We start from the raw sequence: 118094 nt of genomic DNA, 5'->3' as shown, positions 1-118094 counted from the left end.
CTTATGACTTGTGTTGTAGGTAAACAAACCGGTTATCTGCTGGGCAACTGGATGGGCAAGACCATTAAACAGCAGGCTTTTAATGAGGTAGTAGCCACCAGGGAGCAATCTATACTCTTCTGGCCCCACCGTTCGGGGAAATGTCATCCAGTGGACCCCCAAACACTCAATGAGAGCATTGTTTATTGCATCGTTGAGGCACCTTTCTGGAATACATCCACCATCGCTATATAAAAATATGTCAGTCCCTCAATAAAATGTAAGGTTGGATTAGTCCATTTAGAATAATAAAGGTGCAAATCTCAGTCCAAATCTATTACTAAACATGCAGCCTCCTCATCACTTAATACAAACCAGAGACAGCCATGCTTTGATATATGCAATCTTCTACCGTTTCTTGACAGTGCTTGTATATCCTTTCAAAGTTTCGTCTCCTGGTCTCTTGTTTGTGTGTCTGACCTGTGGTCGATCTCATATTTCACTGAATTAAGAAGCCATCTGAGGGATTTGAGGAGCTGAGGTCTATAATTTCCACATGAGATTTCGTCTTTGCTCTGGATGAGCCAACATTCTTCAGTTTTGCGAGACTCTAGACACAATGTGGAATGTTGCATAAATATTTTTCCAATAGTATCTTCGAGAACGAAACCTTTGGGAGCTTTTTAACATGCAGACATTGAGCTCCTCTCTACTTTCCAGCAAGCATGAAAGATTTTGGGTTAACTTCAATGTAAATGATATTACATTAATATATATATATATATATATAAACAGAAACTAGGAAACAAACAAAATAATAATAAAAAAAAATATTATTTATTGATTTAATGTAATTATTAGCCTTTAAATTGTATTAATAATAATATATTAATTTGAATGAATTTAAGTCATGCCGCAGCTTTGTTGTGGCCCCTTATTGGGTCCTTGTTGAGAACCACTGTTTTAAAGGTACAGGTTGTAGGACCTGCCACAAGAGGGCGCACTACCAAAACAATAACAACTGCGTGGTTTAATGACGCTAAGAAGGAGCGTGGAATAATGGGATTTGTTGTCTTTTACCCAACAGCTGACGGCCATCAATCAGACGGAAAGATAAATCATGGATTTAACTGATCAGGTAAAGTTTTATAAATGTTGTGTTTGATGTCATAATTTTCAAATGCGAGTTCAACGATTTGCGCGAGTAGATTACAAACAAAGTCATTGCAAAGACGCGACCAGACTATGGGTCAGATGAGTCCTCGCGCGGTACTAGAGACGCAATGCCCCACATTTGGCTTGTATGCCCCATAATACTTATCTTGTTGATCGTTATAATAGCATATGTTTTCTGTAAAGATACGAATCAAAACAACTCACCTGTTGAGTAAAACACAATCGGCATCTCTTTCTAGCTGAAGTTTGTCGCGAAACCTCTCTCCAACTAGAAAATGCAACACCGATATTAATCCTCGCTCTTTCTCTCCTCTTGTCCCAAACTCTTCTTGGGTCGTTTGGTTGGCCTATACGCTTACATTTACGGGAGCTGTCCTTGTCGACAGAACCAGCGACAGATGGTAAACAGTAATTATGTTCCATAAATAATTAACACAATAAACCATAAAACGTGCAAGAAGAAGTAAATAAGGAACTGCTTGAAGTAAGCAAGTGGTTTGCTGGATGCTAGACACTGCTTCCGCATTTGTCCACGACACTGTTGTCACGTGGTTTCTACGTCAGTATAGGCAGTAACAAAGGGAAACTAACATCATTGACAGGCGACTGCACTGCCCTGTCTCACTGTTTAGAATGGGAATTTTCTCATAATTTACAAGTAGTTGAAAACATTATAGATTTTGTTAGTAATCAGCTGGACAAAATATATAACACTAGCTGTATATATTTTATACAGACCACTTCAAGTCCAAGCATATTGAGAGTCTGCTTTACATTAGCCTACTAATCCTGAATATCTCCGTGAAAATTTCTCCTAGTTGCTTGTGAAATGTCATTTGTCACTTTAGATTAACGAGGACTATCACTGGCGCATTGCTGAAGTATGAAGTAGGGCCATAAAGTGTCTCTTAACACAGCAAAGTACGTCCAAAAATTCTGTCCTGCAACTGTTATCAGGAGACTGGTTAACTTTATTAGAACTGTAATGTCCCAAATCCTATCTGTCTGTCTGTATCTCTCCTTCTCTTTCATTCTGGACCCACCTTCAACGCAGACACATAATGGAGATGCAGTCAACGGCAGCCATATTGGACACCTGCCACGCTGTACGGCCATTAAACTATTAAGTCAGCTGGCCCAAGAGTGACCGTCCAGCGCAGATTTACAACACCACAGAAGAGAAGGGAGAAGAGGAGAGGGGGATAGTTGGGGCTGGTTAGCATAATAGTCCAACATTACAGATTTATGACAGTGGAGCAGGAGGTGCTATGGCCCTCCTCCTTTTCTGCTCTTTTCTCGTTCAGAGCTGAAAGTCACCCTGTTGTCTTTAAGAGACAGAGCTGATGGAACAGGAAGACCTGAGGTTAACACTGGGATTCAATGTTCTTGACAGACAAACTGTCACACAAAGGAACATAAAACTTGTCTCATTATTGGTGGTAAATCTCTTAATGTACTCAGAGGGGGATGGGGGAAGCATAATTCACAATGAGCTCAAGGATGTGCTGGTTTTTCTCGCAGTTGTGAGTTTATATCTCTCTTTTCAGAATTTCTAGTTTAGGGCCTATATCTAACAATTCTGAGTTTATATGTGAATTGCAAGAAACAATATCCAAAATTGTGAGTTATAAACTCAGTATTGCAAGAAAATTTGTAATAATTACACAATTGCAGTACATTTCTTAATCTGTTTTTTTTTTTTTCTGTGGTGGAAATAGTCTTCTATACAAAAGCTGTTTGTAAATGATTAAGCTATTTGCATGTTTATGATAATGATAATTTTTGCAATAGCCTGTAAAAAAATGACCTGTATATGCATCAGGAAACGAGTGACACTGGAAACTTTGCAAAGTTACAAGTGGATGGTGGACGATACCCACTCTTACTTGAAAAATAAGGTGGCTAGAATCATGGTATAGCTGTAGATTATTAGCCAGTAGATGGCGACTTATGACTATGATAAATGAATCACTAATGCAAACAACTAAGTTGTTCAAAAACCTTATTCATTCAGGAACCAAACCCCACAAAGAGTCACTCAAAGACACACAGTGATTCATTCTGCTGTGGTTTCGTTTCAATCTATTTAAGTTCGCGGAGCAAAACCAACACTAGCATGATCTTGCACAATACCTCAAATGACTGCCCATGAAGTGAAGACGCCAGCATCCGAGTCGAACTAAACAACTACCATGCAAAGAATGTGAATCCTAATGGATGGCTTTCTCCAGGTATATTATACTTCGTTGATTCAGTATGATAAAGACTACATCAATCACAACTACATTGGGCCCATTTCAGTGGACAGTGAAGTAACATATCTCTTATACTTGCAGATTCATATTTTTTGTTGTCTAATGAGATATCAGATGAAGATAGATGAAAAGATATACAGAGTCATTCATTCACCATTGATCTGTGTCAGTATATTGGACACTGCGGTTCATCATAACTTCCTAAAGAGATTATAAAGAGGAGCCAGACAGATGCTGGAGAACTTAAAATCATCCACATTTATCTCATGTCTAGATGCAAAACAGCTGTTTGTAAAGCCTGTCACCAGTAAGTGCCTGTTGTCTTTTGGCAATAAAAATGCAGTAATGGAGGGACACAATAATTTATGGCTCACTTTAATTTGAGTGTGTTATTATTAAAGTAAAAACTGATTCTTCAACTGCTGGGATGCGAGTCAATTGATAAGGCAAATGACTCTTATGAACCAGTTCTTTTTAATGAGACAATGTAAACGAATCACCAAACACTTGTTGACCGATTGTCTACTTACATATGAAGTATAGTTTTTATAGTAGTTGTGAAGACTGCAAGCGTGGGTAGAACTTTTGATTACCTGATAGTCTAAAATGATAGTGTTCTAAAAACTTATTAAAGAGCTTTATGTAGCCTGCATATATAGATTTTTAATACTTTGCAAATTAAAATACATTTATAAATGTCTGTTCAGTAGTCCCTGTATAACAGATAACAATATTTAATTATGGTGCTTTCAGGTCTAAGTGAAAAAAAGCTAATGTTTTACAGAATGCACATACTCATCATGGTAATAATAATAAAAAAAAGTGTAACACTTTACATTTTACTACCAAAGTATATGAAATATCTTATTATTTTAACATACACTATAAAGGTTTATTATTTTAACATACGCTATAAAGGTTTTCTTGACATCTTGCAATTTGGGGCACAAGAGTTCCTGAACATGATCTTAGTATCTGAGTAACTACTCTGAGTAGGTGCTTCTTTTAAATAAGTAGTTATGTTCTATATAGTTTGAATGAGTAAACTAAGAATTTGGATGTACTACAGTGAACATTTTGTCATGTGACCTACCAGTGTTGTGTCATTTCACTGGCATTCACAATTCATCTCCCATGGCCTCATGGGATAGTAAAGTGCCCGTTGGATGCACACTTCAGAATCTTGCCGGAAGTAGTGGGTCATCTGGAAGCTTTTAGCTATGAATACTGTGTATTTGGACATACCATACTCTTCACTTACTGTTTTTTCAGCCACTATATAGTAGGTAAGTATGCGATTTCAGATGAAGTCCTAGTGTTGATTCAGTGTGCACTAAGCTTTGACATTTTTTCAGACTTGGGTCTTGAAATTTACTTCTTGTGGCTTACAGGTTCTATCAAGTGGCCAAGACAGCAAGTGTTTCACCCAGTGAATCGTTCAGATCCCTTAGTGAGTTCAAAACTAAATCTCTCACTGGACTGTGAGTAATTTTTTAATTATGTCTGAAATTAATTGTATCAGTGTTGTGCAATTTATGTTAGTAAAACTTACTGTCACTAGAATCACAGCATCAAACTAGATGAAAAAAAAGTAATATCTGAGGAAGAACCTGAAGCAAAACCAATGCAGCATGCAATGACTTTGCTGTATACCAATCAATAGAAAAGGATGTTCTTTACAGTATACCATTTTGCTATGTCTTTCTTTCCCAGACACCCTTGTGATGTCTCTTCTGTTAAACCAAGCTATGTCAGGCACTCCCCTTACTGGATTTAAACTCTACTGTTTCGCTTGCTTTCTAATTATTATTTATGAGTTTTTTCTCAGTTCCGTTCTGGCCGTTGGAAGAGAGAGGCATTCTTTTTCTCTTCTTCTTTTTTACAGGAACCCTAAAAATAGCATACATTTTTCTTAGTGGATGTTGAGGCAATTCAGGCTCGGACACCAAGATTGTGGAGGATACCTTTGGTGTCATAAGGAGAATGTGTATGCAAGTGTTTCGTTAACACCGGAGGGATCAAGGTGCCCTACAGAGGGGGATGGTCATGTGAGCGATTGATTCTGCTCAATGTCTCAATACGTCATACCCCTCTCTCTCTCTCTCTCTTGCTCTATCTCGCTCAATTATCCTGCTATTTCTCCATTTGTCCATCCATTCCCTGAAGACTGCCACTGCACAGCCCTCTATTTGTTGTTCTCCAACAATTTTCATTGCTTCCTCAGCAGTCTGGATTGCATATCTCTGATAGTGCTTCCTGTAACCTTCAGTACAATTATGTCAAACCACCTAATGAACATCTTGGAGTAAAGATAGTTCCAATAATATAACAACAAAATGTTCCTGACACTAAAATGTTTCCTGAATGAAAATAAAAACAACATAGAGCAGAAATGCAATTTGAAGAGCAGCTGCACCATACAGCCACAGTTTGATTGAGACATTAATGAAACTACTGTATCCCTGCTGATAGCTACATAATCTCAACACTATTCAGCCTGTAGCATTCCGGATGGATGTATCCACAGGGACAGCTGGGATACTCCGAGATATTCCCGGTTTACATTGCTTCCCCTTCTCCCGACCCCTTCCTCTCATCTAGGTACCCATCCATAGCCATCTAGATTCACTCGCAGACGTTTCCTTGAATAATTTCCCTCTCTCAGGAACAAAGAGATTCTCTCTCAGTCTTGTCCCAGTGATTATCTGGAGCCATTGTAGCATTTCGGCTCAGTGAATGAGATCATTCAAGGGGCTTTCGCAAAGCCAAAAAGACTGCGAGAAAGAGTTTGACTCTTAATTGAAACTGCTCGCTATAAAATTACAAGTCAAGAAGGTCAGTAGTTTGCAAAGTATGAGAACTTTTTATTTGTGTCTAATTGAGATGGTTGCTGTAAATGATAAGGGCTCTCAGCAAAGAGTGCACATCAATAAAAAGAAAAAACACTGGCGTGTATGATCAATGTACAGGCATTTGTAGCAGAGCGAGGATCCATTTAGACAATCAATTATATTAAACAATTAATGAATGATTGTTCTTCTAATGAAGTGAATTAGTAAAGTTATGTCATTCATTTCATTTCTGCCACAGAAATTTATCCAATTCTGCCTTTCCTGACCTGTAAAAAGAGATTTCTGTGACTCACCTTGGAATGATCTCTCCATGACGCAGTTCTTGCTGTGAAAGCACTTTCTCCAAAACTCAATTACTGAATCTTTGCCAGACAGCCACATGCACGACTAGTGAGAATGACCAGCACTTAACTGTAGTGCACCACTTCCACTTCTTTCCCATAATGCCGCTGGACGAATCCTGCTGCGAGATCATGTTCTATCAATTGAGAATACACAGCTTAGTGTTCTTTAATTGACTCAAGGTGCATGTATCTGTTTCTGACTCAGCTGGACTCTTTTTGTTTGTGTCTGATGGCTGATGATGAATTGCATGGCCAATCAATTTTTCACTTCATGTCACATTTTGAGTTATATTTTGTTTAGTTATTTGTTTCTGGGCAAATGTGAGAAGTAGAGCTCATTCATGCTGACGCACTCGAGAGAGTATTTCCCTCTGCCACTTTCATACAACCACAATCCCAAAACATGTTGGCAGAATCATCTGTTCGGATGTCATCATGGACAAAATTATAGCTTATTATACTTATTTTTTGCTTTATGATCAGGGGCGTTGTGAAAAATTGGATCTTGTTTTTGAAGAATGGAAATGTACATTTTGGGGGGCATTTTTAAAACTTAACACATTATGTACAAGATTGTATGTGAACCTTGCTTGTCAAAAATTATGAGAAATTACAAACTTTAGTATTGTGTTTTCACTATTGTTCCATTTATTACATATCACTTATCTAAGCCAAAAATATATTTATGCATTCAGGATCAGTAGAAGAAGAGTTAAAAAAATAAATAAAAGAAAATGAAAGACTCACTCAAAGAGAAGGCCAGTTTCATGATATGAGAAAGTTTGGGGGAGTCTATGTTATGAAATCTGCTTATTTAAACATGCCACTTAGGTTAATTGGCTGCAATTAAAATTGTATTGAAAATGATGTCTGTTCATCATATTCTATTTTATCATATCCCATAGTCTGTTTTAGTCTATTTTATATTCATCTCTGTTGTGATTGTACAAACGAGAGTCCAAAAAAATCCTTAGAGCCATGCTCGAATAAAGTCAGCAATGATCCAACCAGACAGGGCATTTAATAAATTTAATTTAACTTCTAAACTATAATTTTTCTTCATATCCTCATTTAGAGATATCCCACTACTGCCATCTAACAAACAATGACACACAGGGGCAATCTGAAATAGGTTATTTAACACAGCAATGAATACAAAATGTTCCTCCGAGTGCCACTGTTCTTGTCAGTGGAGTATTTATTCCTTACATCCCTGAGTGTTCCTGCAGTGCGCATGAAACTGTCTTCCCATGGTGTGCAAGATGTTCTTTTCGTGCTTTTTTAAACAGTCCCCTCCATAAATTTTGAAGCAATGTGATTTAATGGATGGTACAGATACTCTCTTTATAAGCCTGTGAAGACAATTGCCAGATTTTTTTTTTTTTTCTATCACCATTCTGGCATGGAAGTATTTGTACATCAAAAGACATTTTATATTTGTTTCTGTTCAGGATTAGATTGTCATCTGCTAACAGTATGTAACCGAATGGGACATTTCTAGTACTCTTCTCAAAGCATCCTTAGCAGCTGCGCATTTCCCACAAAAGAAGCATTTCTGTGCATGATGTGATGCTTTGCATGTTGTCAAATACAAAATAAGGCAAATGACATTGAAATCATGTGTTTACTGGGGGGACATGTTGCACAAAATATGTGCAAAGTCAGGGAAGCAAAACACGTATTAAAGTAACATAAATTAATTTTGAATTGCTTTGTAACATGAAACATTCACTATTAAATATTAAAACCCAAATTACAAGCATGATCCTATTGGTAATTGTAATTTTAGACCAGTTTAAACAAATTTACATGACAGAATTTCTGCAACATTCTGTCCTGACCCAGAACGGTTGTGATTGTATTGTGTCATTGTACCCTCTAGTGGACAAAAACATAATAGCAGCTGCCACTACATTCAACTTTTTCCTTGAAAATCTGTAAAAAAAAAAAAAAAAAAACACCGGCCTTGTTGGGCAAAATGACCTAATAAATATTACACAGCTGTATATTATTTGAAAGTTTGTGTTAAATGAATACAATAAGTATACACCTGGACTTCTCTTCACTGAAGTCCTATTGAAGGTTCTCCTATAGCACCATATGAAACGTAGTGTAAAACATAACACTTGTTCATAACCCCAAACCCCTGACCCTGCTGCACCATAAGACTTTGTTTGTTCAGTGTACTCCACGTTTCTTTTCCTCACCCCCATCTTTCTCTCTCTCTTCCTGCTCCTTATTTAGTCTTCTGTTTATGTTTTGGTGTGGGGGCAGGGGAAGGTGCTGGGGCTGGAGCTGGCTTGGCCAGAGAAATCACAAGATCAACTCTAGAAAAGAGAAACGTGAAAGGAGTGGCAAAGAGAACAAATATGATACATTCAAGAAAGTAAACCATTTTAGTTAATTAAAGTCATTAAGACTGTGGTCTGATTATCATTTTGTGTCTTTGCTGTGAGAAAATAAACATTTGGATTAATATAGAGTTAAAGGAACAGAGCACCCAAAAATGAAAATGGCTGAAAATGTACTGATTCCTTGGCCTGCCAAGATGTAGATGAGTTTGTTTCTTCATCGGAACCGATTCAGAGAAATTTACCATAACACCATTTGCTCACTAGTAGATCCTCTGCAGTGAATGGGTGCCGCCAGAATGGGAGTCAAAGTAAGATATTCGACTCCATTTCCAATTGGCATCTTGTGAAGTAAAAAGCTGTATTTTTGTAATAAATCCACCATTATGATGTTTTTAGCTTAAAAAAAAGTTCTAGACAAATATGTCTGTGGATTTTGATCTCAAACAGGTGGTGGACTGCAGAGGATACATTGATGAGCAAGTCATGTAATGCTAAACTTCTCCAAATCTTTTCTGACATCAGGGGTAAAAGATTAGTCTATACCTTGCATGGACCGAGAGTGAGTAAATGTGAGTAAATCTTTAGCAATTTTTCATTTTTGGGTGAACTATTCCTTAAAGATATAGGCTTGATTATTTTTGCCTTGCTCATTTTGAATTGTTTTCATTACAGCTCATGTCTGAATGAGGAACACTTACATTTCAGTGACTTTTTCCACAAGTGTTTTGATGGCTTTGACAATCTTGTCAATCCTTGCCTGTCAAAAATTAAAACAAAAAAGAAGTGTTAAGTCTGACGTAGCCTATGGTGTGAATCTATGTGCATTAATTAGTGAGCTCTGATAATAAGTGCATTTCTGGTTGAGGAGAAGGGGCAATTCCTGATGTCAACTAACACATCTAGAGTTTCTAAACACATTTTGACTATATATATATATATATATATATATATATATATATATATATATAGGCCTATGTGTAAAGTCCAAATGAGGCACACACTTACCTGTTGAAGTCTGTACAAGAGTGGCAGAGAGAAAGCACATATCACACCTTTTCAGAGGTGAAAGAATTGCTGTACATTAATATAATGTATCATCACGACAAAGCAGTAATACTTGATAAGGTATGATTCCAATTCCATTGTTTTCAACTGAATTGTTACTGACATTAGGTCAAAAATACTGTCAGCTGTGATTCGTCATAAATCTTTACAAATTTCAACAGGATATCCTTACCTGTCATAATCAGCGTGAGACCATTGGCTTGGACCCCCACATAAGTCAGCAAATACAGGAACACAACAAGCTACACAAACAAATAAAATACAATCATTCAGATAAAAGCATATTGGACTTAAGATTTCAATCATATTTACGGTTAGATGCTTTTATCCAAAGAGATTAACAGTGCATTGAAGGTAGCCTATATATATTTTAACATTATTTTGGTTCGCTGGGAATTTAATCTATTGCTAGCACCCTGCTATACTACAGAAGAAACATTATGTTTTTATACAAAAAAATAATTCCAAATACGAACTTCTTTACTTTCACTCGTGCTTAGTCACACAGAACCTTTGCCTTTGGGAATGAAAGCACATGGTTATAGTTCATATCAGGACTAATTACGTAAGTAAGTACTATCCCCTGGTGTAGTGAAAGTATAGGCCATAAATTACAGTAAAAGAATAAAAATTGCTTGGTTTAAACAAGGTGAGATATTTAAGACGCATGTGAGACCTTCACTGAGTCCATGATGCTATCGATGAAGAACAGCCTCTTCAACTCGGTGACAGCCGTAGCAATCAGCAGAACGATTTGTTCCGCCATGCGAACTGTGTCCTCGTCTGTCAGCGTACAGTCCTCATCCAAATATGACCTTTTTAATAAAGAAAAGTGGACCAGCTGAGAAAGATTACATGTATTAATCCAGACTTATCTGAGGTGCTTTTCCCTCCATCGAGCTCCTGCCAAATCATACAGCATTTGTTTTAAATCTGCATACCAGTTATGCATCTCAAGAATTAATATTTTAATATGTATATTTAATTTTGAATATTTTAACCAATGATCAACTTGATATAGACTACATCAGAGTGAACACATTCTTTCAAACCAGCTTGCAAATAGAGCAGACTGTAACTGTAAGCATTATGACACAAACAAGAGTGTTGTTGTTTTCATAGCACACCACAATTGCACTTGTGTCATTGTTGAATGAATTACTGAACTAATCAACTCATCGAAATGCAAACACTGACAAGACTGCTACTACTCCATCTACTCCAAGAGAGACAGTAAACAACATGTCAGTTACACCTTCAGGGTTACGGCTGTGTAGAAACTTGTTATTTGTTTTACAGCGTACTCACTGAAAGGGATGAGATCCATCACTGAGGCGGACAAGTGTCATGGCTTTGTAGAGTAAGCGTATAGAGAAGGTGAAGGCCATGATGCCCAAACCGAGGTTGGAAAGGATCGTGATGGCACTGAGCTGGAACAAACAAGCCAAACCCACAACCAAACCTGTAAACACCAGCCCGGTGGTCCCCACATCCCGCCAGTATAACAGATCCAACACTATGGAGGGTAAGAAAAATGAATGTGTGAGATGTCAGGGAAATAAACAGAGGCATAGTCAGGCAGAATAATGGAAAGATAGAGAAAAAGAAACTGATGGAGAAATGTAATGACCATGCAGTACTGCCTTGAAGTCGGTCTTAAAGGGGGATGCGGGGCGGGGGCAGTGGGTGTGGTTGGGGTATTTGGGGGGGTCAGATATGTATGTTTGCACACGGTGTCTGGTCTTTTTTTTTGTGGTAAAATCTAATTATGAATGCAAGACATGCATTTTCCTCCATTTTTTGAGTTAGTCCACTAAATTTAGTTGAATGAATTCACCTTAGAATTAATAGTTTATTGTAGATATTTTAAATTAAATATCAATTTTGTGTCTTTCTCTTTTGAATATAAACTAAATTATTTTGATTATTTCCAAATTTTTCAATAAAATTCAACTTCAAAAAAAGGATAAGCTAATTAGCCTATCCCTCACTCATAAGCAGTTATGAAAATTACTCATTAACAAATGAAAAAATTGTTGATGTTGTTGTTGCAGTTGAATTATCTCTCTGTTTCAAGAAGACAAGTAAGTTTCTCTTTTACCTTAATGTGTTATCTGGTAATTTATCAAGTTTAACAGAGGGGAGCAAAATAAGATGCCAAAAGGAATGCCATATGTGAATATATAAACATCTGCAACCTCTTTTTTAGTTAGCTAGCAGGAAGTTTTAGCAATGAGTGTTCAGCTATATACTGTCAACACCAAATTTATTGAGAGATACAGTTTTACTCTGAATTGGATTGATGTAGAAATTTTATAAAATGAGATTGCAACGTGATCATTACCCTGTATTACCATTGTTAAACTGTCTATTTTAATATGCTTTAAAGAATATTGATAATGTCATTCAGTCACCCAGTTTCAAACATTCTTTGTGTAGAACTGATCTAACAGTAATGGATAGGGGTCGAGTTCATAGTGAGTATCCAAAAACTAAATATAAAAAAATATACTTTGCTTGTCTAAATTTTGTCAGTCGTTATTTTTGCCTTGAATTTCAGGCGATGTGAAGCAGGGTGAAAACACTCACACAGCACAATGAAAGGATGAGCAAGGCTCAGTGGAATATGAAAACAACTGCAAAAGGACAGAAAAGAAAAGGCGAAATTCTTAAACTTTCAAATCCATGGGATTGGCCTGAAATGGTTAGTTCACCCAAAAAAAAAAAAATTATCTCATTAAAGACTCACCCTCATGTCGTTCCAAACCCGTGAGACCTCCGTTCATCTTCGGAACACAGTTTAAGATATTTTAGATTTGGTCCGAGAGCTCTCGGTCCCTAAATTTAAAAATGTATGTATGGTATACTGTCCATGTCCAGAAAGGTAAGAAAAACATCATCAAAGTAGTCAAGTCAAGTAAAGTTTTCGAGTCAAGAACCGGTTGCATCGGTTTTCGGATCACCAGTAATTCTTTCGGACAGTTTGATTCAATAAACCGGTTGAAGAAAACGGTTCACCGGTTCTTTTGTGCTCGACGTAATGGTGTCATTGGCGATGATTGCCCTTGATTCAAGCCTTCGGTTTACCCGCGCTTATAACACTAGCACAGAATCAGTTCAGAATCAATCACCAAAAGAATCAGTTCGGTTCAGATGCTCTGTGTGTCATTCTGCTTCACGCTGAATCACACATGCGCAGTATCATCAGCTCCTCTGTTCTTGAATCGGACCCTCTGATGTCACATGGACTACTTTGATGATGTTTTTCTTACCTTTCTGGACATGGACAGTATACCGTACACACACTTTCAATGGAGGGACTGAGAGCTCTCGGACTAAATCTAAAATATCTTAAACTGTGTTCAGAAGATGAACGGAGGTCTCACGGGTTTGGAACGTCATGAGGGTGAGTCATTAATGACATCATTTTGATTTTTGGGTGAACTAACCCTTTAAAGTTGTTAAGGACTTGACTGTAAGTTGAAATTTAAAAAGTAATCTAACAAGCTGACTCTGCCAGTTACACTTGTTGAAACCACATTTGTCGAACAAAGCTTGGTCATATTATACACGGCAGACCAAACATGTCAAGACTATAAACACATTTATTTTTGCACATGAACATACTAATCTGAATCCAAAGAATTTGCACAATATTTTGTACAGCTCTAATCCAAATGTTACATCTCTGAGACAAACACATAACATAAATGGACAAGAAGCCTTCGTGTCAGAGAGTGCAGGGACACAAACACTGTGGAACAGCTAATGGCAGTGTGCATTCACACGCCCCTTTCCCTGTGAAGCCAATAGACCCCAACAGCTGTTGATCCTGATTATCCTCCAAACGCAGGTGCAAATCTGTGCTGTGGCGAACACTGGTGCAAAGCTGAAAGTGCCTTTATCAGATCAATCCAAACCCTCCGCATGAAATCTTCCACGTGGCCTTCACTCGTGCTAATGCAGCCTAACATGGCGGGGTCAGATTGAATCTCTCTGGGGAGACATCTGCCAGCACTGCCAAAATAAGACTGAGAGAAGACCTCACCTCCTTCATTCAGACATCAAAGCCTCCTTTTTTGCGTCAAAATCCTAGAGTCATGCATCGGTCGGCTCGGGAAGGCAGTCCATCCATTAGATTTCCCATCAGCCCGCCAAGCTCCCATTGAGAAGTCCTGTGTGATGTGCTGGCCAGTCAGCAGTATTACTATACCTCTAGTGTACACCACTCAGCTTTAATCTGATCTCCTAACCTCCCCCCGGCCCCCTCAGTTACTCCCAACCTGCATTTCTCGTACTAGCAGATTACATGTGTAAACAATATAGCTCAGGAGAGCTCGATCCCAACGCAGCAGAAGACTCTCACCTTTGCTGGCCATTTCTGCTGCTTCCACACCAAACCCCCTCTCCTCCCAGCACTCCACGAACCCTCTGGGCTTTTTTTGGCCATCCTAGCGTTGTCAGCAGAAGGGGTTGGCCTGAACTAATAATATCTCAACCACTTGGACACCCCGTCTTTATAAACACGCACACAAACACACAGCTATCCTTCCTCGTGGGCCATTCAGAGCTTAAGTTAAGGAACCTGAGACGTCAGCATATGACTCTGTGTAGTCGAGTCTTCATCTCGAGGGATATGGCTAACATTAGATAGAAGCAAATTACTCAGATGTTCCTCAAAGAGTGCTGTGCTTTATCTTCTCAAATGCTATGAAAAGCGCTGGGCTTTAGTACCCATCTGAAGATGTCTGTGTCTGTGTGTGTGTGTGTGTGTGTGTGTGTACTGGTGTTCAGTATTTTATGGAGACAAGCATAGTAATACCAGTACATTTTGATCTTGTGGGGACATTTTTTTAGGTCCACATGAAGAAACAGTCTGATATATCTCAAAGTATTAAGTGTTTTGAAAATCTAAAACTACAAAAAGGTTTATGTGTATTTATATGGTAGAAAATACAGTTTGTACAGTATAAAAACCATTACGCCTATGGAATTTCCCAATAATAATAGGAATACAAGTGTGGAATACATAATTTATGAAGATATTTGAAAAATAAATTAACTGAATTGTTTAATTTATAACAACAATAATAGTAATAATAATGTATGGTTATTTGTGATCTTTTTATTTATTTAGGATGATATAAATAATATAGGTAACATGATAATATCAAATGATATAAGTATTGATGAAAAGACTAGAAAAAAAAAATCTAAACTTAATTTTAATCTAAATTAATTATTTGAATAATATATATATATATATATATATATATATATATATATAATTTTTTTTTTTTTTTTTTTGGGGGGGGTTGCTTGACCCAGCAGATGAATCAGTACTACAAGCATTCTGATGCAATTATCATTCTCCCATCAAACAGATTTATTCATGAGATATGGTTTGTGTGCGTCATTCTATGGACCCACAAAAAGAAAAAAAGGAAAAACTAGTTAAAAGACAAAAATAGCCTGTTATGTAAGAATGTTTATGAAGGCATTTTTGATTTACATAATCCACTAATCTGTCTGAATCAACCTTTGTTAGAGTCTCCCAAGTTCATATTTGAATACATGCTTAAGGCAAACCGTGTTCTTAAATATGAATCACTGAATCTGCCTCACATAACATTAAGAAGAGTGTACTATGTGCCTTCTCTCTCTCCCATTCTCTCTTACTGGGCTACTGTGAAAATCTGTTATGCACATCAATCTGTACATGTTAGGTAATGCAAAACTATCAAATGTTCAGTAGAGATGATTAACAGAGGGAGTTCAAGAGGAGAAACTGAGGGAGGGAGGCACTGAACGTGAAAGAGAGAGAGCCACTCTGCGAAAGGATTGCATGTCGGTGTGTACAAAAAGAGGGAGGACACTGCGAGATGATTGGTGCATAGAAATAGCTCAGCCAATCAGAGAGATGACAGGAAAATAACGGGCTCAGACAGAGAGAAAGCTTAGAGAGAGGGAATATCACTAACATATAGAGGAGGAAGGCAACAAAAGTGGATCAAACTGGAAAAAGCCACGATGAGTGCAAATAGATTAGATCTCAGTGATATGTCTAGCAATGGGTAGAGTGACAGAAATACAAATCAACCGTTCTACATCAGATCATTCGAGGATGCTTCAAGGTGCAGATTCAGTTTCTCGGGAGATAATGCTGTGAAGGCCCTGAGCAGCAGCAAGACGGCACACAGCAGAACCAAAGCCAGCAAGCTACAGCAGAGGGTGGAGGCGGTGAACAGATTCACACAAGTGCAGAAAAAAAGACACCATGAGGACATCAAGGAAAGGAAGCGTGGAGATGCCTGCTTTTGTAAGACAGCTAGTGAAGGAGACAGAGAAAAGGGTCACCTCCTTTTTCAAAGGGGGGCGAGGGGGAGGCACAGGGGAGCTGTCTGAAGGCGAAGAGGGAGGAGAAGAAGAAGGGGTTATGCCTAGCCCCTACTTGGACCGACCGGTTCTGGACAAGCACATGCAAGAGGGTTGTGCCTCCTGGGGACTTACCTATGCCCTGGCCAGCATGCAGGGTTGGAGGGCCCACATGGAAGATTTCCACAACTGCTTCCCTCAGCTAGGAGGGGAACTGGCCCGCTGGGGGTTCTTCGCTGTGTATGATGGGCACGCAGGGAGCGTGGTGGCCCAACACTGCTCCCAAAACCTACTGGACCACATTCTGGGCACAGGTGAGCAACAAGCTGTCCTACAAACACAAAACTCTTACATTAACTTTTGGCTTATATATTATATTTGTACATCCATAATCATTTGAGAGCGTGGCAAACCTCATGACTGAGTGGGTTTTGATGAGAAACTGAAATTACATCATGCTGGAAATCTTATTGATCTCTTTAGAATAGATCCAAGAGGATCTGATTGGATTCATTTGCAGACCTACTGTACATCCAAAGCCTTAGCAACATTATGACTTAATTAAGCCTTGATCTGATGAGTTAATTGTGGTGTACCTAAAGCAAATAGATGTTGCATAATGCTTGGTCCTTGCAATCTTCTCTAACGAAGCTTGTAGATTTGTCTTTGCGAATATACAAACGTGATCTGTTTGAAGTCACCAAATGGCCTTGCACAGTTAACGGTGGACTAGATTGTGTTGGTTATTTAGTGACATAAGCTGTTCCTTCTCAGGCAAAATCCGAGCAGGTGAGGATGTAGAACGGGTCACTGAGGGCATCAAGGAGGGCTTCTTTCTCATGGACAAACACCTTCATGCCATGGCCTGCCGTGAGGGTTGGGAACGTGGAGGGACAACTGTGGTTGCCACCGCTATCACTCCACACCACATCTACTTTGTGAACTGCGGGGACTCTCGGGCGGTCCTGTGCCGTGCGGGACAGGTGGCCTTCTCAACAGAAGACCACAAGCCCTTCAGCCCCGGAGAGAGGGAGAGGATAGAGAACGCTGGAGGATCGGTGACTGTGCAGCGGGTGAATGGCTCGCTGGCAGTCTCCCGGGCGTTGGGAGACTTCAGTTACAAGACAGCCGAGTGGCTGCCGGTCACAGAACAGATGGTATCACCAGAGCCGGAAGTGTCTGCTGTGGAGCGCTCGCCAGCAGATGAGTTTCTGGTTCTGGCCTGCGATGGTGTGTGGGACACTGTCACTAATGAAGAGCTCTGTGCCTTCATACACAGCCGACTTCGTGTCTGCACAGACCTGAGAGAGGTCTGCTCCCAGGTCATTGACCTTTGCCTCTATAAGGTTAGTACGAACAGAAGATTTCTAAGCTGTTTTCACTCTGTTTTCGATTGCTTGGTCCAAAGTTCACATTTCTGAATGTCTTTGAGTTCCAGTGAGAGCTTCTGTCACCAGATAGCAACTTACAGAAAATCTAATGCCAGCTTCACTGCTTTATTCATGTAATGTCATGGCACTTTAAACTTTAAGCTACAAATAAATTTGTTTATTTAAAAAGATTTAAAATATACTTCCGATACGGTTTAGTTGCTTATATGACATCAAAGTTTTGGTCTTTATATACATATAGATATATCTATTTAAAATGTACTTTAGAATTGAAAATATGAATATCTTCAATATGGACACTCTGGGCTATACATTCAAAGCTGACTCCAGGCCATGCTGTTACATTACGTAAGAGAAATACAGAATGGCATTCAGGCTGCAGAAAAGTGTGCTGACCTGAAAATGTCAACATCTTTCTCTCCACGTAAGCCAGATCTCTGCTCTGTCAGGACTGCACTTTCGTCCACCATCTCAAAGTGAGGCTGTATTCAGCCACTAAGCTGTAAAGGAATAAACTACTTTTAGCCATGGTGTGAGCAGATTACAGCATTCTGTCTCGCATTGTCCTATAGACAACTAACAACATCCCTTAGAAATGAAGGATAAGGTCTGCATTAGCGTCACCAATTCCAATCTACTGAATCATCAACGTGAGGTAATTGTCCTTCGAACAAAAGCCTCAAGAGTAGCATCATGCTACTTCTTGCCCTATCTAAAGGAACATCAGAGGAAAACGATACTGCTGAGTTTATTGATTAAATCATATAGCAGACACATTACTATTATTTTTGTTCTTTCTTTTCCATTTTTTCCCCTTTTTATGTATTTCTAACAGGGGAGCCTTGATAACATCAGCATCATTCTAGTCTGTTTCCCTGGCGCCCCCCAGCTGTCACCTGAAGCACTGCACCAGGAGGCTGAGCTGGAGGACTTTCTGGAGTCCAAAGTTGCTGGTAAACCATCTGATTAAATCTGGCTTCTTCTGATGTTGCTTTTAAGATGTACGTGACTTATGTCACAGATGGCAATCCATTCAAATCATGGAGTCATATAATGGCTATAGTAAATGGTCCTCTAGCGGCCTGCTTGAGGAATGAAATCATTGGCGCACACGTTTCTTTGACAGAGATTTTCGAGGAGCTGAGCGCAAGAGGTGATGATCCTGATCTTCTGTCAGTTCTGACAGTACTGGCTTCAACAGTGATTCCTGGACTTCCACCAGGGGGCGGCCTTCAGAGCAAGTGAGTGCATGCTAACTTCCAGTGTTAATTTTGACAGCGAATTCGGATTTAGTCTTAGTCTTAGTCTTTTGAATAACACACCATTTAGTTTTAGTCACATTTTAGTCATCTGAAATGTTTTAGTCTTAGTCTAGTTTTAGTCGACTAAATATCATAAGAGTTTTAGTCTTAGTCTAGTCTTAAGTCTTTTAGTCTTAGTCTAGTTTTTTTTTTAGTAGAACAAAGTCAACTTAGTTGACTTGACTAAATGTTTCCATCAGTCTGTTATGGAATGTTATTCATAAAATAAACATAAGGCCTGCTCTCAATGAAAAATATACATGCTCTCTGAAAAAGATATGCATTCGTCCTGAATGATATGCAATGCATATGACATTCTTTCAAGATGAAGTACAGTATTATTGAAATAGACAACCACATATATTATATTTGTATTGTTTGTTCATTCAATTTCTTTATTTGTGCTATTTACACAAAGTTTACATTTTTTTAAGTTTGTTTTTGTTCATTTAAAATAGCACTGCATAGTCTTCACTGTAAAATAAAATACACAATCAAACCAAAATGTATTCAGACACCTTCAACGTTTCTTACAATATCACAGTTTATTTGCCTGTAGTTTAGAAATTGGTAATAAAATATGACAATAACTCAGGATTAAACTGTGTCAGAACAACAAATTCATCTTGATAATGTCGGATGCAATGCTTAATTTGGTTCAGTCTGTGGTGTGAAAAGGTTGCATTAGCAATTAAAGAAAGAAACACTTAAGCAAAACATGGTCAGGTCCCTATTATTTTTATTTTTTATTTTTTAGTCACTAGTAAAACAATATAATCTATTCTATCTGATTTTTGGATTGACTTTGGATAAATTCTTGTTAAAACTACAAAGTAATTAAATCAAGAACAGTGAGTGATTTACTTTCATTTTCATACATTAAAGACACTGACAGCAGAGCTAGTAAATTAGGCGCGGTCACTTTAAGAGACAAATGCATCCATTATAAAGATACGCATCCGATTTCTTTCCAACTCTTTACTTTCACTGAAGACATAACTACAGACTTTTTCGAACACACTTTCCAAGACGGGTATTTCGACATATTTAGTATGTATTTGTTGTCGGTACAAAAGCAAGAAGACTTTGAGACGCGTCTCTGCTTGCTCCCTGAACACCAGAACACCGCGCTGCTGAATTGAGCTTTTTCACTTTTCGCTCTTTTTCTTATGTTTATTTAAAATGCGATTTGTATTTGTTCGTTCAGGTGCAGGAGGACGCAAATGTCCTGAAGGAGATCTCGGTTCAGTGTTGCGCGTATCCATCTGCTCAGTTCAGCGTTCCTGCATCGCGGGGCTGAAGCCAACTTGATGCGTTGAATGCTCGGAGCACGTTATAAAACGTATTCTTAAAATACACATTTCTGTTTTAATAAATGCTCATATTAAAACATAGCATTACACATAAGTAGGTACAAAAATAATCAGTGATACATTTACGACCCCATAAAAATTTGGGTCCAAATGGCATTTCAAAAGGTCGCAGTGTAGTTCCCTGTGTAAACAACTTAACTGTTATGAAAACGTCCTCGAAACTGTGCGAATTTCTGCAAACTCATCTTTGTTCTCTTTTCTGTGTAACTGCTGCTGCGTTTGTTTAGCTGTTGCGCTTGCATTTGCCGCGACTTTTTAAAATGGCTCGGCTGCTTCTGCATAGATCAACCTACCCTCAAAGATTCGCTCTGATTGGATCTCTTCTCCATTCGTCCCTCCCATATATTTTCGTCTAATTTTTATTCGTTGACTAAAGTGTCAGTTATATTTCGTCACGTTTTTCGTCATCATATCTGACTTTTTATTTAGTTTTTATTTAGTTTTCGTCCGTGAAAAAGGTTAGTTGACGAATATTTTTCGTCATAGTCTTCGTCAACGAAATTAACACTGCTAACTTCTGCTCAAAATAGCAGTCAGCAATTGTCTGAGAGTAGTTTGAAAACATAATTTTTAGGTACAGCTATTGCATGAAATAGATAAATCACAGTCCCAGTGCTTTAAATCAGTTTATACCCGACAGGATTTGTAATACAATCAGAAAACCTTAAATAAGCATTCTTATTAATCTTTCTGCCATTATTATTGTTGTTGTTGTTAAAAAGCATTTATTATAATTATTATTGATTGATATTGAAATATTATTATCATTGATATTTATTTATTTATAATGTAAGCAGTTAATTAAATAATAATAATTACTATTATTATTATTATTAACCTGTATAAAAGTGATAGATCAAGAGAACAGGAAAACCAATAATTTAAATAAAATTTCTATATGGATATTAATATACTCCTTTAATATATATATATATATATATATATATATATATATATATATATATATATATATATATATATATATATATATATATATATATATATATATATATATATATAAATTAATAGAATAAGAATAGTTTTTGCTTTTTATTAGTGAGTTAATTTATTCTTCCAAAATGCTCAAAACTCATCAAATGGTACTTTTTCATGTCACTCATGTTCTATAAAAGATTTGAAAATCTTCAGATTATTAGATTATAGATGAAAGGACGACATATCCCATGTACACAGCAGCTGTTCTCAGATTCAAATCAAACCTTCCCTAGAGAACCAATCAGCTCCACAAGTAGAACTCAAATGACATGTAGTTGTAATGACTGCCAAAAAAAACAGTGGATTGAACTTTGAAATATCATAATTTTTGGACATTTTCAGGCGGAACTGTATAATTTCAGCATACTATCAGCAGAAGGAGGTACAGCGATCTAGATTAGCCCAGGTAAGCATTACTGTACATTAACTTAATGTTTTTTTAATATGTTTTAAGTAATATGAATGTAAGCATTATTTATATGAATTCCTGTCATTTGTATCTTTTCAGGAACGCAGTCCTACAGATGCCAACTAGAGACCATCTTACATAAACGCTTAATGGATGTGCTTGTTTGGGGATCAGATTTCTGATCAGTTTTATGTCTTTTAAAGATCTTTTTGGACAGCAAAAAAAAAAAATACTTTTTGTGTTTCATAAATGACGAAACTTACAAAAAGCAATGTTGTGCCAGAATGCAGGACAATAATGACTGTATATAACTCTTACTCTTTAGATTGTGATACGTTCAGTATTTTCCTTACCAAATGTATACAATGAGACTTACATTCGACAATACTCAGGTAATGTGTTCAAACAGTGACAACACACTTTTGAGATTCTCTTCAGTCCTGTCATATAACAGGTTATTTTTTAAATGGATACAATAAAAAAGGCAGAATTTGATAGAACTCCTGGATTTTGATGAATAGTAAATTATCCACAAGCTAATGCTGATGTACTGTATTAAAGGAATAGTTCACCCAAAAATGATATACTTGCCTTTACGGCTTAGTCTTTGTAGAAACATGGTCCAATTATTTTGTTTAGAGGACAACAAGTCTTGTGTTTAATAAAAGGAAAAAGAAATACAGGTTTGGAGCAACATCATAATAAAGGTCTGAAGCATTTGTATAGAAAAATATACATATTTAAAACTTTATAATCTGCAAACTGTTGTTCACGCGTTCATGAGACAGTGGAGTTCCAGCATATGACGTAGGCATATCGTAAGCTCCAGTGGGAAATGATGAATGCAAAAGCATAGAGGAAAAAGCAAAACAAAATACCGGTCAGAAATTAGAAGAACAAAACGAAGATTTGTAAAGAAAAATGTCAGAGGATTTTGATATAAGCCAAGAAAGGACTGGTTTTTCTTTGCTATGACACTAGCATATTCTCACTGGAGCTTATACGCCTACGTCAAACTCTGGAATGCCACTCTTTCATGAACAGTTAGCTGAAGATTATGTTTTATAATGTTTTAATTATGGATATTTTTCTTACACAAACGCATCAGTTAACTTCAGAAGCCCTTTATTTACAGCGTGGAGCACTTTTTATGATGGATTGATGCACTTTTTGGGGATTCCCCCCCATTCAATGGCAAATATAAAGCATGGTAGAGCAAAGACATTTTTTAATATAGCTTCGATTGTATTCATCTGAAAGAAGAAAGTCATATACACCCAAGATGGTTTGAGGTTGAGTCAATTATTTGCTAATTTTCAGTTTTGGGTGAACAATCCCTTTAAGAATTCACATCAAACTTGAAATGATAAAATCTCTACAAACAAATTCTATTAAATACAAGCACTTTTACATGTTGGTTTATACAAGCTCATAATATAGTCACAGATTGCAACTTTTCCCCTTCTTGAATAGTTGTTTCCTCTAATACGCTCTTCTCTGTTTGCATGATCTGTACTGTGTTGCCTTACTCACCTCTTTGAAATTACGGTATGCCAATATATAAACATGTTATTATTACAAGATATTTCTAGCAAATGAACTGATGCAGTGCTATATCATGTTATGTAATGGTTTCTCTCTGTGCACATTTTACAGATATTGTGCGATATTTGTGCTAACATAAAGGTTGAAGGTTGAGTAATAAAAATAAACAGATCAAGTCATTCATGAGATTTTAGTTTATTAATGTCTATCCTGCTACATTAAGAGACTTTATGGCCTGTTGGTAATTATAGTCATACACGTTGTGAATGTGTGTGGCTGAGCTCAGATTTCAACAGTATGCAGTACCACTGTCATCCTCAAGGGAGCAGTAGAGACTCGCTCCTTTGCAATTTGTCAACCTTGTATTTATGTCACTGACCCCTAAAAGTGTCACTCTGAAACAGATTTCAAAAGCTCTATGAATAACAATAGGCTGCAAAGGACGTGAGTACATCCGAAACACATAAATGCTGATACCAAAATAAATATGTAACAAATAAGTAATATTTGTGTTAACAATATACATCTACAAAACCTATACAGATGAATTAGTTTGTCTTTTAAATACTGATGAAACTATCACATTAGTTCCCTTGTGCTAAAAGGCTGTATGTATTTGTAACTGCAGTGTATTATCTTTACTGCGGTATATTTGCAGGCTATTCATTCGAGATAGTTTGTTTCTTATAAGACAATCTATTCTACACAGACGGCAGCCTGATAGAAACGATTAAACAGTGAATATTACTGACCATCTTCCTTTGATTTGACAACTGACACTCGTATTTCTTCCCCTGGGGACTGTCTTTCTGTAAGTGCCGTGGCTGCATCTGCCTGGCTCTCGAAAATCAGTCTGTTTTCGTGAAGAGCCGTTAAAGGATCTCTCTAGAGGCACAGTGTGATTGCTCACCACACCGGCCAATCACTTCAGCAGCAAAGTGACTCTGAGAAGCGATGTTACCATTAAAATCACATGCTTTATTTATAATGATGTAAGAAGGGTAATAATAATAATAATAATTTGAAGCCATTTATAAATGCTAACATTCACTGTCCTTCTGATCTACAGAGGTAAATGGCTATTTTAATTTGATCTCATTTGCTCTGCACTGTGCATTACAATAGTGAATGTAGCCTACACTTAACATCTTTAATAAATGCTAAAACCTCTGCTAATTTACTTTTTTCAGCGAATAATCCTCAGTCAGGGTTTGGAAAAAATTCAGAACTGAAGAATTTGTTGTCTTTTAGTAAGTGAATGTGAATTTTAATTGAATTATCCAAAAAGTTGAATGGGAATCTGGTTTGGAATGACAGTAGGAGGAATTTACTGAATACTTCTCAAATGTATATGTCTTTTTATCTGACCACAAGACCTATAAAACTTTTCCCCACAACTTTCAACTAAGGCTTTGTCAAGCCAACAATCAACTGTTGTCCTAAAGGGATAGTTGACTCTTTCATTTACTCACCTTCATGTTGTTCCAAACAACAACAGGTTAGTGATATAGGCTACACTTCTTTGCATTTCAATTCATTTGAACTCTACTTCCTTTAGATTCACATTTGAATTACAATTCCGGATCCTGTTTGTTACCGCAACTCAAATGCAATTCAAATTCAGAGATTTGAAAACCATTCTCATTTCAGTCAACCCTTACTAAAAGTTATCTTTAATGTGCAATATCCAATGTCATCTTTGTATGACCGATCTACCTGTCGACACTTGTCTCCTGAAGGCGGTTATTCATGATAGCAAAGGCTCCCACTCCACCGGAGAAGCCGTTATGGCGAACATGGCTCTGTCTTGGATTACCGTGAGCGGTCTCTGAGAGTTGCTTCTGTAGAATGGCCAGAGAAACCTTGTTGGTCATAAAGTCATTGACTGAGATCATTTCTCCAGACTGTCTGCGCCCTGTCAGATAACCTCCATCTGGTCCTAAGCCAACATCAGTCTCACTATCACAAACTGTTTCCACTGATGCATTAGTGAAGCGCTTTCCTGCCGCTTCGTTAGCCGGGGCAGGGTGCACGGCATTGCGCTTTTGAGCCCTCTGCCGGGAATGTCCCGGTGGAGGGTGGTGGTTGTGCCGCTGGTTGGAAATGCATGGAAAGCAACAGCAGGCCCGACCTCTTCTTCTGTATGGACGGCCACTGCAGGGACACTGAGCCCTGCTGGAGTCCAGTTTGCCGAGGATCCAGTTGAGCGTCTGCTTGATAATAATGGAAATGACATTGAACAGGGAATAAATGCAACAAACACCCATGAGGATGAAGAGGCAGTTGCCTAAACGGTAGGCCTCCTGAGCTTTATAGATCTCTCGCTGGCTGCTCACTACATCTCCGAAGCCAATGGTGCTGAAGGCCACGAAGCAGAAGTACAAGGACTCAAAGTAGTCCCAGTCCTCCATGGCAGAGTACAATGCAGAAGCACTGCATGCAATCAGCATGGCGGCGATGCCCAAAATGAGCATTACGTAGTAGACTGATGGTTTCCACCCTTCCAGACTGTCATCCTCGCTCCTGGCCTCCTCTCCTCCCATGCCAGAGCGGCGCAGTTGTCGCTCGTGACACCAGCGCATAATGTAGGCCAACATCGTGATGATGCGCTCCAGAAAGAGGTTGAAGAAGAGGATTGTTGCTGCGCAGCCAATGAGTCCGTAGAATATCAAAAAGATCTTGCCTGCAATGGTGACGGGAGTGGTCATGCCAAAGCCTGGAAGGAAACAGGAAACAAGTTTAAATTGTTAAAAAGTTTAAAAGTTTAAAAAATATAGTGAAAGCAGACAGTCACCAGAGGCTTTCAAACTCAAAAGCTGCCGAAATATACCATATGTGTCTAATAAAGTCTAATTTACACTTGTGGGCACTCAATTTGAGTATTTTGTGAGGGGTCGCAAGAACGTAATAAAGGTCCTTTTAAAAACATCTGCCAAACATGTAAGTGTAAACTTTGATTTCTTTAAATTCTCTTTTGCATTTATCTAAATCTGAATGCATAAATGACATTATATGAACTCACCAATAGTGGAGACCACTGTAGCAACAAAGTAGAAGGCTCCTGAGAAATCCCAGCGGGGCCTAAGTTTGTCCACTCTGATGCCAGCAGCAAAGGCCTCCTCATATTGCTTTAGGAGGACCTGTAGGGTTTTCAGGTTTATGCTGTTTAGCTCCGTGAAGTTAGCCAGCTGATTGTCCCAGCGCCTGTGAGCCTGCAGCTCAGAGGGCTGCTCGAGTGCGGAGAACACCACCGCCCCACACAGCAGATAGAGGAGGATGAGGGCCGCCAGCAAGCCAAAACGGGCATTGTCTTCATTCAGGTTCAGTGGGAGGCAACAGCTGTTGCTGACATTTCTTCCACGTGGCATGACTTGATCACCAGCAGGAAATGACAAGAACAGGCAAACATCCACAGCCACTAACACAGACACAAGAAAACAAACACAGACATAGACTTCACCACAATGGGCTTTAGAAGATGTATAGAGTCACATGAAAACTGTATGTTGTTCTTGCTTTCAGATACAGTTCAAAAAAGAGGGACAAAAGTGTGCCGGACAGAGTTCTTCATGTCCATTACCATTCTGCTGGACTCATAATCGCTTCACTTTCTCCGGTGGCACCATCGTACAAATCAAGGTTATCAGGTAAAATGACACATGGTCCAGGAAATAAGACCTCAAGATACACCTTTTGGGTAAGCAGGTAACAGTAGGCAGACAAGCACAAGATTGTTATCTTTTCCCATCTCACTGTCCAAGTATAGCTGGTTCTGCACCAGTCAGTAATAACGTGGTCTTGATCTGAATTCATCCTTGAGCTGGTTAAAAAAAAAAAAAAAAAACTTTGGTTAGAAAAGGATTGCAAGGAAATCTAAATAAGCATTACATTTAAGCAGCAGTACATTAGTATCATATTCAGTTAGTATCTTATTAGTATTTATATTTCAAAGATCACTAGATCCGTGTTTTTTTTTGTTTTTTTTTTTGCACACAGTATTATATAATTAAACATTGTTTTATTATATACATTCTGCATTTTTGCAATTCTATTTATTTTTTTTAATAGCACTATTAAGACAAAAATTATAAAAAATTAATTAGATCACTGATTACTATCCACGTACATTTTCCTAATTTAGTTGACAATGAATGTTTTGTTCTTCACAAACTTTTAGAGTGGTGAAATTGAAGGTTACATACCTGATTTAATTTTTCATATTTGATGAAGAGCACCGGTGATGTCATCATAGCCATCCAAACAATATTGCTATGTTAATGGAGCGAGGAAAATGAATCAAAGTGGTGAAAACATTTAGTGCAACTTAATAGGCGCCGTAGATTCGTGGCAAGTGTGAATCCTTGGCAGTGCGTGAGTGAATGATGCAGCTGAGGAGTAGTGACCGAGTAAGAGAGGAGAGAGAGGGAGAGAGAGAGAGACAGAGAGAGAGAGAGAGAGAGAGAGAGAGAGAGAGAGAGAGAGTGTGTAATGAGCCAAGCAACCTATATCAGGGGCGTAGATTACGCGGGGGACGCGGGGGACGTGCCCGGCCCCCCCCCCCCCCCCCCCCCCCCACTTTTAATATCATGGAAATACGTCCCCCGCACTTTTTCGGTCAAGTCTTCTCATAGAGGTTTTCAAGAGCTGGTGTGAATAAATATAGGTTTAAACTCAAAGAGACAGGATAGTTTGCATATGATTTGATATTTAATTCGGACCCACAATACAGCGAGATGGACATCACAGAGCGCAAACTCTCATGCCGTGTGCGTTTCATTCATACTCGAAGCCGGAGGGCGCTCTCGCGCAGAAATTCATTTCAGGAAGATCCTAATATGGGCAAAAGCGTCCAGCTATCGCTGTATGAAAACAGTTTTTACACAGAAAAAAAGCCCAGAAACTTTTGCAAACATGAAGACATTAAACATACGATTGCAACAATATATGGTTTTTCAAGTTATCTCCAGCAGGTGATAAATAAAGGATGAACAATGCAGTACCAATTGATATAGCATTTATTACAGAATAGAAACTATTCTGCCTTATTATGTGATAAAAAAAATTGTTTGTAGTATATAAACAAATCATTATTATTTGTTATTGTCCTGCAGTTATAGATTTCTAAGCCAATTAAAAGCTAGAAATTTGAGAAAAATTAAAGTTGCCTATAGGCTATCCATACCAGTAAAAAGTTTTTGAACTTGTTAATATTTTTTAAATAAGTCTCTTCTGTTCACCAAACCTGCATTTATTTGATCCAAATTAAAGCAAAACAGAAAATTGTGAAATATTTTTACTAACCTACTTAAATTAACTGTTTTCTATTTGGATATATTTCAAAATGTAATTTATTGAGATTTCAAAGCTGAATTTTTAGTATCATTGCTCCAGTCACACGATCCTTCAGAAATAATTCTGATATTCTGATTTGTTTCTCAAAAAAAAAAAAAAAAAAAAAAAAAACACATTATGATAATGTTGAAACCAGTGGAGTAGATTTTTTTTTCAGGTTTCTTTGATCAATAGAAAGTTCAGAAGAACAGCATTTAATTTGAAATAGAAATCTTTTGAAAAATTATTACTTTATCATCACTTTTGATCAATTCAAAGTGAAGTGAAGTGACATTCAGCCAAGTATGTTGACCCATACTCAGAATTCGTGCTCTGCATTTAACCCATCCAAAGTGCACACACACAGCAGTGAACACACACCCAGAGCAGTGGTCATCATTTATGCTGCGGTGCCCGGGGAGCAGTGGTGTTGCTGGTCTGAGACTCGAACCCACAAAAGAGTCCTTGCTAAATATAAGTGTTAATTTCTATAATTTTTTTCCAAAAAACAAAAATTATATATTGACTCTAAGCTTTTGAATGATATAGTGTATTATGTTGCAAAAGCTTTTTATTTCACATAAATGCTGATCTTTGGATCCTTATATTTATCAAAGAATACTGAAAATTATTATTTATTTTTTTTAAATGATGTTTTAAATATTGATAATCAGCAAATCAGCATATTATGATTTCTGAAGGATGTGACACTGAAGACTGGAGTAAAATATATAATTTCTGTCCCCCTTACTTCTGAAAAGATGCCTACGCCCATTTTTTGTAATTTGTAATAAATGTTTTAACTTTGCATTTTAACTTTTAGCTTTTTCTACAGCACATTTTATGTCATAAAAGGAAAACACATCAGTAATGGCATTTGCACGCCAATTATAGTGACCATGGTAATTTGTACTTATGGACTGTCATGATAAATACCTAAACACTCACAAATCATCTGCAATCATCTCTCACTGAAAACGCAACTTCAAGGATATTCATTCAACAAGTATATTTTAAATGCTTTAAACAACTGACAGATGTCCATTTGCCAGTTGCTTCACTGACATCAAAATATTGCTTTGTTTGATGCTGTCAGACAAAAATATAGCCACGGTACTCTCTTTCTATTGTGAGATGTGCTTAGATGGCTGAGATGACATTGCTTTGTTCTCTCTGACCAGCCCACCCTTGCCTTTCATCTTGGTTGCCAGCTCACAAGACTGTATTCCCCCATCATTAGAGTACTGGTCATTGCTTGTAAGTGCCCAGGTGCAGTGAACACAGACAGGCGCTATATCAAAAGAGTGTTTGGTATTTTATTCATAAACTTTGTCCTCGTCAGAAGACAAGTGTTTTGGCAACTAACGAAAAGATAGCAAAATCCATGTCTTGCATTTCTATTATTCCAAACGCAGCAGCGCTAATCATGGGTTTGGGCTCTGAGTGCTACACTGTCTTTAAAGTCATCAAGAGATCTGAGAAGTGCGATCTGCATAATGCAATTCATCACAGGTGCCGTGTGATGAATATAGTCATCGCCCAAAGCTCATTATGGAGTCTCTCTCTTTTCTCTTCATCCACCTGACGTTCTCTTTGTCTTTCTTTGTTGTTGATGTGTTAAAAATCAGTGATTTCCAAACTGGCCTGCTTTAAATGAATGAGTCGTTGTTCAACATTATATGTGTATAATGCACTTTAATGACACAAGACATGATTGGATATGATTGCCTTTATTTTAGGTTTGAAATATAAGATTCAAATCCTTAAGTGATAAATCTCTCTATGTATAACTTAACTAAAGGTGAATACCACAGTAACATTTTAATCAGAAATCATGTTACAAAATAACCAGTACAATTCAGCATTTCTAATATGTATTATTAAAAAAACAATAAAGGCTGACATGTTGTCCACAAAAACAAATATTCAAGATGATGAAAAAAAAAATGGGAGAAAAATGGATATTTTTGGACAGAGAAGAGCTGTAAAGGTCAGTGCAGCAGTGATGTGTTCAGTGGCCACTATCTAGTCCCTGAACCCTGGAGGCAAACAGCAGCACGTTCTTCTCAACCTCTGCATTGAGCTCCCGCTGAGAAGCCCGGGGATTCTTCTTCACATAGTCAGCAATGCTCTGAATACATTCCCTCTGTGGAAGCAGAACATCAGGTCACAAACGTTTGACCGGTCTACAATGGATGTGTTCTGTAATACATTCTGTAACTAATGAAAACTGATGTTTTGGGTTTATTGGATTATATTTTGATAGCATTTCTCAATAAATTTGTCAAAATGAATTCTTTCTAACATTACATAACAGACAATATACAATCCGGTACAGTGTAAAACAAAACAATATACACTATTTACACTACAACAGTACAATCTATAAAATGTACACTACCTTTCCAGATTTTGGGTTGGTAACATTCATGAAAGAATTTCTTATGCTCACCAAGGCTGCATTTATTTGATCAAAAATAGAGTAAAACAAAGATATTGTGAATTCTTACTACAATTTAAAAAAAAAAATTGTGTTAATATATTTTAAAATGTAATTTAATCCTGCAACGACAAAGCTGCATTTTTTAGCAGTCCTTACTCAATTCTTCAGTGTCGCATGATCCTTCAGAAACTATCCTGATTTTTTGCTCAGGAAATATTTCTAATTATTACAACTGTTGTAAAAAAAAATAATAATAATATATATTTTTTATATTTTAGTGTGATAATTTTTGTATGATACTTTGATGAAGAGACATCTTGGTAACTGTTAAAGTCTTCACTGTCACTTTTGATCAATTTAATGCATCTTTGCTGAATAAAAGTGTTAACCTGTTTTTGTTGTTGTTGTATTTGTGACATATTAAATGTTCCATTAATAGACTTATGAATGTATGGATATGTAAATATATAAAACACTTTACTAATATATCGGCTTGTAAATCAGTCTTCGTAATAGCTCATTTAAATTATGTTCATCATGCATTTTAAAGATGACTTTTTTTTTACAATTATTTTTTTACAGCTGTATGTATGCAATTATGTATGTATGTACAGTCACGTATATTTTTCTGATGGCAGGAGATAACTCCTGAGCTGAAATGGTGTCATCACGCTGAAGAAATTGAGTTTTACAATTTTCCTAGGCCTCCTCTATATTAAAACGTACTTTAATATATTGTACAACCACAATACTTTTTGTAAAGTCAAAAAACAAAACAAAAAAAACTTATGCATTTTACCCTGTAAGCATCTATTCGGCTTTGCCCGGAGAGTCTGTCCAGAAGCTCACGGGCCACCTGCATCCCAGTGACCGCGGTGAGCAGCTGTTTACACTCAACACTGTCCGTCTTCAGCCAACCCAGCAGAGCCAACTAGTACATCATTAACACATGGTAATATGTTTCTGTCGTCGTAGTTATCAATACATATTTGACAAAACAAACTGGAATACGTTTAATGATAATAACAAACAAGTAAACAGAGCTGAACTAGGATTTCAATCTGAATGTGACAGAATTGACTTTTGACACCAACCTGCTGAATCAACTGGCCATCTGTCATCCCGTTTGCCTCCGACATACTTTTTTTATTTTGGGATAACAAATTAAACGTGTATTCCTACTGTACGCGGTTATTATTAACCATTAAACTATTAACCAAAGAATGAAATGCTAAAATCCCGTCGTTTGCTTTTGTGACGACGCTGACGTGATCTTCCTGTTTACATACTGTTCTTCCTCCAAAGTCAGATTTTATTTCACAATTGCGCCCACTTCTGGACGGGCAAGTCATTAGTTTAAGATTTTTTCTTTACTTATAAAATACAAAACCAACACAACACCTAAAATGAAATAAAAATCACATTCACAAAAAAATAAAATAAATAAAAAATAAAATAAAATAAAAAAGGGCTGTAAATAAACTTAAGATCACAACAATTCCTTCTGGGTATGCAAAAGGATCGGAGGATTAAATAAAAAATTCTGCATTTATTTATAAAACAATTGACCAGAGCCACCATATTATTAGCCAAAACTCAACATTAAACTTCTGAGTGAAAAATCAGGCAGGCTAATATATATATATTTTTTTATATTTGCATTAATAAAATAAATGTTCCAATGACCCTTGTCTGAATTCAGAAAAGCGTTTACGATCCTAATGAAATCTGAGGAATTCATTACATGGATAAATGTCATTAATAATTTTGAACTTGTCCAACTCTAATCTTGGGTCATTCCTTGAAGATTTAAGTATACTATAAGGTATAGCGTGCCGATTCATTGTTTAAAGGAATTCATCCGTCTAGCTTCCATTCCCACTTATCCTCTGTAGGGTCATATTGTTCATCCAAAAACTGAAATTCTATCTTCATTTACTCAACATCATGTCCTTCAAAACTTCTTAGAAAAAGACACGGAGGAGTGTTAGGGACTTACAACCTCAGTCTGCATTCACTTTCATTGCAATTTTTTCCATATAATTAAAGTAGATATAGTGACTGTGGATGCAATTCTAACTAACATTTCTAGTCCTAATGTTCTTCGGTTTGGAAAAAAAAAATATGAAGATGAGTAAATCTTCCGGGTGACCATACCATTTTACCTTCAGAATTAAAGTTTTGATATGACTTCTCATTTGTTTACAACCATTTTAGCACTAGGACAAGTCTCAGGCTTTACATTATTTAGACATCACTATATTTTCTACTTTTAGAATTTTACCACATTGTGAGACCAAAGACAGTAATATAACTGATAATATCAACTATTATTCCAACATTTGTGTTGAATCGAGTGTAGTGCCAATATATATGATCTTTAAAACACTGCATTATACTCACTCTAAAAGTACATAATACATCTAGTAATATAGTAGACTCACTTACAAAAAACAAAACAAAACGAGAACAAACATATCGCAGCAAAACAAAAAAGGGTCTGCCAGTTAATGTGCATAAATAACATTTAAACTTGAATGAGTTCAACTTTTCTAGCTTCAACTCCTAAAACACTTCACGTTGCAAGCTTTCCTGAGAAGAGTAAGAGTCTCATTGGTCTTTCAGATTAAATAACTAAAGCCGTTGAGGTGCTTTCCCAGAAAAAAATATGTATTTGTTCTTTTCAAGACACATTCTGTTAAATGTTTGAATACAGTAATGATAAAATAGGTTGTTATGAGTGGTCAACTGTCCTCTTTAGACTTGCTGAATGATCCAAGTTGTTTAGTATTTACATCTTTAAGCAGTTCGAGTTGGTGTTGGGCTCGCCGATAAAGATATTCTATGTGCATGACGTCCGTCTTCTTGATGGCAGCGTTGGCACGGAACTCAGTACATTTACATTTAGCTGACGCTTTTATCCAAAGCGACTTACAATTGCTATATATGTCAGAGGTCGCACACCTCTGGAGCAACTAGGGGTTAAGTGACTTGCTCAGTTACACATTGGTGTCTCACAGTGGATTAGAACACGGGTCTCTCACACCAATGGTATGTGTCTTATCCACTGCGCCAACACCGCCCCGGTGTTGGCGGAACTCATCACGTATTCTCGGTATGAACCCTGGCTTGTCCTGAGCCGCGCGCAGAAACTGTCGATAAAGGGTTAAGACCTGTTTCTGGAGTTTGCTATGGCGTACCATAGTGATCTGGATCATAAAGTCACAACAGTCTTGACAGGAAAGACAGTGGTTTCTTCAGTCTGTGAATGGAAGTCATATATTAATTGCACTGCATTATATTACATAAGATCAGGAAATGGGTAGTTGATGTAGCATTTCAGTAACAGCAGATTTTGATCTCATATTAACAGACTACATAGAATTTTTTTTTTCAAAAATGTATTTGTTGTTAAACCACATGGAGTGAACTGCAAATCAGGCAAAAGGCAAAGCCTCTTTTTTTCCAGAACTAGTCAACTAGTAAAAATAAAACATCCAATATACACTATCGGTGCAATAGGTGTTTGTCTTCAGTAAGAAAAATTGTTAAACTGGATGAAAGTCTCTTCACATACCGATAGCAATCATTTAGTTAAGTGGTCTATATGTATTTATATTCTGTGGAAGGCATAGAACAGAAAATGTTCGTCCAATCAAAATGCTTTCCTACTATTTATTTGCATACCTCTGCGCACCCTGTTTGCGCAGACAGGACACTTCATCAGCGCGTTCACTTACATTTCATTCCTTCCAGGAATTTTAGCACTTTTACTAACTGTACTATAACGTTTTCTCGCTGGTTAATAACACATGATGTATTGTAGTAATGTTTTCTAGAGTGTGCGTTTATGTGCACCGGGGGCGTGGCTTGGACGGCGATTAAGGGAGGGTGGGACTTGCGCTTTCAGTGCTATCAAGTTCTCTTACTGCACCTTTAAGTTTTTATATTATTACACTTTAACAATTTGCTTCTTTAGATTTCAGTGTCGTTCAAAGGAATTTCTCAATTTTTTTTTTCTCATGTACTGAGGATCTCCACTTTAATAGCACTAACATAGTCCAGACCTTCCAGTTTGATTCCTATCACATTTCAAATACCATTCAAATAATTTATATAACATTTTATTCCTAAAACATGATGGAAAAATGTTTTTTATTTTAGGCTTTTGACAGTATTTAATGATTTATGGAGCAATAAAAAGATATATTCAAAATACCAGGCATGTATTTGATATCTATTAGCTTTGCTTCTTTTTTTAACATTCACAGAAATGTTTATCTAAATCCTAAACGGTCATGTCGCATTTTCTATGTACTTGGAAAATTATTAAATCTGTTTAAAATAGTTTTGGATTTACAGCATGTCACACTATTGGACACTGCCTGAAATTTCACATCAAGCACCCTTATACACGCCTGAAAAATAGCAACCTTACCTCGTCAGCGCGAGATGTCATTGGTAATTGTTATGAAAACAAAAGCTAATCATAGATGTTTATTATTTGTTCTAAGTCAAAAATGTCTTCACAATAACAGCAGAGTCAACACACACATATAAAGACCGGTGTTTTCTAACTGGTGCTGACGTAATGAAGCGCTGTCAGCGCCTGGTACACTGTCACCTAGTGTCCAGGCTGTATAGCAACACACGAGACAAGGCCGACAAAACTCAATGTTCCTATTTTATTTAGACTTTAGTGCATATCATATCTGCAACTGAAAAATACATATATTTTATATTCAGTATTACAATACAAAACAAAATTATTAACACATTCACCTCACTGATGCAAGTCTCAAGGTCAAAAAGGTCATTCAAGGTCAAATTTAAGTGAATTCTCAAGTCTAGGTCCTTTTTTATAAGTTCAAGTCAAGTTTTAAATCCCTTTTTTTTTTTAATGTGTTATATATTATACTTTTCAAATAAATCTTTGAGGGTATAGAGCAGTTTAGCTCCACCCCTCATCAAACTCACCTACCTGTGATTTTCTATTGATTCTGCAAACATTGATTAGCATGCTCAGGTGGGTTTGATTAGGGTCACCGTGAATTTGCCAAGACATGTTCCTGGATCAACATAACTTTCCAAAAATAAAGACTTTACCCAATCCCTACCCCCAATCCTAACCCTAACCATCTGATTAACAGGGGTGTAGAAGCACCGAACCCGACCATAAACCTAAAACAGATGAAAAGCTATCCCTCAGTTCTGATTGGTTGATAGGAATGTTGTTCCTTGTCCCAGAAACATGTTGTACTTGGTGCAATCACGTTCACTGTTTGATTAGGGTTAGAGCTAAACTCTGTAGGAAAGTGGATTTCGTGGGCCAGATTTAAGGATCCCTGATCTAGACTAACGTATAATTGAACATTTAGCTACTAGAGACTACAGACTGTTCATTTGAGAAATTTATTGTTAGATTGAATTTTTGTGAGATTGTGAGCATTATAGAGCTTCACTCTAGTGCATAGTTTAATAATCTCATATATGTCAGGTTATATATCAGGATTACATCCATTCCTGAGCTTAAAGTATCTACTTTGTATTCTATTAATTTTAATGCACAGTTATCGAATAGATGACTAAACCTATGTAAACCTTTATCGGCACAGATAATAATATTATATTTTGTCTATACAGTGCATTACTAGATAGCAAAACTATCTGAAGGCACTTTACCGATTGACTAACATGTCAGAAAGTCAAAAGATAAGCGTATGACAGGATATGGGATGGCAGCCTGAGAACATACAGTACTTTATGCATTTCTGAGAACAGTCACTGATATCAGATATCCTAAAGCAGTGCAGCTGAGGTATAGACCAATCCACGACGGATGTGGTTGGATGTAATATTACAGCATCCTAGAGCCGCAGATATTCAGCCAGGAACACCACAAGGACTTTGGTGAGATTCTCCACAGTGTGACTGTGAACCTTGTCCACTGTGTCATCCATCGTGTGCAGGAAGGAAGGGAATGGCGTAGCAATTATGTGCAGCACTGGAACTCCTGCAGTCAACGAGAGAAAGAACAAATCAGAACAAGAATAAGAATGTCAATATTGTTACACACAATATATTGTGTGTGTGTGCATATTTCTGCTTGTCAAATTGACTTATGCTCTTACCTCTCTGAAGGAAAGGAATATGATCATCTTCAACTGGCCCCATATTCACATCCTTCATGAAATAAGTTTGTTCTTTGGGATGGGAAGACAGGAGCCCCAAATTATGGAGTCTCTTCTCTTAAAAAATGCAGAAATATAATATGAGGTATCAGAGGGTGGATATAAACTACCTATCATTGGATATGTCTAGGCCATATAATTATCATTTTTATAACATCATCTTAAATCTTTTGAAATATTGTTTATTAAACCTCATTGATAATGTTTTCCTTATCCTTTCCTCGTCACTAACAGGTTTTTTGAAGTGAACTTCTTCACTCAACAGCCAATGCTGCTACTAAATGTTTAAGTTACCAACCATTTAGAAAAACTAATCGTCAAAACAAGAACATCAGAAATAAACCAGATTATATTTAAAAAATATATTTTTTTTTAAATGTGGTAAACACATTAAAGATTATTGAACAGACAGATAAATCTCAATCTGCGATCAGATGTCTCTTTACAAAAGTCAGAATATTGAATCCTCTCCTCTATTGACATGCGTTAAAAAAAAGCCAACCCATTCTCCTTCTGGTTGGAGGTAATAATTATTAATCATAATTAATTAGTTCATATGTGATTTTCAACCATATTTGGCCAGCTGGTGGGTGTTAATTTCGAACGCTACAAATACCGTAGACATGGACAACTCACCAGACGTTATTACCTTAATAGTAAATGGCTGGTAGTTTGTCTACTCTAATTTAAGCCACTACAGATCAAACATTAGTTTTAAGAGTCTTTATGGCCATTAATGATTAACCAGGATACCTTAGTATTAATGGAAAGTCAAAGCCAATCTTACCAGCAGCAATAAGGCGGTCAAACCAGCGAGCTGTGTTCTCAAAGTGATTCACAAACATCGGATCAGGGGCACCAATGAGGTCCAAAAGAACAAGCAGATCCTGCAAATATCAGTTTCAACTCAGTGTATTCATATTTTTTTATATTCATAGATACTTAAAGAAAATAAAAATCTGTCAGTATTTAGTCACCCTTATGTTGTTCCAAACCTGTATGACTTTTCTGTCTTCTGTAGAACATACCGTATTTTTCGGACTATAAGTCGCACCTAAGTATAAGTCGCATCAGTCCAAAAATACGTCATGACGAGGAAAAAAAAACATATATAAGTCGCACTGGACTATAAATTGCATTTATTTAGAACCAAGAATCAAGAGAAAACATTACCATCTACAACCGCGAGAGGGCGCTCTATGTTTTCAGTGTAGACTACAGGAGCACAGAGCAGCATAGAGCGCCCCCTCACGGCAGTAGACGGTAATGTTTTCTCTTGGTTCATTTCTCTTGGTTCATGTCAAATTAATTTTGATAAATAAGTCGCACCTGACTATAAGTCGCTGGACCAGCCAAACTATGAAAACAAAATACGGTAATAAATATTTTGTAAAATGTTTTGGTCTATACAATTAATGTCAATTTTGGACCCTATTGCCTTTTATTGTAAGGACAAAAAACACTTTTTAAAAAGTGTGTTCCACAAACAGAAATTCATACAGGTTTGAAAAGACACAAGGTTAGTAAATAATGACATAAAGTTCATTTTTGGGTGAACTTTCCATTTAAAAACATATGTACACACACACACACACATACAAAAGCATTCTGGCTTACCACAGCATTCAACAGTGTGGTTTGTTCAGAGCCCGGCGGGTGAGGAATGCGGGACATGGAGTCTGCGAGGTGCCGTGAACCATATAGTGAGTCCGTCTGAGACCACTGCTCAAAAGCTTCACCTCCATCAAAGAAGACCAACTGCAGGGTCACCCTGGAAACCTTAAAAAATCTGCTCTGTTCATTTTGAACAGCCAATCAAATTGTTCAAAAATCAATTATTCCAATCCTTTTTGCTGCGGGATTCTGTTTACTAAGGATTTCGATTAATTAAAAATCATGACCATCTTCCTACCACCTGGCCTGCACAAGAAGATGCTTCATTATTTATACTGAAGTGTGCAAAAAAATCAATTGTATGTCCCAAAGGATGAGAAAATCAAGAAATCTTGTATTCTACACATTCTACACCTGCAACTGTAGATTGTGAGGATCTTCCCTTCTTATCAAAATCCCTTCCGGTCATGCAGTGTTTTGAAGCTCTTGGCTCTATTACAAGTAAAACAACAGAACTGACTCTGAATTCTACAGCACTTTGGCTCACAGGTCTGGAAAAAGCTTAAGTGAACCCTTCAGAGACGTGCACCACTCTCTTCATCTCAGGACAGAGTGTAGTAATGAGCTAGTAAATGCTATATGTCTCTAAAATTAGTTGTTAAATGAATGACCTATGAAAACAGTTTTCTTAAAAATGATGATATAACACTTTGTCTTACCAGCTGCTTGTGCTTTCTGAGGTGTGGGTCCAAAGCTGTGACCAGTTCCAGCATCATAGCACAAGGCACAGCTGAATCACTGGCACCCACAAACACCTTCCGTGGGTCACTAGGATCTGAAGGTATAAATTTGGAGTCATAGTGACATGCCAGAAGCAATCGGCGAGGAGCCATTGGGTCTAACACGGCCAGGACGTTAGTGAAGCTAACAGGGCCATGAGGAGTCTCGGAGATGAAGGAGTCCACTTCTACAGACCAGCCCGCCGTAAGAGAATCCAGTTGAGAAAAGATGTGCTACGATCACAGATTAAATGAGACATCAATTTATAGCATATTTAGTAAGATCTGAGATTTAATTGATTTAAAAACCAGGCTGATAGTACTAAATCGATTGTGTCTTACTTTTCGAACAGCCTGACTCCCACGACTTCCTGGCTGGCGTTCAGTGAGAATGGGTCGCAGATGGGAATACCACAGTCTTTCCCGATTTACCTGCGAGACAAGCCGCTTTACCTGGGCAACGGTGGGTTTACCTGGCTGGTGATTCAGCTGTGAAAGGATGATAAGGCAAATAATCATTATTTGTATGCATGTAAAATTGTAACAAAATTACATTGGAAAATCTGGGATTTAGATTGTGGTAACCATTTTCTAGATTATCTACATCCTTAAAAAAATAAGTGTTTGCACTGTGATGCCATAGGAGCAGCATTCTGGGTTCCCCAAACTAAGACTCTTTAAATAAACAGTTCCTAAAATAACCTTTTTTTCTCTCTCTTTCTTCTTATTGTGGAGAACATTTGAAACCATATATCCCTTTGCCACTATAAAGAACCTACTGGGGAATTTAAATGATTCATGGATGTTAAATGTTGCATGCTAATGAAAAACTCTTATTTTTTAAAACTTTTTTTAAATGTAAAATTATTAGCTAGTCCAACCTTGGATCAGCAACAAACCAACTGGTTATAATATTTTTGGAACATGGTAGCTAGTCAAACACCTAAGCACCAGCAAATTACCATCTTGCACCACACAATCCTTGGAAAAAAGCTAAAATAATAATAACAATTATATAAAAGAAAAGAAGTGTCATTGTAAGCTGAATATCTGCAGTCCTCTTACCTTGTCTTTGAATAGGTCGGGAGGTTTGGGAGGAAAATCCAAATCCACCGTCTGGTAGTTAGACAGTGATACTGCCAGTGTCAATGTAATTGCCACCAGCACGCACAAGCACAGCAGCAGTAATCGCACGCGGCACATACGTGCATGGTCACAGCGCGCGACAGAATAGTTCCACCACTTGACAGTCGCTGCTTTGTACCGTATGCTGTTCATCTTGTCTCTACGAGAGATGCCAAAATTAAGATGAAACCTGCGAGAAATGGGAACACAAAAGGCATTTAAAAACACCACAAAGATGATTATTTACACACACAAAAAGTAATTTTTATAATCTGGTGCATTTCCCAACCTCTTTTTTCTTTCTTAGATGCATGCATGCATTATGTAAAACAATACAATAATAACTTAATTATACAATAGAATAAGTCAAATAATAATTATATTGGTAAATACTTAATAAAGGTCTTAATTCATGCAAAAAGCTCAATTAAATGGCGAAGTACTTAAATTGTTAGTGGTCACAAAAGATGCGAAGGCGAAAAGCATATTTTGCCTGATGGACACACTCACCAGCAGTCCGGTGTTGTAACTGGCGCACCATTGCTCTATCAAATCCACCGCGGGCGCAGGAAATGAACAGCTCATTGTGCTGAACGACGAGAGAACGGAGTCTGGGGAATATTTCATCACCAACGCCGGTCTGGTTCGTCCTTGATATGCATCTGGACGATGCAGCCTGTAAATGATAGTGTTCTCAGTTCTGCAGTCGACGTTACTGAGCCAGAACAGAAAAGCGATCTGCGTAGCTCCTCATCCCACTCTGGCGGATACTCGATGTCCTCACTCTAGTTACTTTAGCATTAATATATAATTATAAATTGCAACTTCATAACTGTTATTATTCTTTCAATTGCAATAATATATATATATATATATATATATATATATATATATATATATATATATATATATATATATATATATACACACACACATATATATATATTTCATATTCACATGCATTTGAGCATAAGTATTCAATAACAGGTTAAAATTATTTAAATCTTATCAAAACATTCTAAAATGTAGATGAAAGGGAAATTATCTAGGCAGATAGAAATTATTTGTTCATATTTGCACGTTGTAGCTGATATGTGAAACTGATGTAACCCTAGCGTCCCCAAATCGAATGACAAAATTTTTATTGGTTTCCGTAAATTAAAACGTCAAGCTTTCGCAGATAGCCACGCCTCCAAATCATATAATTTGTTGAGAAATGTTGCTATGTTGTGCTGATATGTACATGTTCTTGATGCTTAAACACGGCTGAAAAAAGTCATTGTTTTCATTTTACGAAAAGTTGCATACAAATGTCTAAGTTATAACAGGAGAAAGTATTGTAACATTAAATAAAATATACTTTCGCGGCCTAGTAACGTAACCAACTGTCACGAGGCCTGTGTGACTCTCGTTATCCAATCCGCGTAAGCGCTGAAGCTGATTGGCTCATTTCTTGTCCAATGTCATTTTAAGAAGTTACATGTTGGAGGCGACTTAATTTCGCAGTATAGTGCATTACATAGAGAATAATTCAGGTAAGGGAAATAACTTATACCTAAGAAAATGCAAATCCATGTAAAAAGGATAAAAACTTAAAAGTAAAGCGACAAATTAATGATCAAAGAAATATGGGAACCTGTTTACATACCAGCATTACATAGACCGCGAAATTAACTCGGTGATGCTGTCATAAAAATTTATTTTAGATACGATTGTTTAAAATGTTGTATAATACGTGTGTTATGTCATAATATGTGTTAATGTAAGTGTTAACATACAAACATAAAATATATTTTAATTTGCTACATAGTATAAATAACGCATAAAGTAAAAAAAAAAAAAAAAGAATAATTAAAAACAACATATTTTATTTCTGTGTGTGTGTGTGTGTGTGTGTCCACAGGACACCCTGATAAACATGCTGCAGTGCTTCAAGTTTCACCAGAGTCACATTCACAGTCTGAAGAGTCATCCTCACCGTCTGTCCGAAAACCATGAGAGAAGTCAGCTGCTTTATTATTTATACTCAATGCAAGTTTTTTATGCATATGTTGTGAAATATGGAAGTGGGCATATGATACTGTATGTACTAAATTTTTTGGCCTTTGTGTCTGCAGAATCAGAATCAGAGTCGGAGAGTGAAGACTCTCCATTATCTTGCACACCTCCACAGTTCCTAAAAGCCAAGAACATGTATACCTACAGTCGCATAAACAAGTATACAGGTGAAGTTTTGTATTTGAAGAATAAAATATATTATACAAAATATAATATTGTATAAAATGGTATTTGTTTTCATTTACACTGCCGTATCTATACATTTATAAACAGTACGATTAAGTGACAAAAAGAGGGATCCTCAGAGCCAGAACTCTGAGAGATTTATCATAAACGCTGTGGAGGAGCAAGAACACCTGAGTGATGGACAAAGCAATTCTTCAGAAGCCCAAACTGCGGAGGACAAAGACCTGTGGCCTGCTGATGATAGCGAGCCATCACAAAGCTCTCTAGATTCCAACTCCACAACGTCCTCCTTCAATACAGGTGATAAAGTCTTGTCTTTCTTTGTTGTTAGATATCAATTAAATCCACACACTGAAACTTAAAGGATACCCGGGGTTATTTTTTTGTTGTCAGGGAGCACTGAAGCTGAATCTACCTGTAGTTTCTGTGACAACCAGACAGGAAGTGAAGATGGAAGCCCAGGGAGAGATATGTTGGATACACCTCCATCCGGGTTTGTGTTTCAGATATTTGATTTATGTTTGTGAATAGCAGAGAAATGGCAGCTTGACATGTACCTGTGTGCAAGCTTGCAACTCATTTGTATGTTTTCCCATATCTTCAGATCAGGAATTCTTCTGAAAGACCCCATGCTTGGAGCTTTTCCGGCTGCATGGAAAAAGCGTTTCCCTTTCAGCCCTACGCTGCCAAAAACACCAGTACTACCTTTGCGTCCACCCCTTCGGGAAGCACACAGCCGGACTCTCAACCCATCTCTGCTTATATCCCCTTCTCAAGGCCTGATCTGTTCTCTCCATCCAGATGGACGGGAGGCGCTACACAGTAAAAATAATCCATATATGCCCACACATATTTTATTGGATATTCATTCTATACTAATATAGACAAGCATGTATACTACACTCAGTAAAAAGCTACAAAAGTAATGTCACTGGGGCAGTACCTTTTCAAAAAGTACACCTTTGCACCTTCTTTATCCTTAAAAGGTGCATAATAGTAGGTTAAAGGTACATATTAGTGCCTTTTAGAAGTGCACCACCCCACTGACGGCTTTTGAGCCTTTTCTGAGCATGTATTATGTAAATAGATGTATTTTTTTAAGAATAATAAATTTGTTAAAAACTTTTAGCACATTACTGACAGTGTGAAATTACAAACAACACAGTGTTGCTGTAATGCTGACTGAATATTCTATTTTTTTTACCATAACAGCATTATTTGAGGACGTGTGGGTCACCCCAGAATCTACCGTCTTAAAAAGTCCCAGCTTGCCAGGCAGCTTTGCAAATGACTCTGTAGTAGGCCAAATTTTGTGATCCTTCATTACCTTAAATATACAGGGGGGGTCCAAAACTCTGAGACCACAATGAAAATCTCTGATTAACCCTCAGAGACCCAGCAAAATAGAACATCAAGTTTGTGTAAACTGTAGAAATGAAATAATACCTGCAGTAACTTTCACTTAATAAGTGTTTCTACACGTAACAATGTCTGGTGATGGGAGAAGGCTTACATGCCCTGAAATTCTGAAAGTATTTACGTTTGAGATCTTTTTTTCTTAAATTTTTGTTGCAAAAATACAACGCTGGACATACTTTTGATTAATGTTCTCACACAGTGGAGCCCAATTTTCCAAATTATTATATATTTTTTTAATTCCAGTTGTTGACATTATTGTCTCATTGATATAACAGTACCAATATCAATATTAAAAATATTTAAAATAGGCTTTGATATAAATATTTGTTACAGTATTTAAATAGACAAATAACTTTTCTTGACTGTATCTTTACTGGTTTAAATATATAATATTTCAAATAAATTTGTGGTATATTTTCATAATTTACAACTTTCACTTACGGTATCAAAACTTTTGAAATTTTGTGACACTAAATGCAAACCAGCATTTCAATTCTGCAAAGTTGTCCAAATTATAATCCAATGAGAATTCTGCCTAAAAAAATGGTTTCATGAAGAATTCTTTAAGACTGAATATGCTTGGGTTTCTGAGGGACATTTCAAAAATGATAAATCAGGAAACGGCTCATTTGTGACGCTGATTATGTGATTTCTTTGTACAGACTGTCAACATTTCACTCAAAATATTATGCTGAAATATTACCGTACATTGTCAAAACTGGAATGAGAAAAAAAGCAAAATAAAAGTATTTTTCACTTGCGGACTTTTGGAACCCTGTTGTATAATAGTTTACTGAGATACTGTTTTACAGTGAGCTCTCTTATTAATGGTATCTTTTTTGTACTGCAAATTAGGAGACTTCAGTCATGAGGGCTGGAAATGGCAGCAATCTGTCCTTCAAGAGTGAGGAAGAGAACAAAAGCTCAGAAGATGAGACCCCAGAACAACTCATTCCCCTGAAGAGAGCAAGAAAAGGCTTATCACACAGGCACACTTCAAGAAGAGGACGTGTTACAACACAGCCAAACCTCAAGAAGAAATGTGTGAACGGCTTCATTATGTTCTGCCGAATGAACAGAAAATTATATATAAGGTGTGTATAAATACTATTTTTGCTTAAAATGAATGATACATCCACTATTAAACCCATCTTAATAAATCTATTATTTTGGCATAGTTCCTATCCCGGCATCCCCTCTACTACAGTCACTAAAGAGTTAGCCAGTCTATGGCACATTTTGCCCAAGAAGGAGAGACGTTTGTACTGGTAGGCTCTCTGAATTCTCCAATCTTCACTGAGGCTTGTCTGTTGCAGTGCAATTTCATATAAACCTCTCTCCGTTTTTTTAGCTTGAAAGCCTGGAGCTTCAGTCGCCAGCAGAACCGCAATGTACGCGCTCAAAAACACGAGGCAGAAATGAAGGCAGAACACTCTGTGCCCAGACCCCTGCACATGTTACTGGCCTATAGAGACGAGTGTGCAGCTGTCAAATGAAGGTCTTCTCTACTGCACTGAGAATATATGCTTGAAAGGTCTACGAAAAACAAGCCAAACAGACCTGCATTGTATAGTTCGATACAGTTTTATTAAGGTTAATCACTGTTGTGATTTTACACAATTGCATCTCAGGGATTTTAAACGAACTCATTTATTGTGTGTTAAGTATATTTTTTAATTGTTCTGCAGTTTTTAATCATCACAGAGCATATTTATATCTACATTGTTTTCAGCATTTTTCATTGTGACTTAACATTGTTAGATTAAACATTCAGATTTTATTACTTATTTATAATATATGGCAAATGTTAAGTGTCTGTCTTTGTATATATATTTATATATTTATTATAATGTTTTATATTAAGCTGGTTTATAGCTGTTTTTTATAGCCTTAAGCCCTTAACCTAATTATTCAGATAGATAAAGGGGCTGTGATACGTTTCCCGTGAGAGTTACCAACCTTATGAAAGTTGTTCTGGTTTGTACTGTGCTGTTAATAAACCTTGACTGAGTTCAGTTTGTTTTGTGTTTTCAAACTCGTGTGAGACCTGTGCCAACAGAAGAGTTCAGAAAAGCAGATTTTGACTTCCCACATCAGCGCAGAAAATGCAAACATGAAAGAATATCTGGCGATATCCAGATTTGTAGTCTTTTTGCTTGCAACCCTGCATTACTCCATCCCTCCAGGTGTCTTATTTAAAATTTTGCTGATTTTGTGTAGTTGTGCAACTGCACAGAGGGACTCTTCTCTCAGATGCTGGTTGCTAATGCGTAGCTTCAACACCTCTGCCAGAAGATCCACCTTGTCTCTCTTCTCCTAAATCAGAGGAACACGTGGTGTTTGTGAGCGTGTTTGTCCTCTAGGAAAGCACATAGTACATTTATTAACTGCTAAATGAGACTCACCTTCAGCAGATCACTGCTCAGTCGACTAAGCATCCCTTCCAGGTGAGAGAGTTGGTCAGGAAAGTCAATGAATACGTCACTGCTAAAAAAAATAAGCATGCAAGTTAATTCATAGTTATGTACACTCTTAAAAATAAAGGTTTTTCGCAGCGATGGACCATTTTGGTTTCCAAAAAATCCTTTCAGTGAATAGTTGTTTTAAGAACCATTTTTTCTTAGTTTCAAGAACATTTTAATAATCTAAAGAAGCGTTCTGAATTAAAATAAACCTTCTGTGGAATGGAAAGTTTACATGGATGTTAAAGGTTCTTCTTGGAACTATAGATGTAAACAAAGAATCCTTTTTATTCAAGTGTCTATTACTCAAAGAAGGAACATCAAAATGGCATTCATGTAATAAAAATATGCCCCACTTACGCTATATCTTCTCCACTACAATAGGTGCTGGATTGGTGGATCTGGTAGGTTCCATGGGACGGTGTGTCTGGTCTGCTTGATATAGGACTCCTTTCTGACAAAAGGGTTGCCATCCTTTGTGCTGGAAATGTATTGTAATCATGGAATCTTTTATTTTAATAATACTACAACTAATAAGTCATTGCATTAAACAAATTATAAAGCCAACTATACAACACATAACTATGTATGCACACATTTACAAATTATGTTCTGAATAAAATTATTAATTTATTATAAAAAAAAAAAACAGATTCACTCAGGAACAAAAACAAAAACAGTTTAAGAGCAAATGATTGAACAACTGTTGAAACATTCTGATTCATTCATCCAGGAATGAATCACCACAGCCATATATATATATATATGTATTTCTAATAACATTTCTGTAATCTATATAGCCTACCAATCAACAGTTTTTGAACTAAGATATTTTGTTTTTAAAGAAGTCTCTTCTGCTCACCAAGCCTGTATTTATTTGATCCAAAGTACAGCAAAAACAGTAATATTGTGAAATATTTTTATATTTAAAATTACTTTTTTCCCTATTTTGAATATATTTTAAAATGTAATTTATTTGTGTGATCAAAGTTGTATTTTCAGCATTTTTTTACTCCAGTCTTCAGTGTCACATCCTTCAGAAATCATAATATGCTGATTTGCTGATTATCAATATTTAAAACATCATTTAAAAAAATAAATAATAATTTTCAGTATTCTTTGATAAATATAAGGATCCAAAGATCAGCATTTATGTGAAATAAAAAGCTTTTGCAACATAATACACTATATCATTCAAAAGCTTAGAGTCAATATATAATTTTTGTTTTTTGGAAAAAAATTATAGAAATTAACACTTATATTTAGCAAGGACTCTTTTGTGGGTTCGAGTCTCAGACCAGCAACACCACTGCTCCCCGGGCACCGCAGCATAAATGATGACCACTGCTCTGGGTGTGTGTTCACTGCTGTGTGTGTGCACTTCGGATGGGTTAAATGCAGAGCACGAATTCTGAGTATGGGTCACCATACTTGGCTGTATGTCACTTCACTTCACTTTGAATTGATCAAAAGTGATGATAAAGTAATAATTTTTCAAAATATTTCTATTTCAAATTAAATGCTGTTCTTCTGAACTTTCTATTGATCAAAGAAACCTGAAAAAAAATCTACTCTGCTGGTTTCAACATTATCATAATGTGTTTTTTTTTGAGAAACAAATCAGAATATCAGAATTATTTCTGAAGGATCGTGTGACTGGAGCAATGATACTAAAAGTTCAGCTTTGAAATCTCAATAAATTACATTTTGAAATATATCCAAATAGAAAACAGTTAATTTAAGTAGGTTAGTAAAAATATTTCACAATTTTCTGTTTTGCTTTACTTTGGGTCAAATAAATGCAGGCTTGGTGAACAGAAGAGACTTATTTAAAAAATATTAACAAGCTTACTGTTCAAAAACTTTTTACTGGTAGTGGATAGCCTACTATAGGCAACTTTAATTTTTCTCAAATTTCTAGCTTTTAATTGGCTTAGAAATCTATAACTGCTCGACAATAACAAATAATAATGATTTGTTTATATACTACAAACAATTTTTTTATCACATAATAAGGCAGAATAGTTTCTATTCTGTAATAAATGCTATATCAATTGGTACTGCATTGTTCATCCTTTATTTATCACCTGCTGGAGATTACTTGAAAAAAACATATATTGTTGCAATCGTATGTTTAATGTCTTCACGTTTGCAAAAGTTTCTGGGCTTTTTTTCTGTGTAAAAACTGTTTTCATACAGCGATAGCTGGACGCTTTTGCCCATATTAGGATCTTCCTGAAATGAATTTCTGCGCAAGAGCGCCCTCCGGCTAGCCTGATAATACCAGACTCTGCTACTTCACTTTGCTTCGTAGACAGAGTACAGAGTACTGAGTACAGAAGCGAAATGAAATTGAGCGGAAGTAGGAAGTCTGACGTAGTCAGGCTACCATCCGGCTTCGAGTATGAATGAAACGCACATGGCATGAGAGTTTGCGCTCTGTGATGTCTATCTCGCTGTATTCTGGGTCCGAATTAAATATCAAATCATATGCAAACTATCCTGTCTCTTTGAGTTTAAACCTATATTTATTCACACCAGCTCTTGAAAACCTCTATGAGAAGACTTGACCGAAAAAGTGCGGGGGATGAATTTCCATGATATTAAAAGTGGAGGGGACACGTCGCCCGCGTCCCCCAATAGCATCCAGCTGCTGCCCCGCAGACTCACCTCCGGTTAGACACCACTGGCTGGACACCAGTGGATAGACAGCCTACGTCATTTCCATTTTCTCCGTCATTTCCATTTCGCCGCTAATTTCCGTTTTCACCGCTGGATGGCCAGCAATTTTATTTCCTATTTTATTTTATTTTAATTTTATTTATCACCTCTGGATTGAGATATATTTATTTTATATTTTCACCTCTGGATTGAGATATATTTATTTTATATTTTCACCTCTGGATAGACAGCATATTTAGTTCTCACCTCTGGATAGACAGAATATTTATTTTATATTTTCACCTATGGATAGACAGCATATTTAGTTCTCACCTCTGGATGGACAATATATTTATTTTATATTTTCACCTCTGGATAGACAGCATATTTATTTTATATTTTCACCTATGGATAGACAGCATATTTATTTTATATTTTCACCTATGGATAGACAGCATATTTATTTTATATTTTCACCTCTGGATGGACAGCATATTTATTTTATTTTTTCACCTCTGGATAGACAGCATATTTATTTTATATTTTCACCTCTGGATAGACAGCATATTTATTTTATATTTTCACCTATGGATAGACAGCATATTTAGTTCTCACCTCTGGATGGACAGTATATTTATTTTATATTTTCACCTATGGATAGACAGCATATTTATTTTATATTTTCACCTATGGATAGACAGCATATTTATTTTCTGTTTTCACCAGTGGATAGACAGCATTCTTTGTAGGCTTAATTGCACACGCCTTTTCCGTATTTCCGTATATAATATAAAAGCTGTGTGCAAATTGAAATATGATATTTATCATATCTCTTTACATAAAACAATTCTCAATAATATACTTAATATTATAACATCAATAATTCATGCAAACTGCATTCACAAGAACCACCTTGAAAATATATATTGTTCAGATCATATTTTTTGTGACCTAAATTCAGCCTAGATCAATGGACTATAACGTTTTGTCAATACAACAGACTTGTACATGTGAATTGACCACAGTTTTTTGCCTTGCCCATTTGGATATTCAATTCTTCTTCTTTTTTTGTAAATGTAACCACTTCTGTTTTTAAAATATACGTAGATTCACATGATCCGACAATTTACCAAACAATCCAGATCAAATTAACACTTCATGGTTTTGCAATATTTATTGGAAATTACACAATCTAATTAGTAAAACTTGTCAAATCTGACCATCAGAACGAAGATGCCACAGTCAGGCCCTATTTCAAGAGAAAATAAAACATGAACAATTCCAAATAAACTATTGCACACCTCATTCCTGCCCCCTAAAACAGGCAATGCTCAGGAAATTCAGGGTCTGTAATAAAACCCTCGCAGGTCTCCACGTCTTCCGTTTCCACAGAACCCCACCCAGTCTTTGAAAAAACATCTGCAATTTCTGCAATGTACAATGGGGGGGCAAGGAACTCGACCGGAAGTCGAAGTCGGGTGGGGGCTGCCATCTTTTAGCAGAACTTCACTTGCGTTAGCATTCCCATTGACTCCCATTCATTTTGGCGTCACTTTGACAGCGAATAATTTTACATCTGAGGCGTTTAAAGACTCCGTTTGTCCATTATTTATTTCTAAAGATACACGACAATGTATAAAGGGCTCCATTACCTTCTATGTTACATTATGGCCCCGTATAAACAGTTTTTGTAAAAAATAGGCTAACGATTGCGTCATAACCATTCGACTCTCTGTCGCATTACCGTACAGACAGGAGGAGAAGCTCGCAGGCAATTAAGTTAATATGGTGTACTGGCGTTACATTTTAAAATAATACAAATACAAAATAATTAATCAGAATACTTACTCCTGCTCACTCACGCCAAAGAACTCCCCGCTCAAGCTCGCCGTCTCTGCAAGATTAACGATGGCAGTTTGCACGCACAGCCACTTAGAAGATTTACATCTGTCAGACAGGTTGCTGACGTCGTCAAGCTTCGTTTGAGTCTGCGCGTCAGAAACGGAAGTGCTAAAAAAACGCTAAAAATGGGCTTCACTTGTCTCAATTGAGTTCCAATGGGGTCGCTGTGTCCATTTCTTTTACTGTCTATGGTGTCTAGCAAGAAGTGAGTCTAGTCTGCGGGGCTGCAGCTGGATGCCTCTCGCGTCCCCCGCGTAATCTACGCCCCTGCTTGAAGGGATATTTATACATCCACTAAAAAATCACCACAGCGTTGGGTTAGTTTCAAAAATAGCTCGAAAAGTGTATAAATAAAAATGAACAAGGGGGCGTTCACAGAGTGCATTTTTGTATGTGAATACACATGAACATTTTTGACCAATGCGATGTCCTCTGTGCTTGACAAAACGTTATAAAAATGTGCCTCAAGCTAAAAGTAGTTAACTTTAAAGCAGTTAAGGTCACTTGACCTTGCGTTTTGCTTTGTTTGTTTTTTTCATTCCACTTCCTCGCATCTAACGACTTCGAAAAATGAAGTTATAGTACAGAAGTGTCCAAACCTGTTCCTGGAAGGCCATTTTCTTCTGTCCTGTGTTGGAGCTAAACTCCCCAGGAGAGTGGGCCTCCAGGAACAGCTTTGGAGACCTCTAATCTATTGCAATTACATTTATACAATAGCAAATGTGGCTTAAATGTACAAATTGACATTTGGGACCACTGCATGTGAATAATATTGACTCAACATATTTATTTGTCCTTTGATACTTACTCTTATATTCTTGGGTTGCTTGAACTAAACTACTCCAGTCGAGATGACAGGCTGTGTTTGGCAGGGGCATGAGTTCAGGATCAGGATGCTGGTTTCTGCCCCACAGGTCAGATTCAGCCTGCTCAGGCGATCCTCCACATTCTAGGAAAAGACAACCAGTGAGTGCCAATGTATACTAGAAAAATATCTTAAAGTCAAGGTAATACCAGTTGAAGAGCAACTGATAAAATCAGAATATATGTGAACTGCAACAGAACATATTATTACTATAGCATATAATAATGACGTCATGCTTCATAAAAGGAATAACTCTTGCCTGTTTGACATGTTTGCAGGTTGAGATGGATGGGTGTGAGTGAGGGAGACACTGGGTTATTTTGACTGAGTAATGATGGACTTGCACCTGAACCTGACATTCGCAAACTGCTGCAAAGCCCTGCCTCTTTTGGTTGAGGTGACTACAAGAGACAGTAAACACATTGCAACATACTGCTCACATACCAATACTCAGCAGAACAATAGGCTACCTGCTTTTTCACATTATTGTCCTAGGCTGTCAAGTTCTTTAGAAGTCAGAACTTCTGAATATAAGCCAAATAAATCACATACCGAATCACCCTGATTGCTGTCCTCTGTGTCATCCATCACAATGAGTTTTTTCAAGTCCTCGACCACTGTGCTCTTACGAACAGGCCGCGGGGAACATGCGGCTCGCAGTGATGCGATCACCCGAGGCTCACCAAACACATTCTTTGAGTTCACATCCACCTGACTGAAAAGAAAAAGTTCAACCAGTGCAAAACAAACTACTAACAAAATTTGTTTCAGATTATACATTTTGTGGATTTTTGTCATGTTACGAAAACGCAGCTTAAGTTAATAGTAGTCCTACTTTTAAAAATGTTAAGGTCTCTTGGCCTTGCATTTTTTGTTTTTATTTATTTATTTATTTATTTTTCATTCTATCAGCATAATGGTACATGGTGTTACTATAAACAACATGAATATTAATCTGAACACTAAATTGCGATTGACCAATCAAAGACAAGTATTCTAATGAGAAATTGCTACACATCTCATTGGAACTGAACCTATAGTGCTTGTGGTAGCAGCTATTTTAAAAGCTTTATTACTGTTTGCACATACTACTATACAATACTTTTAGCTACTATTTTGAAAAAGTACATTAAAAATAATAAGAATACCCCTATAAAGAGCTGCCATCCTCTTACCTATTTACATGGTTGTGATCTGTGTTTCTAACATCACTGGTTTCTCTATGTTGTGTATATTTTGTCTTCTTTTGTTTTGGGTTGCAGTCAGGTATAGCTGCGCTGGTTTGAAGATGACATGACCAGTCAGGGTCACCTTGAGATTGTTTAATGTCAGCGTCAACACTCAAGCTAAATCTCTCATGATTTGCCTTTTCCAGTTTTGGACAAAGCATTGCAGGCTGGTCTGCTCTAGAATGGCATTCAGGGAACAGATGTACTGTGTTAATAGAAAGATGATCCCTGGTAGATAAATTCTGGCTCTGACTCCAGACAGGTTGGTCATATCTAGGAGGTTTGCTCTTGGGTTCCTGCAGACTGAACAAACTGCAGTCCTGGCTCTTGATGAGACTGTCCTCTCTTGGCTGGAGTTGGCTGAAGTGCTCTTTGTCAGGTTGACTTGAGGTTGGTGAAGTTTGAGAAACCACAGCTCTCATCAAAGGAGGCTTTTCCACCACAAACGTTGTAACTTTTTGTGGTTTGGAACACAAAGGGCTGGCAGAAATTAAACACAATGACCATAGACATAAACATATTGTAGACACATAAAAACAAAGAATAAGGTAAGCTGTCCATACACTGCAAAAATAAAGACAGATCCATTTTAAAAACATAAAAGTCATTCCCTTATAGAATAATGTCCTTTTTTTTCTTGCTGATATTGGTAGCTTCCAGCAATACAACAAATCAGACTCAGAACTCCAGTCATACAAAATATGGACTTAGGGTCAGGGAACAACTCTATGCAACGTGGTGGGAATGTCCCACTTTTTACTGACTGTTCCACCCCTCCCCGTGGGATCTCATGGGTGGGAGTGAATGGAGGGGCACAATAATATTACAATTACTCAGTCATGTCTGAAATGCATTCGTGGGGCATCATGGAAATTCATACAGGTTTAATCTGGCCTTTTCAACAGAAATTGCACATACTGTTCATTATGACATTTATGCAGCTCACCTGGTTTTTAGAACAGCAGTTCTGGAGCACGGAAGAGGCAACGTGAGAGCAAAGAACTCTTTCAAGTTGTTTGTAGAAGAAGATCCTTTCAAAGATTTTTTTGCAGACTGTGCAGCTTCAAAGTGTTTTGATCGGGGGATTTTTGGACTGTAGAAGCCCGGCTGTGTCAGCGGGTGCAGCTTACGACTGCTCCTGGGGGACTCAGCAATGTTCTTGGCATCTCTACCGTTCAAGCAGAAGTCATTAGCATAGGGTGAAAAAGCACTTGATTCTTTATTTGGCTGGAGAAAATGCGCCTACGAAACAAAAAGGAGATTTGTTTACAATAAATTGTCAAAATTAATTGCCTTTAATTAACTGCTTTGTTACTTATGCAGTTTTTCCTTTAATTGTCAAGAGTCAAAAGCAAATGGTAAGCAGTACCAATTTTCAAAAGGCTATCTTTACTTTACCGCATTTCACTTTTTTTTTTTAACCACCTACAGCATTTTAATGCAGCATTTCAGAAAATTTTCCATTCCTTTGAAATTAGAGCTTCAATCACAAACTCTGCTTAGTGGCCAATTATACTATTATACAATTAGACAGTGTTGATTGCCTACAAAATGGTGAAACAGATATTAACCCTATCCCTAACCTTAACATTGTATAGCATTGGTAGCAAATCCTGGCAGATACCATTAGTGACTGTTGCAATAAGATCAGTCCTTAGTTTTTGTAAACTCAGATCTGGGGGATGGGGAGAAATCAAACCCTTGGGCAAGAGTTCATAAATGACTCATTCTTCTGAGATGTTTACATTATCAATGAATCAATTGTACCAATTCCCAAATTGCACTGCCTGATTTATTTGTGATTTTAATTATCCAACTGTAGCACTTAAAGGGATACTCCAACTCAAAATGAAAGTTTTGTCATTAATCACTTACCCCCATGTCGTTCCAAACCCATAAAAGCTTTGTTCGTCTTTGGAACTCAATTTAAAATATTTTGGATTAAAACTGGGAGTCTTCAGATGGTCCCATTGACTGCCAAGTATAAGTTACAAGTTGTCAAGGTCCAGAAAAGTATGAAATGCACTGTAAGTGATTAATGATTTTCATTATAACAAAATTTTCACTTTGGGCTGGAGTACCCCTTTAATAATGCTTTAAAACAGCAGAGCACAGAATACATTAGACTCCTATCTCTTAAAATATATATTATGAGAAGAGGATGGAGTATACAAAATAAAATAGAATAAAACAAGAAAATGATTAAATCTCACTCTTGGCAAGATGTTGTGAAACACCCTGTGCTGGTCTTCCCTCTGGCCTCTTCTTTCCCTGCCAAGCAATGAGCGAGTGGCTGTTACCATACACCATTCTCCTTCTGAAATGTATGATGAAATCCCAGAGGCAAATTACACTAAGGTGAAATGAACTACAGACTGAAAGTTATCACTAGCAAAAGCACACAGAACCTGTATTATCTTTAGTTCTGGAGGGGTTCAATCTTGTGAACTCCACTTGCTCTCTTGAAGGCCAGTCTAAGCTTTCTTGCATGGGTGAACTACAATGTGAACGATCAAGATGGTCATGCTCATCAGGTCAGATTGTAATGATTATCACATATTGTAAAAGATTACATCTCACCTCACAGGGCTAGTATGCCTGAACTCAGAGCTGATTTGTAGAGCTGGTGTCTGTGGAGGAGTTGTAGCGTAATTCAAGTCCCAGAACGATGCAGCCATCTTTCCGGGATTCCTGAATATCTTACAGCCAAGTTGATAACATAAAAATTTTCCTTAAAGACAGCCTTCCTGATGTGTTTTAGTCATCATCTGAAATGTGTTTTTGGATTTGGTGGACAAAATGATGGTACAGACTGCTCCAATTCATCTGAGCTAGTGGAGAAATGAGGAGAATAGCTGTGTGGGCTCTTCAGCAGCTGAATGGAACAGAGGATGGGATTGTGCTGTCTGTTGTTAGTACTGTGCTTGTTTGCTCCAGGCAACATGATGCTGTTATGTGCACTACAATAAACTGAAAATAAAAGATTAACATTTAATATGTAGCTTCCAGAATATTAGCTAGAAATCCTATCGAATAATTGCTGTTGGAAATTTGGCATGTTTCTTGAATGTCCTGTTTGTGTCTAACAAGCTTTGTGAGGTTTGGATGTTATTCTCACAAGATACAGGCTATTTAGCCATTTTAGGCCAAAATAAATCAACCACAAACATATAGGTTAAACATAAAAATTAGTTAAACCATACAACTAATTAAAAAAATCTGTGTTTATCCTTCATAACTTACTTTCCGCAGAACACAAAAGACAGTCTGATGAATGTTTTTTTTTTTTTTTGGCCAAAAAATAAAAAAATTGTGTGTGTGTTCCACATAAGAAACAACCTTAGGATCCTAATAGGATAAAAAAAAAAAACACACAAAAGAATCATAAACTTAAAGAATCATACTCGAACTAAATTTCCTACTAAATATTATGTACAGTAGTATTGGAACTGGAAGTCTTGCCTTTATTAGAACTTTAATATCTTACTAAAAGGCACGCAGTTAAAGTAAATGAAGTAGTCTGAGTGAATGCATATAAATGCCACCTCAGATGTAGCATCTGTGCACCTCGGAAGCACAAGGATTTTCCTGATCCTAGTTTCATTTGATTTGTTACAGCCAGCTATGTCTTATTATTCTGATTTTATAATTTAAATTAAAAAAATTAAGAAATTTGCTTTCATGTCTGTCATTGATCATGTGGTGCTACTACGTACATTTTTCCATTGTGTTCCCAATAAAATTAAGAGCACAAGTGGCCCTAAACAAACTTTAAGCATGGAGTCCTGTTTTTTCCTTTGTATGGCTTTGAAACATCACATCAGAAAGAAAGAACAATCACATCATATTTATGTTTATTGTGCTGACAGTCAAACACCTTTACAAAATTACCCAGAATGGAAAAAGATTACAGTATATAGTTATCATCAGAACCCAGAACTGCAAAACTAATACAGCCAGGACAATAAAGCCCCCAACATGATCACAAGTCGTTTACTTATTATACAGTACAAAACCTTCAAATTGCAAACACTGAAATTGTACATAAGGAGCACAATCTCAAATATCCCACACACCATTCTCAGTCAAATTGGCATACATTTGCTATTAACAGTGGCTGTTTAGCATCTGATTAAATGTTTTCTTATATCAGGAGTTATGCAATGTTTTTAAACAGTACTAAGAAAGGTGCAAGAGGTTTTTTGTTGTTCTGTGATTTGATTCAGCTTCAGTTTATGGGACTGTTAATAGTGTGCACCAATTCAATTCAGTTCATCCCCACACAAATTAGACACATTTGGTCACAAAAATGAAGCAAAACGCAGGAAAAATATCTTAATATATCTATCAAAACAACACGACTGTAATGATTTTCACCAGCAGTTAATGTTCATAAAACTAAGATAATCTTTTGCCAATCAACCCCTAAGAGCAAACTGCTTAAATAAAAATCTATTTACAGTGTAAAAATACATGCAGCTTTTCAAAAGCAGCGATAACAACTATATAGTGAGAGGCTTCAGCAGGTATATTCACAAGCTTAGATGTTCATCAGTAAGACTTGTAGTAAATGTTGAGACAATCCATTCCATTGATTCTCTCCTGCCTTCATATATTATCCATGTAGAAACAAAAAGAGGGAAATTAGACAGTCTGTGCAAAAAATGACAATTCTGAAGATCCACAATGCCTTTCATTTCTCAGGAAGCATGTTGGCCAGAATGTCAATGAAATTGTCCAGGCCCCAGAGGTACCCGTCCTCTCTGTTGCCCTCCACCCACGGGCTGCGATGGTCCAGGGTGAGAGGGGGCGGCATGGGCACAGACTTTCCAAAGTCAATCATCCAGATTCCAGCCTTGCCAGTCAGATCATGGATAAATAATAAGGAGCTGCCCACTACCTGCAGGAAAACACACAAGACCATCCCTATTAGCGCCTGTATGATTCCTAAACAAAGTGCATCTGGAAAATGAATATGCCTCTCACCTCATGTGCTTTAAAGAAATCGGATTTCTCCAGCACAGCTCGTAGTTCCTTCAGGCGTTGTTGGTAACTTCTCTGTGTGAACAAAAGAGCTAAACAATTAACTTGTTTACATAATAGTTAAACAGTTAAATGGATTAATGGTTAAAAGAGGCACAGGCAGAGGAACCATTATTTAAACCAAACAATCATTACTCTATTGGTTTCTGTACTTAATATTTGAAAAATTTACAAACGCAATAAAAATATCGGTATCGGTACTCTGTATTGGCAAATCAAAGTATTGGTATTGGGCGGGTACTGAAAAAAGTGGTAACAGTGCATCCCTAATTAAAAACTATGTAGATTCAACATGTTTAAAAGCAAGATGTAAAATAGAATTAATTTTAGTTATTCACATAATAACAATATATAACTGCATTTATCTACTCATATTTTTACTAAACATTTTAAACATAAAAAACCCACACAAAAATGTTATTCCCAAGAAAAAAAATAGTTTGTCTTCATGATTATAATAATAAATAAATAATAAATAAATAATAATTTCTATTTATGAATACTTTAAATAAATTCACATTTTAATTAATAAATAATGAATATATTGTAAAAAAGAAAATTCAAATATATTGCCAATACAAATTTGTGCTGATATTTAAATTCTGTTTTATACAATAAGCCTTTTTTGCATTTAAATTCAATACTATTTTGTCTAATTTAAAAAAATGAATCGAATTTTTTTACAGCTCTAAGTGAATTCAGGCATTATAAAATTATAATGCACAGAACAATAGCACATACCAAGATTAACATGTTGTTGTCAACAAAATCCTCCAGGGCTTGGATGATCTCATCTTTGTACTTTGTTCTCTTGAAGTTAGTGTTACACGTTCCATCTAATTTCTGAAGAAAGATTAAATATGTCAAGACATTCTACAGAAGGCCAATCAAAAGACGAAAACAAAAGATCAAATAAGATACTAAGCATTTACAGTCAGTATTGTTTTGTATAGTTTATTGACCTCTGTACAAATTCAGAGGTTTCCTGAATCATATCTACCTTGATGCCTTCAATGCAGAAGCCCAGCGTGGCTGTTGAGCTGAGGGTTTCCCTCCACTGCATGTATCTGGTTTTGAGTACTGCCTGCTGGACCCGCTCCTCCTCAGTAGGGGCGTCAGGGTCTACTGCAATCATTTTTTCATACATGTCTTTGCGTGGCTGAGGACACTCGCAGGCCTTCCTCAACTCTTCCTCCAGGTAAGTCCTGAAAGCACATGCAGTCAACAGGTCAACATTACCATAGGAATAATTATTTAGAATGGAAACATTGTAAATATTTAGTTAGAACTGACTTAACAGGATTGGTACACTATGATATGAAAAATGCTTCTGGCCACCAGTCATCATATTTCCACTATGGTTTGGACACTGCCGTCAACTGTGATGACACATGGGGCAACTTTTTGAGCAATGCTGCTGGGCAACCAAGTGAGTCACAAGTCCCAAGATCGATCTAAAGAATCCGGATAGAAACTGTTGTTCATTCTCAATGGGTGCCCAAGCAACATTGCTCTGCAACACTGCTAAAAACAAATGGTTGCCCTGTGTATCATCACCTTTAGCCAAAGACGTCAAACCAAGAGTCCCTATTATGAAAGCACTGATGATAATTACAAGCTCCAGTCTGAATGCCTAACTGCAACAATTTCTGAATTTCTGTGTTGATGATAAGTGCTTGTGAGTAGCATCACCTGAGAAGTCCAGTCCAGTTTTGAGCTAAATGAAAATGTTACATTCGATTTCTGTAAAATAAACTGAAAATAAAAGATTAACATTTAATATGTAGCTTCCAGAATATTAGCTAGAAATCCTATCGAATAATTGCTGTTGGAAATTTGGCATGTTTCTTGAATGTCCTGTTTGTGTCTACCAAGTTTTGTGAGGTTTGGATGTTATTCTCACAAGATACAGGCTATTTAGCCATTTTAGGCCAAAATAAATCACCCACAAATATATAGGTTAAACATAAAAATGAGTTAAACCATACAACTAATTAAAAAAATCTGTGTTTATCCTTCATAACTTACTTTCCGCAGAACACAAAAGATAGTCTGAAGAATGTTTTTTTTTTTTTGCCAAAAAATAAAACATTTGTGTGTTCCACATAAGAAACAACCTTAGGATCCTAATAGGATATTAGAACTAAATACTCGAACTAAATTTCCTACTAAATATTATGTACAGTAGTATTGGAACTGGAAGTCTTGCCTTTATTAGAACTTTAATATCTTACTAAAAGGCACGCAGTTAAAGTAAATGAAGTAGTCTGAGTGAATGCATATAAATGCCACCTCAGATGTAGCATCTGTGCACCTCGGAAGCACAAGGATTTTCCTGATCCTAGTTTCATTTGATTTGTTACAGCCAGCTATGTCTTATTATTCTGATTTTATAATTTAAATTAAAAAAATTAAGAAATTTGCTTTCATGTCTGTCATTGATCATGTGGTGCTACTATGTACATTTTTCCATTGTGTTCCCAATAAAATTAAGAGCACAAGTGGCCCTAAACAAACTTTAAGCATGGAGTCCTGTTTTTTCCTTTGTATGGCTTTGAAACATCACATCAGAAAGAAAGAACAATCACATCATATTTATGTTTATTGTGCTGACAGTCAAACACCTTTACAAAATTACCCAGAATGGAAAAAGATTACAGTATATAGTTATCATCAGAACCCAGAACTGCAAAACTAATACAGCCAGGACAATAAAGCCCCCAACATGATGATCACAAGTCGTTTACTTATTATACAGTACAAAACCTTCAAATTGCAAACACTGAAATTGTGCATAAGGAGCACGATCTCAAATATCCCACACACCATTCGCAGTCAAATTGGCATACATTTGCTATTAACAGTGGCTGTTTAGCATCTGATTAAATGTTTTCTTATATCAGGAGTTATGCAATGTTTTTAAACAGTACTAAGAAAGGTGCAAGAGGTTTTTTGTTGTTCTGTGATTTGATTCAGCTTCAGTTTATGGGACTGTTAATAGTGTGCACCAATTCAATTCAGTTCATCCCCACACAAATTAGACACATTTGGTCACAAAAATGAAGCAAAACGCAGGAAAAATATCTTAATATATCTATCAAAACAACACGACTGTAATGATTTTCACCAGCAGTTAATGTTCATAAAACTAAGCTAATATTTTGCCAATCAACCCCTAAGAGCAAACTGCTTAAATAAAAATCTATTTACAGTGTAAAAATACATGCAGCTTTTCAAAAGCAGCGATAACAACTATATAGTGAGAGGCTTCAGCAGGTATATTCACAAGCTTAGATGTTCATCAGTAAGACTTGTAGTAAATGTTGAGACAATCCATTCCATCGATTCTCTCCTGCCTTCATATATTATCCATGTAGAAACAAAAAGAGGGAAATTAGACAGTCTGTGCAAAAAATGACAATTCTGAAGATCCACAATGCCTTTCATTTCTCAGGAAGCATGTTGGCCAGAATGTCAATGAAATTGTCCAGGCCCCAGAGGTACCCGTCCTCTCTGTTGCCCTCCACCCACGGGCTGCGATGGTCCAGGGTGAGAGGGGGCGGCATGGGCACAGACTTTCCAAAGTCAATCATCCAGATTCCAGCCTTGCCAGTCAGATCATGGATAAATAATAAGGAGCTGCCCACTACCTGCAGGAAAACACACAAGACCATCGCTATTAGCGCCTGTATGATTCCTGAACAAAGTGCATCTGGAAAATGAATATGCCTCTCACCTCATGTGCTTTAAAGAAATCGGATTTCTCCAGCACAGCTCGTAGTTCCTTCAGGCGTTGTTGGTAACTTCTCTGTGTGAACAAAAGAGCTAAACAATTAACTTGTTTACATAATAGTTAAACAGTTAAATGGATTAATGGTTAAAAGAGGCACAGGCAGAGGAACCATTATTTAAACCAAACAATCATTACTCTATTGGTTTCTGTACTTAATATTAGAAAAATTTACAAACGCAATAAAAATATCGGTATCGGTACTCTGTATTGGCAAATCAAAGTATTGGTATTGGGCGGGTACTGAAAAAAGTGGTATCAGTGCATCACTAATTAAAAACTATGTAGATTCAACATGTTTAAAAGCAAGATGTAAAATAGAATTAATTTTAGTTATTCACATAATAACAATATATAACTGCATTTATCTACTCATATTTTTACTAAACATTTTAAACATAAAAAACCCACACAAAAATGTTATTCCCAAGAAAAAAAATAGTTTGTCTTCATGATTATAAAAATAAATAAATAATAAATAAATAATAATTTCTATTTATGAATACTTTAAATAAATTCACATTTTAATTAATAAATAATGAATATATTGTAAAAAAGAAAATTCAAATATATTGCCAATACAAATTTGTGCTGATATTTAAATTCTGTTTTATACAATAAGCCTTTTTTGCATTTAAATTCAATACTATTTTGTCTAATTTAAAAAAATGAATCGAATTTTTTTACAGCTCTAAGTGAATTCAGGCATTATAAAATTATAATGCACAGAACAATAGCACATACCAAGATTAACATGTTGTTGTCAACAAAATCCTCCAGGGCTTGGATGATCTCATCTTTGTACTTTGTTCTCTTGAAGTTAGTGTTACACGTTCCATCTAATTTCTGAAGAAAGATTAAATATGTCAAGACATTCTACAGAAGGCCAATCAAAAGACGAAAACAAAAGATCAAATAAGATACTAAGCATTTACAGTCAGTATTGTTTTGTATAGTTTATTGACCTCTGTATAAATTCAGAGGTTTCCTGAATCATATCTACCTTGATGCCTTCAATGCGGAAGCCCAGCGTGGCTGTTGAGCTGAGGGTTTCCCTCCACTGCATGTATCTGGTTTTGAGTACTGCCTGCTGGACCCGCTCCTCCTCAGTAGGGGCACCTGGGTCTACTGCAATCATTTTTTCATACATGTCTTTGCGTGGCTGAGGACACTCGCAGGCCTTCCTCAACTCTTCCTCCAGGTAAGTCCTGAAAGCACATGCAGTCAACAGGTCAACATTACCATAGGAATAATTATTTAGAATGGAAACATTGTAAATATTTAGTTAGAACTGACTTAACAGGATTGGTACACTATGATATGAAAAATGCTTCTGGCCACCAGTCATCATATTTCCACTATGGTTTGGACACTGCCGTCAACTGTGATGACACATGGGGCAACTTTTTGAGCAATGCTGCTGGGCAACCAAGTGAGTCACAAGTCCCAAGATCGATCTAAAGAATCCGGATAGAAACTGTTGTTCATTCTCAATGGGTGCCCAAGCAACATTGCTCTGCAACACTGCTAAAAACAAATGGTTGCCCTGTGTATCATCACCTTTAGCCAAAGACGTCAAACCAAGAGTCCCTATTATGAAAGCACTGATGATAATTACAAGCTCCAGTCTGAATGCCTAACTGCAACAATTTCTGAATTTCTGTGTTGATGATAAGTGCTTGTGAGTAGCATCACCTGAGAAGTCCAGTCCAGTTTTGAGCTAAATGAAAATGTTACATTCGATTTCTGTAAAATAAACTGAAAATAAAAGATTAACATTTAATATGTAGCTTCCAGAATATTAGCTAGAAATCCTATCGAATAATTGCTGTTGGAAATTTGGCATGTTTCTTGAATGTCCTGTTTGTGTCTACCAAGTTTTGTGAGGTTTGGATGTTATTCTCACAAGATACAGGCTATTTAGCCATTTTAGGCCAAAATAAATCACCCACAAATATATAGGTTAAACATAAAAATGAGTTAAACCATACAACTAATTAAAAAAATCTGTGTTTATCCTTCATAACTTACTTTCCGCAGAACACAAAAGATAGTCTGAAGAATGTTTTTTTTTTTTTGCCAAAAAATAAAACATTTGTGTGTTCCACATAAGAAACAACCTTAGGATCCTAATAGGATATTAGAACTAAATACTCGAACTAAATTTCCTACTAAATATTATGTACAGTAGTATTGGAACTGGAAGTCTTGCCTTTATTAGAACTTTAATATCTTACTAAAAGGCACGCAGTTAAAGTAAATGAAGTAGTCTGAGTGAATGCATATAAATGCCACCTCAGATGTAGCATCTGTGCACCTCGGAAGCACAAGGATTTTCCTGATCCTAGTTTCATTTGATTTGTTACAGCCAGCTATGTCTTATTATTCTGATTTTATAATTTAAATTAAAAAAATTAAGAAATTTGCTTTCATGTCTGTCATTGATCATGTGGTGCTACTACGTACATTTTTCCATTGTGTTCCCAATAAAATTAAGAGCACAAGTGGCCCTAAACAAACTTTAAGCATGGAGTCCTGTTTTTTCCTTTGTATGGCTTTGAAACATCACATCAGAAAGAAAGAACAATCACATCATATTTATGTTTATTGTGCTGACAGTCAAACACCTTTACAAAATTACCCAGAATGGAAAAAGATTACAGTATATAGTTATCATCAGAACCCAGAACTGCAAAACTAATACAGCCAGGACAATAAAGCCCCCAACATGATGATCACAAGTCTTTTACTTATTATACAGTACAAAACCTTCAAATTGCAAACACTGAAATTGTGCATAAGGAGCACGATCTCAAATATCCCACACACCATTCGCAGTCAAATTGGCATACATTTGCTATTAACAGTGGCTGTTTAGCATCTGATTAAATGTGTTCTTATATCAGGAGTTATGCAATGTTTTTAAACAGTACTAAGAAAGGTGCAAGAGGTTTTTTGTTGTTCTGTGATTTGATTCAGCTTCAGTTTATGGGACTGTTAATAGTGTGCACCAATTCAATTCAGTTCATCCCCACACAAATTAGACACATTTGGTCACAAAAATGAAGCAAAACGCAGGAAAAATATCTTAATATATCTATCAAAACAACACGACTGTAATGATTTTCACCAGCAGTTAATGTTCATAAAACTAAGCTAATATTTTGCCAATCAACCCCTAAGAGCAAACTGCTTAAATAAAAATCTATTTACAGTGTAAAAATACATGCAGCTTTTCAAAAGCAGCGATAACAACTATATAGTGAGAGGCTTCAGCAGGTATATTCACAAGCTTAGATGTTCATCAGTAAGACTTGTAGTAAATGTTGAGACAATCCATTCCATCGATTCTCTCCTGCCTTCATATATTATCCATGTAGAAACAAAAAGAGGGAAATTAGACAGTCTGTGCAAAAAATGACAATTCTGAAGATCCACAATGCCTTTCATTTCTCAGGAAGCATGTTGGCCAGAATGTCAATGAAATTGTCCAGGCCCCAGAGGTACCCGTCCTCTCTGTTGCCCTCCACCCACGGGCTGCGATGGTCCAGGGTGAGAGGGGGCGGCATGGGCACAGACTTTCCAAAGTCAATCATCCAGATTCCAGCCTTGCCAGTCAGATCATGGATAAATAATAAGGAGCTGCCCACTACCTGCAGGAAAACACACAAGACCATCCCTATTAGCGCCTGTATGATTCCTGAACAAAGTGCATCTGGAAAATGAATATGCCTCTCACCTCATGTGCTTTAAAGAAATCGGATTTCTCCAGCACAGCTCGTAGTTCCTTCAGGCGTTGTTGGTAACTTCTCTGTGTGAACAAAAGAGCTAAACAATTAACTTGTTTACATAATAGTTAAACAGTTAAATGGATTAATGGTTAAAAGAGGCACAGGCAGAGGAACCATTATTTAAACCAAACAATCATTACTCTATTGGTTTCTGTACTTAATATTTGAAAAATTTACAAACGCAATAAAAATATTGGTATCGGTACTCTATATTGGCAAATCAAAGTATTGGTATTGGGCGGGTACTGAAAAAAGTGGTATCAGTGCATCCCTAATTAAAAACTATGTAGATTCAACATGTTTAAAAGCAAGTTTTTAATTTTAGTTTAATTTTAGTTATTCACATAATAACAATATATAACTGCATTTATCTACTCATATTTTTACTAAACATTTTAAACAAAAAACCCACACAAAAATGTTATTCCCAAGAAAAAAAATAGTTTGTCTTCATGATTATAATAATAAATAATAAATAAATAAATAATAATTTCTATTCATAAATACTTTAAATAAATTCACATTTTAATTAATAATAATGAATATATTGTAAAAAAGAAAATTCAAATATATTGCCAATACAAATTTGTGCTGATATTTAAATTCTGTTTTATACAATAAGCCTTTTTTTCATTTAAATTCAATACTATTTTGTCTAATTTAAAAAAATGAATCAAATTTTTTAACAGCTCTAAGTGAATTCAGGCATTATAAAATTATAATGCACAGAACAATAGCACATACCAAGATTAACATGTTGTTGTCAACAAAATCCTCCAGGGCTTGGATGATCTCATCTTTGCACTTTGTTCTCTTGAAGTTAGTGTTACACGTGCCATCTGATTTCTGAAGAAAGATTAAATATGTCAAGACATTCTACAGAAGGCCAATCAAAAGACGAAAACAAAAGATCAAATAAGATACTAAGCATTTACAGTCAGTATTGTTTTTATAGTTTATTGACCTCTGTACAAATTCAGAGGTTTCCTGAATCATATCTACCTTGATGCCTTCGATGCGGAAGCCCAGCGTGGCTGTTGAGCTGAGGGTTTCCCTCCACTGCATGTATCTGGTTTTGAGTACTGCCTGCTGGACCCGCTCCTCCTCAGTAGGGGCGCCTGGGTCTACTGCAATCATTTTTTCATACATGTCTTTGCGTGGCTGAGGACACTCGCAGGCCTTCCTCAACTCTTCCTCCAGGTAAGTCCTAAAAGCACATGCAGTCAACAGGTCAACATTACCATAGGAATAATTATTTAGAATGGAAACATTGTAAATATTTAGTTAGAACTGGCTTAACAGGATTATTGATATGAAAAATGCTTCTGGCCACCAGTCATCATATTTCCACTATGGTTTGGACACTGCCGTCAACTGTGATGACACATGGGGCAACTTTTTGAGCAATGCTGCTGGGCAACCAAGTGAGTCACAAGTCCCAAGATTGATCTAAAGAATCCGGATAGAAACTGCTGTTCATTCTCAATGGGTGCCCAAGCAACATTGCTCTGCAACACTGCTAAAAACAAATGGTTGCCCTGTGTATCATCACCTTTAGCCAAAGACGTCAAACCAAGAGTCCCTATTATGACAGCACTGATGATAATTACAAGCTCCGCAACAATTTCTGAATTTCTGTGTTGATGATAATAAGTGCTTGTGAGTAGCATCACCTGAGAAGTCCAGTCTTGAGCTAAATGAAAATGTTACATTCGATTTCTGTAAAGAATTCAGTTAATTTACTAACGGTGTTTTCATGCAGTCATATGTAAATAAAGCTTTGCCTTGACTAAAATATATTTTTAGCTGGCCAGTGCATTATTTTTGGCATCACCTGCTCCTAAAACACACATTAATACAAAAATAGACTGTGGTTGGTTGCTTTGCATGCTGGTTAGATTGCCTCTTCCTGTTTGAGTAGTTATTAGCTAAAAAAAAAAAATAAGCTGCAGTCTGCACCAGTTTTACCAGTTCTGCAAGAAAAAAAAAAGTACTTTGATAAATGCTGAATTGGTGAATTTATAAATCACATCCTCACCGGCTCCCCATTTTGCAGTCCATGATGCAGGGCGAGTCAAATTCAGCAAGGAGGTCGTCCATGAGGTTGTAATCCTGCTCTTCATGCTGAGTCACGCCATAGTATCCAGGAACGAAGGGCCGCAGTGAGTCGCTCATGAGCTGCAGAAAACACTGTTGCTCGCACTCGCAGTACTTCTTCAGCAGCCTTCCATCACTCCACGTCTGAAAATTTCCTATAGTCGGAAAAAAAGGAATCACCCAACACGGCACCAAAATCACCACATAAGACAAAGAAGGTCTTTAGCTTTATATCCAATTCACATGACTATACAACCAAAATTAATTGAAGACTTCAATGTGAAAATGTGAGCTTTCAGACATTGAAAAAATCAGAAAAAGTTCAAGGATCACCAATAACATTTTCAAAAACTAGAGCAGCAAACCTGCATGGCCGACCACCTGCACCCAGGGAGAGCGCTTTTTCACCGTCACTGGAGACCAGTTCACCATATTCTTTGACTTCTTCCACAGATCAGTATTTGAAGAGGAGATAGGAAATAAAGAAAGAAAAGATGAATGAGACTTAACACCCAGTGTATAGGAGCCACCGCATGGTAAACAATGGTGCTATACAGGGTTGTTTGCTGCTAGATACTACTCTTTTGTTCTCATTTTCTTATAGTGTGAGCTGCACTGGGGCAACGAGTGCATTCGGTCAACTTCAGACTTCAACAGGCAACTCCCTCTCCTCTATTAACAACAGGTCGAGTTTCACCCCATGTGGCAAATCATTGACCGCAATCTCGGACTAAACAAAGTCATCAAGCAATACCAAGTGATTAAGAAATAGCTTATCTTAAAAGGAGGTTCATGAAACATTTACAGACGGGACTTGTTTTGCCGCCAGATCAAATGAAGGAGCCAGTGTGGCCACTCACATAAATCACAGTGCCAACAAAGAGGTAAAAGTTTTGAGGTAAAACACTGTTTAAAAAAAAAAAGTATTATGAATTCATAATATGTTGTGTTTTTTTTTTTTTTTTGTATGGCGGGGGGGTGAAATACTTCACAACCTGAAGTAAACTTCCTTGTCAGATTATCAACTAATATACTGGACTTATTGACCTAAGACAAGTGAAAGTTCCCCCATAAAAGAAAATTCTACCTTCATTTATCCACCTTTTCCTTGTTCCAAACCTGTATAAAAATGACTTTCTTCTATGGAACACAAAAGATGTTATCTTGTGTGATCTTCTAGTGACCACTGACTTCCACTGTATTGTCAAAAAACTAACTAAAACCATATACTAAAATAGTTCTCATAATACATCTTTATATTCCTAAGAAGCAATACATACATGTTTGGAAGAACATGGCGGTAAGTACGATAACAGATTTAGGGTAAACTATCCATCTAAAAAATCTGATCTGCTGCTCACCCACCTCTTCCCGAGCCCTCAGTATGAATCCACTTAACCTGCAACTCTTTACAGTTCTCTCTTCTCTCCAAGTTCAAACAGACACTCACTCTTAGTGGTAAACCAGTCAGACAAGAATGACATTCTCCAGAACAAAGCAGGAGAGCCCCACCATACAGAGCTGGAGGTGCATCCATCTGTTGACCTTTTCAAATCAGTTCTGCATTCACTTGCTATTGTAATTTTCTCAATGGGAAATTTATTTGTACCTTAATGACCCATAGAATCAAATCCCATTCAATAATATCATCAAAAGGATTGGAGACTGTATCACTCCTACAACAGCACAATGCAGATTATATAAAAACACCTTTATAATAGCAATGATGAATATTCCTTGTTGATTTTAGAACACATTGAGTTTATTTGACCACTGTTATTCTTAAGAGACATTTGTACTACTCACATGCACTTCTTTACAATACAAACCTCGAACTCCAATATCATTGGGACCGTTGGATTTATTGTAACGAAGTAAAAAGACTTTGTTACAGTATTTTTTTGGAATTAACGTTATTTGTACTTTACATGAGCTTTCATATTTCAGCCAACTTTTACTTTTACTCCTCTACATTTCCTAATTAAAATGTATACTTTTACTCTGATACATTTCCCAGAAGCATATTCGTTACTCACTACAAAATAGTCAGAAGAACACAGACTGCAGGAAAGCAGATTTGAAGAATGAGCGGTCTGGCATTTGCAAGTTAGACTCCTAAAAATTACCTTACTGTATCTCATGTGCAAAAAAGTGCGCGCACAATCACGGAGGATTTCATTTCCCGCTCAAATCGAGGATGGAGTGTGCGATATACAGCATCGTCTGCGATAATATGGTAAGTGTTGTATTAATGATGTGCAATCTGACGTTAGCAAGTAGCTGTTTCACCAAATCAGATTGCACGCACCTTGATTTATTCGTGTATTAAAACTCAAAATTCTAAATTGTAGACAGCAAGAATTCTTCTGTATGCTTGTTATATTTATATAATTAAATGTAGGCCTTGTTAACTTAATCTATATCAAACAAAGAGTATTTACGGTTTTTGTGCAGATGCATGAACACATTTAATAATCATTTTATATATACACAAGTTCATACAACATATACAAGTTCAGTAAAGCAACAAGTGACTTATATTTTAGACATAATATTGATTGTTTTTGCTCAATGTTGCTCACGAAAATAGTTCCGAACACATCACAGCACTGTTTTGCGTCTCTGAGCAATGAACGGTGTTTACTTAATGAATGAATCAGCTTTTTTAACAAATTGGTTGAATAAATGATTCAGTGATTCACTCATTAACACGGTTAAATGCTTTGTTTCTGATTGAATGAGCCGTTTTAATGAATTGTTTGAATCTCAATGACTCACTCATTAATATTCACTTGCTGTCACCTACTGGCAGTTTTAATTTTACACTTAAAATGGTTTATGGTTTTAAATTATTAAAAATGTCAGTATTCAACTTTTTGTTAAAAACAAAACATTAGTCCTATTTTATGCATATGTATCTGCAGTTTAAATGCATCCATGTCCCCACTGAGATACATAAACTGTGTAAATTCCTGTTTTTATACAGTCTATGGTAAATACATGCTATTTCAGATGCAGATTCCAGAAATGTTTTATGTTGGAATGAAAGACACTAAGTATCGGATGAAGTGCTTCTTATTCTTACCCCAAAAATACAAAATGGAAGAAATAGTTAAAACTGAATACAATCTTGCTACTCAAGCTGTGTATGAACATTTTTATAAATATATTTTATTGCTTCTTTTCCATTTTGCATTTACTTATACTTTTACTTTCAGTACTTAATGTACATTTAAAATTTAAAAAAAAACTTTTTGTACTTTTAGTACAATAAATATCATACTTTAAGACTTTTACTCAAGTAATATTCTAAACGGTGACTTCAGCTTTTACCAAAGTCATTTTCTGGTAAGATATCTGTACTTTTAATTAAGTATGACTTTCAGGTACTTTATCAGAAACATGAGAGGAAAAAAGTAGTTTAGAAAAACGTGTGGAATTTTCCTCTTCATTTAGAAGCAATGATCTCATGACCTGGAACCCGTAGTGTTAATCAGTTATCATGAGGATTGCTCAAGTGCATATTATGATCTGCAGCATACACCTGTGTGCACACTTATATTCAATGCACCTGCAATCAAAAAAGCTACCATGGTTCCGTTTGTTAACATTGGTTAACAACAACAATTAACAAGAACCAACCAAGAAAGAATAATCCAAAAACATTTATTGATATAAATCATATTGATTTAAACATTTACTAGATTATTAAAATCAAAATTTTTAACTCTTATTATTTAATGGACCTGTGCTCACAGGAACTAAAAATTATCAGTTGTATTTTTAGTAAATGTATTGTTAGTTAACAAAAATCACAAAAATTACCACGTTAACATGTTTTGGAGTTGTATCATGATAGGACCAAGGTACAGTATAGTTAGTATCCAGCTACAAGTATACATCAAATAGGGCTACTAATTGAATAGACACTAGACACTATTATTTAGACACTTTTATGTAGTCCTAAGTGACTAGTTAGCAGCATGTTACTAGTAGTTTTACTAATAATTGTCATCATTAGGCTATATACAATAAAAATAAATAAAACAGTATCTAGTCAGTTAAAATGTTATTAATACACAATAGATGTGTACTAGTGTCATGCAAATAGGTAGCTTCTATTCAACATGTAATAGTAAAGCTGAAATAAAAAAAATACAGCACCTATATTCAATTATTAAACTGACATTACCATAGTTTTCAAGGGTGTAAAAAACGGAGAAATTGTACTCAAGTTCGAGTATAAATACTATTACAAACATTTTCAATGACTCAATTAAAAGTCTAAGTGAGAAATGGGAGAAAATGGGAGAAATTATTATAAATAATAATTAAAAATAATAAATAAACACATTTCTTGAATAAATTTTTGATGCTTGAAAGTGCAATCATTCGATTCAAACAGAACTCTAGTAAAATACAAATTTCTTACATAAGTAGACCTACAGTAGTACTAAGTACTAAATAACCTACTAATACTCAAATACTGTACACCTCTGCATAGTGACTAACTGAATAGATTCTAATGAAAACTGGAATAAGTAAAAAATAAAACATAAGACTGGTCGCTAATGGATTATTCACAAAAAATAAAATAAAAAAACGGCTTACTGGTAGCCTAACATAAAAATAAATAACGTTACTAGTTAAAATAGATCGTCTTGTTAAATAGTTTTGATTCTCACCGTGAGCGCTTCACCTGAAGACTGATTATATTCGCTGGAACCAGAAAAATCTTCTTCGCATTCCTCAAAAGAAGAAGCTGGAGAGGACGAGATGGACCGTTTTCTCAGCGCCAGGGACGAGGCGGGGGAGCCGCTGAGCCCGCTGTCCGAGCAGATGGACTCCTCATCGGGGTGATGGGAGCCCGAGCAGGGTCCGCGGGGGATATGATCACACTCCGGGACACTCGGCTCGCAGGTAACGACCAGTTCAGGCACAGCAACGCGAGCGCGTCTGGAGAGCTGCTCCACTGGTTCCTCTGGATGGCTGTGGTGGACATCACCCATACCCGCGCAGGGTGCTGGGGAATCGGGTGTTTTAGTCATCACGCTGCTTCTGATCTACAAGAGCATTGAGGTTGTTGATGGGTTTATCCAGATTAGGACCAAACCCAGGCGTAACCAGCTCGCGCTGGGCACTGCCGCACCTTGCGTATGACGCGTTGCGCTGCTGCAGAATAAAAGCAATACTGGGCCACTCTCAACGTTAAGGTGCCGTGATCACATTCTTTTAGCCTCTGAAAATAACAATAATAACCACCTGAAATATTTAAAGAACTCACAAATATTCACTTACAAACAACACTGATCCAGCTTTCAGCAGTAATATAAAATGTATTATTTACTCGGTGCATTGGCGTATTGTTAAAGAGTAACGTTAACAGACTGTACATCTTTGCCCCGCCCACTTATATTTAAAGCAACAGAGCCAAAAATGAACAGGTCAAAAAACATTAAATTAGATTTACAGCGCCACCTAACTTGTGGTTGACAATGTCCTTAAATTCTGGTTTAAAAACCTCAGTACAGGATAAAGCAAAGTTTAGTGCTGTAAAATAAAACTGATGCAGTCACTAAAATTCCTTTATGTGCGACTATTCAGGACAGATGCTTATGTAAAGCAACTTACATAAAGACATTTTATCACTACCTTGGTAACAAATCTGTAACCCTGGTGTTGCTAATGCCATGCCCTATCAGTTTATTTATAGGATCAATAACCTGTACAAAAAAATGCATTTCACTTTCTGTTAATGCTCAATGATATAAAATATAAATTCTAAAGTGCCTGTAAAGAATAGACATGAACAGCACCAATTCATAAAATGTACACAGGAATGTGTTATAAACGGTATATCCTGAGGTCAATTTTTTGGACACTTCTGGTTTACTTCAAGTCCAAAAGTTACATTAGGGATAAAGAAAACAAATGGCATTCAAGTCTCATTAGCATAAATGACAGACCTGTATAACTAGTATAAATGTTACAGACATGTCTGTACGCGGTGTTTGAAAGAAATGATTGTCCAAGATTTTCAATCTCAGCCTATGTGCAAAAAGCCTTGATCGACATCTGAATCTACCAGGATTAGTGTCCCGTGCCAAGGTCCCGCATGTAGTCCTGCAGGGCCTGGAGTCGAGCATCAACTTCTGACAGGTCAGCATCCGTGTCAATAGATGTGTCTGAGTAGAAAAATACACTTAGCTTACATGCATATAGTTAAAAGAAGTCACAAATATTCACGTACAAACAACACTAAGGCAGCTTTCAGCAGTTAATTAGCTAATTTGATATTAGAACTAGTTAATTAAACATCCTGTTTTGTTTATTGACTTGCCTGCTATTCAGAGGCTTAGCGAGCTCTTCAAACTCAGCTGCTGATCCGTCTGAAGAACACCGACTCTTCCTGCTCTCCACAAACACACTCCTCCTCCCGCCTGCACTTCCTGCTCGCATCAGCTGAGGAATGGGCTCTCTGGAGCGTGAACGTCCTCTTTCCATCAGAGACGGTGAAGCTAACATATCCCTTCTAATTTTCCTCTGACTGTTGGAAATGTAAGCACACCACATGTATTACTGTAAGTAGGAAATGGGTCAAGCTGCCTACAAATACAGATTATAACTAGTCAAATGGAAATAGGACTCTCCTTCTCATATCAGTGTGATCCCAAAAGTCATACACTTTACATAAAATTAAAAACTTCAAACTGAAAAGGTGAAAGTGTCTTACTTCTTCATGTCAGCCTCTTTTTGGCGTTGTTGCCGGTCTTGATTGTAAGGTCAAACCGAGGCACTCGAGACCCTGTCATGAGAAAACACAAGACTTGCATCAAATCAAAACCCTAAAAACAGGGCATCTGCTTTGGTTTCTTTACTTTGACAATAAAGACATTGTGTTTATCTTCACAACATTTCACCTGTAGGAGATGGTGAGGGTCTTGTGATGTAATTCTGAGACCCTGAAGAGTCTGCCCTCCTAATTCTCTCCTCTGACCTCTAAGCCCTGTCCTCAATCCTCTCCCTCGACCCGGAACGAGCTCTTACACCCAAACGAGTCAAACTGCGCTTTTCTGGATAAAGACAGATGAACCTGCCCATTATCCTCCCCGCTTTGGGCAGATATGACTGGAGTTGCTTGACTGCCAAAATCGGAAGAATGAGTTGATTAACATGTGCTCAAAATGTAATAAATTCAACAAACAGATTACACAGATGGCAATTAATTAAGCTTACATGCATCATAACAAGTAACACGTATCTGTACAGTCCGTTCTGATGCCCTGAGTTCCTCCAGCTATTTCAACATTTCAACATTTTAGTGGGTCCTAATTACATTGTCAGCTTGTCATCTCATGACTATACAACACTTATCTGCTTAGTCACCTGTTCCAGAAGGAGGCGCTGTTCTTGGCTCTTGCTTGCAGAGCACTGGCTTTTTGCCCTTTCCTTTAGCAGCTGTTCCTCCAGGCTGTGCACTGCCTCTCTGAGCCCACGGTCCCCAGCAGAACCAACCCCTACCATCTGTAGACGATCCAGAGCCTTGGCCAAGGCTTCCTTTTCATCTCTCACCAAAGCCAACCTTATGAAGGGGACATTAAAAAGAAGGAAAAAGACTTGAAAACACAACATAGCAAAATGTTTTTGCTACTTTAAGAGGTTCCTACGAATCTTACTGGTAGAATAGTGTTTTTTTTTTTTATATAGATTAATTTCCCTACAGTTTCCCTGTAGTTTATTTTTATTTGTTATTTGTAACATTCATTTTGAAGTAATTAAACTCAATACAATGCAAATCCTAATTTTAAAAGCAATGTTTTAAAACTCTTTAAAAGGTATAGTTCATCCAAAATATTTTATTCTGTAATCATTTACTCATGTCATTCCAAACTTGTATTATTTTATGTTCTGTGGAAACCAAGATAAAATTTAGATTTTTTTTTTTTTTCAAACAATTCAGGTCAAAGGTAACCCAAAATGGTTAGGTTACCAATGCCCTTTAAAATACTTGCCTTTATGTTACACAGAAGAAATTCAGTCCTACAGAAATGAAACGATAAAAGATGATAGTTTTATTTTTGAGTGAGCTATCACTTTGAGGCCTTTGACAGATACCCTGCTACCTAATCAAGATTTTTCAAGGTACAACAATATACAGGATTTTTTTTTCTTCTGTTGTGCTGACTGGGCCCTGTGCACCTGCCAGACACCAACCAGGTTTGCAAAAGGTGATTGCGTTATGTTGTTCATGTCCAACACACACTGAGCTGTCCATCACAAACACACAGTCTATGGCTTCTTCATAGTCACGACGACATAGACAGGATTTGAGTCATAAACCATTTCAATGAACGAGACTCTTATTTCTTTACACTTCACTGAATGTCTTTGTATCTTAGACAAATAGAGGTTGTGACCTTATTTATTCACGAATTAGTAATCAACATAAGTTAATCTCAGCATGCCAGCTATAAACTGATCAAAAACATAACCTTGAAGATGTGCCAAAAGATTGCCAACGCAGTGGTTGTCACACAATGGCACTATAAAATAAAATCGCATGAATAATAAATACATCACACATCGTGGTTTTGAAGGCTACAGAGGAAGATGAGAATCCAGAGGAAGAGAAATGTGCAAAAGTTACTGTTATGATGTAAGTTAACTTATGAATCTCAGACCATACACATCAAAATTAACACGCTAGCAATATAACTTACCCGTTATTGGTGGAAATGTGTTCATCGAAGTTGTTCGACTAGAACTCTACATTTAAAACTTCGATGAACTAACAAAACAGATTAAAAGCTCTTCTATTTTAATTTATCAAAAGCATGTTCTGTGTAAACTTGAACAACTGAAAACAGCGGCTCAATGGCCGATAATTAAAAAATCCCGCCCACAACTGTTTAGATTGGTCGACCCGAGTAGATGTCGATGTTCTATTGACTGTTCTGCCTGTCAATCAAAATGAAAGCTTTTCATTGTTGCAACGCCCTTAGTCAACCCTTCACGCCAAATGTCCATAATGCTTATAGGCATAGACAAAACTTTGGAATCACACGTTTTTCTTCTTCTTCTTCTTCTTATTTTGTTTACTGGAAAGTGTAAGATTGTATGAATTAATACACGATGTTAATACGTGTTAACCACACTTTAATGCCACAAGAGGGAACTATTATTCTTTTGAAGCATAATGCTAGCAACAATAAGGTTATGGGTTGGATTCACCGGGGTCACACGAGTATGTGCCAAATAGATACATGTAAATAAATATTACATCAAAATACAATGCAAATATACAGATTCAGTTCTAAAAAAGGTAACAGCTTTTTTTCCATCACAGTATATTAAAAAAAAACAGCATTTTTACTACTCATTTTTACTAGAGTTGAGAGTGTTGAGGAAAGAGTAGCCTACATGTATAAATGACATGAATTAACTGGATTTTATATTGGCGTAATTCACATATACATGGTGTGCATTACATAGCATGACACTGAAGTCTGTCTACAGGAGCTTTTCATCTGTACATGTTGATTGGGGCTTGTAGCTTTCTGAGTCTTTAACAAGATTATTCTGATCAAAGTTCGGGGCTGGGATGTAATCATCCTGCATTTCCAGTGTAAGATTAGATATCTGAGGAACATCAACTGGTTCTGGCATGGTCAAATTATAAGAAGGGTTTTCAAGAATGGAGGTAAGCTTCTCAACAGGATAATATAAGACTTCTACTGGAGATTCAGAAAAGTTTATGTAGAAATGTGCAGGCACTTTGGAGTTAGAGCTGATCAAGTCAAGGCCGTGTAGACTTTCTGACAATGCAGGATGCTCTGAACTCTGGGCCTCTTGAATATCGCACTTTACGTACCCCTCAGTCATCTGGGTACAATAAATGCCCTGCAAAAAGAAAAAAGAAAGAAAAATATTGTTGACCAGTCAATAGAGAACAAGTGGCAACCTAACAGTGTAGCATAATATTATTTAGCCTATTTATTAAGCCGATAATTTACCACACAAATCAAGTGTTTGTGTTGCAGTTCAAACATAATTAATGTGCTCTGGGTCATAACTTATTTGATCTGGCATAGCTTTTGAGCATGCCATGCAACTTTTCCATATCGGAAACTGCTTATTTGATCATTTTATTAAGTGAAATTAATTTGCACATATTCTTTAACGTCAACTACAAAAAGATTTGGTAAATATTTCCCATCTGATTTAAAATTGATAACCATATTTATTTTGCTGTGATTACTATGATCAAGTATATGGTTTGTTGCAGTTTACTGTTAGGATTTAACATCCTAACTTGTCTAAAAGACGATGGAAACACACCTGTGACCCATTTTTTTTTCATGATACATACATATATATATACATGCAGATTATACTAATTACAGAAAGTTATAACGAGGCTGAATAAGCACTGATGACTCACCTTTGTAATCCATTTCCCTGCAAGTTTTGGTTCAGGAATATCTGGATACAATAGTTTCTTTAACCTGAAGGATTTTAAGAATGAAAACCTATAGAAACGTTTGGGGTTTGAAAACCATTTTTGACATGACAAATAAAAATGGTCCTACCATTTCCGTTTCCTGTAGCAAAGGACTGTGATGATAATGAAGACAAGGGCTGCTGCACTGCAACCAACAATAGTGGCTGCAATCACCTGGTCAACTATAAAAAAATACATATATAAAAATTGTCTCATTGTGTGTAATGCTATATTCATCAATGCTATTTATATTTTCTTATTAATTATAATAAAGTATAGTTCAATAATTAATCTTTCAATTATAATTAATTATATTGAATTTTCAAATTATATACAAAACATATAATTAAATATCTTCATACATACAGTTTTCCTTCTCCATTTTGAACATAGTGTAGTCACCTTCCCCTCCAGATGTAAAGGCACTAACACGGAAGATATAGGAGCCTGGATCTAATTTCAAATTAACTTTATGCTCTAAAATTAAAACACAAAGTATGTCCATTTGTAATGCAATCTTCTTTTTTAAGAAAAAAAAAAAACTGTGGATGTCAAATTAGAGAATGAACCCACCCTTTGTCACGGTATTGTTAATAATTTTTTCAGAACCAGAAAGCAATGTTGTGACATTGTAGCCTTGTATGAAACCTTTTTGCAGGTGTAAGGGCACTTTGTTCCAGGAAAGCTCAATAGTTATTCCATTGTTTTTCCCTGTCAGATTCTCAACTTTCCCTGGTTCTGAGAACAGAAATAGCAGAATGGAATAAGAAAGACAAGGTGAGGTTAACATGAAATCAACTCTTTTTTAGTGAGCTATTTCTTTAAATATTGAATCTTGATTGCTTACTTTCCTCAATAGCATAACCCTCACTCCTCTTGAGAAGCTTTGGTGCATCATTAGAGCAGGCATAGACTGAGACAGTGTATCTCTCTCCTGGCTTAAGATTATCTATGAGAATTAGAACAATTGAAATATTTTGTTCAAAATAGCTGTCATCCTCCCTTTCTGAACATAACCACAGCTCACTGAACTTCGGATGGACCATTACACACATGCAAAAATTCAGTATCAGAACAAAAACAGATCAGAAGTGAGTCGAATGATTCATGTTTATGCTCCCAACTGACCAGACTTATTCCAGGTGCCTCTGTCACATTTTGGGATCCTCTCCCATTCTACACCACATTGGCTCTTATTGTAGGTTAGAAACCATTCGACCACAAGGCCACAAGTAGAACAGCGGTACTCTTCCAAAGATATTTCAAAGCCACCATTACTGCTATTGATATGGCTTATGCTGACTTCATTGTCTGTGAAAAGTATTATAAAACGTCATTATTTTGAACACAACCTTTAAACCCATTTAAACATCATTTAAATGCTCACCGGGATAACTTGGGGCGATGATGGTAGAAGGAGGAGAAAGACCAGCAGAGTTTGTTGCCTGGACTGTGATGGTTTGACCATTTGTTTCATTTATTTTGTAGCACAGCTGCGTATTTAGTATAATATCAAATTGGCTCCCTCCTTTGGGGTTTGTAATGGTTATGTTATATCCTGTAAGTATCCCATGGCTTTGTTGTGGAGTTAGAGACTTTAAAACATTGAAAAGGGACATTTTTATTTGTTTGAATGCAGCCACAAAGTGCAGAGAAAAAAAACTAAAACTGAAATTCCAAATACAGTAGCACTTACCTTCCACAGGACATATGCATTTTGTTCAAAATATTGAATCCAAACGTCTACTGCTTCTGGATCTGAAGAAAAATCATTCCTCGAATTTGACTCCCAGTTACTGAATTATTTCAACAATTTCAATCATTCATTCAGAAAGAGAACTATATATATACACACATATATATATATATATATATATATATATATATATATATATATATATATAAAAATAATGGCACTATATTTTCTATATTATATAAATCCTCTGAATACTTACTGTCCTCTTTGGTGGTGAACTCCGTAATTTCACTCCAGCTGCCCCATTCATAGAAGGACTCATTAGACCCACATCTCACTTGAGCTGTGTATTTAGTAAAAGGCTGCAGATTTTTAAGGACAAGTGCTAAAAGTCCCTTTCCACTGAAGTGTTCCTTTGTGAAAGATGAAAATGTGTGATTTGTGAGAATGCATGTACAGGCCTTGATAATCAAACGGTGGAAAGATACAAATAGAACGCTTAATAATTTTAATGCAAGATTAGATCTGATGACACCAACCTTGTAAAAGTTTCCATTGAGCTTCACTGCACAAATCATTGGAAACGAAGCATAATTTTTCTCGTTCCATCTCCACCTTAGAGTGACATTTCTTGCATAAGCAACATGAGATATTTGAATAGGTGCTCTCATCTTTACTGTGCAAGAGGAAAACAGAAGATTAAATACGCAGGTAAATGTTGTGTCCATGCAGTATTTGAAGAGATAATAAAACAATATTAAAATAAGTTTTACCTCGGTGTGTGGGGTCAGCTATATCTGTGAGAGTCTTCACACCGAGGGGATTTTTGGCAACCAGGGTCCATTTTGTCACCTGCTTTGTCATCGCAGGTAGGCCACATTGACCAAATGTACAATCTCTGACAAAAGCAAAATAATTCGCATTAGAGAATTGAATTCGGTATGACGGTTGCTACCATGCATAATTCACACTGTACATTAAGATATATATATTCAGCAATGTGGATACCTTCCATTAAGTTTGTACTTTGTCTCTCTTTGAATAAGTTGGGCTTTTTTTGTGCTCCTTTCCCAGTGACATTCCACAGAGCTGAGATCCCGTGTTATACATGTAAGATTCTGGTCATCTGGGGGATCTGTAACATCCAGTGAAGTTAAACTCAATTTAAAAGCCAATTAAACAAATTAACACTTGGTATAAACTGTAAAAAAAATGTTCGTATTAATTCTTTTAAACAGCAAGGATTCATTACATTGATCACAGGTTAAATTACAATAATATTTCACAATATTACTGTTTTGCTGTATTTTTGATTCAATTATTGTAGCTGTGGTAAGTATAAGAGACTTAAAAAAAAAAAAGAGTATTAGTCCATGTTTACTACTGTTTATGTTTTAAAACTGATGGGTTTAAATTAAACAGTTCCTATTAAATAGGATGAAGTTAGACTTACAGCCAATAAATACTGAAGCACCTTCGCTTGCATCGGAAGAGCCTTTTTTAAAAACACATTCTATGTCTGTAGTGGATTCATTATGCCAATAAAAGTGAATTGGTTCTGTGATGTATGTCCTGTTGCTGATCTGAATTCCAAATGGAGGATATGGAACATTGGAAACTGTCTCCATGATGCAACAGAACGTGATGTTACTCCCAATCATGAAAACTTGATCGCGAGGATAGACCATTGCTTCCACAGGATTTAGATCTTGTCCTGTTATTTTATAGGCAAAGCAGTGAAGTTATTGTTCAGTTGTCCTGCTCTTTTGCATAGCACATGCATAAAGTATAAGAGCAACCTGTGGCTACAAACCGTTGTACGTATATAATGGTGTCCATTCACCAACGTAAAGCTGATCTCGATGCCTAAGCCTGACCGAATGGGAAGTGCATTGCAACGGTATAGGCGAGGTCCATTTCCAATGATAAAAGGTTGTTTTGTTTGGCATCACATGTATAGTTTCCTAAAACAAATATTTCTCATTAAAAAAAAGACCATATCCATCAATTTCCATTGCTTTTATAGGAAAAAAATAAAATAAAATTAAAATCCACACTTACACTGTGAACTCTCGACATATTTTCAGTATAAAAGACCTCTATTTCATAGCTGATTTTCTTGAACACATAATTTTCAGAAAACTCATCTCTCCATGCAACATTCAACACCCATGCACCATCTTCAGATGTGTCCGTTTCCTCTGCATACACTTTGACCTCTTTTATAGTAGTCAAGTGCCCTGTTGATAGATATTATAATTCAGTTCTTGTATCAATTGTCTCAAATAACATTTGGAATATGATGGTATTGTATTATTAAAGGAATATTTCACCAAAAAAAAAAAGTGAAAATATCTGAAAACGTACTCATCCTCAGGCAATCCAAGATGTTGACGAGTTTTTTATTTTTTTATTTTTGTAAGAAACAAATCCATCAAGACACTTTAACTTTAAACCACTCTGGCCAATAATGAATACATAATAATGCATAATAACACATTCTCCATTGAGAAATGTTTTAGTTTTTTTTTTTTCACTTCAAACAATGCTTAATCTGTGCATATTTCTCTCCTGATTCAGATGAGATGACTTTTCCACTGGAGAAAGCAACAAAGACTCATCTGAAGACGTGGTGGACTTATTTATTATAAAAGCGCAGCTTTTCGCTTCACAAGATGTTAATTGATGGACTGGAGTCTTGTGGATTACTTTTGTATTACTTGTGATGTTTTTATCAGCTGTTTGAACTCTCATTCTGACGGCATCCATTCATTGCAGAGGATCCATTAGTGAGCAAGTCATGTAATGTCATCTAAATTTCTCCGAATCTTGGATGCCCTGAGGCTACATATTTTTAGCAAATTTGAATTTTTTGTTGAACTATTTCTTTAAAAGTTTAACAACAGTAGTTAGTTAAATGCGTTCAAGACTCACCGTCCTGTTTTGTTCGGCCAATCAGTGAAAAAAGCAGAGCACACAAAAGCCAGACTGACATGATTGATCTCAGAAGATTCTGGACAAGAAATGGCTCACAAGTGTTTCCATTAGCAATTAGATCTGACGAGGAAACAAAATGGTTCTAATCAATTAAGCATGGCTGAACAGCATCTTCTAATAAGGTATAAAATTGAAATAAATTATCTTTCTTCCATAATGGGTTTACATATACAGGGAGATAGTAAAGTGGAAGGAGATTGAGAAAATGGAATCATCAGGACATGATACAACACAAACTCAAACTGCATTACCTCGAGTAGCTATGTGCAGCCCAACCGGTTTCTTTTTTAAAATAAAAACTAAATTATTTTGTTGTTTTTTTATTATTTGGGCAGTAACCCTTCGACGTGATTGTGATTCAGGGTATATAATAGTACAACTTTCTTGTTCTGATGGAGAAACTCTAAACACCCTCGATTATTGGTGCATTACTACTGATAAAAATAAGACAATCATAATTTATGATCTGTGGCTATGAAAATGAGTAAACGGTAAACACACCACAGATGGTGACTGAGCAGACTTTGGTCTAAACAATAGCAAATGTTAATTTATTACATGCTTAACCAAGAGTTAAATTATGACTAATATTGGCAATAGATAACAGTGTTTTTCCAATCACAACACACCAGAAAACATTCATTGCAAGTGCAATAATTTTAGAGATCACTTAATATGACTGGACATATTTTGATTTCTCGTCTGTATTTCACATATGTACACAATGTGTGATTGTTTGTTTATTTTGCTATATAATATATATATATGCTATGGTTTAATTTTCGTACTCTATTGAGAGTTTAGTTGTTCAGAACATCTCTTCAGTTGCTACATGGCTCAAGAGAGTTGATACTTTTGTGTAAAGATCCATATATTACTCATAGGATTGCAAAGTGATCATTCCTTAAAGATGATGTCAGAAACATGTGCCTGTTTTTTTTTAAAATTATTATTTAAAAAGGAAATATTTTACAAAACGTATTTTATAAACAATTAATAAAAAATAAAAAAACTGAACCAGTGTGTTCTACACAAATACACATAATCTAATAAAGTAGAATTAATCAAATAAGTGAGGCAAAGACATTTTGTCTCTTCTTACTAACTGTAATACAATTGAGTCCTGTCACTTAAACATTACACAAACCCTTTCATGAGAAGTTAAAACAATTACGAGAAGAAGAAGAAGAGAGAAAAAACACTCACCTGTGTTAAGTGTTCGCAGGTTTCCCTAAATTATTTTCGCTCAATGCTAAACGTGTAAAACTTATCTGAGCCGAGTCGTGGAAAACAACTAAATAGTACACTCACACGCACGAGCAGGCGTGTGAGAACGCGTAGAGGGAGGATCTCCGTTGAAGAGCGCTTGTGGAAAGTTGGAAACGGAGTCAAGAAAGAATAACAAGTTTATTAACCGCAGTGTGTTTTAATGGCAACACATTAAAGCGATTCCCAAACGTCATCTCGAAGAGGTTAGGTTGATATCGATATTTTCTTGCGTACAACGGCCTACTCAGTACAAGATGAGAACTCAGTACGTCAAATAGGAAGGAATGTGGATCACAGGTCCATTTCACACGGTCACCGCTGACTGGAGAAATCACTCTGGACCTTCATAAGGTAAACTGTTATTAGAGATGAGAATACTAGTCATATTAGTAGATAAACGCATTATTGTATCGGACAAAATATGAAAAAAAAGAAAAGAAAAACACGCAAGGGAGGGGTTTAGCCTGTACAATGACTGTCTGTTCTGTTGAAAGCCACGGAAGGCTTTCTCTGGAATTCTTCTTAATAAAATTAATTTCCGAGAAACACCAAACAACAATGAAACACTTGAAATTAGTCAAGGAAATTGAGGTTTAACCACGTACGTATTTTTTATTAGATTTTCAAGGCCCATATATCATAACCCTCCGCTCAAAACACATTAGTCTAATACAATAAATCTCATAATTAGAGAAACATTACATGTACAACAGTTTTAGATGTTTTTCCCTTCAGGCAAATATAAATAACACTTAAATGGTGCTTAAATTTCAGTGCTCTGCAAAATCATGGGTGCACTTAAAAGAGGAGGAAAGACACTTAAAGCCAAGGTGCAGTTAGTTTTAGTAGTACAATTAACAAATAGACTATACATTTAAAATATATGCATTTCCTTTGCACTCTTAGTATTATTGGTGATGGAAAAACTATTTTAAAATGCTTGAAACTTGTTCCACAAATAGAGTTAACTGTTATAATTGCCGCTTGTTATTATTTCAAAGGTTTTAAAAACACCAACAAATTCATTATTTAAAAAACAATAGGACAATGGCTTCTGGTCATGGGCTGCACATAACCCCTATTGAAAATGGGAGGCAACACCGTGGAAAGATCAAAGAATAATTATCTGGCATTCTGGGATATTTTCAACACGCACGCTGATACTAATGACTTTAATAACAAAATTATTTATCTATGAACACTTGAGAAAATATTAGGGGCAGATTCCAGATTTATTTAGTTCAAAAAGAATATTTCACACGCACATACATATCCATATATATATATATATATATATATATATATATATATATATATATATATATATCCTGCATCAAATGCATGTACCACTTCATACTATTTTCTTTTCTTTTGTTTTTCTCTATCCATTATACTGCAGATAGTGGTTAGAATGCATATGCACTTAAAATATTTCTCAAGAAGCCTAAAAGGAAATACTGTAACAACTATTAGTATTATTGCTGGCCATATTAGACTCAGTTTTTACAATAGACAAAATAATGGAAGTTAAAACCTGATACTTAATTCAAAAGCCAAGGCAGGCAAAGGTAGATTTATTAGTTTCTATAATAAATAACACAAGAAAAAAAGGCAAATTCATTAATTCTAATAGGTTAAAGCTAATACAAATAAGGCAAAATAATTCAAGCTGCCTAAGAAGAAAATGAAATGATCATCTTATCTTCAATAACAAGTCATTTGTACATACAGGATTAACAGGCACATTGCATAGAAATAATTCACATATGAACCTCAATTTTATACTTACAAAGTGGGATCTAACCATTTTTGGTAATATATATATATATATATATATATATATATATATATATATATATATATATATATATATATATAGTATGCAATGTGAAACTAGATTCATTCTAACCCTGAAGATATTTTGATATCTTATTAAATCAATGGAATTGCTGTTATAAGTATTGAAAATGATAAAATATAGTAGTTTATAAATGACAGGCAGTTGAATTTGAGCAGAACATGTCATATATTAATGATCAGTCTTAATCATGTTTTGTCAGGTTAACCTTAATATTTGACCCAATATGTCTTTGCCCGTTCAAAATCTCCTGACCATATTCAGGTTAAAAAGCATTATTAGCAATCAGAAAGCGAGAATAAAGTACAAAGGTATTTCCCATATACAAATATTGTGAAATATGTTTGGAGAGTCTTGGTTTTATTAATGCTTCAATAATTAATTATTTTCTCCACAGATAGAGAAAACTTTCTGGGTGCAATATTTCTATTATTAATTCAAGAATCACTAAAATTACTTAAAACAGAGAAGAGTAAAACTGCAAAACAGCAGTAGCGAAATGCACTTTAACTTATTGTTTTTAAAGCCTGACTTTCAGATATAAATAACACACAGACAGTTTTATCTTGGCTAATGGGCTAAAATAAGGTCAAAGAGACAAGAGAGGAGCTGCTTGGACCAATAAATAAGTGAATAAATAAATAAATATCTTACTGTTATTTTTGGATGATGTTTCACAGGTCAGTTAACAAAGTTACACAATAATACAATACAGTCGCTATTGCATGATTGCGCAACACCACCATCAAACACATGTGCATACATTTACTCAGGGATTGCTATGTGCTATGTCAAGATATAAATCAGTTAGAATGAGAAGAAAAAATCCTTTTATGAGTCAAAAGGGAAATAAAAACTGGCAGTTGCTGTTATTACTCTTACTTAATGATGATTGTCTTACAAGTGTCTTATGAGTGCTGCTCAGCCTGGTTGCGAAAGCCATTTCATACTTAAACAACCAGGATTAGTAAATAGAGAAATCCAAAGAAAAGCTGGAATGTTGTAGTGTTGAGGGATCCAGTCAGGGGGAAAAAATGTTTTGTTTTTTTTTACATGCAATCATATGCCCAGGCCCTTAAAAAATGTCAATATTGATTGAACGGAAATGTCAGAAGTTAATAAACTCCCTAATTGAGTCTTAAATGATTTTGCTCGCTTGCATTTAAAACACAGTTTGCATTGACTCACAGATGTTTCACATTCTGTTCAATGCGTTACAGTTCATAACTGTCATTTACAATGTTTATTTGGTTACTTCACTGTAGATGTCTACAGAGCATCTGTGTGAAGTATATTTGTTCAGAGTTTGTTCTCTTAGCGTACCACTTTGTCCATCTCTGTGGACACGTTCCCGGTGACCCTCTTTATCCACTTATGTCTGTTCAATAGCCCTAGTCTCTTATTGCGTATTCATTTTAGTTGCATGGTCAGGCCTAGAAAAAGATTGACAACTTGCTGCATAGGGGAAGAGAATAGTCTGAAAAACGCCTAGAGGATCACTGCTCTGATGGACGATCTACTGTGGTAGACTTCTTGGGCACTGTCAGAATGCTCTCAGCCTCCTCGTACATCTACAAATAAAAAGATTACGACATGAATGCTTAGTAATGTAAAAGTGTTAAAAACAATCATTATTTTGCAATTGTGTTAATTTAAAATAGTTTAATTCCAGGGCTGAAAAAAAATCATGAGGGACATCATCAATATCACCAATAAAATATTATTTTTACACAAAGAAAATCTGGGCTTACTTGTGCAATCTAGATTGTAAAAACCCAATTTAGCTGCAGAAACTGTTTGGGCTAATTTGAGAAAAGTTTCGTATTACCGGAATGAACTGAACATCTTGAAAGAGCTCCTGAATGAAGCGTCGTGAAGCCAGTCTGAACATGCAGTTAGCCAGCAAGTATGAAACTTCGGAATAAAGGCAGATGTCATCAAATGCAAAAGGAAACTTTTCCTTTATTCTGCAAGATTACAACGAAAGAAAATGCTTTACTCTTCCCTTCATTTTCCACAAGAAAGATTTCACTGTATACTGCCTTATTAAAATGATCAAAACAAAATAATGTTCAGCGAAATATTCTTTCCAGTTACAGCAATATTTAGTAAAACCTCTGTTAAATTTTTTTTTTAGGAAAGCATTTGTTAATTTGAAATCGTTGATGAATTGTCTAATTACGTGAGGAGTCCAGTTTCATTCCCTTTTGTCCCGACTGAGGAGCTCAGGTTGATGACCAGGCGAAGCACCTCTTTTCTCAGAAGAACACGGCAGGCTGGAGCATCCTCTGGAATATTTTTCACCCCTGGCGGAAAGACAGCATGCACAGGCGTGCAGTTAACAAAGAACCTGTTCAAAACAAAATGCTTGAGAACTGCTTTAATTTTCCAAACTGATTTTTGCCATCTTGAAGAGATCCTCACCAAGAACAAGCTCAGTGCTGCGTGTGCTGCCACCGGAGCCCTGAGAGACAGCATCGCTGCAGCCAGACACTCCTGAGAACTTGGACTGAGGCATGACTTCCAGGGTGTGTAAGGACTGATTGCACCATTCCGAAAACGGAGCATCGGGATAGTCTAAAACAGGGTTGATGGTGTATAAGAACATGAGAACACACAAATTAACTCATGGCTGCGTTTACACTTCACATCACCGTGATCTGCTCAAGCAGACTGTATCATCAGTCAATCAGAACATGGCGTGTTTACACTTGGCTATGTCAAGTGGCTTCTCTATCCGATAATTGATCGGATCTCTTTTTCTGCACAATATTCAAATAAGTCTTACACCATGTCTACACCAGACGCGAGCAGCAGTAAATATGCGACAGTAAATCGTGGCCTAATTGCCATGACTGAAGTAAAATAATACATGCGTCCTCACATTTAAGGGACATCTGGTCAAAGTGATGTCACCTTTTACCAATATCAATTTGGATAAACGTGCAGCTTACCTGTGCGGCTTTGTGTGGGAGTGCTTAAATTGCAGCCAAGCACGTAGAGCCCTGAACAGTAAAGGCAGTTCTCCTCGTTGTGCTCCTGCAGGCCAGTCTCCTCCACACCCAGCAGCTGGTGCTGGTCTGAACGGCTCACCGCAATCAGCTCCGTGATACTAAGCTGAGATCGCAGAACAGAATGCCTGGATCCTTCACTGGAACCTGAGAAAAGAGCAGCATTCAGTTCCTGAAGCAGTAGCGAGGCACTTATGCTAAGGGAATAGTAACTGATTAAACAATGTAACCATTTCTGTCTTTACCATCTGCATCTCCTGAGAAGAACTTTGCTGATCGGTCTTCTGACGGTGGACTTGTCCTCTTCTGGAAGTACGGTATGTCTTTAATCTAGGTAGCAACCAAATACAAGAAAATCAAGTTCCAGATAAATTTAGAAAGTATTTTTGTAATGCTTGTTTACACTTGGTATTGACATCCTTTTTTGATAATCCTACCCCAAGTGGACAGCTTTCGGAAGTGGTGAACACACTTTGATTGTGCAGACCACTCCTTGAGACAGTTTGATCAAGATGTATTTAATTGCATGGTAACACCATGTATAAAGGGCAATCTGCCCTGATAGACAAACTGGGAACAGATCACCAGAGATGGATGTTAGTACCAGGTATAAACAGGATCAGAGTAGTTAGTAACCTGGAACATGCTGTTGATGTTCATTGGCAGTGCCAGGCCAATGTAGTCATCAGAGTTGCCATATGTGGCACTGGAAACCATGGAACGCACTGAGGAGGAGCGCTGCAGGGAGGTCTGACTGATAGGGCTCAGAAGATCCTCCTTGTCCAGAGATGCAAAACTCAAAGCCTTAAGAAACCTGTACTCATACAGAAGGGAAGAGATCAGAGCGAAGCGTTTGGAACGAGGACAACATTGGGAGAGAGAAAACGGTAAGAAAGGAAGTTTGGACATTTTGGAAACTACTTGTGATGATACTTCATTACTGTAGTCTTGCTAGCAAATGATTGGTAGGTTTGTCAATAGGGCCTTTCGCACCGCAGGAACATTTTCATAGTACCAGAACTAGTTGTGGAACTACCCATTTTTCAGCATTTTCGCACCGCCGAAACTGGTTGCAATTTTAGTACCGGACTGCCTTTTTCGAGAACCAAAATAGGTCTGTGACGAGTGAGGCAGGGCCAAGAGATGTGGGAACGAGGAGTGAGGCCAGGTGTAGCGATTGGAGATGAGCTACACCTGCGACCCACCACCGGTCTCGAGTCCCACGTAGGAGATGGAAGGATATAAAACTGGAGCGACGACCGTGGTGGGTCGCAGGTGTAGCTCATCTCCAATCACTACACCTGGCCTCAATCCTCGTTCCCACGTCTCTCGGCCCCGCCCCACTCGTCACAAGGTCCTACTCCAGAGCAGGCTCTAACCAGCACAACTGGTACTACTGGTGATGTAAGTATACGTTGATTGGCCAGCCACGTTTGAAAATGCCCTCACCCACTATGATTTAAAACGCTGTGTAAACATACTTCAAACATTGTGAATGCAACCATTTAAATGGTACTGGGAAATAGTTCACGAAAAATCATCCCAGTACTTTAGTACTGTACATTTAGTTCTGGAACTAAAGTGGTGTGAAAGGCCCTAATGTGGAAACAGGCTGGTAAAGCGTATTTACACTTCAGAAAGAGCAGCTCTTAGAGAGCTTGCCATTAGCTGCATCATGCAAGTGTTGAAGATCAAAAACTGCTACATGCTTCTTGGATCAAATGCGGGAATGCGGCTATTGTGGGAATTGGTTTCAGAACAGTCACATCAGAAAACTACTTGAGGGAATTCTGTGACAATGGAAACAGGGTGTAGGTTAGAAATTCTTTTTAGATCTACATACAATCAATGAGAAATGAGGAGAGTTTACGTTGTCCTACGGTGGGGAGGTAATTTCAAGGGCTGAAGAGTCATGGTTGAAGAGAATCAGGTTAAGATATGGGCTATGGAAGCACTCATGAGAAAAAAAAAAGGAAACGGGGCAAAGTACGACGAAATAGAAGCTGAGGATGTCAGGGTTTTTGAATTTTAAAAATGGACTGAAGTGGACACTCAAACTAAAAGAGGGGAACGTCAGCCCTAGGGATGGTCCACGCACCGTGGCAGCAGAGATCTGCGATGGGGCTTGCTTGAACCTTGGCCCAGACATCTGAAGCGCTTTTTAGTATACCTGAGAGGGACCATCAGAAACAGACCACATTATTTCCAGAGGGAGCAGTGCTTCGTAAGGGGCTTTTAGGAGTGTCATTTTGTATTATATGGATGGTAACATTAACAGGGAAATCTAATGCTCATTTCTTGACTGATTAACATTGAGATTTATAGAATTTACTATATTATGGTTTCATTAAGCTGATACCTTTCACAGCCGCATCCCAAAAAGGAACAATATTAAAGGAAGTCTAAAGAAGAATGACTTCTTCTGTAATGTCTTAACTCCTAATGACTCTTCTGAGAAATGTTCATTGCGTCAAGACATCTTGAAACCTTTGGAACAGGATGAAAACTGCATGCATTCTGTGAAAGTTGTGTAAGTGTAAAATTTGATGCGAAAGAAGCGGTAAACGAAGGGTGACGTAAAGACTGCAAAAGGAAAGAGTTTCGCACCATCTGCTGGTCCATCTGCTTTACCTGCGTGGTGTGAGTCTGGAGTCCAGGCTGCCAGTTTTCATAGTGATGGCATCGGCGAAGAGCACATCTTTGGCAGGCGAGGCGAGTGCTTCGCTATGGGAAAGGGAAGGATGAATGCGCTGCTGCTGTAGTCGTCTGAGGGTAGCATAGCCCAATGCGTCCCGAGGGCTGGTGTACATGAAGCTACAGTCAGTCAGGCTTGAAATGGTCGTGACAGAGGGCGATTTAAGGGACTGGGCCCTGCGTGGCAAAGTATGAGAGGAACCTGGTGGCATCAGCAGTACGGAATTAGATTTGGACAGAGTCAGGTGGTTGGAATGGGGCGTGAGAGAGTTAAGTGTTTTGACAGTTTGAGTGCTAATGACCGTATTGAGGCTAACACAGTCCGTGTCGATGGTAGTAGAGTCCATGCCACCCACCGTCTCTCGGGATGGACTGGAGCTCATGGAGCTGATGCCGCTGGTGGTCGTGTCTGTGTTGAAACTCTGACTGCGACTCTTAAATTGAGCCCCGCCCCCAGAGGTTGAGCCATCGCCGGCCAGCCTTTCCCGACTAGTCTGCTCTCGGGGGGCGTCTCCAACCCCTGAGCTCCGTTCTCCAGCTTTGTTAAGACAGACCTCCAGCTCCCCAATGCTAGATGTGCTGCCCTGAGTTTCGGAAGTCTTGCTGCCCACAAAAGAGGTATCCAGATTAACACTTGGGCTTTTCGGCAGATGCCCATCAGTAAATACAGGACTGAAGACATCTCCCTGAACTGGAGAGAATATAGAGGGATCTGTAACTGTGCGTATCCTCCTTAGGCCTCCTAACGTGGGCTCACCCTGGAGTTTACTGCTGCTACCAGTGCCTTTGGGGTCACTGGTACTACGGAGTTTCTTTCCGGAGAGGGAGCTGAGGAAGCGGTTACGGACAAGTCGACTGGAGGCTAATATGGTGAAGGGGCTGCGGTCCTTTAGGAGTTTGGGCCTGAAGTACAGTGGCTGATCCTCTGAAAGCTCAGAGCTTTCTAACTTATCATCATCCATGATGTACATGCCTGAAAAGGAAGGCATTTTGGCAGTGTTACTTTTAGATGTTTTTCAAAAGGTACCACTAGATGTAATTTACAGTAAACAGTAAAAATTACAGGACAGTAAAAATACACCTCCTATAAATAAATATAAAAGAGGTATTTTCTTAATGATCACTAATATAATTCATGGAAAGATGGCAAAACTGAAAGGTATTAAACATATACTTAAAAAAAATAAATGCCAATATTTTCTGTTAGTTAAGTAAATTAGCCAATTTTGTTTAAATGAAGGATTGCAGAAATGAGTACACCCTAGACTGAATTCAGAAAATGTATAATATTCTAGCACTTAGTATGTGTTCCAGAACTTAAAGTATACTGCTCTGACCCTTCTTGGCATTGAGTGTACACATTTTATTTTTCATATTTGTCCTGTTTATTACTACTACTACTAATATTAGTAAATGAGTTTATTTTGCTTTGGCTACAGTAATTCTAGTTGTGACAACAACCATGCATGTCACTTCTTGCAGGCTGCGTCATACCCTGTGAGATAAAGTGTCACTCTTTTCATAGCTTTTGCCGGCTCCGAGACACTTTCATGTCCTACTCTTTTTCTAGCAAAATTCACTCATCACTAAAAATGAAAACCTGTATTTCTGGAGCCTTATCACAAGTACATTGTTTTTGAATGTTTTTGAATGTCGGTTCTACTGCTGCTATATTTTCACACTTTAAAAAATAATTTGGTATTCGTCTTGTATCATTGTCCTTTTTTATGCTAAGAAATAAGTCTCCTGGCAGTTCTCTCCCAAGTGGTTCCTCTTCTTACAGCATTAAGTCTGAGCATGATTCAGTCAGCTATATAACATTTCTAATTGCCAGGAAATTTTGGTTTGGGTTTAATATACTTAACTGTTGAACAAAAATAGCCTTAAACCTATACACTTTTTTTTGTAACTTTCAGAAGGTGTACTCATTTTTGCAATACCAAATTGTATCACTCTGACAAGGAAATTTTATTTCGCTGAATCATTGGCATTTTTTGGTAACTGATCAAGCAGGCTTGTTGGAACATTATATCTCCAAATAACCCTAACCTGTCATCTAAGTAAAGAGTAATTGCTGAATTTGTTAAGTTTTAGAGGGGGCGTACTCATTTACTGTATGCTGTGCACAGTCGACTTTTTTCGACTTTCCCAGTTTCTATATGAGTCAGGATTACGGACTTTGCTTTAGTCATATGAAACCAGTCTGTGGGTAGATAATAATTCATGACTCTTTCAAAGCCTTACTAAGACAAAGCCTTACTAAGCCCAACCATTCCATTAAGAAGATACACTTTTATAGTCAAATCTGGCACATCAAGAGGTGCAATTAAAAACACATGCTAATCTGATGATGCTTACAAGTCTGGGAATGGCTTTAAAGATATTTCGAACTATGTGAAGGGAATCACTCTTAAATTCAAAAGATCATTTATAAATAGATAACATTTCGCATCACTTGCAGCCAGTCTAGGCCAGGTTGTCAGATAAATTCAGCCAAGAGCTGACTTTAAAAGTCCATGAGTCTCATCTTATAAAAATCAAATGCATGAAAGAGAAATTACAAAACACAATTTCACAACCAGGCAGGACAATAACGGGAAGGAAAAAGCATCTCTAAATTTTCTAGACCAAGAGACCGCAAAGATTTTGTGGTTCTAGATAAGCACCATTTTGCAATACGCTGTTTTGTTTTGCTACATCAATTCATCTTGATATATTAATATACAATACTTGAAATAAAGCACTTTCACAGCAATAAAATGAAGTCAGATTCTAAGCTCTAATAATGATAAATAAGAGAGAACTATGCTTCAGATAAGTAGATATGGGGCCCATCTGAAAGGTGGTAAGAAGCATTAAACCACAGTGTTGCACTGTGGGCCATTAGTCTTCAATGAGTGGATGGGAGAGGCACTCACTAGGCTGAGTGGAGTCACACTCGCTGTTATGTCTAGAGCTGGACTCAGAGTTCAGGCTGAGGGTGCTGGGCGCTGAGGACAGGTGGATGAGGGGTTGCTGTTGTTGTTTCTGCTGCTGTAGGTTCTGGTTCTGCTCCACCTCATCCGGCACCACAGGCCAAAGCTCTCTGCGATTGTGCCTAACTGCATCCCAACCATGCAGTTTGAGCAGCTCACATCCCTGCTTAGTTTTAGAAATGATTCCCAGAACATAAAGACATGTCCTAAGAGAGAGGGAAATTAAGAACGAAATTATGGGCAAGGCAAAAAGAAAAATGAAACAGAAAGAAAGCAAAGATCAGTGTATAAAAACAAAAGAATGCAAATTGCCAAATAGTTTGAGAGGAGGTATGACTCAACCTTAGTCATTCAAAACCAGAAAAAAAAATGGTTTCTGAGAAATTTTTGAAACTACAGAAGTATTTCTTGAGGAATTTACTGTTAACTTCCGGTCACCCTATCACCGTGTATACACTGGATGCGACAGTTATCACTTAGCACAGCGCACCTGTCTATACTGGACGCGACAAAGTGACCTTTGAAAATCATTTGAATTTGTGTCAATACTCATAAATAAATTGCAGCAGCAGTTTTCTGTCGGGAATTTGTCGTGTCGCACAACATTCACTGTAGACAGCATCACTGATTATAATGAGTTCTATAGTATTTTGCCGCACCACTCGCATACGGTGTAGAAAAGATGTATGTCTTGTCACCCAGTTGGTTAAGCTGTGCAACACCTCTGTGCAATAGCAACCAGTAAATGTTGCAACGCAAGTGTCACATTTTTGTCATTTTAAATGTGGAACCACACATTTTCTAAAAAATAAAAAAAGAAGCACTGGCTATTTTATATGTTAGTGACTTCAGATATCTTTACTTTTCCAAGCAATTAGTTACAGTCACAAAATGAAAGTTTCAAACATTTGTAAACATGGAGATGAAATGAGCACCATTTCTTTTGAGTTTTTTTGAGCCACTATGTCAGAACATGTGGACCTACAGTACCCACCTGAAGCTGAATCTGTGCATTTAATGCCATATCTAAATTTGACCATTATTGGACATATGCAGCCAGGTTGATCCTGTAATCAAGAACACATACCCCCTGATAGACAGAACCTCACAGTCATGGGCAAGAGCGACAATATCTGGAATTATATTCTCTTCCTGCAGCAGGTTCAGTCCCCAGTTAGATGTGCCAATGTTTCCCTTGAAGCAAGCAGAGTAAAGATTTTATACTTTAATATTACTAATGCTACTGATAATTATTAACACAAAGACAATAGTGGAAAAAAAAGCTAATTCTAAAATCAGGAACTGGAGGACAAATAAAGCGTCCTCAGAAACCATGTTCAAATTGTAACACCTATGCTATTATACACATTTGTGTCTTTATAAACCTACACACAAAGCAGCTCACCAGGGCCCAAAGAGCAGCTTTGAGCTGTTTGATGCCATCCCATTTGTCCAGCACTGGGCAGCGCACCGTGTAGCTCAGGTCTGAAACTACATTCTGTTAGAGACAGAATAGAGGCATTATATGAATATATGAATGCAACACCATCAGGGTCTGCCAATTGATTTTAAAACACAAACCTGAGCTTCCAGCAAATGACAGCCTGTCTTATCATGTACAAGTTGCCCATACAAATGCACAGGAAGAAAAACATTTGGTCTTTGTAACCTGTAAGAAAAAAGGTTCTGGATGACTTCCTTTCAAAACACAATATAAGCTACTGACGAGTACAGGATAAAGTTCCAAGGAAGACCTTTGGTTGCTCCGTCGTACGTAGTTATCCCCATCCACTGGTTTTCGGTAAGTAGTGAGTGCTTCATTTAGCTGTTCCTCTATTAGGTCCACATACTTGAGGTTATATTCCTACAGGGGAATGGGTACAGTAAGTTGAGTTTGCATACTTTATTCTAATTTAAGAACAACAATAAAACAATCTAATACATTTTTAACAGTAAAAAAATAATGGAAAAGACACATTACCTTCTGCCACTTTTCCAGTTGTTTACTGACATATCCCCTTTCATTTAGATAGGAGAACCCCTTTGGAATGGACAAAAACCTGGAAATGGATGCCACATGATAGATGAAAAGGAGCAGTTTCTTATGCAAAACAGACCCTTTTCAACTTTACTACTAAGTGAGTTGCACAAAATGCATATAAAATACACAAAAATGTGCTTTCGAAGATAAGAGTGGGACAATACAATGGAAAATGCATTGACCAGTGCTCAGATAGTAAACATACTATTCAGGGAATACTTTCAAATCTCTTGCGTGTTTTTTCAAAGGGGCTTTGTCAGAGATAACAGACACATTGATAACAGACTGAGATTTACCGTAGCAGCAATAGTACACCCTTGTCTCCCAAGTGAGTTAGTGCTGGCTTCATCTGAATCAGCGCATGTAGGTTTGCCTAAGAACGCATGAAACAGCGGTCATGTTATTAGAGATGTATTCAAAGCCACAATATAACGGTCAATCATTAGATCTCTGACAGGGATTTTGACCTAGATGCTGGCTGTTTACAGATTTCTGGAACAAAGCTACACTGGAACAGCATAGTCAATTCACAAGTGCCTCCAACACCAACATGTTTTATTATTTTACCAAGGCCAAACTCAGTTAAATAACACGACTTTCTGCCAAGTTAAATAGCTCAATGTTAATAACATCCTCCCTTTTGCCCTTATGTGTTAAGTGACTTCACCTTGTCTTCACAGGCCTCATCCAGTATGTCCAAAGCCTCCACCGAGACGGCCTTGTTGCGGTCGTGTAACTGAGTCACCAGCAGTTCAATACCCCAGTTGCTGAAGAACTCCACGTTAGCTCGAAGTAGCACCCGCAGATGCTTGGTGGCGTACAGCCTGGAATTCTGTGCCAGAATAACATTCAAGAATTGTATTAGAGATCTGTTTGCATAGGGGAATGCTTTTACTAGCATGCTTTGCTAAGCACGGTAAGGTCCAAGTGTATGGCACTAAGGTAAACACACTCAAAGGGGGTTAGGTCTGTTTTTTTACATCAGTGGCAGCAGTGAGGATCTTTGAGAGGATGACTCGTGCTAAGCCATCTCGACTGTAGTCCAGTGTGGAAACGGTCAGCTTCAGAAGATGGTCCTGGTTCTTCAGGGTGCACAGGTTCAGCAGGCTGTCAAAACAATTAGAAAAAGGGCTATTGGAAGATCCCAGTGTATTGTGTATCTCTATATCATTTCTGCAAAGTCCTAATCAAACCATTGGAAGACGCTGCACTTCTCAAGCATCTTAACACCCTGGGGGTGGGCAGAGAGCGTGCCGAGGAACAGGAAGTAGTGCTGGCTGAGAGTAGTGAGGAGGCCATTGCTCTGCAGACTTCGGTCTGGTTTAAGCCCAGAGGACGAGGTCAGCCACTGCACAATGTCCTTCACCAGGTCCTCAAGATACACCTGTCCATCCTGAGAAGAAAGGAACATAGCTCAAAATTAATACATTCTGTCATCTATCATGCCATTCGTTCTTCTGTGAAACACAAATGGGGAAGTTGGAAGAAAGAAAGTTCTATACTGTAGGTTCGGAGCAACATGACAGTGAGTAAATAATAAGCTCAGTTCTGATATCTCTTCTTCTCACCTCATCTGACTCCAGCAGGAACTCAATGAACTGACAGCCCACCACCGTTAATTGCCTGCCCTTGCTGTGGTCCAGCTCCAGGCTAGCATACAGTTTGCTGCTGGGCTTGTAGAAGAACAGCAGCCTTCGCACAAGCCTGAGAAAGAAAGTGTAGGATTTACAACAATGAATGGACGACAAAAAATTTGAATATGGACCACAAAACCAGTCTCAAAATTGAGCTTTACATTGATGTATAGTTTGTTAGGATTGGACAATATTTGTCCGAGATACAACTATTTGTAAAAAAAAAATATTGAGAAAAATCGCCTTAAAGTCATCTAAAGTCATCTAAATGAAGTTCTTAGCAATGCATATTACTAATCAAAAATTAAGTTTTCATATATTTATAGTAATTTACTAAATATCTTAATGGAACATGATCTTTACTTAATAATATCCTAATGTTTTTGACATAAAAGAAAAATCTATAATTTTGACCTATACAATGTATTTTTGGCTATTGCTACAAAAACTTACCCCAGCGACTTAAGACTGGTTTTGTGGTCAAGGGTCACATAATAGGAAGATTCCGAAGAATAGGAAACCAAACTCCACTTACTTGTGCATCTGTTCCTCTTTGTTGTTTCGAAGGTTGGCATTTGGCCACTGAAACACAATTTAAAAAAATCATACACCAAGACGTACACTAGGGTTCAAAAGTTTGGAGTCTGTAAGTTTTTCTCTGTGAAAGAAATTAATACTTTCATTCAGTAAGCATGCAGTAATTGATGGTAAGGACTTTTACATTGTACAAAATTCTATTTCAGACTAAATGTTTCCATTTCAAATAATGGTTTCCAAACCAACAGTAAGCCATTTAATTCAGCTTTTTCAACACTGATTGAACACTGGCTGCTGAAAATTCAGTTTTGCCATCACAGGAAATAAATTATATTAATTAATTAGTATAGAATTTCTTTTTTAATTGCATTCCATTGACACTACTTCCTAGTAAAGCAGCGCTCAAGCCATCTGTCTTTAAAAAAAACACAACAATTTAATGCAAAATCTCTTACCTTAAGTATGGTACTTATCAGGACCCAGTTCCACTCCAAATTCTGCTTATGGTTTAAAATCTGACTGTCTCTGAGGCACATCATCAGGACCTCCTCAGTGTCCTAAAGAACACAACAGAAATGTAGATCACATCCACGCTCAAACATCCAATAAATGCTTTCCTCCATTCACCAGCATATACCTTAATGACAAAAATGTCCCTCTGGGGCCTTTGCTGCTGGTCCCGACAGTAGTTAGCAGCCAGTGATTTGCGAATAATGTGGTCCAAGTAAAGGCTATTGGCTTTGGGGCCTCGTTTCTTCTTTTCATGAAATCGCTTTAAGTAGTTGACCGCAGCACTTGCCCGTCTGCAAAACACAACAGCTCCATCAAATCACCGAAATAATCACATAGGTTTGACCCTATGCTCTTTGTGTTGCTAACTGCATAGGACAAGACAGCAACTCACAGTCTTTTCTCCTGAGGGATGTCAAAAGAAGCAGCCATGATCATAAGAGTGGGCAGGCAGTGCAGGTGGTGACTATGGGAGTAGGGGAGAATGGTGTTGGCCTGAAAATAAAACGAAGTCCATTTTAGGTCATATGAGATATAGTACAAGATTAAGCTGTATTCACTGTTGCATTGATTTGAGTATAATACCATATGCAGGAGTTCTCCTATAAGGATGGTTGCACACACTGAAACACCATCATCACTGCTAGTGATCACTTCAACCAGGCTCTGAAAATGAACAACATCACGGCTTCTGAAGTCTTGCAATATATATTGATATATTTCTTTTTGGAAAGCTTTGATATGCTTCACTGCATGGAAAAGAGCAGCATGAACATTCATACATATCTCCTATTGTGGGCCATGTAAGAAATTAAGTCATAAAAGTTTGAAACAACACAAGGACGAATAAAAAAACGACTGCTTGAATGAACCATGGCTTCTTTTCTTCAACAATTGTTCATGTTCAAAAAGATGATGGTGAATCACAGTTTTAAAAGAGTATATTACCTCTAAAAGTCCACTGTGGATGAAAGCACAAAGTAGTAAGGCGAGATAGTTATCCATTAAATCTGGTCTGGGGGGAGACATAGAACACAGAGACATGTCAAGACATTGAAGCTGAATGCATACAAGGCCGATCTGCTTGTTAAGAGTTCATTAAGCCCAGCAAATGCGCTTACCTGGACCGTGCCCTATGCGGAAGAATTACTTTTGCTTCTGAGGCTACAAAGCCATCTGACAGTCTCCAACTGTCCTGAAACCTACTGGGGTCTAGAAAGGGGACAGAAAACATTATTCTTGTCAATGTGAGTTGACTTCGGATGTGGTAGATGTCTGGAAATGAATATGTTAATCAGCGCGAGCAGACAGCGGTAGCACTCACCCACACTGAGAAGTGCTTCTATAAAATCTTGTGTCGCCACGGGAACAGGGAATCTGAATATATCATACATAACCTCCAGCAGACCTCGCTGAGAAGAGAGTGAGAGAGTGTGATGAAGTACCTCATAATGAGTCTCGAGCACTGACTCTGTGATCACTATGGTTGATATGTACATCTCATTATATAATATTGTATTATTATTATGACACAAACAGATAATAATAGAATATTTAAAAAAATATAATTCATTATTATTCATACAATTATGTTTAATATAAAATACAGGCCATTAAAATATTTGTGAAAAATCTCATTAATTAATCTCAATATTTTGCATGCATTCAATTTCGCCCCACTTAATGGAAATTATCGTACATGTATAAATTTAATTTGGCTATTATTACATTTATAAACTGTAAACATTAATTAATTACATATAATTTATGTTTTTTTTTTTTACGGAAAATACGATGTTTGTTTGATTTGCATGCTGTGTGTATTTTTTTAGACGATTTTTTATTTTATCCTATGTCATACCCTCACTTCCATATTTGGTATACACAGCAGACCAATGAGAGACTGGATTCCAGAGTTGCCAGATTTGCAGAGATTGATGATGCCTGGAGGTACAGTGGCACAGAATGATAAGTTTGGTCTGAGCAGCAATAAACATCTGCAGCAATGAAGTGCACTCATGAGGAAATTCCATTTAGAAGATGCATGATGCCTTATAATATTCATGTGCACATATGCCAACTTCTCTGTAGATGTATCATCTTAAGATATGACTGTTACACAATTATCCTTCAATAAGTATTATCTGAAATGTGGCCCTACAAGGATTCCAGAGAAAGCCTTGCAGTTTTCCACAGAATTTAAGCATTGAATGCTAGTTCATTTTCAATAGACAATGTGAAATATGCGGCCCTGTATGCTTGACATATTCATTGAAAGATACTGAGATATGCTTACCTGACCAAGAGCGAAGGGAAGCAACAATTGACATCCTACTGGCCAGAAATCGAGCCTCCCTGTCTTCTCTGCCGAGAGAAATACCACACATCCATAACATGCAGCCAACAGAAAGATGCATGCTTGCATCACCAATGACAAATTCTACTTTGAAAGACCTTAAAGCAACTCACTTGAGTTGACCTTCTGATGTGTCTGGATTGTGTATGTAGTGAAAGTCTGTGTAAGGTGCCAGGATTTGCTGAAAAAAAAAAAGTAACAAAACACCTTGTAAAACAGCTTTTACCAAATTTACAAGAAACATTTAAATGTCATATAGTAATATAAAATGTAAGGTTGAATTAAAGACAAACTAACAGGACTAAAGGAATAATAAAATTAAATGGTTGCAATATTATTTAATTATTTATAACATTATTTAATTGATAATAATAAAAGAAATAGTAATTAAAACAATCATGGAAAATGAAGTAATACAATTTCTGATAAGCTCGTTGTTGAAGACAGATCCATACCTCGAGCTCCACGTCAGAGCGAACGTATTGCCGTGTGTGTGGGTGATTGAGCAGGTGCAGGATGGTGGTCATCAGAGCCTCATTGATGCGACTGAGCTGGCAGTCGATTACATTCTTCAGGATGGTGCTGAGACCACCCCTCTTTGCTACAATCTCAGGGTTCTCCAGTGCTGCACGCATAAACATAGACATTCAATTGGGTCAACATACACATTCATGGTGTGATACGTAATAGTTCTCTGATCAGTGTGCAAACCTACCAAGTTCACAGATAATGGCGATGCAGGCACGAACCATACGGTCCCGCTCCTGCGGTCCATCGTGACCCACAGCAATGAGCGAGTTTGTGATTGAGCTCGGGAAGAGCAGGGCGTTCACAGTGATCATCTGGAAAATCATTGTAAAAAATACTGACACTTCTGTCCATGACAAAAAAGAACACTGAACACTGTTAAAGGAATGGCCCAGTGTATAATGTTAGAACCTTATGTATAGTTTATTTTGTTTGAGTGCAACATGTTTTCATAAAACTCAATTAAATCTTGAGGTACAAAGAATTAATTAAGGTGAAAATGAAAAAGAATCCTTGTTCATTTACTTCTTAAAAAAATGCAGTTTGGTCAATTCAATTTTAGCAGCAAGCTAGTTCATTAAAAATTGAGTGCTAGATGACATCTGCAGGGCAGAAGCATGTCAAATAAAATGTCAAATTAAATTCAATGAAATCTAAAAGTATAAAGATTAAATGAAATAAAACAATTAATAAAAAGATTTTTACTAGGGTAAACTTTTATTGTCGTTTCATTCATCATTTATTTGTTCACAATGCATAGGTTGGTAAATTGGTTTTTTGTTAATTCATCCGATATGTCATCAGATAATGCATGCAAGACAACATCTGCATGACAAAATCATGCAAAATAAAATAAAAATCTGAAAATGTAAAGATGTACTTTTTTTTATTTTTTAACAGGATTCCTGTGATATTTTTCAGTATTGAATGAACACAATAAAACAGCAGGCGGTGTCCATATCTCACCTTTCTCACCAGCCTGAGTGCTTGCGTGCGTTCCACTTCATTACTCTGCTGGATGTCAATACACCTAAAGGTCAAAAGTTCACACTAGTCAGCATTATGTGAATCAGTCAACATTAGTAGTCATTGCAGTGAAATGCTTCTCAAACCGTGATAACATCCACACTGGGGAGGATGAGTATTACCTCTAAATGCATTCTAATTTCTTAATTTTCCTATCCAAGATATGACTTGCTGGGTGTTCAGACAGGAAAGAGGAAGTAGCACATCCTTACAGTCCCACCACTTTTAAAATGACCTTAACCGGTCTTGACAAGCTCTTCACATGAACGCTCTTCCTCTCTCACTGGCTGATAGTAACAAGAGATAAAAGTAAAAATGACATGATGTGTAGCCAAGTATGGTGTCCCATACTCAGAATTTGTGCTCTGTGTTTAACCAATCTGAGTGCCCACACACACACATCAGTGAGCAGTGAACACACACCCGCAGTTTTGCTGCGCTCAGGGAGCAGTTGGGGGTTCGGTGCCTTTCTCAAGGGCATCTCAGTCATAGTATTGAGTGTGGAAGAGAGTGCTGTCATTCTCACCCCCCACCTACGTACAATCCCTGCCTCTACAAAGACTCGAACCCATGACCTTTGGATTACCAGTCCAACTCTCTAACTATTAGGCCCGACTGATGATCTACCACTCCCCAAGAATTAACATCAAGCCTTGTTTCTGATGGAAACAATTAGTCCTTATCTCTCAAGCACTTGCTCAGACTTGTACTAAACTGCTGAAATGACTGGCCTGAATACAGTGCTATGAAAACGTGTCATACAGACCTGGCAATCAAGTAATCCACCTGGAGCCGCAGCACTTTCTGAAGAATATTACTGTCTCTGATGAGGTAGCGGAGAGCACGCAAACCAGCCGCACGCACCTCCTTAGCCTCATTGAGCAGCGCCAACCTGAGGCTGTGAAAGAAGCCGAAAAAACAACATGAGACTGCGTTTCAATATCATTTAACTAATGTCACAGATTAAAACAGGATATTCACTGAGAAATGATGTTTTATATCATTTTTTCCACTCAGGCAGAAGACAAGATAAGTTTTTCTTTTTTTATCTATGACTCACCATAGGATAATTTCTTCATAGTTAAAGCCAAACTTTTCCTCAGAATTCCCAACACTGATGAGCAGCTGTTTTGGAGAGATAAGCAATTATTTATTTTACTTGGCAACGAGTAGAGACGTTGATGACACTACCTGTATTCAAATACTCAAACTATTTCTGGAACACTGCAGGGTATTTCACACAAAGCGAAAACATGTCCATGTTCAAAAAGCAAGAGGGTATGTTTTCTTCATCCTCAGGTGATTTAAGCAACTCACAGCATGGTTGACTTGGCAAAACCTGTTAGACTAAAGGGCTCATGATTCAGAATGTCTGCTGAAACATGACAATGCTGTCAGTGAACTGATAAATCATCAAATACATACCGAATTTTTCGGACTATAAGTCCCACCCGAGTATAAGTCGCATCAGTCCAAAAATACGTCATGACGAGGAAAAAAAACATATATAAGTCGCACCGGACTATAAGTCGCATTTATTTAGACTCAAGAACCAATAGAAAACATTACCGTCTACAGCCGAGAGAGGGCGCTCTACAGCGCCTCTCGTGGCTGTAGACGGTAATGTTTTCTCTTGGTTCATGTCAAATTAATTTTGATAAATAAGTCGCACCTGACTATAAGTCGCAGGACCAGACAAACTATGAAAAAAAGTGCGACTTGTAGTCCGGAAAATTCTATTTTTTTTTCTACGGTCAGCTCCACCTGTGACAGGTCAGCAAGAAACAAAATAATATTTCTATAAAATAAAATAACTTAAAGTGAGCTACATTTTTGACATTTTCTGTACTGGTTAAAGTAATAGTAACGCCACAGAGCCGTCTGAAGTTTCCATCTCTTTTTAAGCTCATTAAACTAGCAAACACGTTTGCAACACACTTTGGCTGCGAACCAATAAATATTCACTCATGCTCACACCTTCGGTCTTGTATTGATTCTGTGGCAGCTGGCAGGCGTCAGAAGACTGAACATGCACGATCAGGAGATTACAGTTTGTGTTAAAATGCAAAACTGATCCAGATACAGCACGTCAGTAATTAGAGAGCCTGGAGTTATTTCTTATGTGTGCTCAGATGCTTTTATTTTAGGCCAGATCCTGTAAGTGCGGGGCAGGAAAAACCTTCAGGCCTCGACAGACAGAAACCACTAAAAAGTACTGTTTACCTCATTTTACCAAACAGCGGTAAGTATTCACATGCAGGACTCCTGTGTTGTAATGCCAAACAGATGTACCAGATTGAGCAGGCTGCTATGCATTACGGATAGGATTTTCAACTAGTTTTTTCAACAACCGACAAGTTAATTACAAGTTAATTACATTATCTAAATTTTTATATATAACAGCTTTAATATTTTCAGCTTTTTCTGTAAATACAAATGTTGTGTGCCTGATTCTTATTATTCAGGGGATTCGACTTTTGTTTTCATTTACTAATCCCCATGCCGTTCCAAACATTTATGAGTTTCTTTTTCTGTGGAATATAAAAGAAGAGATTCTAAAGAATGTTGGTAACTAAACCGTTTCAGTCTCAATTGACTTCCAGTGTATTCTTTTGTCCAAGTCAATGGGAAGCAAAACTGTTTAGTTGTGGACTTTCATTCTTCACAATTTCTTCTTTGGTATTCCCTGCTCCACTCTTAAGATGACAAACCTTGATGAAGTTGTTCAGGTGGCCGAGTTTGCGCATATTTGAGACTCCTTGCTGTTTGGCCACATTCTGGAGAATCTCTCGCATGTTCTCGGCAGGGTCTGGAAGAAAAGATGATGGAAGAGAAAGATATAATGTTCTGCCTGTAAAAGTGTGACATAAGTAACCGCACCATTTTCACTATTGCTGTGCTACAACCGCAAGAAGCAGAGAAGTGCTTTATGGGAAGGGATCAAACATAGATCAATAATATTAGTAAGCATAAAAAAGCTGATTGTTTTTGCTAGACACATTGGGACTTCCTGACATCATCTCACTTAACAAATTCCCTGTGCTCAGTTTTGTAAGGAAGTCTTACCATGCATTAAGAACCAGTGATAAATGTCCAACAGTGAGTCATCAAAATAAGAAAGCTGACATCTCAACATAACCACGTACAATCTATAAAAGTTAAAGAAAATCAGTTTCACTGAAGGCATAACTTACAGACAAACTCGGCTTATCTATGTAACAATTCGGATATATATCATATACCAGTAATCTAATATAAACATTTTTGTTAAATTGTCACATTAATATCTAACAAGATCTGGCAACCACTCTGCTAGAAATATCCCACAGACTCTGACCCGGCTGCTTTTCATACTGGAACCAAAAACAGTGAAGCTCAGGTCTCATCTAAATACAGGTAGTCTGTCATTCAAAAGTTTGGGGTCAATTATTATTATTATTATTTTTAACTGTGACAATGAAGACTGGAAAAATGACTAATGAAAACCCTAAATTCAGCTTTGCCATTTTAAGAATAAAGTACTTTTAAAAGTATATCAAAATAGCTTTTAAATTGTTATAGTATTTCACAATATTACTGTTTTGCTGCATTTGGTCATCACATATGCAGTGTTAATGATCATGAGATAAGAGACTAAGATAATAAGAGACTTCTTTAAAAAACATAAAAAATATCGAGACCAAACCTTGAAACATCGGAATGGTGTATGTCTACAGGAATTCATGTCTGAAATACAAGTACAGGATTGATACTATCCCAGCTCAGGAAACCAAGGCAACCTTTTCTGACACAAGTTATAAAATCCATCCGGTTTAGCACTAATGACATAGCCTCTGGAAGCATTCAGAAAAGGCCATCCACACAGAGGTCATATGGGAAAAACAGCCTCAAGGTTAACCTATCAGCAAAGACAGTACACAACCATGACCCTGCAACAGCTAATGAGCTATTTTCCCCCAACAAAGACAATGAATGACAAACAATACCAATGCTATATTAAGTACTCTATATTTTGGTATATTTAGTATTACTCTTAAAGCAATAAAGCATACATAAATAAATCCATTACTAATGAAAACAAAAATCAGCAAAGAATATGCAAGTAAAAACCTTAACCATGTTTGTTATGAACCATGTTTGTTATAATCACAAGAGTGGAGATTCCCATTTAACAGCAGTCTTATTTCTACAAATAAAGTTAGAATAAATACATTTCTAGATAACAAACTAAAATAAATCAATCATTATATGTTCACAGTGAACTGGGAAATTTTCAGATTATGAAGGAAGATTATGAATTGCTTGTTGAGCTGTATGGTAAGCATGATACAGTATATCAATCACAGGGACGTATGACGTCTGATTTGACAGACCAACAACAGGATGATAAACGTCATTGCTGAATGAAAAGCAAAGAGTCTTATTTCTACAATAGTAGATACACTGACAAAAACATACATTTAAAAAAAAATCATCAACATTACTACAATCAAAGGTCAAACTTGACAATGAAGTATCTTTAGTTAAACAAGTTAATGCATTAAATATACATTTAGCAATACCTTTGTTATAAGCAATGCATTTGTTAGTTTTTATTAATTTGTTTGTTATTTTATTAAAATATTTATTTAAAAAAATCGCAACAATATTAATCTATACCTTTTTTTAAATTTAAGAATAATAAATGCTTCAGTTTTTCTCATTGGTAGTTATGTCTTATCCAATAATAAAAAAAGACATTATTTATGCTATTTAAGAAGAAAAAACAAGTAATTTTTGCATGCTTTTTTGCTGCAGCAGACTGTTGTTTTGGTCCCTACAACCTTTGGACCCTCCTGCAATGCTGGACTGAAGGGATACAGGTGCATCTGCAATATTGCAATATTAGCATATCCTGGAAAAAGTCTTTATTTTTGTAATTTAATTTTAAAAAGCAAGCTTTTTATATTCCAGATTCATTGCACACATAGCAAAATATTTGGCCTAGTGGTTAGAGAGTTTGACTTCTAACCCTAGGGTTGTGGGTTTAAGTCTCGGGCCAGCAATACCATAACTTAGGTGCCCTTGAGCAAGGCACTGAACTTGGGAGAGCTTCACAAAGAGTGGACTGAAGCTGGAGTCACCACATCAAGAGTCACCACACACAAATGTCTTCAGGAAATGGGTGCCGTGACGTCTGCTGGTGTTGGTCCATTGTGTTTTATCAAGTCCAAAGTCAAAGCAGCCATCTACCAGGAGATTTTGGAACACTTTATGCTTCCATCTGCTGACAAGCTTTATGGAGATACCGATTTCCTTATTTCAGCAGGACTTTAGCACCTGCCCACAGAGCCAAAACCACTTCCAAGTGGTTTGCTGACCATAATTTTACAGTGCTTGATTGGCCAGCCAACTCACCTGACCTGAACCTCACAGAGAATCTATGGGGTATTGTGAAGAGGAAGATAAGTAACATCTGACAAACAATACAGAGGAGCTAAAGGCTGCTATCAAAGCAACCTGTGTTTCTATAACGCCTCTGCAGTGACACGGGCTGATCAACTCCATGCTACACCGCATTGAAGCAGTAATTCGTGCAAAAGGAGCCCCAAGTTCCAAGTATTGAGTGCATAATTAAACCTGCTTTGGAGATCTTGAACGTTCCTGTTTGTTAATTTTTTTTCATTGATCTCTGATAACATATTCCAATTTTCTGAGATACTGCATTTTTCATTTTCCTAAGTTGTAAGTCATAACCATCAGAATGAAAACAAAAACAAAAAACTCTTGGAATATTTCAGTTTGTGAGCAATGAATCTAGAATATAAGAAAGTTTGCCTTTTTAATTAAATTGCAAAAAATAAAGAACTTTTCCATGATATTCTTTTTTTTTTTTTTTAGATGGACCTGTACATATATCATGCAACCATTATATAATGATAAAAAGCATTCGACACCTCTAAGACCATATGGTTTTCTCTGTGTTTTATTATTGCATACTTATATACAAGAGTATATACAGCATGATGCATGTAGCCTTAGTTCAAGGCTGTGTCTCAAAACCTAGTGCAGCAAGCATTTTGGGGCATCATAGGTGGGTCTGGTAGCCGCGAGCCTGACATTCCAAACAAGCCTACGATTCCCAGAAATGCTGTCTAGGTAGGGAGTTCACTAGTTTCATCTGACTTACCTCTCGTGAGATCGAGCGGTACATTTTCCTCCCCACTGTCATTACGACCTGCATATGTAAGAAAAAATAAGACAATGAAGGACGCTTTAGACAGGTATAGCTGATGAAGACTGCATCATATTATTCTGATGGATCTGTCAGTCGGCCGAGCAGAATAAGTTAAATCTCACCTCGCATCCGTATACTTCGGATAGGACGGCCTCGGATGCTCATCGCCATCTTTACCAGAGACGTTCGCAACACCGGAAACCTCGGGGAATATCGCGAGAACCGGGCTTGAGCAGACTGTTGTGTCTGCGCTTCTACATGTCTGTGGAAATGTGAATTCAAAGTAATAAATTACACAGTTTAAACAATAAATGGTACAAAACTGCAAAGTACTAAATTGTTGAATTGCTCACTCTCTCAGAATGTATTTTGATTATTTATTAGATATTTGACTAAATAATTTCACATTCTAACTCAGTATGGTTTGTATGTACAGTATGTTGACTAAATTAAGCCAGAGACATTAGAATAAGACAGCTATTAATCCTTAAACATCTGAGTATTTATTTCATGTTTTAAAAACCGATTGTAATCTAACTTTGATTTTTTATTTATTCATTTTTATATTATACTTTTTTCCCCGTTTTTGTTAGTGTATGCATAATTGTATAATGTATAATAAAAGTGCATGTATAATCTTAATGTTTATGTTTAAAAAATATATATTTCTAATCCTTGCATAGGCCTACTCTACAATAACTGTAGTGTGATATTATTTTTTGTAGGTACTGTGATTGCATTGGAAAGTTCAAAATGCGTCTAGTCACAGACTATATGCTTATAAGTCAGCTTATAGTTTGTGTGTAATAAGTTGGATGCCTAATGTCCATAAACTACCAGCACTAGAATTGTAACCATACGATCGATCATACGTACATACACGCATCATGTGTAATAGCTAATATCCCCTCATCTCCAGTGGATGTCAGTGTTGTCTCACGTTTCTCTGACTGCAACAAGTGAGAAGAAGAAGTGTCACGTTGCGGCGAAAACAAGTCTCACTGCAGTAAAATTGTGTTATTATTTGTCTACAGAATTGTTGAGTGAAAATAAAATGGGGCGCTCATCCAAAGACAAACGAGATATATATTACAGGCTTGCGAAGGAGGAGGGCTGGAGAGCGAGAAGCGCCTTCAAACTCCTGCAGCTGGATGAGGAGTTCAACCTTTTTAAAGTTAAGAGCTTCATTGTGCTTCAGTCTGCATAGGATACTGGTTGAGTCATCCTATAGATGTCTCGAAAACTTGTGAACTGCCTACATAGCTCAAAGCAGACTTTTATGTTCAAATGACGGTTCATGCCCTTCCTTCATGCAGGTGTCAGTCGTGCTGTGGACCTGTGTGCGGCGCCTGGCAGCTGGAGTCAAGTCCTGAGCCGTAAACTCCGGTTGGTTAAATGTGAAATGCACGGAATGCAATTTTTCTGTTGTGCTCTGTAAAATGCAAAGTACACTTACAGATACTGTTAAGTAAAATCTTGTTGATTTAATTGGCACTTCACCTTTTTCTGTCCTGTTTCAGTGGAAAAGACAAGAGTGAAGAGGTCAAGATTGTGGCAGTTGACCTGCAAGCAATGGCCCCTTTGCCAGGGGTCACACAAATTCAAGGAGACATCACCAAGGTACAGTGTTTTTTTTTTTTTTTTTTTTTTTTAGCAAGTCATTATAGCAATTTAATATGTATTGAATTGTGTTGCTATAGCATCAATCTACACATTTTTAAAGCAAGACTCCAGTTGAATAGGGTTAAAAAAATTATATAGATAGACTTACAAAGCTGATTGATCATTACATGAAGAATTGCAAGCATTTTCTGGATTGCAAGTTTTCTTAAATGTTGTTTAATTATGCATTAAAAATGCACTTGTTTGCATACATACCCAGAACAAAAATATGAACATCGAATAAAGCCAGGTTCAAAGTTCAGGTTGGATTTTAACGCATTATAGTAGGTTTTTACATAGGGTATTTTTATTTCATTTTTGGATATCCAGTTTTTTATTTTATTTATTGTGTTTTTTTGTGAAGAGTTGTGGCTCAGTGCATGAGAAAACTCATTTTGAGGAAGCAGCTTTTAAAGATAGGTATTGCAATATGAATCTACAGGTGCAAATATATGACATGCCAAAAATAAACACTTCAACTATATAAATGTGCTATAGATTTCTACAGCACAGGAGATTATTCAACATTTTGAAGGACAGTCTGCAGACTTGGTCGTATGTGATGGTGCCCCAGATGGTGAGAAATAGCTTTTTTTTTTTTTTTTTGGAACATTTGATGTTCCCTTCTAGCTGGTCGATTTGTGATGTAGCAAAATTGCGATTTAGCAAAATCTTGAATTGAAGGTTTTTTTCTGTATAGTTACTGGTCTTCATGATGTAGATGAGTACATTCAGGCACAGCTCCTGTTGGCGGTATGTATTGCTATATTTTCCTTTAATCTTATCATTTTGCTAACACTTTACTATTAGGGATGCAACGATACCAGAACCGATCCAATCCAATGCCGAAAATTCGGAGAATCTGCCAATATCGATCCAATCCGATACCAGCACAGTTTTCTTTTTTTATTCAATATAGAATTTCTATACTTATATGTGTTGACCTGATCATCATTCTTTTGAATAGCATGAATAGTATGCGCACAATATCGGATTTGGATCGGTCTCGTCTGTCCGATACCCAATCCACGGAAAATGCCTTGGATCGGAGCCGATACCGATTCCAAGTATCGGATCGATGCATCCCTATTTGCTATAAGGTCCAAGAAGTTAATTTGAGTAAATAAACTATAAATAACAAAGAAATACAAAAAAAAAAAAAAAAAAAACATTTGTTGCAGTATTTATTAATTCTTTGTTCATGTTAGTTAAACATACTAAATATAATAAAATAAATGGACAAACTTTTTTTCCTAAAAATGTATGATAAATGTTGAAATTATCAGTCACTAAAAACAATAAATGCTTTAGAAGTGTTATATAAACACAATTGCCAATCAGAAAATATATATGCTAATGTTTGGTGAAATGTACTTATTAATAGCATTATTAATAATCCTATTATGAATAATATCAATAATTGTTTAATTATATTTTTTAAAATTTGTACAGAAGACTGTGAAATTGTTCTGGTACTGGTACCAATTATTGACATTTTGGTATCATGACAACACTAATAGTAAATTTAATTTTATTGTTGGTTTTTGCTTTACCATGTAAGTGCAAGATTGCCTGTTGAAGATTTTTTGTTTTCATACTGACAGGCTCTCAATATCACCACACATGTTCTTAAACCAGGTGGCAACTTTGTTGCAAAAGTAAGTCATCCCATTGTCATTCATACTCTTAACTACTGTTGTCAAGTTGTCAGTGCAAGATTATGAAATCTATAAAATGTTTTGGGTGAACCTGAACTCTAATGTCTGTCTTCTGTGTAGATTTTCAGGGGCAAAGATGTGACACTGCTGTACTCTCAGCTCAAGATCTTCTTCAGCTCTGTAACCTGTGCCAAACCACGCAGCAGCCGCAACTCTAGCATAGGTGAGAGTAGAATTTCATTAAAAAAGGGAATGTAAAACTTTTGGGGGAATATTGTACTTTTTCCAATGTTTTTGTGTGTGCATGTGTTTGCACTACAGAGGCATTTGTGGTGTGTCAGAATTACTCTCCACCTGAAGGTTATGTCCCCAACATGTCCAACCCTTTACTGGATCACTCTTATGGTAACTTGTTCCAATACTCTGATACCAAAAAAGTCCTTTCAAGTTTGTTTGTGCTCATCTATATATGGCATTTATTTAAATTATATATTGTAAATGTGTATATAATGGTATGCCCATGTCCTCCTCCTCCTCACATTATGAATGCATATATTTCCTGTCTAGATATTGACTTCAACCAGCTAGAGGGGCCGAACCGGATAATAGTTCCTTTCCTTGCTTGTGGAGATCTTAGTGCATTCGATTCAGACAGAACTTACCCGCTTCAGGTGCTAATCAGCTTCTTTCAAATCACGCATACAGTACGTGTCCGTTTATGAGTAGTCTGACCTTATTCATGTTTTGGTTTATTCCCCAAACAGCTTGATTGTAGTAAAGAGTACCAGTATTTACCACCCACCCAACCTCCAATCCGGCCTCCATACCAGCAAGCCTGTCAGCTTCGCAAGAATAACTTGCTAGCCAAAGAGGACTCGCCTTCTGGCACACTTGGTGATTCCCTGTCTGCTTTAGATCTCGAAACGAGTCCAGACACGAACATGGACACACCAGGAACCTCCAACTAATGGAAATTACTGATTTGCACAGCTTTTGTTAAAATCTTTTCATTGTTTTATTATGATTGATCACAATTTATTTTTAGAGTTTTAAGATACTCTCAAAAATGTGTTTTTTGTACCTTATTTTAAAGTTGTCCCTATAAAGGTTACTGTCCCAGTGACGAGCTGTCATACCCAGAAAGGTACAATTTCTGCACATTTTATTTATTTGTATTTTTTAAATCAACTGTAGGTTGATTTATATTTTATCTTTTATGTATTTAATTGTTTCTCTGACTTCTATTACACCCAGAATTGGCAAAGATTCTTCTCTTTGATTGGTCCTTTGCACAAGTCACAGAAACTACTTGATTGAATCTGAGCTTTGAACTGCAGTTCTACATGTTAATAAAACACAAATATACCAAAAACAGAGTTAGTTGTTTATGCTCAATACAGTGGTTCAAATTCATTTAGAAAAAAAGCCTGTCTATATATACAGAATTAATACAAACATATTTTAAAATCTCAGAATGACTGCTCAAATAATGGTTAAGTGAAGTTTGGAATACGTTCTAAAGCCTGCAAGTGGGAAGATCTTGCTTGCTTAATGTTCCATGCATCCATTGTACATTTTTATAACTAGTATTTGACACTAAGCATAACCCACCAGCTTTTTATTTTTTCATGTATTCTTTGTACACTGATGGGAACTGTTCTAAATTATGCTTTAATATAGTTATAAATAAATTATATAAAAGTGGTATTGATGGTCGTTGACGAAAGGCTGGGGAAATCATGCAGAGAGTTTGGCTGGAAAATAGAAACTTCTATGCAAAAATGTGACCAAAAAACAAGGTAAGAAACCGCAATCATAACAATATCTTGTGTAATTCTGGTAATGTCAAAGAATGACCTTACATCTAATAACTGTTTTATATCCATCAACCAGGAAATAATGCACACAGTATACATCATTTTAAGAGAAGTTAAACTCTTGAAAAAGTTAGTACCCAATGTCTTCAGTAGTATACAAAATGTATTTATTCAATGAATCATTTGTTTGTTTTTAAGGCTATAGACAAAAGTTTCATTCAGTCAGAGGTCAATGCATATTATGATTATTAAGTTAAACTATTGGCAGAACATTAGTACATACTTTGTACTATAGTTATTACAATAACTAACCCTGAACCTACCCCAAAACCTAATCCTACCCCATGTAGTTACCTTATATTACCAGAACTTTTTTTTATGTAGGTACACATTACTGTACATTGTACTGTGCATCCAAAGTACTTGGTATAAACCTGGAGTTCTCTATATTTCATGTTTTCTTTTCATAGTTACAATATCAGATAATGTGTTTGGAATGCTCATAATATCTGTAATCACTGCACATATCTACTGTGTTTTTACAGTGAATGGATGATTCCGAGGTCATGATCGGTATTATGTTAAAGTGTGATTTATTTACGAAAATATCAAATTCATAACAAATTCACAACAAATTCAGGGTAGGCTTTCAAAGATTTTGATGTTACTCTATCAGACAAGACTATTTTTGAATATATCATCGTACATGCAGTACCAGGAAAATATTTATCTGTTTTATCAGTTTATTTAAGCTGATATAATGAATTATATTATTATTATACACACATGTACAGTCATAGTTATAAAGTTTTTTTGCAGTTTGCTGCTTAAGCATGTTGTGGTGTTCATTCACATTGTTTCTAAATTATTGTGTAAAATGATCAGATGCATTTTAAATAATTACTAAAAGCTTATTTGCCAAAAAAAAAAAAAAAAAAAAAAAAAAATCACTGTTTTTTGATCCTGACACAAACTGACCAGCTAATATTAATTGACTAATTATATCAGCAGCAAGTGTGAAAGTGTGAATGAGTACTGGTCAGGTGAAATCACTATCATCATCGTATAAGAGCAGACTGATTACTATAAAAGGAAAGAAGAAGCGCTTCTAAATCATTGTGTTCTTGTTAGAAATGGTTACCTCCAAAGAAACACATGGTAATTATTAAAAATGATCTACAAATACTGAAGCAGCAAACTTTGCAGAACACAAAATTTATGTCACTGCCAAAACTTTTGGCCATGACTGTATTGCAAGGTAATATCCCCATTAGTCCTTACTGATCGATCGATAAGAATGACTGTAATATTGAAATCCTGTTGTGCTGTATAGGCTCCACTAGATGGCGGTAGCTGCCGTTGGAAGCCCAGGATCGCTCTTTACTGACAAAATGCAAATTTGTATTAAACGTTTCTATTTTATTAAGCTTGTTGTGGAAAAAAAGGTATGTAGTGGAGACTATCTGCGTTATGTGAGTACAATTAAAACCAAAATAGGCTAATTACATTTTCTGTTTCTGTTAATTTTACTTCAGACTAGTAACCCGATAAACCACAGACAGGATGTTGGAAAGAGCGGTTGTAGGCAATAAAGGTAACGTTAACGCTACACTTGTAAAACACTGAGCTAAATTCGGTGACATATCGAATGGTTGCACTCTGTATTTATAATAATAATTATAATAATAATAATTATAATTATTATTATAATTATTATTTAACCTTAATAAGGTTTAGACTAGAAATTAACACTACCATTGTACATGTCACATCAGTGGCCTCGAAAATAATATTTACTTGCCATGTTAGCTCGCTTTACCCATAACACCTGTTATTTGACACCTTGTTGGAACAAATCACTTTATAGTTGACTGCAAATATCTCAATGTTGGAACTGGTAAACTTTTGAACTGAAACTTTTGCTTTTGTAAGAAACGAAATACACTGTTAGATGTCTCGATTAGTCAAAATACAACTTCTGTATAAGCCAACACAACATAAATGCTAAATATAGATATATAAGATCTGAAGAAATCTGTTAGTATTCCCATTCATCAGTGCCAGCTGAAATCTCTCAACTTTGCTATTGCAAGTTTTTTTTCCATCCATGTGACTAATCAGACTAATAAAATAGTAACTGTGAAATATCTGTTATTATAATATTATTTATGAATTCTACGTTGATTTGTATGTTAGATCAACCCTAGAACATCTTAAATCATCCAGAACCGACCTAATTACCAGATTTCCACCAAATATGCGATGTATTTTGTATATGCATCATGTAATAGGTTTTTACCAAATACAGTCTGTGTAAACATATCATAGACTATCACTGTAATTACATAGTTTTCCCCTCTTCCCAAAGGAAATCAGTAGATAATTTTGATTAGAGGAAGAGAAATCAAGCAGATGAAGGATAGTGTCATGACAAGCATAAATAAACATGACTGATCTGTCACATGACTCAGCCATCATTCTCAGAGACAAATGCATGTGCCTGCATTTTACTTCAGACGGGCTCTGAATTATAATGCACTGGCTCCTATTTACATATTACATATGTATTACAGACATTACATACATATTCTGCAATCTCACATTCCGCACAGTGTTGAAACATAAACGAACAAAAATAAATAGTACACTGTATCCCAAATATTCACTAGTAACACACAATAATTTGCCATTACTGTATGAATAACA

General features: G+C 36.8%; 14 protein-coding genes, 1 long non-coding RNA gene and 1 pseudogene across 27 annotated transcripts; 4 read left to right on the top strand and 12 right to left on the bottom strand.

Moving 5' to 3' along the window:
• Positions 1–7771: 7771 nt before the first annotated feature.
• rtn2b (reticulon 2b) lies at positions 7772–14486 on the bottom strand. The gene is made up of 7 exons (XM_026234912.1): positions 14392–14486; positions 11334–11541; positions 10702–10840; positions 10198–10267; positions 9966–10012; positions 9659–9717; positions 7772–8933 (listed from the first exon to the last, which is right to left on the bottom strand). Exons 1-7 carry the CDS (start codon positions 14402–14404, stop codon positions 8843–8845), a joined length of 627 nt encoding a protein of 208 aa, XP_026090697.1. The 5' UTR covers positions 14405–14486; the 3' UTR covers positions 7772–8842.
• Positions 14487–15853: 1367 nt separating this feature from the next.
• Positions 15854–23563, top strand: LOC113064247 (protein phosphatase 1A). The gene is made up of 6 exons (XM_026234911.1): positions 15854–16714; positions 17175–17746; positions 18627–18744; positions 18918–19032; positions 21804–21867; positions 21970–23563. The coding sequence occupies exons 1-6, from the start codon at positions 16303–16305 to the stop codon at positions 21994–21996; spliced, it is 1308 nt and encodes a 435-aa protein (XP_026090696.1). The 5' UTR covers positions 15854–16302; the 3' UTR covers positions 21997–23563.
• Positions 23564–23740: 177 nt separating this feature from the next.
• Positions 23741–27773, bottom strand: LOC113064246 (potassium channel subfamily K member 13-like). 2 transcript variants are annotated; one of them, XM_026234910.1, is made up of 4 exons: positions 27618–27773; positions 26996–27235; positions 26438–26833; positions 23741–26131 (listed from the first exon to the last, which is right to left on the bottom strand). In XM_026234910.1, the coding sequence occupies exons 3-4, from the start codon at positions 26781–26783 to the stop codon at positions 25128–25130; spliced, it is 1350 nt and encodes a 449-aa protein (XP_026090695.1). In that variant the 5' UTR covers positions 26784–26833; positions 26996–27235; positions 27618–27773; the 3' UTR covers positions 23741–25127. The 2 variants fall into 2 exon arrangements, with proteins under 2 accessions (XP_026090695.1, XP_026090694.1); XM_026234909.1 differs by having other exon boundaries at positions 26438–27235.
• A 2687-nt stretch (positions 27774–30460) lies between these two features.
• LOC113064245 (uncharacterized) lies at positions 30461–35776 on the bottom strand. 2 transcript variants are annotated; one of them, XR_003278794.1, is made up of 5 exons: positions 35628–35776; positions 34288–34451; positions 32284–34077; positions 31989–32120; positions 30461–30892 (listed from the first exon to the last, which is right to left on the bottom strand). XR_003278794.1 is itself a non-coding variant. In XM_026234908.1 (3 exons), exons 1-3 carry the CDS (start codon positions 32326–32328, stop codon positions 30758–30760), a joined length of 312 nt encoding a protein of 103 aa, XP_026090693.1. In that variant the 5' UTR covers positions 32329–32486; the 3' UTR covers positions 30461–30757. The 2 variants fall into 2 exon arrangements, 1 of the variants encoding a protein (XP_026090693.1); XM_026234908.1 differs by lacking the exons at positions 34288–34451; positions 35628–35776 and having other exon boundaries at positions 32284–32486.
• Positions 35777–35877: 101 nt separating this feature from the next.
• Positions 35878–41657, bottom strand: qpctlb (glutaminyl-peptide cyclotransferase-like b). 2 transcript variants are annotated; one of them, XM_026234906.1, is made up of 8 exons: positions 41409–41657; positions 40839–41088; positions 40116–40262; positions 39714–40007; positions 38998–39174; positions 38168–38267; positions 37321–37437; positions 35878–37202 (listed from the first exon to the last, which is right to left on the bottom strand). In XM_026234906.1, exons 2-8 carry the CDS (start codon positions 41049–41051, stop codon positions 37057–37059), a joined length of 1194 nt encoding a protein of 397 aa, XP_026090691.1. In that variant the 5' UTR covers positions 41052–41088; positions 41409–41657; the 3' UTR covers positions 35878–37056. The 2 variants fall into 2 exon arrangements, with proteins under 2 accessions (XP_026090691.1, XP_026090692.1); XM_026234907.1 differs by having other exon boundaries at positions 37057–37202; positions 38998–39159.
• A 522-nt stretch (positions 41658–42179) lies between these two features.
• Positions 42180–46860, top strand: LOC113064242 (uncharacterized). Its single transcript, XM_026234903.1, has 10 exons — positions 42180–42433; positions 42802–42901; positions 43016–43123; positions 43230–43442; positions 43536–43635; positions 43747–43964; positions 44355–44440; positions 45417–45655; positions 45740–45829; positions 45913–46860. The coding sequence occupies exons 2-10, from the start codon at positions 42817–42819 to the stop codon at positions 46055–46057; spliced, it is 1284 nt and encodes a 427-aa protein (XP_026090688.1). The 5' UTR covers positions 42180–42433; positions 42802–42816; the 3' UTR covers positions 46058–46860.
• On the bottom strand, positions 46130–52539 carry LOC113064243 (signal-induced proliferation-associated 1-like protein 3). Its single transcript, XM_026234904.1, has 4 exons — positions 52395–52539; positions 47384–47504; positions 46967–47048; positions 46130–46877 (listed from the first exon to the last, which is right to left on the bottom strand). The coding sequence occupies exons 1-4, from the start codon at positions 52462–52464 to the stop codon at positions 46731–46733; spliced, it is 420 nt and encodes a 139-aa protein (XP_026090689.1). The 5' UTR covers positions 52465–52539; the 3' UTR covers positions 46130–46730.
• A 142-nt stretch (positions 52540–52681) lies between these two features.
• Positions 52682–56493, bottom strand: LOC113063658 (uncharacterized). The gene is made up of 7 exons (XM_026233994.1): positions 56261–56493; positions 56089–56177; positions 55894–55997; positions 54627–54922; positions 53627–54160; positions 53004–53166; positions 52682–52852 (listed from the first exon to the last, which is right to left on the bottom strand). Exons 1-7 carry the CDS (start codon positions 56356–56358, stop codon positions 52682–52684), a joined length of 1455 nt encoding a protein of 484 aa, XP_026089779.1. The 5' UTR covers positions 56359–56493.
• A 1019-nt stretch (positions 56494–57512) lies between these two features.
• On the bottom strand, positions 57513–59998 carry LOC113064241 (inositol-trisphosphate 3-kinase C-like). Its single transcript, XM_026234902.1, has 4 exons — positions 59724–59998; positions 59465–59566; positions 58667–58738; positions 57513–58580 (listed from the first exon to the last, which is right to left on the bottom strand). The coding sequence occupies exons 1-4, from the start codon at positions 59868–59870 to the stop codon at positions 58374–58376; spliced, it is 528 nt and encodes a 175-aa protein (XP_026090687.1). The 5' UTR covers positions 59871–59998; the 3' UTR covers positions 57513–58373.
• Positions 59999–61302: 1304 nt separating this feature from the next.
• Positions 61303–63791, bottom strand: LOC113064239 (inositol-trisphosphate 3-kinase C-like). Its single transcript, XM_026234901.1, has 4 exons — positions 63517–63791; positions 63258–63359; positions 62460–62531; positions 61303–62373 (listed from the first exon to the last, which is right to left on the bottom strand). Exons 1-4 carry the CDS (start codon positions 63661–63663, stop codon positions 62167–62169), a joined length of 528 nt encoding a protein of 175 aa, XP_026090686.1. The 5' UTR covers positions 63664–63791; the 3' UTR covers positions 61303–62166.
• Positions 63792–65095: 1304 nt separating this feature from the next.
• On the bottom strand, positions 65096–74568 carry LOC113064236 (inositol-trisphosphate 3-kinase C-like). Of its 4 annotated transcripts, XM_026234898.1 has the most exons (8): positions 74487–74568; positions 73087–73640; positions 68767–68845; positions 68343–68556; positions 67307–67511; positions 67049–67150; positions 66253–66324; positions 65096–66166 (listed from the first exon to the last, which is right to left on the bottom strand). In XM_026234898.1, the coding sequence occupies exons 2-8, from the start codon at positions 73447–73449 to the stop codon at positions 65960–65962; spliced, it is 1242 nt and encodes a 413-aa protein (XP_026090683.1). In that variant the 5' UTR covers positions 73450–73640; positions 74487–74568; the 3' UTR covers positions 65096–65959. The 4 variants fall into 4 exon arrangements, with proteins under 4 accessions (XP_026090683.1, XP_026090682.1, XP_026090684.1 ...); XM_026234897.1 differs by lacking the exon at positions 74487–74568 and having other exon boundaries at positions 73087–73787; XM_026234899.1 differs by lacking the exon at positions 74487–74568 and having other exon boundaries at positions 68767–68842; positions 73087–73787.
• Positions 74078–77441, bottom strand: LOC113064237 (coiled-coil domain-containing protein 61-like; annotated as a pseudogene).
• Positions 77442–77540: 99 nt separating this feature from the next.
• Positions 77541–84957, bottom strand: LOC113064235 (leukemia inhibitory factor receptor-like). 2 transcript variants are annotated; one of them, XM_026234895.1, is made up of 18 exons: positions 84802–84957; positions 83533–83655; positions 82660–82838; positions 82412–82562; positions 82052–82312; positions 81607–81733; positions 81372–81496; positions 81138–81274; positions 80858–81011; positions 80599–80660; positions 80290–80497; positions 80031–80213; positions 79750–79851; positions 79476–79640; positions 79269–79379; positions 78991–79084; positions 78843–78906; positions 77541–78301 (listed from the first exon to the last, which is right to left on the bottom strand). In XM_026234895.1, the coding sequence occupies exons 2-18, from the start codon at positions 83591–83593 to the stop codon at positions 77912–77914; spliced, it is 2574 nt and encodes an 857-aa protein (XP_026090680.1). In that variant the 5' UTR covers positions 83594–83655; positions 84802–84957; the 3' UTR covers positions 77541–77911. The 2 variants fall into 2 exon arrangements, with proteins under 2 accessions (XP_026090680.1, XP_026090681.1); XM_026234896.1 differs by lacking the exon at positions 83533–83655 and having other exon boundaries at positions 84802–84898.
• Positions 84958–85084: 127 nt separating this feature from the next.
• Positions 85085–98260, top strand: LOC113064238 (uncharacterized). Its single transcript, XR_003278793.1, has 3 exons — positions 85085–85215; positions 97432–97540; positions 98124–98260. It is a non-coding gene; the product is annotated as an uncharacterized LOC113064238 (long non-coding RNA).
• On the bottom strand, positions 87760–110463 carry LOC113064234 (rapamycin-insensitive companion of mTOR-like). Of its 4 annotated transcripts, XM_026234893.1 has the most exons (39): positions 110374–110463; positions 110204–110251; positions 106746–106843; positions 105095–105159; positions 104801–104932; positions 103975–104038; positions 103196–103322; positions 102936–103105; positions 102594–102661; positions 102421–102488; positions 101986–102068; positions 101449–101536; positions 101246–101336; positions 101073–101139; positions 100710–100790; positions 100519–100619; positions 100252–100417; positions 100070–100171; positions 99613–99659; positions 99012–99147; positions 98637–98836; positions 98424–98550; positions 98111–98275; positions 97740–97816; positions 97384–97462; positions 97157–97266; positions 96984–97071; positions 96808–96900; positions 96490–96596; positions 95346–95608; positions 92365–93400; positions 91832–91903; positions 90370–90547; positions 89979–90063; positions 89677–89880; positions 89147–89299; positions 88905–89028; positions 88551–88689; positions 87760–88293 (listed from the first exon to the last, which is right to left on the bottom strand). In XM_026234893.1, the coding sequence occupies exons 1-39, from the start codon at positions 110420–110422 to the stop codon at positions 88219–88221; spliced, it is 5226 nt and encodes a 1741-aa protein (XP_026090678.1). In that variant the 5' UTR covers positions 110423–110463; the 3' UTR covers positions 87760–88218. The 4 variants fall into 4 exon arrangements, with proteins under 4 accessions (XP_026090678.1, XP_026090676.1, XP_026090679.1 ...); XM_026234891.1 differs by having other exon boundaries at positions 100519–100790; XM_026234894.1 differs by lacking the exon at positions 91832–91903.
• Positions 110464–111172: 709 nt separating this feature from the next.
• Positions 111173–115194, top strand: LOC113064233 (putative tRNA (cytidine(32)/guanosine(34)-2'-O)-methyltransferase). 3 transcript variants are annotated; one of them, XM_026234889.1, is made up of 12 exons: positions 111214–111257; positions 111347–111426; positions 111568–111637; positions 111772–111871; positions 112278–112333; positions 112412–112490; positions 112598–112666; positions 113518–113571; positions 113692–113794; positions 113893–113976; positions 114139–114242; positions 114336–115194. In XM_026234889.1, the coding sequence occupies exons 4-12, from the start codon at positions 111824–111826 to the stop codon at positions 114537–114539; spliced, it is 801 nt and encodes a 266-aa protein (XP_026090674.1). In that variant the 5' UTR covers positions 111214–111257; positions 111347–111426; positions 111568–111637; positions 111772–111823; the 3' UTR covers positions 114540–115194. The 3 variants fall into 3 exon arrangements, with proteins under 3 accessions (XP_026090672.1, XP_026090673.1, XP_026090674.1); XM_026234887.1 differs by having other exon boundaries at positions 111173–111426; positions 114336–115188; XM_026234888.1 differs by lacking the exon at positions 112278–112333 and having other exon boundaries at positions 111178–111426; positions 112614–112666; positions 114336–115062.
• The last annotated feature ends 2900 nt before the right edge of the window (positions 115195–118094 follow it).

The sequence above is a fragment of the Carassius auratus genome, chromosome 46, assembly GCF_003368295.1.
Source record: "Carassius auratus strain Wakin chromosome 46, ASM336829v1, whole genome shotgun sequence".
In the NCBI taxonomy this organism is placed as follows: Eukaryota; Metazoa; Chordata; class Actinopteri; order Cypriniformes; family Cyprinidae; genus Carassius; species Carassius auratus.
The sequence above is the reverse complement of the archived record's forward strand: the minus strand, read 5'-3'. Positions and strand labels throughout refer to the sequence as shown.

Bases quoted from the DNA above. Each gene is read 5' to 3' on its own strand.
- LOC113064242 (XM_026234903.1), top strand. From the start codon at position 42,817: ATGCTGCAGTGCTTCAAGTTTCACCAGAGTCACATTCACAGTCTGAAG. The intron at 42,902-43,015 runs GTCAGCTGCTTT...TTGTGTCTGCAG, and splicing joins GTCCGAAAACCATGAGAGAA to AATCAGAATCAGAGTCGGAG. The intron at 43,636-43,746 runs GTTTGTGTTTCA...CCATATCTTCAG, and splicing joins TTGGATACACCTCCATCCGG to ATCAGGAATTCTTCTGAAAG.
- LOC113064239 (XM_026234901.1), bottom strand. From the start codon at position 63,663: ATGTATGAAAAAATGATTGCAGTAGACCCAGGTGCCCCTACTGAGGAG. The intron at 63,360-63,516 runs GTAGATATGATT...ATCTTTCTTCAG, and splicing joins TCCGCATTGAAGGCATCAAG to AAATTAGATGGAACGTGTAA. The intron at 62,374-62,459 runs GTGAGAGGCATA...GTTTTCCTGCAG, and splicing joins ATTTCTTTAAAGCACATGAG to GTAGTGGGCAGCTCCTTATT.
- LOC113064233 (XM_026234887.1), top strand. From the start codon at position 111,174: ATGTCAGTGTTGTCTCACGTTTCTCTGACTGCAACAAGTGAGAAGAAG. The intron at 112,334-112,411 runs GTATTGCAATAT...AATGTGCTATAG, and splicing joins GAAGCAGCTTTTAAAGATAG to ATTTCTACAGCACAGGAGAT. The intron at 112,491-112,597 runs GTGAGAAATAGC...CTTGAATTGAAG, and splicing joins ATGTGATGGTGCCCCAGATG to GTTTTTTTCTGTATAGTTAC.
- qpctlb (XM_026234906.1), bottom strand. From the start codon at position 41,051: ATGAACAGCATACGGTACAAAGCAGCGACTGTCAAGTGGTGGAACTAT. The intron at 40,008-40,115 runs GTAAGACACAAT...CTGTGATCGTAG, and splicing joins GGAGTCAGGCTGTTCGAAAA to CACATCTTTTCTCAACTGGA. The intron at 37,438-38,167 runs GTAAGATTGGCT...GCATTTTTTAAG, and splicing joins TGACCGCCTTATTGCTGCTG to AGAAGAGACTCCATAATTTG.
- LOC113064236 (XM_026234898.1), bottom strand. From the start codon at position 73,449: ATGACTAAAACACCCGATTCCCCAGCACCCTGCGCGGGTATGGGTGAT. The intron at 68,846-73,086 runs GTGAGAATCAAA...GATCTGTGGAAG, and splicing joins CTTCAGGTGAAGCGCTCACG to AAGTCAAAGAATATGGTGAA. The intron at 68,557-68,766 runs GTTTGCTGCTCT...TTCCGACTATAG, and splicing joins GCAGGTGGTCGGCCATGCAG to GAAATTTTCAGACGTGGAGT.
- LOC113064235 (XM_026234895.1), bottom strand. From the start codon at position 83,593: ATGTCAGTCTGGCTTTTGTGTGCTCTGCTTTTTTCACTGATTGGCCGA. The intron at 81,275-81,371 runs GTAAAACTTATT...CCTCTTGCACAG, and splicing joins AGCTGACCCCACACACCGAG to TAAAGATGAGAGCACCTATT. The intron at 80,498-80,598 runs GTAAGTGCTACT...AATGTTTTAAAG, and splicing joins ATGCATATGTCCTGTGGAAG to TCTCTAACTCCACAACAAAG.
- LOC113064234 (XM_026234891.1), bottom strand. From the start codon at position 110,422: ATGGCGATGAGCATCCGAGGCCGTCCTATCCGAAGTATACGGATGCGA. The intron at 101,337-101,448 runs GTGAGTGCTACC...TCCCCTTTCTAG, and splicing joins AGAAGCACTTCTCAGTGTGG to ACCCCAGTAGGTTTCAGGAC. The intron at 101,140-101,245 runs GTAAGCGCATTT...GTCTCCCCCCAG, and splicing joins CCGCATAGGGCACGGTCCAG to ACCAGATTTAATGGATAACT.
- rtn2b (XM_026234912.1), bottom strand. The intron at 10,841-11,333 runs GTGAGTACGCTG...TTTATTAAAAAG, and splicing joins GATGGATCTCATCCCTTTCA to GTCATATTTGGATGAGGACT. The intron at 10,268-10,701 runs GTCTCACATGCG...TTGTTTGTGTAG, and splicing joins GCATCATGGACTCAGTGAAG to CTTGTTGTGTTCCTGTATTT.
- LOC113064246 (XM_026234909.1), bottom strand. From the start codon at position 26,783: ATGCCACGTGGAAGAAATGTCAGCAACAGCTGTTGCCTCCCACTGAAC. The intron at 26,132-26,437 runs GTGAGTTCATAT...GTTTCCTTCCAG, and splicing joins TACAGTGGTCTCCACTATTG to GCTTTGGCATGACCACTCCC.
- LOC113064247 (XM_026234911.1), top strand. From the start codon at position 16,303: ATGAGGACATCAAGGAAAGGAAGCGTGGAGATGCCTGCTTTTGTAAGA. The intron at 17,747-18,626 runs GTTAGTACGAAC...TATTTCTAACAG, and splicing joins TTGACCTTTGCCTCTATAAG to GGGAGCCTTGATAACATCAG. The intron at 21,868-21,969 runs GTAAGCATTACT...GTATCTTTTCAG, and splicing joins AGCGATCTAGATTAGCCCAG to GAACGCAGTCCTACAGATGC.
- LOC113064243 (XM_026234904.1), bottom strand. From the start codon at position 52,464: ATGCCCCTGCCAAACACAGCCTGTCATCTCGACTGGAGTAGTTTAGTT. The intron at 47,505-52,394 runs GTAAGTATCAAA...ATACATTTCCAG, and splicing joins AGCAACCCAAGAATATAAGA to CACAAAGGATGGCAACCCTT. The intron at 47,049-47,383 runs GTAAGTGGGGCA...TATTTTTTTTAG, and splicing joins TGTAGTGGAGAAGATATAGC to CAGTGACGTATTCATTGACT.
- LOC113063658 (XM_026233994.1), bottom strand. From the start codon at position 56,358: ATGGCTGCATCGTTCTGGGACTTGAATTACGCTACAACTCCTCCACAG. The intron at 54,923-55,893 runs GTGAGATTTAAT...TTTGTTTCGTAG, and splicing joins TTCACAACATCTTGCCAAGA to GCGCATTTTCTCCAGCCAAA. The intron at 54,161-54,626 runs GTGAGCTGCATA...AATTTCTGCCAG, and splicing joins ACTGCTGTTCTAAAAACCAG to CCCTTTGTGTTCCAAACCAC.
- LOC113064245 (XM_026234908.1), bottom strand. From the start codon at position 32,328: ATGTCGGAGGCAAACGGGATGACAGATGGCCAGTTGATTCAGCAG. The intron at 32,121-32,283 runs GTTGGTGTCAAA...ATGATGTACTAG, and splicing joins ATGGCCAGTTGATTCAGCAG to TTGGCTCTGCTGGGTTGGCT. The intron at 30,893-31,988 runs GTAAAATGCATA...CTGCTTCCACAG, and splicing joins GCCGAATAGATGCTTACAGG to AGGGAATGTATTCAGAGCAT.
- LOC113064241 (XM_026234902.1), bottom strand. From the start codon at position 59,870: ATGTATGAAAAAATGATTGCAGTAGACCCTGACGCCCCTACTGAGGAG. The intron at 59,567-59,723 runs GTAGATATGATT...ATCTTTCTTCAG, and splicing joins TCTGCATTGAAGGCATCAAG to AAATTAGATGGAACGTGTAA. The intron at 58,739-59,464 runs GTATGTGCTATT...TTGTTCACACAG, and splicing joins ACAACAACATGTTAATCTTG to AGAAGTTACCAACAACGCCT.